General features: G+C 37.8%; 1 protein-coding gene across 1 annotated transcript; it reads right to left on the bottom strand.

Annotated features, from left to right (window-relative positions):
- Positions 1-25978: 25978 nt before the first annotated feature.
- LOC109112385 (UPF0606 protein KIAA1549L-like) lies at positions 25979-141213 on the bottom strand. Its single transcript, XM_042774718.1, has 23 exons — positions 140663-141213; positions 103881-104168; positions 98727-99215; positions 92781-92896; positions 91477-91696; positions 86259-86392; positions 85814-85982; positions 81906-81965; positions 80953-81104; positions 79750-79921; positions 78254-78417; positions 78050-78085; positions 67177-67367; positions 65034-65164; positions 61064-61188; positions 57160-57389; positions 52822-52954; positions 40168-40545; positions 39970-40067; positions 39180-39316; positions 38006-38157; positions 36117-36383; positions 25979-26128 (listed from the first exon to the last, which is right to left on the bottom strand). Exons 1-23 carry the CDS (start codon positions 140841-140843, stop codon positions 25979-25981), a joined length of 4173 nt encoding a protein of 1390 aa, XP_042630652.1. The 5' UTR covers positions 140844-141213.
- Between the last annotated feature and the right edge of the window lie 2966 nt (positions 141214-144179).

Below are 144179 nucleotides of genomic sequence, written 5' to 3'. Positions count from 1 at the left end.
TTGAGACTTGTCATCACTTGCTTGTCATTGCTGTCTTGTTAATTTTGATTGCTTCCATTGTCCTCATTTGTAAGTCGCTTTCTACCCTCAATACCACAACTGAGGTGAGACCCTTGAGCAAGGCACAAAACTCCTAACTGCTCCCCGGGCACCACAGCAAAAATGGCTGCCCACTGCTCCAGGTGTGTGTGTGTGTGTGTGTGTGTGTGTGTGTGTGTGTGTGTGTGTGTGTGTGTGTGTGTTTGTTCACTACTCACTGTGTGTGTGCACTTTTGCACTTGTATGGGTTAATGGGACACCATATTTGGCTACATGTCACATCAAAAAGGAATTATAAAATAATATAAAAAAAAGGTTTATTACTCTACAGAGAAAATAACTTATCAATCATAAGACATTCCACATCAGTGGTCCATTTAGTTTCCAATGAGCTATAGAGTCCAGGCTTCTGTTGCCTTCATGACACTGCAATATGGCATCTCTAAAACATTCTGTTCTCATTTCCCATATTTATATATGTGTAAAAATGTAAATATAGTAAATATGGTTCACCAGTTTATGAGTACAGAAAATAAATAGTTCATATAAACAGGTTTTTATGTCTTGTGCAATGTATCACTTTACAAGAATTTTTTTTTTTTTTTTTTTTTTTTTTTTTTTTAGAAAAAATAGGTTCCCATTTTTTCTAATTCAAACAAATCAACACCAAATATATTTTGGGATTTTACCTTACAACGTTTAATTGTGAACTGCTTTGTCAGACCAATTACATTATCAATATAATGCTCAAAATGTGAGTGCTGAATCCAATGTTTCTTAGTCTAAAGGGGATCCTTCAAGCTTGCCTTCGACGTATTATATCCAGATGATCAAATATTTGTGATCATTTGAATATTTTTTCACACTTCTAGAAATGTGAACTTTTTGACTAACCTTATATTTAATTATTTGACATTCGTAATATATATAAGGCCTCTGAGACCCTTATTTTCCCAGACTTTCTACAGAGAATCCCTGCGATCACAGATATTATGTCTAAAAATGCAGTTAAGCTGTCATAACTTCTGGAGTTGTCTGGCTTTCACCTCCTTAATGCCAGTGAAGAGTTTAAAATGAGGTCTGACTATTTCTGGCACCCACCCAGTGTTTATCAGTGTCCACCCTTCCAGCAAAAAGAATGTTTAGCAAAAAAGATTTGATGGGGTCCTATCATGCTCCTGTGTGTCTGAAAGTGGAAACTGGAAAAATTGATTCAGGAAAAGAAATTGCAGTCATTTCAGTTTCACACAATTTCAAAGTCAATGAGATGAAAGGCATCTATTTGAAATAGGTTTCTGTTCTTCTGAAGAGAGAAGGATCTTACCCCTTCCTGGTGGTGCATTAAATCCAGGCTCTGCATGTCCTGAAATTTGATTGCTTCAGGATAGATGTCTTCATACAGCCCCACTTTCAGCAGCACTAGAGTAAGAAGGCGTAGCTGTCAATCAAACCAGCCTGTCCACAATGACGGATGGGAGAGGCAGGAGCTGCTAATGATGCCCCCCTCAGCACAGCAGAGCAGTACACACAGAACTATACATCACCAGCCTCCATCTGTTTTGTACACAACAGATGAGATGAGTCTTTCAGCTCGCACAATGGGTGGAAAATTTCTGCAATGAGTGATTGTGATGGACACTGAACTGCTTAGAATTGTTGCTTAGTTTCATTCTATTTTATAGTAACTAACTTGTGCAACTTTTTATTTCAATATTGTCCGTCCTACAGAACATTAAAATGCTCATAAAAGTCAAATCTATATAAATACATAAACAGGAAGAGGCACTCTGTACATCAGATGTCAAATCAATCCACAGTCTAAGATTTACTGAACTCAGAAAAACAGAATCCAAATTAAGTAAGTATTTTAATATCAATTAGAATTACGCAGTAATTGTAAGGGATTTAAGGATATTTATTTGTGTATTCTAAAATTGTACCCAACTTGGTTCACATGTGCCATTATAATCAATCACTATATAGCCTTGAAAATCATTGAATTGCTATTGATGTACGACAGTGAATCACTGTTTGCCCATACCATATGAATGAGGTGCCATAAACTGAATTATTCCTGTCACAAAGTTGTTGTTTTTTCTTCTTCTAACTCTTCAAAAAATAGATAAATCCAAAATGAACATTTAATGACAAACGTGTTGATGATTAGCCAATAGGTTGTAAATTCATTACATAATGAGATTCTTAAGATCAAAGTAATGACTGCCTAAATAATGCTGAAACAAATACTAACCGCTAGCCCTAACCTCAACCACAGTGTAGTGTTTGTAGCACATCCTGATAGATAGCATTACTGTTTTTCACAATCTGATACATATACAATATTTCTTAATAACTGGCAACTTCACAACAGCCACAACAACCACAACAGCTGCCAGTTACATAGGCCTGCTTTATTGGGTCTTATTCCACAGGGCTGTATAAAGCTTGATTCTGGTTGGTTGAAGAATAATCTATAATAAGAATAAGGTGTGCCATCAATTTCCAGGAAACACACAGCTATGAAATAGTTCCAGGTCTGTTAGTGGTCCAATTACGGTTCCATATCACTTCTCCAAAATATTTCAGTTACTCAAAGCCACGCCTTGGAACTCCACAAAGGTCAAATTGAGTGCTGTTAAACGGGACAAACTAGCCTTATGGAGGATTTCTTGTCACCTAGCTGACAAGCAGCAGAAACCTTTGTACTCGACTTTTTTGAACATTATATTCAAGTGTCTGAAAACAAAAGAGGGTTTTCAACCCATCTAGATATGTGGTCCATTTATGTACAAAACTAAGTATAAACTATCTATAAAATCACATATTGATAAGATGTCAATATTTGAAGGTATTACGGTATATATATTACGGTATATAATATTATTATTATTATTATTATTATTATTATTATTATTATTTTGTACTGTTAGATATTCAAGTAAAACCCAGTACTAACATTTACATATGTAAACACACTTCGAAGCCGCATTTGAAGGAGCCTTTAAAATGGAACAGCCTTTATTGTCACTGTGACACATTCTTTGAATGCAGTCTTCGAAGGATGTAGCCCCTGAATTGGGACATAGCTATACATTTTCTTTCTCCAATAACTACATTAGTCAGTGTCAATGTCTCAAGCCTCCATTACAAGTGCTAAAATGATTTTGTAATTAGCAATGCTTGCAATAAGATGTGTAAGAAATTAGTTCTACATATAATAGCGTTTGTATGACAAAAACCGGACAAATGTTTTGAAATAAAAGACCTGAGCATCTTGTCATGTTGAAACCATGGTGCGCTGAATGAAAAATCCAACAAAATTAAAATAAAAAATAATGCACACCCAAGGTGCTAACTGACACAAAACATGTCATCACTTATTCCATACTAAATACACATCTTAATCTAAATTTAATAAGAGTATCTGTCAGCCATCACCTGAAAGAACTTTTTAAACAAAATCCAACATATGGCATAACGAAATGCTGCTAATAGCATAACTGGCAGCAGTAATTTCATCAATGATCTTGATTGCATGAATGAATGAACAAGAAAAAATGAGGCCAGCTCATGCAGTCAAAATAAAGAAAGAGAAGAAGAAGAAAAACAAAAAAATGCTCTCTGTTTATCATTTTTATAGCATCATTTCTGATAAGGAACTACACGTGTTCTCCCATCTGCCACTGAAAATTGCGACTAAATTTATGCATCAATCAATCATATACTCCTCCATTTCAATACAACATAAACATCAAGCAAAAACCAACATTAACAGGTTGGCATCTAAAATACTTCAGACATTACAGTATATAAATGTGTGAAATCTCAGGTGTAAAGCCACTGCAGCGGTGGCGGGCGCTAAGAAAATTTCTGTCAGATTAAGGAGATAATATTAACTATATTAAATATATATATACATATATATATATATATATATATATATATATATATATATATATATATATATATATATATATATATATATATATATATATATATATAAAAAATAAACTAATTAACAATCTGATCGGATTAGTTCGGGTGCCAGACAAGCTCAGTCTTGTCAAATATACCATTTTACCCAGAATAGCTCTTTAAGCCACCGGTTACAAAATTAATTTGAATGAAATGTCCACACGAACAAAGTTCAGGTTCATAGTTTAAAGCAAATGCAACCTCAGTTTCACAGAGATATTTTCAACAATCAATATGGAATCAAACAATGCAAGTTCACAGAGATATTTTCAACCTCAGGAATCAAACAAAAAACTTAGTACTTTGGTTCACATTCATATTTTTAACAATCCACCAAAGTTCAAAAAATATAAAAAACAAAAGAAACAAAACAAGCTTTGTGGTCAAGTTCCAATATACGTAGACTTTCCACCGATTTTGTAGTCCAACAATGACAAGGAAATAAAACTTGAAAGAAAAATGGAAGGTGTCTCTAAGGTACAGTAGCAGTTTCACTGATGCATGTAAACCTCAGCAGATTCAACACTCATTAGTGTTCTCATTAGGTAGTAATGAGGAAAAAAAAAAAAAAAAAAAAAAAAGGAAGATAACATTAAATATAGAATTCTTTGATCATGTGGACAATCAGACATGTGGATTTAAAACATTATTAAACACTTGATTATAGTTGTAGATAATACAAATACCAAACAGCAAGGATTACTAACTTTAAGTATTTCATGAAAGTGTGTACATTAATGTTTGTGGATGTCTGTGATGTTTGTATGTGACAAAAAAAAAAAGTGTGTGTGTTTTGAGATACGAGTGGATTGCTGGCCGCTAATGGCAGGGGGGAAGTTTTCTTAACAAGTTTAAGAGATGAACAGCAGCAATTCACCTTGAGATCCCATTCGCACTTGTCAGCCTAAGAGACTTGCTTCGCTCTGCAGCTGGTGTCCAGAGGTTCAGCACACACACACTCAAACGATCGCCCGGCAACTCGTAGCAATCCACCCTGCCCAAACACAGTGAGGTCTCCACAATGCAGCGACAGCATCTGACTCGATTCAGGTGATCTGTATCTCTCTGCTAATTACTGCTGCGCTCTCCTGCAGCTACATACACATTTCCCCAATTCCGGATAATTGATTTCCCTCCTCTGCTCGTCCACATTAAAATTCCTCATACATTTTTTCATACTGCCACACTATCCCCCCCTTGAGTAAACAACCCAAGGTTGTAAAATAGTTTTGAACTCAATGATTAATCCCAAGAATTCTTCATCCTCTTCAGGGGAATCTTGGGATATTTCCAGAAGTCTTTCTTCTCCTGGACCTCCAACTCTTCGGCGGTGGGAAAGCATGGTTTCACATTACTGACATGCACAGTGCGAACATCTTCCCCAGTGGACTTCAGTGCTACCTGATAATTCAATGGTCCCAGTTGCTTTATTACGCGATAAGGACCCTTCCATCTTTGTGCAAGTTTTGCACTGAAGTTGTATTGTGCCCTGGATTGGGGGAAATTCTTTAGCCAGACACAGTCTTTTTCATTAAAGGAAGCTTCAGGTCAGTTTTTATTGTAGCTCCAAAGTTGTCTTTTCTGAGCTTTTTTACAGCACTCCTTTGCTTTTGATTGAAGTTGAGATAAATGATTTACAACATCATAGGAGGTATTTGACATCATGGAAATAAAGATTGTGGCTCCCACTTTATATTAGGTGTATTTGAATACAGTGTACTAGATGCAGTTTTTTGGAGGGAGAGGTTTTGTGGAATGGTAAGGTTAAGGTTAGGGTAAAGGATCAACAGTTCAATTACAGATGTAATTACAGAAATTAATTATATTCAGTTTTTATTACGTACATCATTATGTAAATGTACTTTTTTTAAATAAAGTACCATGTAAAACATGTACATTCACAATATGTGCATTGTATCAATTCATTTTATGTTATTGCATAGTAATTAAACACACTTAATATGGGTCCATCAGTGGGGTTGAATCCAATGGCACAACACTAAGCACTGAAATATAGGAAAAAAAGATAGAAAAAGATAACGTTTAAACGTCGTCAGAGATGGTATTGTGGCTTTATCAGACACTTGCACTTAACAATAAATGGAGTTGGTTTTTGACCAGCATATGACGGAGATCTGTGTTTTGACTGTCATTAGAATGGCTGTATCTGAGGAAGCAAGTTCAATTCAATTCAATTCAAGTTTATTTGTATAGCGCTTTTTACGATACAAATCATTGCAAAGCAACTTTACAGAAAATTACGTTTCTACAATATTTAGTAGTAGCTTATCAGTGATGACAGATATCAGTTTATGTGCATACGGCAGAAATGTTCGGAAAAATCAATAAAAGACGTAAACAAACAGACGATTAACACTATTAACAGCAATTTTGCAATCAAACTTATAGCAAAATATGGTAGTTCTGTATGTTGTCTCTGGGTTAGCATCATCTGAGGTCATCTAAGGGGTTGGCATCATCTCTTCTCAGGTGTTCTGGATCCAGACTGGAGCTTGTGTAAATCCCGTGGCAGGACAGAGAAACAAATAGAGACATAATTAGTGTAGCTGCTGTTCCAGCCAAGTAAAATTAATTAGTTTAACTCAAGCTAAAGAATAATAATGCGCATTTTATCAAATATAACTGCATTCCAAAATTATGAGATGCATTATTTGAATGCTTGGCCAAAGAGGTGTGTTTTTAATCTAGATTTAAACAGAGAAGTGTGTCTGAACCCCGAACATTATCAGGAAGGCTATTCCAGAGTTTGGGAGCCAAATGCGAAAAAGTTCTACCTCCTTTAGTGGACTTTGCTAACCTAGGTACTACCAAAAGTCCAGCATTTTGTGACCTCAGGGAGCATGATGGATTGTAGAGTGGTAGAAGACTAGTTAGGTACGCAGGAGCTAAACCATTAAGGGCCTTATAAGTAAGTAATAATATTTTGCAACTGATACGGAACTTAATAGGTAGCCAGTGCAGAGACTGTAAAATTGGGGTAATATGATCATATTTTCTTGACCTGGTTAGGACTCTAGCCACTGCATTTTGTACTACCTGTAGCTTGTTTATTGAGGATGCAGGACAACCAGCTAGCAGTGCATTACAATTATCCAGTCTAGTGGTCATGAATGCATGAATTAGCTTTTCTGCATCAGAAACAGGTAACATGTTTCGTAGCATGGCAATGTTTCTAAGATGGAAGAATTCTGTTTTTGTAACATGGGAAATATGATTTTCAAAAGACAAATTACTGTCTTATAAAACACCCAGATTTTTGACAGTAGAGGAAGTAACAGTACATCCGTCTAATTGCAAATTGTAATCTACGAGATTATGTGTAATGTTTTTGATCCAATAAGTAATATCTCTGTCTTATCTGAATTTAATAGGGGAAAATTATTGGTCATCTAATCTTTTACATTTTTAACACAATCTGTTAGCTTAGATAATTTAGAAGTTTCATCTGGTCTCGTTGAGATATATAGTTGAGTATTATCAGCATAACAGTGGAAACTAATCCCGTATTTTCTAATGATATTACCAAGGGGCAACATGTATATTGAAAATAGCAGAGGACCTAGGACAGATCCTTGTGGTACTCCATATTTAACTGGTGGTAAATGAGATGACTCCCCATTTAAATATACAAAGTGGTAGCGATCAGACAGGTAGGATTTAAACCATCTTAAAGCCTGCCCTTGGATACCTGTATAACTGCAAGTGCATTGCATTAAAAACTTTCATCTACTTACAGGTTATAACTATTATTGTAGCTATATGGGTGCTATAGTTTTTCTTGTTGTTTAATACACTTGGCCAAAATATGAAACTATGAAGCGCTATATGCACAGGATCATCCAAAGTCAAGTCACATCTCAGCTGATCGTCCAGAGTCCAGTAACATTACTTCTGATTGTCCAGAGTCCAGTCACATCACAGCTGATCGTCCAGAGTCCAGTCACGTCACAGTTGATTGTCCAGAGTCTCATCATGTCGCAGCTGTTTGCTCAGTCTCGTCACATCTCAGCTGATCGTCCAGTGTCAAGTCATGTCTCAGCTGATCATCCAGTCAAGTCACATATCAGCTGATCGTCCAGAGACGTCTCGTCAAAACTGAACATCCAGAGTCAAGTCACATCTCAGCTGATCATCCAGTGTCAAGTCACGTCGCACCTGTTAACTCAGAGTCTCGTCACGTCTCAGCTGATCGTCCAGAATCAAGTCACATCTCAGCTGATCGTCCAGAGTCATCACATCACAACTGATCGTCCAGAGTCAAGTCACGTCACAACTGATTGTCCAGAGTCAAATCACATCTCAGCTGATTGTCCAGTGTCAAGTCACGTCACAGCTGTTCGCTCAGAGTCTCATCACATCTCAGCTGATTGTCCAGTGTCAAGTCACGTCGCAGCTGTTCGCTCAGTCTCATCACGTCTCAGCTGATCATCCAGTGTCAAGTCACATCACAGCTGTTTGCTCAGAGTCCTGTCACTTCCTGTCTATCACAGCCAGATCCTCAAGCACTGTTCTTCCTTATCCCAGACTGGCATCCATTGTGGAGGACCCACCACTGGTGTCAACACGTGCTGCTGATATCCCTAAACCAGCGCTCTCAAACCCTTTTGTCCCAGAAGTAATCCCCTTGTCTGCTGCATTTCCCATATGGGGAATTGGACCACCTGGAGAACCTCCAGAAATTGATCATCCAGAGACTCCTATGTCAGAATGCTGTTCATCAACTTCAGCTCAGCATTCAACACAATAATCCCACAACAGCTCATTAATAAACTAAACCTGCTGGGCCTTAACAATTCGCTCTGTAATTGGATCCTGGACTTTCTAACTGGAAGACCTCAGTCAGTCCGTCACACACAAAACACCAACAACCACCACAACAATCACAACAGCCCCACAACAATGCTTTCTCATCACACCACTCCTCTACACGCTGCTGACCCACGACTGCACTGCCAAGTTCAGCTCCAACCACATAATCAAGTTTGCGGATGACACAACTGTGGTAGGTCTCATCAGTAACAGCGATGAAACGCGCTACAGAGAGCATTACTGATTTTGGTTATAAAATGCTTACCAGTCCAGTTTCAATCTATGAGTCTAGTTGTGAACTGCCTACTCAACCAGTATTTACCAATGATTTCAATGTTGAATGGTCTGCTTGCTCAGTTCCAGTCAGTGAGCCTGTTGATGAACTTTTTGTGTTCCCTGCCTTGGTCCTTGAGACCATATATGCTCAGTCTGTTTCTTGTGTCTCAGTTTTCCCTAGGTCCCAGTCTCTACCAGAGGTTTCTGTTCCATCGGCTCTGCCGTGGTGGAGGGCTTCTGTCCCGTCTGCTCCGCACTGGTGGGCTTCTGTTCCTTCTGCTCCTCCATGGTGGTCTTCTGCTCCGCCGTGGGGATCGATCTGTTCTTCTGTCTGGCTCTGGTGGTCTTCTGCTCCGCCACGGTGGTCTTCTGCTCCGTCGTGGTGGTCCTCAGTTCCACCCATACTGTCGGATCTGTCCCTGATTTCCTGCTCTGCCAGCTTCACCCCAAAGATTGTTCACAAGTCTTTAAGTTGGAGTCTTTGTGAAGTCTGAAATCTTTAACCTAGTGTCCGAGTCAAGTCTGAAATTTTTATTGCTGGAGTCTGAGTCAAGTCTCGAGTTTTTGGTCATGAGACCGAGTCGAGTCTGAAGTCATTTAATGGCTACACTAGAAGTCCCAGAGAGCAGCCATTTGGCTTTTCTACCTATGGCCCGCAGGACTGATGGGCTGGAAGGCTTTAGGCTAATATCCTTATTCAGCTGTGAACAGTGCTTTTGTTATGTAAATCTGTGGGGCCTTTTTGAACCACTTCAAGGAAAACTGTTTACTTTGCCATCTTAGGGAGAAATCAAACACATGTTTTTTTTTTTTCCTTTGTTGCTGAGATTTATTGATAAAAAGTAAAAAAAAATAAAGAAAACCATTTGTACACATATTTACAAATAATATTAAATGAGTGAGTACATTCCAGCAATCACTCACAATCCTGGCACTGCCATGGTATCTCCCGTCTGCATTTACCACACTGTGTACTGTAGCAGTGAACACATGTACAGTGGCATATGTGACACATTGGTGTTTGACAAAACTCTTTTTGCAGGGCTAGGTGTGGAGGGTTGTGTCCGAAGCAATGTTCTCAATGTTCTTTTCTGGCCTTCTTCGCACACATATGAGAGTTAGCCAGCAAGCTCCACCAGGAAGTCCACCCGTATTTATTATATAAGTCAGGGGTATTCAATTAAAGTTCCAAGGTGCAGCCTCTGTATTTACTTCCAAGCAGAGGTCCGAGGAGAAAAAAAAAACAAAAAAAAACCTTTTTACATGTATTGCGTTTTTACATTTAGATACATGTGAGGTCATGTGACAGAAAAAAAAAATACAGTTTCAGTTCAGGGTTTTCCTCCTGAAATCTACTATTTTAATATTTTAGTCAACTTAAAAGCATTATCTAAAAACAATGTAGCTACAATAATCAAAACATTCTCATCTTGAGCAGAAAAGAAAGATAACTAGTAATTTCAACGTTTAAGTTCTATCATAGCCATCTAACAACAATTTTCCCAATTATAATTACATAATTATTTTTAAATGTTCTTAGCCTACAGATTATGAAAGGTCTTCTCACATCTGGTTTGAACAGTCAGAGTCATAGGTTATAGTAAGATAAATAGATAGTATGAAAAAAATGAGTTCTGACATGAAACTCTGACGCAGTCCAATAGGTCTAACTCAATCTGACGTAATGACATAATTATCACATGGCACAGCTGATTGGTTCTCTCCTGTATTGGTAGCCTATGAGCTCGCTGCTCAACATTGTGTGGTCTGCCTAACTGAATTCAAAAATGAGCAACCCCAATCAAGTTTAACTAAGTGTCATGTTAGCAGTTTGCATTGTATGCATGAACGAATATTAAGCATATTAGCAGCAGCATTTAGCATCCATGTTTATACAGCTGGAGCAAAACACAGTTTAGAGGATATGTAATTGCTCTGATGACATGCCGATAGTAATGGACATGAAACAGGTTAAATTGAATATGCATTCTCGTGTATGCATTTAAACAGGGGCTCACCATATACATCGGCGATTATCCCAGTGTTCACGTTCGTTATTTCTAAGGTCGATGTTTTCATTTTCATCAGCAATCAGCTTGAATAAACATGCACCCATCACAATAATATAAATACCCATCACTGACATATAAACAACATTTTCTCACTCCATGCTACATAATCCATAAATGTACAAATAAAATCATAAATGAAAATGGAGAAAGAACATCATTCAGGTCAGTCCATCCAGGGGTTTTTGCGCACTGTAACTTTGACAACTTTTATCTGCATGCAAAATGGCATGCATCAGATAACTTGTCTGTCTTATCATTGCACAAATATGAATTAACAAGCTGTTATACTGTCACTGGGACAGATGAAATGGAGAAGTGGAGAAAGCAACAGCAGTTATCAAATTACTAAATTATGATTTGCTCAGGTGGGTGCTGGGGTCTTATCTATCAGATTGCAACATATATCCATTTTGTTAATTACACATCTTTGACAACTTTTATAGTGCATCAGATGTCTGTCTTAATTATTATGAGTTATAGTGTCACTGGGACGATGAAGTGGAGAAGTGGAGAAAGCAACAGCAGTTATCAAATTACTAATTATGATATTTGCTCAGGTTCATTAGAGTTAAGTCGGTTGGCGTAGTGGCCCATTAACACAAACCCCTAGCCAACCGGTTGGCGTAGTGGCCCAGGTTCACAAAGCCTTAGCCCACTATTGTTAAGCCGGTCTGCGTGGTAGCCAAGGCTCACATAACCATATTCCACTATTGTTAAAATGGTTGGCATGGTAGCCAAGGCTAACATAGTCATAGGCCACTAGTGTAAAGCCAGTCGGTGTGGTAGTCCAGGCACACATAGATAGCAATAAATGCAGTTCACATGGCTCTTCAGAGCAGCAGCAGTACATGTATCTAGGCGATAGATCTGCTTGTTAGGGGGTGTTTTGTTCTTGTTTTGGCTTGTATTGTTCCTTCTATGTCTCTTGCTTTGTGGGGGTTATTTCATGTATGTTATATTTGCAACAGCAATATTTCTTACATGCTCAGCAGCATGTTGTGGATGTACTGGCAGTAGTAAGTCTCTGTACTTGCTCTGTCACAGCAACAGCAGAGTAGCAGATCTATTCTGCCAAGACCAAATACATTGACATAGTCATGTACATTACCACGCCAATCTCTCCGAGAGTTGTCATGACAGAACTATATATGCAGCATTGTTGTTTTCTGCTGTGTTTTGTTGTTTCTGTTGTTGTTGTTGTTAAAATAACCATGTCATCCGCAGCTCTTGAACTTGGCACCGGCGCGCACCCGGAGAGAGAGAGAGAAAGCACCAGAGCTGAAAGGGCTTGAATAAAATGCATTTGGCTTTTGATAAAAATATTAGAGGATATAGTGCTGAAATACAAAGCCGATTCCAAAAAAGTTGGGAAACTGTACAAATTGTGAGTAAAAAAGGAATGGAATAATTTACAAATCTCATAAACTTATATTTTATTCACAATAGAATATAGATAACCTATCAAATGTTGAAAGTGAGACATTTTGAAATGTCATGCCAAATATTGGCTCATTTTGGATTTCATGAGAGCTACACATTCCAAAAAAGTTGTGTCAGGTAGCAATAAGAGGCTAGAAAAGTTAAATGTACATATAAGGAACAGCTGGAGGATCAATTTGCAACTTATTAGGTCAATTGGCAACATGATTGGATATAAAAAGAGCCTCTCAGAGTGGCAGTGTCTCTCAGAAGTCAAGATGGGCAGAGGATCACCAATTCCCCCAATGCTGCGGCGAAAAATAGTGGAGCAATATCAGAAAGGAGTTTCTCAGAGAAAAATTGCAAAGAGTTTGAAGTTATCATCATCTACAGAGCATAATATCATCCAAAGATTCAGAGAATCTGGAACAATCTCTATGCTTAAGGGTCACGGCCGGAAAACCATACTTGATGCCTGTGATCTTCGGCCCCTTAGACGGCACTGCATCACATACAGGAATGCAACTGTAATGAAAATCACAACATGGGCTCAGGATTACTTCCAGAAAACATTGTCGGTGAACACAATCCACCATGCCATTCGCCGTTGCTGGCTAAAACTCTATAGGTCAAAAAAGAAGCCATATCTAAACATGATCCAGAAGCGCAGGCATTTTCTCTGGGCCAAGGCTCATTTAAAATGGACTGTAGCAAAGTGGAAAACTGTTCTGTGGTCTGTGTTTTTTTTTGGAAAACTGGGATGCCATGTCATCCGGACTAAAGAGGACAAGGCCAATCCAAGTTGTTATCAGCGCTCAGTTCAGAAGCCTGCATCTCTGATGGTATGGGGTTGCATGAGTGCGTGTGGCATGGGCAGCTTACACATCTGGAAAGGCACCATCAATGCTGAAAGGTATATCCAAGTTCTAGAACAACATATGCTCCCATCCAGACATCGTCTCTTTCAGGGAAGACCTTGCATTTTCCAACATGACAATGCCAGACCACATACTGCATCAATTACAACATCATTGCTGCGTAGAAGAAGGGTTCGGGTACTGAAATGTCCAGCCTGCAGTCTATGGAATTACATTTGCTTCTATAAAAATGAAGGAAACTTTATAAAACTGAACGTAACTTTATAAAACTGAACGTAACTTTATAAAACTGAATGTAACTTTTTCAGAAACTATCAAAAATATGCCATTACAAAAGAAGAAAAACACAATGAAAATGAAAAAAAAATGAACTCAGCCGCACAAATTTAACAGGCTCTTCAAATATGCTTCATTCTTTGTTAATGTTTTTCAAAGATTCGTTTTCGCTAATCGTGGATTCTGAATGCATTGCCACAGATTTCGCTTACACTTCGCAGTTTTTCGTTTGGTGTTTTGACACAAACCTCTCGTGGGGGCGGGCTTAACAGTGATCTACTCTGATCGGATAGTGAGCTTTTGATGGACAGGTGCTCTCTGACCGGGAAGTACAGACGCCACTCAGTGGCGCGCATATTGGAAAGCTCTCGCGGGGATTTGTATTACTAAATATGTAAATAATATTTGGCCTTCGATCATCTCAGTCTGTAAAGATGAGCTCTTGTCCTTCAAGGCAGCTTGAAGTAAGCTTGTGTTACTGAATGACAATAATAACCTGCAACGAACTGCTGCACACTGTAACATGAATAAAACTTGTATCGATGTTATTGGTTACTTCAGTCACACAAGCTTACTTCAAGCTGCCTTGAATGACAAGCGGAGGAGGAAGATGATGCTGCTCCGTGTCTCTCCTGAGAGCTCATCATAACAAACTGAGACGATCGAAGGTCAAATATTATTTACATATTTAGTAATACAAGGCACGATGTATTGCATACAAATCTTTTTCTTTTTACAGTTGGAGAATTTGCATTTGTGAATGTGAAATTTGTTTAGGAAAAAATTTAAATTAATAACAAAACTGATATTTTCGTTTGTGGGGTCAGAGTCATAATACCCAAGCATAATGTTTTTCATATGTACTGAGAAGCCTGGCAAAATCTTACTTGACAAACACACCAATATCATCCCAAAGTTTCAGAGTGTAGTGCCATGACCAAAATAAGTGTACAGTTTCTTCAGAACTCAAACAAAAAGAGCTTGTAAAATCAATGTCAGATTTAAATCTTTGTATAAACTAATTTACAGGGTAGAACCTGTGTTTGAGCTTAAAATAAATTTCTTTCACTTTGTCTGTGAAAAAGAATTTTTGCGGTAGAGACCAGATTTAATCACCGCGAGAGCTTTCCAATATGCGCGCCACTGAGTGGCGTCTGTACTTCCCGGTTAGAGAGCACCTGTCCATCAAAAGCTCACTATCCAATCAGAGTAGATCACTGTTAAGCCCGCCCCCACGAGAGGTTTGTGTCAAAACACCAAACAAAAAGCTGCGAAGCGTAAGCGAAATCTGTGGCAATGCATTCAGAATCCACGATTACCGAAAACGAATCTTTGAAAAACATTAACAAATAATGAAGCATATTTGAAGAGCCTGTTAAAATTAAGATAATTATATAATACCTTATATCACATTCTCAAAATCATATCAAGAGTTTGTCAGGTGTTAAATTTTTTATATTTAACTAAAAATCTACAATCAGTTTTATAAAGTTACGTTAATTTTTATTGAACCAAATGTAATTCCATAGCAGTCCAGATCTTTCACTCATAGAAAACATTTGGCGCACCATAAAGAGGAAGATGCGACAAAGAAGACCTAAGACAGTTGAGCAACTAGAAGCCTGTATTAGACAAGAATGGGACAACACTCCTATTCCTAAACTTGAGCAACTTGTCTCCTCAGTCCCCAGACGTTTGCAGACTGTTTTAAAAAGAAGAGGGGATGCCACACAGTGGTAAACATGGCTTGTCGCAACTTTTTTGAGATGTGTTGATGCCACGAAATTTAAAATCAACTTATTTTTCCATTAAAATGATACATTTTCTCAGTTTAAACATTTGATATGTCATCTATGTTGTATTCTGAATAAAATATTAAAATTTGAAACTTCCACATCATTGCATTCTGTTTTCATTCACAATTTGTACAGTGTCCAAACTTTTTTGGAATCGGGTTTGTTTATTTACCTCAAGATTCAAGATTTTTATTCGTTGCATAAACTATTATATAGAAAATATATAACCAGCCGTGAAATGTGAGTCAGGTCCGCTCCATGAACAGTGCAATTATTAAAGAATACAACACAGAGGAAAATATACATAAATATAGGTATGAAAAAATGAAATAAAAGTAAACAATAAAAATATAAGAATAAAGTATAATTAAAAAAGTGTACTGTAGAATTAAATATAGAATAGAAAATAAAATGTGCATGAAAGTATACTGTAGTCTTAAATATTAAGATACACAGGAAAGTACAAGAGGCGAATGTGTATATGTGCATTATACTGTAGTCTTAAATATTAAGATACACAGGAATGTACAAGAGGCGAATGTGCATACAGGTTGTGACACTGTCAATATGTCATTATGAGGTAGAGAATGATAAATATCTTACTGATTAAGTGATTATTAAGTGGAGTCATGTTGATGTTAAGAGGCTGGTTTTGAGTTTAGGAGCCTGATTCCCTGGGGGAAGAAACTTCTCCTAAGTCTCTCAGTTTTTGCCATCAGGCTACGGAAGCACTTACCAGATGGCAGCAAAGTGAAAAGACCGTTACTAGGGTGGTTTGAGTCCTTGATGATTTGAACAGCTCTGCTTTTGCAGCGTTTGAGGTAGAAGTCCTGCAGGGCTTGCAGTCTTGACTAGAGCTCTTCCCATACCACACTGACATACACTGAGTCAATACACTTTCTATGGCCCCTGAATAGAAAGTTTTTTTAGGATTGTTGGTGAGACCCTGAATTTTCTCAGCTGTCGCAGATGGTACAGTCTTTGCCTGGCTTTATTAACCTGTGTTTGAATGTAGGTAGTCCAAGTCAGGTCCTGCTCACCCTCTCCACAGGGGTCCTGCTGATCATAAGAGGAGGGTAGGGCCGCTGCTGCCTCTTCCTGAAGTCCACAATCACCTCTTTAGTTTTACTCACATTCATAGAGAGACAATTGTCCTGGCACCATGATGTGAGTTTCTCTACCTCATCCAAGTATGCGGCTTCATTATTGTTGGAAATGAGGCCCAGAACCACAGTATCATCAGCAAATTTGATAATCGATGTGGAGCTGTGGGAAGACACACAGTTATGTGTGTAGAGAGAGTAGAGCAGGTGACTCAGGACACAGCCCTGTGGAGCTCCCACGTTCAGGGTGATGGAGTTGGAGGTGAACTGGCCTACTTTCACCACTTGAGGTCTACCAGTGAAGAAATCAAGAATACAGTTGCAGAGGGAAGAATTCAGGCCGAGGTCCATGAGTTTGGAAGCTAGCTTGATGGGAACTATAGTATTGAAAGCTGAGCTATAGTCTATGAATAGCAGCCTTACAAATGACCCTGAGCGCTTGTTATGTGATCTGCTGTGCTGTTTTGATGTGCTGCTCAATTTTAAATATTTTAAATCAAAATACTGGTGAAATTCAGAGACAAATATTTATACCACCCTGAAGATTATCAGATTATCTGATTATGTTACAGTACATTTAAGTTGGAATTTGGTAAACTCACCTACCAAACAGTGTCAATTTTGGCAGGCATTTTTGATTTAGTCTTAGTCTTTATCTTGAGACGAAAATGCATAATAGTCTTAGTCATTTCAGTCTTTCATAGTTTTAGTCGACGAAAAGTCATTGCATTTTTGTCAACTTTTAGTCATTACTTTTAAGTCAATACTTTTAGCCAAATTGTGGTTACCAAAATTGATTTTTTTTGTAGCTATTTTATATGTAGTCTTCAAACTAAAATAATCATTCATTCTTCTCTCTTTAGACCAAATCAATTAAGCTTATGAGAAATTTGAAACAAGGAATAAATTTGGAAACACTTGAATAAATTGACAATTTTCATTTTTGGGTGAACTATCCCTTTAACAGTTGTGAAAAAGGAGCAATGTATAAAATTATATATAATTTTATATATATATATATATATATATATATATATATATATATATATATATATATTATATATATATATATATATATAGCACAATAAGACAAATACAATAGAGATACAAATTAAACTTTTTTCAGATTTCAAATTTTTCAGATACAGTAGGTTTTACTTAACATGTATACATTTATTTAACATTTTTTGTTGGTTAACATTAATGACAGATAGGTATTTAATTTGGAATGCTGTCCATTTAAGACTGAATGCATGCATGAAATACTGATACACGCTCAGTTTTCACCCACCTGTTCACGTTCACTTAATCCATAACCTACTGTATTTACTTGAGATACTCTACACGATAAACATTTGGACTGCTGTGGGTGTATTTGAGTGCTGAGAACTGATGAAGTGGAGAAAAACGGGACATCGGGTTACCTTATCTCTACCCCTTCGGGTGCTGGGGCCATTGTTTCAGATTGCTAGTTCGCGTTTAAATAGCCTATCCATCCACTGCGGCTGCTATACTGACTAGATATGCAAACGCCCCTTATCTGATCGCAATCCAATTACATTTTGAAGGACAATAGCCTATAGGATGCATTTTGAATGTCCGGTAGTCCTCAAATCACATTATAGTCCAGTCTCGTCTAGTTAACGAAGACGCAGCATAAATTTTGTCAATTTCGTCATCAGATATTATTTTTTAGCTCGTCAACATCTCATCTTAGTCACAGAAAATAATGTTCGTTAACAAATATTTTTTTCTTCGTTAACGAAATTAACACTGCTACCAAAGTGATTGACTTTTTTTCAAATGATGGCAAACATTGCCAGATGCCATTGAGAAATCATCTAAAACAACTTGGTGAGGAGATTTGCATACTTGGATGATGGCTTAGAAAACATGGGGTCCAATCCCACATAAAGCCTCTGATATATCTCAAAAATATACACCAGTTTTGAGGGATACTTGAGGTCGAGGGCATAGGTAAGTCCAAACAGGAGACAGCATGCTTTCAACAGGTTTGGCACATCTCTGACCACGGGCTGTCCTTCTATGATAATCCCAATCATGTTGGGCTGATGGCACATGTACATTTTCAGTTTGCAATTGCCAAGCTCAGCGTGCACCTCTGTTTCATCACAACTCTTTTGGTGGAGACAAAAAAGAAACAAGAGTTGGGTCAGACAAAAAGGTAATGAGATGAATGTAGCAGACAGGTACAAGACAGATAAGACACAAAGTCAAAATTGTACTTTTGTTGCTAAAGGTGGTGGATACTAGACAGATACTTTGATTAGAGCATGTGACCAGAGTGAAGTCTACCATGACTATGCCATAGAGCAGTGGTTCCCAGTCCTGGTCCTGGAGAACCCCTAACATTGCACGTTTTTGGTGTCTCTCTTATCTGACACACACATTTGAGGTCTTGGAGCAGGGGTGTCAAACTCAATTCCTGGAGGGCCGGAGCCCTGCAGAGTTTTGTTCCAACCCTGCTTTAACACACATACCATGTAGCTTTCAAATAAGCCTGGAAGACTTGATTAGTTGGATCAGGTGTGTTTAATTAGGGTTGGATCTAAACTATGCAGGGCTCTGGCCCTCTAGGAATTGAGTTTGATACCCCTGTCTTGGAGTCTTCACTAATGAGCTGATGAGTTGAATCAGGTGTGTTTGAATAGGGAAACATCTAAAATGTGCAGTTCTCCAGGAATAGGATTGGGAACCACTACCATAGAGTGTGGGTACTAAACTATCACGATTCACTGTAGCATGAGTGTTGTCTTTTTCTGGTTCAAGGGATGCATTACAATAAAACAATGCAATTCTCCTTGCCTGTACCTGATTGGTTATCACATTAGTGTTTATTAAGCTACAGAGTTTAAATATCATCACAGTATTAATACATACAGACATAAAAATAGACAAGTAGCTTTAAGCCCAACACATACAGGTACGTGGTGGACACCGATGAGGTCTTCCTGTCTCTTCTCCATGTACTCAATCAGGCATCTCAGGACCACTTCTCTCCTTTTCTCCACAGAGGCAGATGGATCCTATCAAAAAGTAAAATCTGATCAAAATTCACAGACTGATGACAGTAGCACAAACCTCTGTATTTCAACCATTCAATTGCTGTAAAAGGTCTTACTATACATACACCACTGTACTACAAGATCTCACACTATCACCAGCATCTCAGAAAAAAAAAAAAAAAAAAAACATATGTGCATGTTGTTTACACAAAAAAGTCAAGGGGGACAGTTCACAAAATTGAGATTTAACTGTCCAAGTAGGCTGTGTTCATCAGTATGAATCAAGCTTCTATTAGTACAGTAGTAGGAGGAGGAGACAGAAAGGTGATCATATCAGCCTTCTATTGGGGGTTGGTACATAAAAACGTCTTCAGAAATGTAATTGTATGGAGCCCACACTATTGTTTGCAATTGTACCTATGTTTTACTTACCTGGGAATAATTATAGCTGTAATTGTATCCTATATCAAGGGTGCCTCCTCAAAAGATTGGATGAGAAAAAAAAATTGTACTACAAAAATAAATATGAAAATACTGTAAAAAGAGTATGTCACTTCTTTTTCTAAAGAAACACTGTCCAACAGCAACACCAGTGGGTAAAGTTACAGTGGGAGTCACAGAGCCACTTTTTTATGTCAAAAAAAGACTTGAAATGGGCTTAAAACATGATCTGTGGGAGTTTTTAGTGAGTGAGCTTGGTGAAATTTAAAGTAAATCTCTGTGGCTGTGACAAATATTTACCTAGCTTTGAAATTCTTAACTATTCTAAACTATTAAAAGGAATTCCTGAACATAAGTCCACAATTAAAATAGATAGCCTTGAGTTATTTTGGAATAAATGTAAAATGCTTAAAAACACTAACTTGATGAGATTTAAATAGAATATTGATTACATTGGTAATGTAAAAATATAAAACAGAATTGATTGTTTCTCTCTCTCTCTCTCTCTCTCTCTCTCTCATTTTTTCTGATAGTGGAAGTAATTTTTATTTGAAGAAGAAAATGTGACTGATACATGAATTTACATTTGCGCAAACAAAAAAAAAAGTGAGGACTTTGCCTCTTCATTTAACACCACTGCACAACAGGACTTGAGGAAACTTCAAATTTGTTTGCATGTAATAAGTTAAAATTATGTTCTAGACCTATTCATGCAATTAGTATAAGGCATTCATTATAGTAAAAAAAAAAAAATAATACTTTCTGATGTAAATAACCAGCTAACATGGACTTGTTTTATGCACTGATGGCATGGCATGTTAGCCTGCATTTACATCCTTTAAGATAAAACACAGCCAGTATCACTTGTGAGCAATTAAATGCCAAGACAGTTGTTGACTGGTGTGTTTTCGGTTTTGTTGAAAAAAAAAAAAATTACGTGTACTGCCTTCTGGACACAGTTCTAATACAAATACTTAAGGTTCTAGAATAGACTTAAATCTGAAAGTGACCTGTAGCAATCATCCAGAGAACATAATCAATCCTCTAGCACTTTAAGTGCCCTAGCAACTGCATACCAACATGCTAAGAACAATTTAAAACACATTATCAACCGCGTAGCAATGCCTTGGGATCCATCCACAACAACCTCATTGTGACAAATAAGAACCAAAATAAGAATCAATAAAATAAGAATCCAAATTAAGCTTACATTGTCAAGTTTTTACAATTTGGAACAATGATCATTCACCAGGATATCTAAGAGAGGTAGAAGAGAGTTTATTTGTATTTTTATTATTATTATAATTATTATTATTATTATTATTATTATTTTTTTTACATAAGCATGGTCTGTATTATTATAATCAACAACAAGCTTTGAATAGTAATTGTGTTGATACCATAGTGATTTAACTTGTATTGAACTGCTGCATATTTTGACAAGACTGTAATTGAGAATTTCCTTGCATGAAACATTCATTTGAATAATAAAGTCAAAACACAACAGAATGAGAACAATACTGATTTGAGCAGTTTGTTGCTTGTAATAAGAAAATTGCATGTATCCTATAATAGGCATATTAGAGACAAATTTCACATGAATCTCCCTAAAGTAAACGAATCATAGATGTGGCTATGATGATGAGTGAGAGGTTTCAACTGTTGTAATATATTTAAACATAACATACATAGCTGTGTTTAAACATTGTAAGGCAATCTAGCTCCAGCCTGATTCTGTGTTTACTTAAGTGGTATTAACCCCAATAGTAAAACATCAACACCGACATTCACTCAAGTATCAAGTAACAATGGAAACACCACAGCCACTATTATAAGCATATTTTGAAAGGCATAAACATGCAGCAATTATATATATATATATATATATAGTGTGATTTATCATGAAATAAAATAATGTGTTAAAGTTATTAATGCATTTAACACACCTGCCCCAGCCAAGTATGTGTCACTGAAGTTCGAAGTAATGGATAGTTATAAGACTGTTATTATTATTATTATTATTATTATTATTATTATTATTATTATTATTATTATTATTATTATTGGACCAGAAATGCTGTTGTTTAACTTATAAATTTCACTTATAACTAACTTATAATGACATCTTAAAATCATGCTGCTCTTGGGCGTTTCATAAACCAGCGTGTTCTGTATGAACCAGCCATTATCTACAAAACTTAAGTTTCAACTGAGACTTACAGACTACTAAATTTAGTTCCCCTGACATTTCAGACTAACCTGGTTATATTCATATGGAATTTGGGAGACACATCACGGATACATTTGCCAATGCTAGGTTTGTATGTCTAACGTGTGTCACAGTCTGTTTGAAATGGAAATATTTTATTTGTATTTTTATTAAAAGACACAATATCATTCATTTGTATTGCTGAGATCCATCCTCATACTCCTGCTGATCTATCCTTCCTTTCTTTCTTTCAGACAGAGGTTTATGTGGATAAGGAGAACATGATAAAACAAGCCTAATTTAACAGTGAGATGAACCATTGCCACCAGAATTCCATCAGCAGTTTTCAACAACAAAAATCTAAAAATTAAGTCTTTTCAAATAAAATAATAATATAACAATAACAACTTGATTTAAATAATCAAGCAAATAAAAAATAAATGAATTAGACAAATTATGAATCCATCACCTGAGTCTGCTTCCAGGGCTGATTAGGCCTACATGTATTGTGTAGGCTATATCTATAATAATCTATCATGTATTACATTAATAACCATCTTCTCCACATCCTTGCTTCTCCCATTCCACATTTTCCTTGAAGGCAAATGTTTATTAAATTTGCACTTAAGAGGGGCCTATATCCCCTACCAATAATTTAAATTTAGATCAACTTGATGTGTCAAGTACATACTGTATGACAGCTACAAGTGTGGAGGCGTTAAAAGAAGAGAGGAAAAAGAGAGCAGCAAAATGAGAAAAATAATGTTTTAACTGTGAGTTGAGTCCCCAGTGTGGTATTTTGATAACTCTCACATCTGCACTCCATCTCATTTCGTTCTTCATCTTAGTGCTGTATTTGCTCAGTCTGATGAGGAATGCAGCTTTTGAGAGAGCTGACTTCAGGGTTTAAAGAAATAAAAATATGCACAAGCTGTAGAGCCGAGAGAAGGTAAATTTATGTGTGGTCCGGGCATTTGGACATTGTAGTGTGAATATTTTGATTTTGCTGTTCTGTGCAAAAGCAGAGAAACTTGAAAAATAATATAACAGATGCATCTGACATTTATCAGACAAGAATTCGAATCTGCAAATTATGAATGACTAGACAAAGGTTTTGATAAACATTCACCATTCATTGCCTTTCTAGCAAATGCATAAGTTTGTATAACCTGTTTTAATACATGTGCAGTAGATTTATTTATTTTTTTCTTTCCCCCATCACTGAGCATACTGGGGAACTAATCATATAATGTAATAATCATGTAATATAATATATGATACAATATAAAAGGCTTATATATTTATTTGCCTTTAAATTTATACCGTTTACAGTGTGTACGTTGTTTATAATATATATTTCTAATTCCCTGCATTACAATGCATTACTAATATTCCCCAATTTCTTGCTATACCAAAAGTATATAATGTCTGTCGTCTGTCTTTTAGTCTGACAGAAGTTTACTCTCATAGCCCACTGTTTTCTAAAACACTGGCCACATATATAGTTATATTCAATCAGAATATGAAAAAACAGATTTATCTTGAAATAAAATCTTCTCTTCCTGAGGTGAGGTTTTATCTTCATTATTTAATTGGTTTATTTTAATTTATTCAAAGACACGAAAACTCAGCATTACTAAGATGTCTTATTTTAGCTTTGTTCTTCTGTCTGAATGGTGTTAATTAATGTTAACAGTCCAATCTGAGAGATGGGTTTGAAAAGTTCAATTATTAATAGAAAATCTGAAAAAGAAGGCTGAATACATATGAGGTTATATGTAAAAACTATGCAGTAAGCATAACTTGTTCTTGGTCTAAGTAATTAGTGGAACTACAGCAGTATTTTCAGAAACAGTAAAAACATTAGCAAATCTGAATGATTGTAATCTAAGATTGAAATAAATAAATAATAACAATAAAAAAAGTCGGCCCAAAATTACAAAGGTACAATATATACTTAGTGGCTTAAATGAGGGAAAGACCTACAATCCCATAAAGCATTGTGAATTACATAAATATGAAAATGTTGGAAAAATATAAAAATACTTACTTGCAAAATATGCAGCTTATTCTGGCCAAGAACTCCCCACTTAGACAGAAAAAAATTGATATACCATTTGACCATTTGATATACAGCAACCAATCACTTTTTTTTTTTTTATGTGGTATTTGGAGAGAAGAAAACCTGAAATTAATGATTTCATAGTAATAACTATAAAACTATAACAGACAAAACTTCATATAAATAGTGGTGGACCATGACTTAAAAAGTGTGTATTCAAAAGAATTAAGCACAATTGTATATTTCACAGGTATAAAACTAAGCAAAACAGCCTTAGTCATGAACATCTAGTTTGCCTGCTTTGTGCCCCAAGAAAGGGATGCAAAAATGTATGACAGACCTGGCAAACACTGGAAAATCCTATGATTATTTCATCCTCACAAGTACTCGTTACGTAGGTTATCCCTGGGCATACTAAGACTGACACTATAGGTATTTACTGGACTGCATGAGACCATTTAAAATGAGTATTATTATTAAGAACAGCAAATGCACTGTTCCTAGTGAAGTAGCAAAGTGACATACCAAAATTAAGCTCTTATAATCTTCCCTCCACCATAGCCTACACATTTTATTTCACATTTTCAAACTAAAACCTGACACATTGAATGTGATATGATGCCAAGTTTGAATATGCACAAGCCTGCCGTGAATTAAATACATTTTTAATAAAGGACAAAAGAATGATCAACCAGCTCCACTTCTTAAGATGTACTGGTCCAGCAGCTAATCAGAAAGTAATTAATAATTGAAATTAATATGATTCCGACAGGGTTTTGCACAAGCAACTGAGACCTGTTTCCACCACAGAAGAGAAAAAACATGATTCTGTAATTCTGTAAATCCTCCTCCTGCGAGGGGCTCAACACGCCAGACTTGACAATGTCTCAGCATCAGGAACAAGTAGGCTGAGACCCGGCCTGCTACGGAATGGAGGCAGCTGGAGGATCATGTCAGGGCAAGATGGGCTATATGGCCTCAGTCTGCTGTTGTACTGCCGAGAACTGTCCTTAACAGTGTCACAGAACAGGCCAGCCTGGGAGATGGGAGTGTCAAGAAAGGGCACTTTGTCAGCATCTCTCATCTCGACCAGATTGAGCCAGAGATGGAGCTTGTGGACCACCAGAGTGGACATCACCTTCCCGAGGGACAGCGTCGTGACTTCCGGAGGGCAAAGTCAGTCTCCGTGCGCAGCTCTTGCATCAACCTCGGGTCAGTACTACCCTTGTACATTTGTTTTAGGGCCTTGCCTTGGTGAACTTGCAGGATAGCCATGGCATGCAGGGCAGAGGCGGCTTGGCCCGCAGCACTATAAGCTTTGGCAGCGAGAGCTGCTGACAGCCTACTGGCTTTGGACAGGAGGTGCAGACGATTCCACAGGTGCACCACAGCCGTTCTCTACACCGGAGGAATGTCGACACACCCCCTAGCCGCCCCACAATTGAGGGTAGCGAGGACGGAGGAAGTAGACAAGAAACTTCTGGCTGTAAAAGGGCTGTCCACGATTTCGTCACTTCCTCATGCACCTCCGGGAAGAAAGGAACCAGAATAGATCTCCCAGAGCATAAGCCAGCAGTCATCTGCTCGTGGCAGAGAAACCGGGGTGGATAGTGACAGAGGGGTCTCCTCCTTTCTCTTTAAGAATGGAGAGATGCAATCGCAGCGTTGCCATGGTCATGCCCTCGCAGTACGGGCATGAACCATCCACGTACGCATCTTCAGTGTGCTGAAATATGAGAAGAAAAAAAAACTCAGAGATGATTAGGTTCCCAAGTTAGACCCCTAATGTCGTCACACCGATTATTACGTGAAAGGTCCACATTCTTATGAAATGCAAAGTCATAATTACATATTTTTCATTAGTATTACTTTAAGTTATTCGTTTTACGTTTCCTATTTAATGTGCTGGACAGAATAAAATTCTATACTAATTTCACTGGGAGAAGGTGATGATAGTTTCCTTTGATATTACACTCTGAGAAGACAAATTTAGTCAAGGAAAATAGCATTTCAGTTGATTATGATAATGCTAATTTAAGACTGTACATGTATGACATTAATCAAGCATATAAAATATTTACCAACAACAAAATTGCTAAAATGGTTATAAAATAGATAAACGGTGATTAGTCAATACAATGTTCCAGCATATTATATTACACACTATAATAACATCTTTGACTTGGTCACAATTACTTTACAGTTGTCCTAGCACAGGAATAGGAAAGTTTTGTCCTAGAGAGCTGCTGTCCTGCAGAGTTTAGCTCCAACCCTGCTAAATTTTGCAAGACAGTGGCTCTCTAGGACTGAACTTTCCTACCCCTGCCCTAGCAATCATTATTTTGTTGCAAAGCAATGTTCTTTTTATGTCAGGTACTATATCTTCTGGTGTAAGAATGAAAAAAGAAAGAGTTATAAGAATGGACATTCAGATTCTTCATGAAACACCAATTCTATAAATGACAACATAAGCATGTGGCTCATTAAAATAAGTGTGATCAAAATGTCATAAGAAAGTACCTGAGGGCTAAGTAAATCCATTTAATAAATCAATTTTATTTAAAATTAGACAAGTTCTGGACCACTATAGTGTTATTTTCCTGACACTGCTGAGACTTGCAGCAGTGGACATGCTTGATAAATTGGAGTAGCGTTTGAAAAATGTTACTTGTCTTTGTATCAGTTGTGATGTAATATGACAGAATAATACCACTGATAGAGAGTATACAGTCAACCCCACATTGCTTTGTCAAACTTATATAGCTTATACAACTTAAATTTAAGTTGTTTTAAGGGTTGTTTTAGTTTTTTTTATTCCGCAATATACAGTATAATATGAGGATGAACCATAATGTAAACAGGTTGCGTGGTGTATATGTCCAATTAATGACACTGACACCATGAATATGCAAATAAAAACTTTAACCCAGGATAAAGGAATGTACAGTGTGAAATGTCAGATTATAAATATAGAGGATTAATTGTTTACCCCTCGTAAATTATGAGCAATGTGAGGCAAGATGATCCAGGATTGCGTTTATCTGTGGTTTAGAATGACAGAGGGTTATCTATTTTAAGTGTAAAATACATTGATTGTGTATTCATAATTGATCATCGCTGTCATGTCTGAGTGCTTCAGTACATTTACCCATTTCTTCCCAGTTCTAAAGAATGTTTTGTTCTGGGAAGAAAGAAAATCATACAAAGTCTCTTTTCATTCTTCGCTGTTTATAATGATTGAGATTTTATACCATGCTTGCTTAAAATAAATACTAATTGGGAATATAAATTGTGTGATACAGTTTGCAAACTCTTGAACAAAAGGCCTATCTCAAGTTCCTAGAGTAAGTGGTGTATGTTTGCAAGGGAGCAAGTGGCAAGAGAGAGAGAGAGAGCTCTCATTAAACAAAGAAACTAATTAAAGACTAAACTCAGTGACATTTTACATTTACAATTGTTTTTTATTTTATTTTTTTACATTTATGCATTTAGCAGATGCCTTTATCCAAAGTGACTTACAGTGCATTCAGGCAATATATATTTTTTTATTTTAATTTTTTTAATCAGCATGTGTGTTTCCTGGGAATTGAACCCACAACCTTTTGTACTGCTTACACAATGCTCTACCACTGAGCCACAGGAACATTGACATGTATTTCATCCTCAATGTGTTATTCCCCTGTTCCTATATCACTCTTTAATTACTAAGAAGAAGCGATTCCAAACCTCTCCTTTCACTCTGCTGTGAAACACCACAGGACAGCAAAAAAACACGCCTGATTTCCCAGCATACTGTACATCACTCTCTTCTCCCACATCACCTCACCTCATGTATGATCAAGCTTGATGATATATAAAGCAATGAACCACTGCAACCTTATTCCTCAAAGTACAGTAAGTATCTCATGTGCCATATTAAGACCTGTCAGTCATAGTTTTAGAGGAGGTCAGTGACCTCATTACTTGGGTCCAAGGGAGATAGAATAGGTGCTGCACTATATATCAAACAGTTAGGTCAGGCGCTTTAATGCACACAAATGGGGGATGAGCTATTATCAAGACTTCAATAACTCTAAGATACTGTTTAAGTATACTTCTTATTCATACTATTTATTCTTCTATAGTTTTTATAGTATAACATGCCTTGGGCCATAAGCTGCAAGAGAATACCTTGAATCAACAATCAGGGTGAATATCATACTTTAAGACCCTATGGAATCCAAACTGGAGCCAGTTTTAAGCATTACAATATTTTAATATAGTATAGTAATAATAATTTATTGGTTTAAATACTTTTAAGTTATTATGTGGCCCCCTTGGAAGTTTGCGGAGGACCCATGTTTGATAACTACATAGACTGCATAGCATTTGACATATTACCATAAACCATAATACAAATTTCATTTTCACTCAAACTGCACACTAGACGCAACAATATGCACATATGTGCATAAAAACACTTGTATAAATATCACTCAACACGCTCATGAGAAAAATACACAGTCCAGACATAAGCACTCTCTAGTAGAGAGGTCACTTGCCCATCTCTGCATACAGTTCAATAGCTAATTGAAAAGCTGATAAGTAGCATGGAGGAAGCTGATAAATAGCATTGGGAGTTTGCTCTCAGCCATACTGTAATGGGTCATGAACCACAGCACTTGCACCAGCTGCAATCTCTCCATACTGTACAGTATTTCAGATTAATAAAAGGAGTAAATGACTTCTAATGTGTAATATGTGGAACATAATTTTATGTGATGCCTATTTGATTACTAAGAGATTAGTTTTAGACTTACTAATGTAAAGAGGTAACGAAGCAGAGACATTTATAAGTGATCATCTATGAGGTTTAAAACAGAAAAGCGTACAGAAGGAGCTTGCGTATTTTTTTCTTCTTGTAAGACAGCTGTTGTTTCAATTATAACTGAAAGCCTATATGTTGCAGAAGTAATAACTCTGCAGTTTGTTTGAATTTTTTTAATTGCTTTAAAATGTTGATGTGCAAAGTGTTAAATGAAAATGGAAAGAAAGCATTAAATACAAAGTGTTTCAGCTAAAGTGAATAGAGACCTACTGTAAAGTACTATAGGCTAATGATGGTGTTGGATTAGTTTGTTAACATTTTAATGGTTATGGTTGAAACAAATAAAAAAAAAAAGGTGAGCAGTATTTCAGAGGTCATTAGAAATTAACTTTAGAGCTGGAGTTTAGTACAGGTAAGAATCCAGAATAAAAATATTTACAGGATGTTTTGTCAGGGTATAAAGAAAATATTGTTATGAAAAACTGTAACTCTGTCCAAATTTAGGCAATATATGGGAAACATCTTAATATATCAAACCTTGGGTGTGATATAGTTTCCATTAGATAGAACATTGTGTATAAATGCGTTTCAAGGCGATTTCTCCACTAGAATACTAAACACATGAAAGATCATGGATGACATCTACTGGCAAAACAGGTAAATTCATTTAGTTGGTAACATTAAAAAAGAGGCACAAGACTCATTCCCATGGTAACTAAAACTCAAATTCCTGAAATGAAAATACAGAAATTGCACAGCTGGTTTAAACACTAAATCAGACACTTTAATAATTTGATCATAAATACAGTACCTTTATTGCCATAAACCAAAAGATTTGCATTCATTATATATTTTAACATGCAATTTATTCCTATTATGGCAGGGCTGAATTTTCAGCAGTGATTACGCCAGTCTTCAGTGTCACATGACCCTTCAGAAAACATTATAATTTGCTAATTTGGTGCTCAGAAACAGGGTTGAGAAGGTTACTTTTAAAAGGCATTTCACTACAGATTACAAAATTCAAAAGTAATTTGTTGGATTAAAGTGATTCAGCTTTTACCATTTTAGTACATTTCCAATTGTAACACACATATTAGAGTTGAGTAACATATCTAAAATCTAAGGAGGAGAATGGGGTTCCTATTATGGTTCTACATAGCACCATTTGGCAAAGATGCTGTATAGCACTTAATATTTACATTTATGTATCTAGCAGACGCTTTTATCCAAAGCGATTCAGGGAGCACACATTTTTTACCATTATGTGTGTTCCCTGGGAACTGAACCCATGTACTTGTGTGCTGCTAATGCAGTGCTCTACCACTGAGCCACAGGAACATATAATATGGTTTCTTATGATACAATGAACCACTTTTAGTAGTATTTAGCATTATATATTACATAATGGAAATTTAAAAGTAAATTTCAGATGGCACTTAAGAGGCTTTTGCATATATCCTGTTCATCCCATTCAAAAAGTTTACACCCCCCGGCTCTTAATGCATGTTTTCACCTTTTGTAATAGTTGTGTATGAGTCCCTCAGTTGTCCTTAGTGTGAAAAGGTGACAAATAAGCAGAAGATTCTGGAAAATCTGAGAATGTGCAGGGAGATTTTGGAGGATTTTTTTCTGAAGAACAGCAGGCAGTTTACTCAGAGGCGTCATGCCCTTTTAAATCGAGGCCCCCTTTCGAGCCAAGTTAATTTGGAATGCAGCTTGCAAAAGACAAAAATATGTTTTATATTTTTATATTTCACAATTGTGTTGTGCGGCACATCACTAGCTTCTAAATTAAAATCTGCATTCACTGGCTAGCGCTGAGCCAGAGAAAGACACATTTTTTCAGCACTGCGCATTATAACCAATCACACATTATTCTGTTGAGCTTATGAATTCAATGACCAATCAGAGGCGTCCAGATAAGTCATCGCTTTTTTGTTTTGTTCAGTAGGCACTTCGCTTACTAAATTCAGATCTCTTGCGAATTAATTAACCTCATCAGAAACAACGAAGTGCAGATGTGCGTACGATGTAAATAAGAGATTCATTTCACAGTGTAAACAGCTTCAATGGAAGTTTTTGAGAACTCTGCTCTCTGAACTTTTGCTTGAACTCTGGCTAGAATGAAGTCAATGATACTGTTCTATGATAATGTAAATGTTATGTCCTCTCTTTCTGTACCATGAAAGCATTATAATTAGTAATTTACAATGTTTTTTATTAAATTCATATTAAATACAAAGTCAGTATTTTATGGCATGACACCCACATCTGGTAGGCCTTCTTAGGGCTGTCCAAAAAAATAGAATTTCGAATATTCGTCGAATTTAAAATAAAAATCCACATTCGAATGCAAAAACATTGCATTCGAATTTTAGGTGCGCGTTAAGGAGGCAGCCTTTTCAGTGGCGCATGAGATGCGATGACGATAATGTTATCTTGTCCAGTTGAAGCTACTAGATGCGGCGCTGCTGCGTTTTTGATTAGATTATCCCAAATGAATTATATTATAGATTTATGAGATACAGCATAAGAAAACACACGTCTAATCAGGAATTTGTACATGTTGTTGAATATACAAAGGAAAGGGAAGATGTGTTACATGTAGTGAGGATCATGAATATAGAAAATGTGCAGAGGAAGTGAAGCTAAAGTATAGCATTCCATTCACAATCCAACCCCATGTTTTAATTAATAGGTTTTTAGAACAGTTTACATTGAGTAACAATATTGTGGGCTTGATTTCTTAACTAAAAGGACACAGAGAGTAAGGGTAAATGGAACCCTGTCTGACAAAGTTTGTTCCTCTACGAGCTCCCTACAAGGATGTGTGCTTTCACCTCTATTATTTATTCTCTACACAAATATGTGTCAGAGTAAGTGGGAAAACAGGACTATTTTAAAGTATGCAGATGACACTGTTATTGTTAGTGAGCTTCAGGGCAATGAGACCAGCCGTGGCCTGATTATTGATGACTTTATAAGGTGGTGTGAGGAGTCCTACCTCAAATTAAACTTATCTAAGACAAAAGATATGATTATTAATTTTAGGAAACAAGCCCGCCCACGTGAAGTTACATCTATTAGAAGTCAGAAAATAGAATCTATATAAACTTACAAATACCTTAGGATCATCATTGACTCAAAGTTGAACTTTGAAGCAAATTGTGAAGCAGTGTGTAAAAAGGGGCACCAGCATCTGTTTTATTTAAAGAAATTGTCCCATTTGCACATTGACAGGACCATGATGATGTTATTTTATCATGCTTTTATTGAATCACTTTTAACATTTTCTCTGGTGTCTTGGTTTGGAAACTTGTCTGTAAATAACAAGACTTCACTGAGTCAAATTGTTAGATGGCCATCTAGACATATTTGTATTTCTGTATTGTAGAACTAAGCGGTATAAAAACAGCTTTCTGCCAGCAGCTATCACTCAGTTGAATAAGGATAGGTCTTAGGAACATTATTATTATTATTATTATTAATCCCAAAACCCAACATCTGACACTGAATTCCTGCCATATATAACACAAGTACAGTTCTTTTTTCTTTTCTTTTTTTTCTGAGCCATGTAGGGAACAAAATAAATTTGAGTTTAAAAAGTTAAATAAACAACAAACTTGTTCATTCTGTTATATTTTATTGCAAAACATCTCATTGAAAATGGCTCAAACAGTTCTCGATAGTGCTTTATCAGATACTGTATGTGGTTCCAAATCGAAATTAAGATCAGTATATTGGTTTTATAATACTTATATCAACAAATTGAAACATACGGAGGGAAAAAAAAGTTACTTTAACAAAAGTGATGAAATTTACACAGGATTTGAGTGTGATCACCAGATGTTACCAGGAATATAATAACTAACTGCAACTGACTATCGCCATCTTTCAAAGTTCATTTTTCATTGTTTGTTATATATTTTTTTTACATTTGTGTGTTAAAGTCATGCAATTAAACTGTATATTAAGAAACTTGTTCAAACTGCCTCTGAACAATTCTAAAAAAAAATAAATAATAATAATTACATTCTTGTATGTAGCAAAATGTATGACATTTTAAACATTAAAAATGTTTTTAGTTGAATAAAAGTTTGGGAAAGAATGCAGGGATTATAGGTTTAAAAAAGATATATAATATATATATATATATATATATATATATATATATATATATATATATATATATAAATAATATACTGTATATATATATATATATATATATATATATAACGTATTACTGTTGCCCCTTCAGGACAAACTCCTTATGCATTCTAAAAAACTCATTTTACATTCAATAAAATCACAAAAACCATCAACACTCCTGTTTTCATTAACCACTTCATGGAACACACAGCATGCTCAAGCTAATGAATAGGAAATTGTTAAAGTTTTATTTGGGAAGATGATGTGGGCCAAGTTGACAATGAAAATACTAGATCATTTTTGAGATGTTAGAGTGATTACCATCAAACTTCTGGGTATTTTTTCAAATTTTTCAGATCTTTTCAAAATCTTGGGTAAAGTGCATGTCAGACTCATAAACTAATCAAAAGTTGCTTTGAAGTAAATAATTGTTTTGGCATACAAAACATTACTTCTACTACTTCAACTACTTAAAAAAAAATAATGGGACTCATTCACTTGGTTATCATAAATCTCTTTTATATTTTACTCCAATGATGAAGCAGTACACCTATATTAGCACCTTTAACAGAACAATTTTACACGGCATAGTTATATCTCAAGCTATTACTGTAAAGCATACCACATTCCTTCTGTTGATTATGTAAATTAATTAAGCACTTTAAAGTTAAAAATATTGCTGCCATGGACCTTAGTCAGGATATAAGACATGTTTAATTTTAAATGAATGAAGACTGTGAGGGCAGGGGTGCCACTAAGGTTTCTGGGCAGGTCCTGCAGCCAGCATACTGTAGATGCACAAAATGCTAAATGTGATGTACTATTGAACCATTCCAGTTCACCCTGATTAATGCCCTCACAAAGATGTCTGTATGGTAAGTGTCCAACATGTAGCATCACATTTAGTTAACAAGTAATTGTTGACATTTCAGAGCTATTGCAGGCACAAAATCATGTGTGAATTTATTGGTAGTAATTGTATTGTATTATAAATTGCACCCAGTTGTGACAAAATGTTTATTCTTGTTTTCTTGAGCTTTAGAAATGTCTGTTAGTTGTTTTAAACTGTTTTGTTCTTCAGACTGCAATTGGTCAGTTTGTTTCTACTTTAAAGGAATAGTTAAAAAAATATAAAAAATTCTGTCTTTATTTGTATATCTTCTAGGGGTGTAACGGTACATGTATTCGTCCCAAATCGTAACGGTATGGAGGTCACGGTTCGGTTCATGCTGTCAGGCGACGAATACAGTCAGTTCGATCAATCCAGAAGAGGAACAGTCACAACAGGAAAGAGCAGAAGAAGAGACGATCTACGCACCAACCCAAACCAAGAACACAGAGTTCAGATGGCATGCAAGAGAACAGCCAGCTTGTATTAAATCAGCAGTGTGGGAAAGTTTGGGTTGACCGGCTTTTAATCTGATCCGGTTGTTATTTTGGCTGAGCTCTGTTCCAGAATTGCACACAAACTGCATTGAAATCAAAATGTAATTTGTATGGAATTTTTATGAAGTCTGATGAGAAGAAAATACTGTACCAGGCAGATCATGATGATCACAGAGGATCACAGAGGAACTGACCGTCTTCTGAAATGACATTTTTTTTCCCCCTCTTACCTCCATACAATGCATTTTAAAGTAGTTTTAATAAGCGCAGCGCTGCTTTGTTCACAGAGCTAACCAAGGAAACCGTATCGCTGCTGCTCCATAGGCACCACCTGCTGTCAGAGAATAAATTTGCATTTTCATTGAGTCCGTCTGCTGTTTTTGTTTTGTGCAGGTGTCTTATGTAGCATAATTTCACAAGTCCAAAGTCAGACCATTCTGTTTTTGCTTGAAATTATACAATCTAATTAAAATCAAAACAACTGTTCATGCTACATGTACGTGTAGCACTTCTGTCTGTTCAAAATAAATGAAAAAAAAAAAAAAAAAAAAAATCCTGCTGTACCGAAGTCATATCGAACCGTGACCCTGAAACCAAGGTACAGTACTGAACTGTGACTTCTGTGTACCGTTACACCCCTAATACCTTCACATTGTTCCAAACCCGAGACTTCTGTTTGTCTTTGGAACACAAATGAAGATGTTAATATTCTCTCATCATTTTTGTCAAATGTGCAGTACTTGCTTGACTCTCGAGTAACCTCATTGGTTCTTGCAGAAGCTAAAATGTGCTTGTGCATGTGTGCTAACAAAAGCTTAAACAAGTTAACAAAGGTTCTTCTTTTACCATGCATTTATGATTTTTTTTGAAGCTTGACAATCTAGGTTTATTGGATGTTCAATAGATGGATACAAGATAATATATAAAAAAAATATTCATTTATGCTTCATTTTAAGACATCTTATGGCTTTTAAACAACACGGGGCTGTGTAATTAATGACAGAATTTTTTAATTTTAGGTGGACTATCCTTTTAATTACCATGCCAGGTTTTATAAAACACAACACGGCGAAAAAGTGAAAACTGTAGATTTCCATATTGTCCCATTAAATAAAAACATTTTTATAAACAAATGAATGTTATACTACAATAAAGAAAAAAAGTTTAATTACGTATTAATGTTATAGTACAATGGCAAAAAGAACAACACAAAAACTGTTAAAAGTAGACAGGTGTTTCACTGAAAGAAAAAAAAAGTATCCTGTGAAATATGATTTAATCTGATGAAATCAGAAGTTGTAAATGTATCAGACTGTTCAGTCTCAGTGCAGCTAGTCCAATAAACCACAAAAAAAACTACAACACCAACAAACAAAAGTCCTCCTTCCTCCTTGCCAATTTTGCCAACCTCATCACGGATGGCTTTGACTAGGGCTGAAGTGGAAAGGCTGCTGAGGGGGGTGTCTGGGCTGACCAGATTTCCAGGCTCTGCTAGACTTTGCTGGGATACTGCAGTGGAGGAAGAGGGTGGATTATTTGGACCACCCTGAATGGCCTGCCGGTGGTGCCACAGGAGAGGGCTGCCCTGAGGATAATGAGGGTGAGGAAAGGCCTCTGTGTAGCCTGGTAGGGGCATCTGAAAGAGAAAACAGGTAGCATTCAACAAGACCTGTGCTAAAACCATTCAGCTAGGGTGTATTGTTATTTTTTTGTGAGTCTTGATCTATGCTGCAGTTGACCAAATTCTATAGTTAAAAAGGCAATCAATAGACAAATGCACATGGACGACGATCACGATAAGGAAAACGAAAAGCTTAAGGATCTACTTCAAAGTAATATCAGTGACACTCCATTCAAACAGGTTTGAATTGTCTGATTTTGTCATTTTCATTAAACTATGAATTATGAAATCATAAACACTTTGAACAAGGGTCACCTTGTCACCAGGGTTGGGCATAATTCAGAATTTTAGAATTGACTCCTTTCTGAGTGTAATTTAGAAGTGAATTTTCCACCCGACAAGATGATAAATTTACTAAATTGCCATTCAAACATATAAAACAGTCATACAACACTCATTAGACCAACACATTAGTCCAACTTATTGCAACCAAACATAATGAATTAAATTATTAATGTTGACTAATTACCCCTATATATTCCCTGCTATGTAGAATGCATTTTCCTAATAAATCATTAGACTTATTTCTTTGAACTAAATGCAAAAGGATCAAACTATTTGACTCTGCCATCAAAACCAGTTTTAATTTTGGCATGTGGCCAAAATTTTATTATTTAATTTCTAAATAAATATAGACATTAAATAATATAAAAATGCATTCTGATTGAAAATCTTAGAGAAAAAAAGAAGAAAGTTCTTAACATAATTTATAAGAAATTTTTAAGAAAATTCTAAGAAAAAAATCTTAGAAATATAAATGAAATGCAACTGACAATTTTAATACTTTACTAGACACATAAAGACTAAGTTTAAAATAATAAATACAAGTTTAGACTTAATTCTTATCTGATTGTCACCCCTATGTTTAAGTTTTTTGTTGTTGTTTTTGTTACAAAAGTTAAAAAAGGTTACAAAAAATTTTGTACAATTTTATTTTTTAATAATGTTTTGTAAATTGTAGTATACAAGCAATATCAGAATGAACATGGCTATATCTATAGAATATATGAATTTTATTGAAATTCATTTTTTTTATCTACTACTTACATTTTTAAACTTGTTTGCTTTCCTTAATTCAAAACCTGGAATTTTAAAGGTATTCGCAATTTGATTCTGCATTGCACACAACCCTGCTTGTGACAGAGGAAAAAAAGAAAAAGAAAAGTGTTCATTTGAAGAAATGTGCTCATCTACCCTGGGAATTTGTCGTTTCCACTCAACGTCAGCGATAAATTCAGTTCAGCAAATGGTTTCTAAATGACACTGGTTCTGCAAAAAGACACTGTGTGAATGCAGGCACACACAAACAGGGACAAGAAGGACAATCCAAAAATATGAGTCTTGCACCCAAGAGCAGGTTACATGATCTGACAGAATGCCCCCTAAATTCAGAACAGTGTATAGAGACACATGTGACAGACCAGTTCTGCTTCCCTTGGTTGCAGTCCATGAGGATGTGCCACATTAAATTGTATTAATGGTGCAGGCACTGTTATATTGGGGTCTTGGAATGCAACCCAGTTTGTGAAGCAGAATTGGACACATGATAAGGGACTGTGTGATGACTGCTTTCTTACAGATTCGGTCCACTGAGGAAGCACATCCTCGGGTTCAGGGGGGTAAGACATCCAGGATGGGCTGTGGTAGGAGGAGGGTGGTGTAGAGATGAAATATCCTGTGTATCCTGTATGACTGGCTGGGATGGCGTACACTGCTGTCATGGGATTTCCTGTGGGACAAAAAAGAATGAGTGTTTCATAGGGGTGGGCAATATATGCACTGTCTATGATAATACTGTAATTATTGAATGTCACTCACTGTGCAAAAAACAACCAAAAGCAAACCTTTTTTTTTTTTTTTTTTTTTACTGTGTAATGTAGCCTAGTAGAATGCAGTTTGAATACCCCCAAAATTCAAAACATGCAGGCAAAAATGCAACTGTATGAGTGTTTGTAGTATATTTCTAAATGATATAGTTAAGCAATATCACATGTGCAAACATGTCATTGCTGTGAACTGACCACTGCCCAGAATTAAGGTTGTCAAAAGCTTTGGGTGTCTGCTGTCCATGACAGGCCTAAACCAGCCAATGCACACATATAAAAACACTTATAAAAAGATTGTCTAGTTATCATTATCGAGAAAAAAAAAATCACAGAAAATATTGAGAAATAATGTTTTGTTCAATATTGCATCTAGAGTAGAGTTTAGGGTACATTTGGAACATATTCATGCTATTATCAGAAATAATACTAAGATGAAGTCATTTTTAGATATTCTGAAAAAAAAAAAAAATGTGAGCGGTGCTTGCCTGTGCTAAACTCACGGCCACAATGCTAATGTGTTACTGGTTGTTGCCAGAGTGTTGCTAAGGTGTTCTGAGTTAGTTGCTTTGCCATCAAAATAAGCCATTCAAAAGTCTTTAATTTTATTTTATTTTTTTTAAATTCAAAAAGTCCTTCTTTCAGTGATAGTTTCAAATATATATTTTTTTTCCTGTTTAATCATCAGATCATTTTAAAAAGGAGCAAAACTGTCCTCAACATGGTTCATAATTTAAAGTATCCTTCATGTGCCATCAAAGGTCCAGGATGAGTTATGCATCAAAGGCTGTTATACTTACCTAACTTTAAATAACAATAACGCATAACTAACGCACTATAATTCGTAGGAAACACACACACACACACACACACACACACACAAACTAGTGCACAAAGACACACATAAACCCATCACACACACGCTAACCTGAGTTGTTGGGAATGGGCTCAGTAGTGACAGGTGGGAGTGGTGCTCTGCTTTTTGGCCTGTGTGGGGTGCTGTCATGTTGACTCGGCACTGACAACTCAGAACAATGACCTTTTGGACCAAGATCAGAAGATGACCTGAAAAACATGGCAACAATTTCATACATGCATTGACACGGTTTCACCACCAGGTGACAGTATCAATTTACTAGCAAAGTCAATATGCTGCCTTTACATAACGAATTAACATGACATGGCAGACTTCACCACAGTTATTTAAAATTTAAAAATACACTTCTGAATTTACCACCACAATAAACCTGAATGTGATGAATGTTCCAAACCCATATGACTTTCTTTAGAACACAATGTCATGTCTGTTATTTTCCTTACAATGGAACTAAATGGCTACTGATGCTGTCAAGCTCCAAAAAGGAAAATAAGTACAATTTAGCCAATAAAGCCTACTGCATCATATACTGTATACAGATTTCAGTGAGATATAGATACAGAGAGAACAGTTACAACAAATGACACCAAACTTGACATGAACACAGAACTTGAAAATGAAGCTGACAATTTTGTTTTTCTTAACTTTATCCACATTTACTTGTCTTGTTTGGATTGCGAACATCCTTTTGTGTGGCACAGAAGACAGAAAGACAATTGGGTTTGAAACAGTAGTAAATTATAGGAAAATGTTCCTTTACTAAGTGCTGAATAAACTCATGCACTGGTTACTGCAAAAAAAAAAAAAAAAAAAAAAGCAAAGTATGTGGAAATGTAATGACCGTTGCAGTGATAACTCAGGAGGAGGGCCTGTTCTTGGTGGGACAGGGGGTGGAGGAGACCCAAGAGCCATTTCAGGAAGCTGAGTGAACCTAAATGCCTTTTTGATAAATTTACATTAGAATATAAAAGTTTTATGCACGGCAGATAATTTCTGCTATATCTGTATATATATATATAGATCAGATCTATAACTGTACCTGTTTGGCAAGGCTGCACTGGTAAGGGTCTGGTCTATAGGCTGGCACCCACTGTAGGCCTCCCAGCCCTTGACTAGTGGTTCCCGGTGCACTGGTCACCACCTCTGAGTACGGGATGACTGGACCCAAGCCATAGGGTCCCAGTGGTGGATGCTGATGGTGAGAGTGATGGTGTCTGCTGGAAGCAGAGTGGCCAGCTGAAGCTAGACTAAAGGCTTCTTCTAGCAGCAGATGCATCTGCTGACGAACCTCATCTATGGAAGGCTGGGAACTCAGAGTTGATGTCTCAGATTGACCTTTGATTTGTCGACCACAGCCAAAATAATGGGGGTCCGCCAGTTGGTCAACGTCAGTCTCTTCAATAATCTCTGGCTCAGTCTGCAACAGACAAAGAACAAAGAAACAGATGCACAAATTTTACAAAATCTAAGTATGAAATGTGATGGTGTGGTATCAAATACCAACAGATAGAAAAAAATAAATCTAAACCTGATTGCCTCTGTAAGAAATCTTATAATGGGCCATGGTTGGATCGTCCATCAGAACAATGATCCAAAACAAACATCAAATTCAACACAAAAATGTGTCATTGAGCACAAAATGAAGTTTATACCAACCAACATGGACCACCCCAACCTAAACACCATAAAAAATAAGTGGGGTGAACTGAAGAGAAGAAGCAACATCTTGGAGCTAGGATTCTGAAAGATCTGGAGAGATTATGTATGAAGGAATAGTCTCTGATGTCTTGTCAGGAGTTCTCCAAACCCATCAGGCAATATAGGAGAAAACTCAGAGCTGTTATCTTGGGAAAAGGACGTTGCAATAATTGGATGCCAATAATTGTGGCCAACTAGAGAAAAACATTTATTTAATAATGAGGTTTCCCCCCCCCCCACACACTTTACATTGTTTACTTTTATTTCAATGATAGGTTAGAATTTTGTGATTTTTTTTTTTTTTTTTTTTGAATGAAAGATCAAAAGGATAAACGATGCCGATTTATTTTCACAGCCACCTTGCTCATATTTACCAAGGGTGCCAATATTAGTGGAGGGCACTGTAAATGACAACATCTTAAACTGGCAATGGTTATTCAACAATCTGCAGGTACAGTAAAATTTTCAAGATTTAAAATAAAATAAAATAAAAATGTATGACAACGTGCCGATTTATTTTGGTAATAAGCTACACCTCCATACAGCCTGTTCCCATAACAGCCCTACCATTCTGAGATGCTTTAAGAATCAGGTACTTTCCCTTCCACCCGAAATTACCATTTTCATTTTAAATCTTTTTATAACATGACCCTTGAGCTTTCATTGGAACAAATGAATTATGTGCTTGTAAAATGAAGTGATAGAACGAGTTCTCATTGTCTTTAGGATGATATATAAAGTGAGTCTCTCAGCTGTCTCTATCTTAAACACACAAATACTCATAAAACAATAACAGCAGAAATAAATTGTGTACAATCTATCATTCAATCCTGGTTGGTTTAACAGTGTTAAGAGTTTTGTTTATTCATCAGATCTCTGTGGTGCACAGGCCCAATGAGAAAGAGGGCAGTGATTAAAGACTACAACAATCCACCAACCTGATGTGTCTGTGTATTTGTCTTTATTTTTTCCCTCCCCCACAATCCATCCATCAGGAATATACCAGACCCAGAGAGAGAGAGAGAGAGTTTTGGTGTTGAACCCAATTGCAGGTATTTATTGAAACAGCACTTGAACTGAACAGGTAAATATTGCAAAATGTGAAATGCAGAGATAATAATTGGTGAGCAAGTCTTTGAAGAGGATTTCCTGAGCCCCTGCATCTTTAATCACTAATTGTAAAGTGCCCTTTCACTTGTAAATGCTGTGAACGAATGCTGTGCCAGACACTATATGTACACTTTAAATGGTGTCACACCTTTCAGATTAAAGAAATTAAAAGAGAAATGCCCTGCTCCATGGTATAACTATCACACTTATGAGCTCAAGAATTCCTCTCAGAGTACAATTTAAGAGGTATTTTGAGAGGCATGGAAGCATATGTCTCCAACTATAGATGGGGTCTGAAAGCTCCAAGAATATCATATTTCCAAGAAAATAACCAAAACCTATTCAATACAGTAGCCAGACTGAAAAAGATCAAAGCTATGAGAGATCCTTATAATCCCCTCACAACACAGAAGCTATGTTTAAGTATGGGGTATGGTTAAAGGAATAGTTCCCCAAAAAATGAAAATTACCTTATGATTTACTCACCCTTAAGCCAGCCTAGGTGTATATGACTTTCTTCGTTCGGAAGAATATAATCGGAGTTACATTAAAAAATCTCCTGGCTCTTCCAAGCTTTAGAATTGTAGTGAATGGGTGCTGAGATTTTGAAGTCCAATAAAGTGCATCCATCCATCATAAAAAGTACTCCACACAGCTCCAGGGGGTAATAAAGGCCTTCTGAAGTGAAGGCTTTGTTTGTGTAAGAAAAATATCCATATTTAAAACTGTATAAACCATAATCTCTAGCTTCTGCTTACTGTCGTACATGCATACATGAAGAGTGGCATTCCAGCAGATAACGTAGGACATAGGCATACTAGAGTGCAAGAAAATCATCTCATCATCATGGACTGCACCAGAATTGGCAGTACTTTCAGATGTTGCCACTCATGGGGTAATTTTCATTTTTGGGTGAACTATCCCTTCAGGGGATCTAGAATACGGTCATGCAGAATACAGAAGTAATATGTGCTTTATAAGTACTAATAAACAGCCAATATTCTAGTGTATGCATGCTAATAAGCAACTAGTAAATTGTTAATAGTGTTTTTCTAATCTAAAGTTTGCCGGGTAAATGAAACATCATCCAATAAATTTTGATAGCTCTTCCTGTTCATCAATGAAGGGTGTCTTCTGAGAAGACATAGCGAGGACGCATGGTTCCAATATTCTTTCTGACGACCTTAATTTTATGGTTCCTTGAAATTATTACTACTACAACATATATCTTACTTACTATCAATAATCAGCTATTTTTTTTGTTTATGAGGGAAAACTCTTAGTTAACAGTGAATAAAATGAAAGAGTTACCCCCCTTTATCCACTAAACTCAGAATCTCTTCTCTTTTATGCGCTTTTCTTAGGGAAAGTCCCAAAAGTTTCAAGTTGGCAGTAATAAACTCTTATAAAGAATAATCCTAGAGAATTAGCTAATTATGTGTCAATCTAAAATCACCTGTTCATATCAAAAAATCTTTTATTAAAATATACTTAAAATATCACAACTATCTTCACAACTATTTGCAATGAAAGGGTATTTGTAAATAATTTACAATAAGGATTTAGGCACATTGTCAAGAACATAAGTTAAAATTGACCTGCCTTATATATTCTGAAATTCCAGACACTAGTGCTACTTTTGATGCTGTGGCATAATACCTGCCGCATCATGTTGGCATTTGTGGGCAGGGACATTAGAATGGTTTTAGATCCTACCATAATCACTATCAGTTTATTTCTGTTAATAAGACATGTCAGATAACACACGAGTTCCACAGGGATCAGTATTAGGCCCCCTGGTTTTTCATTGTATCTCTTCTCCTGGGCAACACTGTCAGAAAACATGGAGTCATTATTCACTGCTATCCCAATGACACTCAGCTTTATACTGTATCCTTTCAAGTTAGGTTAATGCATTAGTGAAGACATTTATTATACAGAAAAGGAATACTGAGATGGACTGCACCAGAATTGCCACAACCTTCAAACAATGCACCACCAATCCACCAAGGCAATTCCAAGACATCTCATCATCATGGACTGCACCAGAATTGGCAGTACTTTCAGATGTTGCCCCACTCTTCCACCAAGGCACTTGCAAGTTCCCAGACACATTTGAGGGGGGCACATGGTTATAAATGGTTACTTATCGAACGGTCTCTCCCATTGTGTTGCTGACACTTGTGGGGAAACTCCTGTTTACTCTGCTACTGAAGCCTGATTTGTTCACATTTGTGTAGCTGCACAAACAAATGGTGCTCTCCCCCACATCTCCTCGTCTCACCGGTGTGCTTCACACAGGAGGATCAATGGTCAGCTGCGAGCGGCTTAGTTTCTTTCAGCGCTTTTGATGAGATTTCCATTGATCACTCCATGTCCTTGATGGTGTCAGACACTGAAGAATGGGTGTGTTCCAGCGAAGGGTCCAAAGACCCTTCTCTCTCACAGTCAACACAGCCATGGACCCTAACGCCTTCAAGGAGCTGTGCACAGAGACTCACCTGGCTCTGCACACTACCAAGACAACGGCGCAGGCAACTGGCAAAGCTTTACCACATTTGGCTGAATCTTTCTGAATCTTACTTGGCTTCCTCCAATCGCTAGTCTTAGTCAATGGACTATTTGGCCCTGCCATGGACAGGTTTGCTGAGCTCTTCACTGAGGCACAGAAAAAGTTGCAGTCACTGCATCACTTCTTACCCAAGCGGTCCAGTGCTGTGGCTGCTTCAAGTCGCCAGAAGACCCCTTGCACTCAGCAGCCTACAAAACCGGTGCTGCCTGAGCCCCCAGCAAAAATCTTAGTCCGGGCTTCAGCAGCACCCCCCAGATGGCAAGACATTATCCCTAACTGAAGTACCAAGGTCCCCGCCCCCGAGTGGTGCTGGACCCTAAGCCTCAGAAGCCATCCTTATCCGTGCGCAGAGAGGACGAGGAGAGGGTCAGTTCTCACCAAGGCCGGAATCCCTCAAAAAATGCTTGCGCTCATCCTCCAGCCCTCTGACCGTTTCTGAGCATTGGAGATTTTATTCTATCTGGGCATGTCCTTCAAGTTCAGTGCGTACCCAAACAAATTACTGCTGTGATAGCATACCCACATACTCAAAATATCATTCTAAATATCATAAAACGAGGTTACTCATTCCAGTTCACTTGCAGGCCACCTCATTTTGAAAGTGAAAAAAAAAGTGAAAGTCATGACATTTGCCAAGTATGGTAACCCATACTCGGAATTGGTGCTTTGCATTTAACCCATCCAAGTGCACACACACAGCAGTGAGAAGTGAACACACCTTGAACACACACCCAGAGCAGCGGGCAGCTATATCCAGTGCCCGGGGAGCAACTTGGGGTTCACTGCCTTGCTCAAGGGCACTTTAGCCATGGTTATTGAGGGTGGAAGAGAGCAGCAGTGAGAAGTGAACACACCTTGAACACACACCCGGAGCAGCGGGCAGCTATATCCAGTGCCCGGGGAGCAACTGGGGGTTCAGTGCCTTGCTCAAGGGCACTTCAGCTATGGTTATTGAGGGTGGAAGAGAGAACCCCCCCCCCATCGGGTTACAAGTCCAACTCTCCAACCTTTAGGCCACAACTGCCCCCACTTTCAGAGCTATTACTCAGACTTTGTTAAGGGACAACAAAGCTCATGTTCTCTGGTCCAAAGTACAAACACTGCTTGCAAAAGGCACGGTGGAGATGGTTCCTCCAGCGAATAGTGAGTCAGACGTTTTCAGCCACTATTTCCTCGTTCCCAAAAAAGACGGTGGGCTCAGACCCATTCTCGATCTCAGGCATCTGAATAGCTCACTTATGAGTCAGCCATTCAGGATGTTAATTCTGAAACAGAAGCTCATACAAATATGTCGCAAGTACTAGTCCTTGACAGTGGATCTGAAAGACGCTTACTTTCACATCCACATAGCCCTACCATCTTAGACCATTCTTTAAGGGAGTGGCCTATCAATTTACAGTCCTACCATTCAGACTGTCCCTGGCCCCACGCACTTTCACAAAGTGCATAGATGCGGCTCTCTCCCCTCTGAGGCAGATGGGAATCCGCATTTTGAATTACCTCTATGATTGGCTGGTTTTAGCTGGGTCAGAATGGGAACTCGTTGCTCACAGGTCGCTGTTGCTCAGCCACATGGAGCATCTCGGGTTGAGAATAAATTTGAAGGTGTCCTTTTATGCAAAAATCACTTTTTTATAAGGTGTTTTAACACAGTTGCACCAACAAACATAGGACTCTCCATAGACTAAAACAGAGTATGTTTTCTGTAAAGATAACACGCTTGTACTAATAGTGGAATGTTTAAAAGGCCAATATTGGTATGCCGGAGCATGAGATCTTGAAGCTCCACCCTCTCCTGAAAAGGGAGGCAGGAGCAGCAGCTCATTTGCATTTAAAGAGACAAACACAAAAATGGGGCATTTTGGCCCATAGCCTAAAAGTGGCAATTTTAACAAGCTATAAAATCTTATCTGTGGGGTATTTTGAGCTAAACCTTAACATACACACTCTGGGGGCATCAAATACTTATTTTACATCTTGTAAAAAGCGGCAAAGTTAATTTCTGGGGACTGTTATAGACGCAGCCCAGATGGATTTTGACGGAATAATCCTTGACTATTCTGCGCCTGGTGGTGTCATTCAAATTAGGGACTTCACATCCCCTCAGGGCTTTTCAGAGGCTGCTCGGCTTTTTGTTGGCCACCTGGTCTTATATCAGGGTGACCCATCACTGTATCAGAAGCAGCCCCCTGGCCCGCCTTTTTCTATCAGCTGTTCATCTGGGACTGACCTCCAGGAGGAAGGTAGTTATGACAGGCGCATCCAACTTGGGTTGGGGAGCTTTGTTCAAGGCTGCATGTATTGTTAATGTATTCATATGAACACTGTATGAATGATCAAACTTATGATACCTTTCAGTGCTATTAAAATACATTTGACATGACAATATGAATAACATACTAGTTAACAAAGTTTGTAGAAAAACTTTGATGTTGGATTGAGAGCATCTAGTCTGAAAGTTTATGAAAGTTTCCATTTATATATTTTAACATTTTGCTAGATTGTTTTAACTTCTTGCTACTCCCCTCAGGGCTTTTCAGAGGATGCTCGGCCTTATGTCTGCCACCTCTTCTGTGATTCCTCTAGGCCTGCTCTATATGCGGCCTCTCCAGTATTGGCTCAAAGCCCATATTCCATCCCATGCCTTGCACCTGGGCCCGGTCTTATATCAGTGTAACCTATCACTGCATCAGAGCTGTGGCCCCCTGAACAACTTCTCGCATGTTTCTATCAAGTGTTCAACTGGGACTGACCTCCAGGAGGAAGGTAATTATGAAAGATGCATCCAACTTGGTTTGGGGGGCTCTGTTCGAGGGCAACCCAGCGTTCAGCTCCTGGTCAAGCCTGAAGCAAAACCTGCATTTCAACTGCATTGAGAGGATGGCAGTTTGCCTGGCCCTGAAAAACTTTCTGCCAGCCCTAAAGGGGCACCACGTCCTGGTCTGCTCAGACAACATGACGTGGTAGCATACATCAATTGCCAAGGCGGTATCAGATCACACTTCCTTTACAGGATGACTTGGCACCTCCTGTTATGGGCACCGAGTAAACTTCTCTCACTAAGAGCAGTCTATGAGCCTGGCAGATTGAACCTAGATGCAGATATGCTTTCCAGAGGCAATGTAGCTCCAGGAAAATGGAGACTACATCCTCCAGTGGTTCAAATGATTTGGTCCGTCTTCGAGAGGGCAGAGGCGGACCTCTTTCGCCACAGAACACAACTCACTGCCCAATTTATTTCTTGAAACAGCAAGATGACTTGGTCCACGATTGTCCCAGCGCTCGCCTGTACGCCTTCCCCCCAATTTCCCTGCTTCCTCAGGTCATCAGACAGGTCAGGGAAGTCAAATGCTCAGTCCTCATTGTGGCCTCACTCTGAAGGAACCAGACGTGGTTCCCTGAGTTGATTAAGCTGCTATTAGCAGTGCCTGGCCAGTGCCACTGAGAAAGGGCCTTCTCTCGCAAGTGAATGGCTTGATTTGGCATGCCTGGCCACAGCTGTGAAACCTTCATGTTTGGTCCATCAACGGGAGCCATACAGCTCTTTGAGAGTGTTAGTAACACCATTTTAGAGGCTAGAGCCCTATCTACAACGAGCCTTTACGCCCTTAAATGGTCAATCTTCTGTGACTGGTGTTCAGCATGGAGCCTGGACCCGGGTTCTTGTGATGTGTCCGACGTGTAGGGCTGCAACAAAGGATTATTTTGATAATCGATTAATCTAACGATTATTAGAAGGGTTAATCAGCTAATTATCAATTATTTCACTGATTAATCAGTAGACTTTGATTATTCAAGTTTCCATGATCACAAATGCCTGTCTGGTCAGGTTTGGCGAGGCTTAGTTTCTCCAAACTGGCCAAATATAAATGAGACTGTGATAAATGAAAGATTTTAACAATAAATGTGGCAACGATTCCTATTTCAAAGAGAGTGCGTGCAGACGAGGAGTTAATGCCCCCATGGGATTTATACTTTCGTCTTGACTCCACTTCGCGAGCCTCTGCTGACTGCGCACGCACCTTCCCAAACAGACAAGGCTTTTTTCAGTGAACCGTGTCTGCACCGAAAATGACATCATGTCGCAACAGGTTTGTCTAGTGTCTACCCAGGACATTTGAACTCTGTGTCAGTACTAGACATGGGCTGATTACTGGTTTCAAGGTATACCGCAATTTGAAAATTTCACGGTTTCAAAACAACTAATATTTTTCATTATACCGTTCCTGCGGTATGCATTGTTTTTCATGTCTCCTCAATGACTGAAACAGTAGGAATCCCTCAGGCTGAGTGCAGTGTAGAGAGTAACACTAACCCCTCCTCCTCCTGTTGGTGTGAGCGAGCGGTCAGTCACGTGTGTGTAGGATGGCCGAACTTAAGGCCCGGGTACACTTCACATTCAGCGTTCCTTTCCTTCTCACACACAGCCGCGTCCGCACAGCTTTCAAAAGTATACTCGACCACAGATAAGCGCGGATGGATGAGCTCGCATGCGCAGTATCATGGGGTGCGCGGCTGTCCGCCTGTACTGGCTGTCCGCGAGCCCTCTTGATGACGAAAATAACGTAATGCCGACGGTGCGCGGACGGCCGAAATATACTTTGGCCTTTATGCAATCGGCAACCGGCCGTTTTTTGCCTTATTGCAACTCTCTGTCCTGGACTTGCACAAACTGCGTTGCAATGCAATCATTTTCCAAAATGTCATTTATGTGAAAATATGAAGTCTGTAAATGCCCGTTAACACAGGCTAGAGATGTTGAAGACGGACACACAGAGAAAAATACTGTAGCAGGCAGATCACTCACTGTTCATGATGCACGAACTATTGGAAGAAAATCCTCTATATTGATTTGGGGATTTATATGAATGTGTTTCTGAGGGGAGCTGACTGTCTTCTAAAAAGTTTACGTGGTATAATTTCACAAAGTTTGTCAGAACATTCTGTTTTTGCTTAAAATTGGGTTATTATTATATCAAATGATGTGTATGATTATTATTATATAACTAAATGATACGAAATGATATAAATGAAATGTATATGAATTATATAGGCCTAACTAAAATTAAATAACTGTAATTACAGATTTAGGTTAAATAAAGATGTCAGTCTTTATTTTTTTCTTGTTAGGAAACAAATCAAAGAAAAAAATAAGTCAGGAATTTGTCATGTTGTGTAGTGCTGCATCCAGTGTAGCATTACCGATTGATTGATTATAATTAATTTGTATTTTGTTGTGTCGTATATAAACACACTTTTGTTATACATAAATTATATGTATATAATTAATATAAATTATATAAGCATCAACACCGCGCCACTGGCAGTAGTTGGTCCATTACCACCGCGGTGGTAAAAATCACAGCATCACAGCCCTAAATTAGCTATATGAAAAAGTAACTCACATCATCAACACATCTCTTCTCACAGGTACCTTCCCCACTGCATTCAAGCAGGCTCGGGTAACCCCACTGCTCAAAAAACCTACATTAAACACTTCACTTACATATAGCTACAGTCCTCTCTCTCTCCTTCCATTCATAGTGAAAACCCTCGAAAGGGTTGTTTTCAACCAGATATCATTGTTTCTCTCACAGAACAACAAACTGGATGCTAACCAGTCAAGTTTCAGGAGTGGCCATTCAACTGAGACTGCGTTACTGTCAGTCCTGGAAGCCCTGCGGATTGCAAAAGCTGATTCCAGATGATCAGTTCTTATTCTGCTGGATCTATCTGCTGCTTTTGACACTGTCAATCATCATATCCTCCTGTCTGCCCTCTCATCACTGGGCATCACAGGGATTCCACTTCGCTGATTTGAGTCCTATCTCACTGGTAGGTCTTTCAGGGTGGCTTGGGGAGGGGAGATATACGAAGCACATCAACATGTCACTGGGGTTCCTCAGGGATCAGTTCTTGGACCCTTCCTCTTCTCCACATACACAACATCACTGGGGCCTATCATACAGGGACATGGCTTATCCTACCATTGCTTTGCTGATGACACACAGCTCTATCTTTCATTTCAACCAGATGATCCAACGGTAGCTGCATGGATCTCAGGCTGCCTTGCGGGCATCTCAGCATGGATGAAAGAATATCACCAACAGCTCAACCTGGCAAAGACTGAGCTTTTGTCTTCCCTGCCACTCCAACTCTACAGTATGATTTCTCCATCCAGCTAGGTTCTTCTACAATTACCCCATCAACTTCGGTCAGAAATCTTGGTGTGACCTTTGATGACCAGCTGACCTTCAAAGACCACATTGCAAAGACTGCTCGATCTTGCAGGTTTGCATTGTACAACATCAGAAAGATCAGGCCCTTTCTAACGGAGAATGCTGCTCAACTTCTTGTCCAGGCCCTTGTCATTTCTAGGCTGGACTACTGCAATGCTTTTCTGGCTGGACTTCCATCAAGCACAATCAAACCTCTACAAATGATTCAGAATGCAGCGGCACGACTGGTTGCGGCTCGCATCAAGTTCAACACATTGATGCTTGCATATAGAACATACGAATCTACATCCCCCCCAGAAGTCTGAGATCCGCTAGTGAGCGACGCCTTGTGTTACCATCACAGAAAGGCTCAAAATCACTTTCCAGAACATTCTTGTTTACCATTCCTGGCTGGTGGAATGATCTTCCCACCGGAATCCGGAATGCGGAATCCCTGACAATTTTCAAGCGACAGCTGAAAACTCATCTCTTTCGAAGCTACTTAAAAAAAAAAAGTCTTTATCTTTATTCATTCCTTCTCTTTCTAGCTTGTACTTATTTGAACAATGTCTAAAACTTGGTATTACAAGCACTCCCTCTCTGTTTGCCTCTTTAAGAAGAATCGCTTTATGTATCCCCCAATTGTATGTCACTTTGGATAAAAGCGTCTGCAAAATGACTAAATATGGTGAGGTTTGAGCTGCCACTGATTCTATAACTTGGATATGCCTGCCCTACAGGCATGGATTTTGTCAGCTTAATTCTGCCCCGTTCTCCCTTTTGTAAGTGGAAAAGGCAGTATTTTGTGGTCCTCAGCCTAATGGCTCATCTTGGCTCATGCTTATACAGTAGGAGTCCTCAACACAAGTGCTCTGGGGCTGGGCTCACAGTGCAGGCTTCATTCTGCATCTGCTCATAGCATGGCACTATTGGATGCGTTCCCCACAAACGTCAGCAACGCAACCGGAGAGACAGTTCGATGGGGAAGCGGTTACTAATGTATGTATTTACATAACAAAATTGTGTGTACTGCGTGCCATGCATTAGCATGGTACTAGCATGTTGCTTGACAAAATTTAGTGTGAGTTAGAGGAGTCTTGGCCCAATTGAACATACTGCCAATGTAAATCTAGGACACTTAAATATAATAGAGAACTGGGTTGCTCATCATGTCATAAAAGTGAAGCCACAGCGCCGCTATATTAGTGTTCCCGAGTATTCCAATACATTCTATTGAATTAATAGGAAATCGTATTATTTTAATGAGAAAACATCACCTAACCAGTCAGTGTTTTTATATCTGAAGTATCCCTGTATATTCTTACAACGCAAATGATCTAAAAATAGTTATTTGTTTAATGTCTGGAATTTCCCAATATTGCAAAGTTACTTATCACATTCATTACAGTTGTGAACATCAGATGAACATCATGAATATCAGACATCAACATATATATTTCAAAAGCTCATTCTGAAATCTGAATAAAAATTTATGTTTTGTATGTGCATATACCTTAATTCACCTTTTAGAGTTAGCCTATTCACTGTTTATGTAATTATGTTGTTTTATTGTTTTTATTTATACACTAATACAAAATAAAATTTTACAACAATGAAAACTCTAACACCATTAAAATACAATAAGTTAATGATTTAAATGTTGGTTAAATTAATAATAAACTTGGTCAAGACTGATTCCATACTTTATTCCCATCTGCAAACCAAACCACTGTGCTTCTGTATCCATATTTATGAACTTATGATTATTATTTGAAACAACCAGCACTTATTTAAAAAAATAAAAATAAAAAAACACGGCAAAACAACAAATCCTGAATAGACTGTCAGCAGCAACTAACCAAGCGTAACACAACACAACCACTTCTCCACCCAATAACAATCAAGCAATGCCTTACAAAATCATTTGTAACTGTCCAGTGTTATATACGTATATGTATCTATGCATTTGCCAGATGCTTTTATCCAAAGTCACAACCTTGCTGATGCTGGCACCACGCTCTACAGCTGTGTTTTTTTCTTGAAGCCTTTACATCTTTGCTAATGTTTTATACAGCTTTTCATGAAGAACACTCACATCATAGCCACTGTTACGGATCCCCTTTCTGGGTCTCTCTCTCATGACCAGAAGATCCATCTCTGTTCCTCCAGGACTGGGACTGTTTAGAGACTGTCTGCTGCGATGTGTGGGGTGACTCACCTGAGAGGGTCTGAAACCATCACACACACACAGAGACAGAGACAGAGATAAAGACAGAGAGAAAGAGAGAGAGAGAGAGAGAGAGAGAGATTTTAGAACAGTAACATCTGAACATGTTAATGGGACTATGTAAGGCCTGTGTCTATGTTTGTGTGTGTGTGTGTGTGTGTGTGTGTCTGTCTGTCTGTCTGTCTATGTATGTGTCTGCCATGTTCACTGAAATAGATACAGTATTCAAGTTAGGCAATATAAGTCATTTAATGGTCTGCACTCTAGAATGAGTATATTCCTCCATGCTGCATATGCAGTCATCAGAAAAGAAACGCTGTTTCAGAGGAAGAAAAAGCTGCATTTTAATTACATTTTAGAATATAAAGACTTTTTTTTTTTTTTGAATAAAATAAATGACAATCCATTCAGAGTAAGATCAATGAACACGTGTTAAGTACTACCTTGTCTCATGGCATAAATGTACCTGGGTGGACTTTTTTAGCGAGACGCAAAATACAGTACGTACAAATAAGCGCATATCACTGCAGTTTCCAAAATAAATGAACACTAGAGGCAGTAAAACTCCGACATCTTTTATTGCTTTTCACACAAATTTACAGAGTTTCGATTAATAAAGTGTAATTTTCACACAATTACTTGAAGAATATCATGTCATGACTTCAAAACAATACTAATATGCTGGGAGATTTGAAAACTGATGCTTTTGAATGTTAGCATCGCACATAACCAGCTTCATATCTATGGGTTTTCATAGACGGTAGGTTTGTTCAGTAGCTCACAGAGTAAGGAGACGTACTTGAGAGGCAAGGAGCTCCAGTTTAAATCCCGTGTAACCATGGTTCGGTCATATGATGCTGCTAAAAAGGACATTATTTTGTGTATTTGGTGTAAAGAAATGTGTTTATGTGGTTTAAGGTTGAAAAAAAAACCACATTATTTTCCATATACTGTACATTATTGTTTCTCCTCTATGCCCTGCCTTCTGAAACGCATCGATTTTTGCAAGGCTCGTCGCTCTGAAAAGCGAGGTGTGCTGTGATTGTCCAGCTATCCAGCGCATTGTGATTGGCCGAATGCCTCAAGTGTGTGACGGAAATGTTACACCTCTTAACATATTGTGATGCCTGGTCCGGCCAGAGTGACGAGACATAAAAATAAAGCTAATTATAAACGTGATATAAACATGATGTCTAGTCGTGTCTTCTTTTGGAAGGCAAAAACAAAGTAGTTTCGCTTTCTCAACGAAACAGCGTCCCACACCGTGGCCTTGAGATTGCAGAGGCCAGAGGCCTAGAGTGAGCAGAGGCGGACGGCTTGAGAACGGTGCGACAGGCAGATTCCACAAAGGAGCGTACCTTGGGCTTGCAGCAACCACATGTGACGACCCTGGGCTGGACTCCGCTTCGTCCACGTTGAAAGCCGATTTAGTGATCCACAGTGTACACAGTGTAAAAGGTACATTTCTTTCTTTGCGTGAACATCTGGGCGGCGTTATGCAGATCTTCCCACATACTGACATAGATATTTGGGGGCGTGTTAGAACGAGCCGTTTCAGGGGGGCATGGACGAATGTTAGCTTTGATAAAGAATATCTCTTTGGATTTGAGACATTAGTCTTTGCAACTTCACAGATCTTCTTTATTCACCAAGAGCTTGTAACACTCCAAAGAGAAAGGAAAGTTTGAAATCACATCATTTGACCCATTTAACACTATCGGGTAGGTTTAGGGTTGGGTTTGGTGTAATTTCCAACACGATAGAGCATTAACTTTTAGCGACAGTCCCCAGATATTTGAATTCTGAACTGCGGCAATACATACCAGAAACAACATAATAAAAACACAGCAACACATACCCATTTAAACATAATAAAAATGTACCAGGGTTCACAAATTGAACCAGTGTTTCAGAGCCACTCAGTGGACATTTCTCTTTAAAACTGTGGCGAAACGTGCAGTAAGGCGCGTAAAAACGGTGTTACACAAAAAGTGTACAGAGGTACGTATTTTTATGAGTACATAGTACATAGGTTCAGTTCTGATAAAAGAAAAAAAAATATGTGAAGACATTATCAATTATTTAGAGAATATATAAATAACTGTTTATTGTTTAATAAAACAAACTGACAAAACAGTCAACACCATGTCTCCATGATGCTCTGGTGTCAAGATATGGCAGGGGTCCTCAGAATACTGGCCAAAAGTTGGTGTCTTAATCTGTTTTAGCTTAAAATTTATTTCATATCGCAGCAAACTTGTCATCGCAACATCAATTGCATTCCATTTTTGGCCAGATAAGGCAGCTCTATTGTGATGGATTTACAATGACATAAAATATGATTTTTTTCTAACAAAAAAATACAAACATTACAACAGAATTTAAGAACTTCACCGTAAAAAAAAATAAAAAATAAAAAATGCTCTGAGAAAAATCATCTGGGAGTTGATAAGAAATACTTTAATAAGCACAAAGATTGAGCCGCTGTGTAGACAACTTTATTTAGATTTCATCATTCTGAGTCCTGCGTCAAAGCTATGAGCCAGCTAGACAGCAGATCACAGTAAAGCAGAGGTTAGCACTTTTACTCAGAAAACACAGCAAAAATAAGACGCTTAACTATAAAGGGTCACTAAAAGTTCACTCAAAGTTTTAATAAAAGTAAGTAAAACTCAAAGTTTTAATAAATGTCCTCAGCAGTTTTAAAAATACATAAAGCCCCTTAAAGGACCTTTCGAAATGCTCAGTAAGACTAATTTAAATAATCAGTGTTCTTTCAGAGGGGTTGACTTTATAAAAGAAATTAATAGATATTTATACACACACACACACACTATCTATCTATCTATCATTTTTATTTATTTATTTTATGGCACTGTGGAGAAAATGGGACACTTTGCTTTTCTCATAGGCTTTAAGTAAAACAACTTTCCCAAAGGCCTTCATATTAAAACCAAGAGAATTTCTTCTCCAATGTCATCTGAACGAATCATTGGGGTGAGATTTTAAGCCATGCCAGTAGTCTCCAGCAACTGAGGCTTAATCAAATGGAAAGCTGAAAGCCGCAGAAAGGTACGCTCTCCTTCTTTAAACAATGAGCAACACATTACACAAGATTTGACAGAGTGCCAATGGATCCAAAAAGGAAATTAAGTATTTAAACTGAGACAAAACTCCAAAGCAAGGGCATTTCAGTCAGCTAATGAGACCAGGCAAAGGATGTACTGAATATCTGATCCAGTCATGTCTGTGACAGCAGCTTTTGTACCTACTTCTGAACTCCTGGGAAAAGAACAACAGAGATTTCTGAGCATACAGTGTTTTCATCATCAAGGCTCATGATTGCTAACAGCTAGTCTACAAAGCTCACTGCATATTGACTCCAGGCCCTTCTCAAAAAAGAGTTTTTAAAAGCCTCAGGAATCTTTTGCAGGTGTTTAGAGTTAATTAGTTGATTCAGATGATTAGGTTAATAGCTCGTTTAGAGAACCTTTTCATGATATGCTAATTTTTTGAGATAGGAATTTTGGGTTTTCATGAGCTGTATGCCAAAATCATCAGTATTAAAACCATAAAAGACCTGAAATATTTCAGTTGGTGTGCAGTGAATCTAAAATATGAAAGTTTAATTTGTATCATTACATTATGGAAAATAATGAAAAAATAAAAAAATAAACTAATTTAATGAGAATTAACTACATACTTGTCATTTGCTAAATGTTCCTGTTTTATAGAAAGCTAACCCATTGAATTGGGCTACTTTAACTAACTGTTGTCAGGTTGGCAATTTTAAGGGCTGTCTCAATCACAAAATTATTCCAGTGCATTGAAAGGTTCGCTCCCTGAAAAATCCCACAATGCTCCGCAAACACCAGAGTGCACTAAGGCTCAGTAACATCACATTTCTGAAGTGCAAAATACATTATAAACAGACTGTTTGGAATTGTATTATTAATTAATGTTCTGATATTTTATCTAATGTAAAGATATTCCGTAATTTTTAAGTGTGTTTTAAGTATCCAAACACTTTTGGGACCATTGTAGATAAATAAATTAACAAATGACACTATGGCCTTCATCATCAGGTATAATTTGTGTAGATCAATAATTCTGAAAGACAGTGTCACAATAAGAATTAAAGTGTGCACACATAAAGACAACCATATCTTGTTAAACACTCATTTCCATTCAAGCAAAATCCCTTACCTCCTGTGATACTTTACAAATGTGGATCCCCTGTCATCCTCCAGTGCCTGAGCTCTGCTCTGTGGGTGTGGAGGCCTGTCATGGCTGTACTTGTGTTGCTGACTTAGGTCTTTAGTGCTATCTTTCCCCTCAGCAGAAGGGATGCCATAATATCCCTTCCTCTTGGCCTTCAGTCTAAGCTTATTCCTGTAGTGCTCAATGTCTGACTTCTGTTTCAGTGCAAAATTCACCTGTATACACATAAAGGGAAAGAGAGAATTGTAACAGGCCAATCATTCTCCCCCCAAAAAATAAAAAAAATAAATTGAATGCATTAAAATTGTGGCTTGAATTGATTTTCCATAGGTAAAGTGATATTATAAAATAAATATGTGCCAGGGCTCTTTGAAGCCCAAATTTGATTAAATTAAGCAAGACTACCCATTGAAATATGCTATATATATAGTAACAAGTCCACTGAAGGCGAGCGTAGTGAGAACCCAAGTGCAGTTTATTTACAAGGTGTAATCCAAACATCCAAACACAGACTTGACTAGACTTGAACAGACTTGATGTGGCATGAACAGACTTGACATGGCATCAACAGACTAGACTCACCGACTGCAGGTTACAACATTACACGACAAGAGACAATGGCAAAAACATGACTACTTATAACAGACAATGAGGGTCACATGACATGAACAAACCAATGAGCAAACAGAACTGATAATCACATGACAAGACAATAAACCAATCAGAACATGACACAATGAACAAGAGGAACCAATAGCATGAAGATAAGACAAAAAATGAAACAAAAAAAAAACAGCAAACAAACAAAAGCCAAATAAAAGACACAAATAACCAAACAAAAACCAAAAAATTAAAGAGAACAGACAAATCACCCCCCCCCCCCCCCCAAGAACTTGTTGAACAGAAGTCCAAACTGGAGCCAACAGAGCACCAGGCTCGTGAATCAGAGGCAGGTTCAGACTGTGGAGCAGTGACAGACAATGGAACAGAGGGGGACCTGGGCCATGTAGCAGATCCAGAGTAGTATGGAGCCATGGCGGAGCAGGCCTAGGGGGGAGCCATGGCGGAGCAGGAAGAGCGGGGTGGCTAGGCGGTGCCCACAGAGCATGAAGCCATGGTGGAGCAGAGACATGGACAGACCACTTGGTCGTGACAGGACAGACAGTGAGTTCATTAGCGGCCTCCTTGGCCGTGGCAGGACAGGCAGAGAGTTCGTTGGTGGCCTCCTTGGCAATGGCAGGACAGGCAGAGAGTTTGTGGATGGCCTCCTTGGCCGTGACAGGACAGGCAGAGAGTTTGTGGACGGCCTCCTTGGCCGTGACAGGACAGGCAGAGAGTTTGTGGACGGCCTCCTTGGCCGTGAAAGGACAGGCAGAGAGTTCAAAGGTGGGCGCCACCACCTCGGGAGGTACTGCAGTGGACACCACTGCCTCTGGGGGCACTGGAGTAAATTCACGGTCAGGAGCGGCCTCAGGAGCAGACTCGTGGACAGAAGACATCTCTGGAGCGCAGTGTGCAGCCCACAGGCTCAAAATGGCGACTGCCATTACTGGAAGCACTGAGGTCATGGGAATAGTCTCTGTGACAGCCATGACATGGCGAGACTCAGGCTTGGCTGGGGACTCAGGCGTGGCAGCCATCTTGTGTGAAGGTTCTGGCTTGACAGGCATGATGTAAGCAGACTCAGAAATGGCAGCCATGTTGTGACGAGACTCTGGAATGGCAGCCATGTCGTGACGAGACTCTGGAATGGCGGCCATGTCGTGACGAGACTCTGGATGATCAGCTGCGACATGGTGAGACTCTGGATGATCAGTTGAGACATGATGAGACTTTAGAAGGGCGGCCATTTTGTAGAGTGACTCTTGTGTGGCTGCCATCTTACAATGGAGTTCTTCAATGGCAGCCATGTTGAGAAGATCTCTTGAGTGACCAGCATGATGTGAGCAGGCTCTGGCTTGGAAGACATGACGTAAAGAGGACTTGGCATAGCAGGCATGACAGGAGCAAACCCTGGGGTAGCAGACATGATGTTAGAGGACTCTGGCTTGGCAGACATGATGTGATCAGGCTTTGACTTGGTAGACATGATAGGAGTAAACTGTGACTGGCATGTCGGGAGCAGCTCCTGGAGTAGCGGGCATGATGTTAGCAGGCTTTGGCATAGCAGATATGGCATGAATAGGCTGTGGCTTGGCAGGCATGACGTGAGCAGACCTCGGAATAGCAGGCGTGACATGAACAACTCCAGACATGATGGTCGGGATGTGAAGAGGTTCTGGTGTACTGGGCACTGTAGGATTGTGGGGCTCCTTATCCACAAAACCCACAGTGTACGATGAGCCGCACAACAGCAGAGCATGATCAGTGTATTGTTCCAGAGACCAGTTTATTTTGCCTCCAGGTAGCCAGGAACAAATGGGTTCATTTAATCCTTGACAAAAAATGTCTTTTAATGCCACATCATTAAAATCCACATGGTTGGAAAGTTCAAGAAACTAAATAACATAGTCCTCAATGGTCTGACTTCCCTGACGGAGGCTCAGGAGGCAAAAAATTGCTGGGTTCATGGTTGAGGGTTGTGTATTCTTTAACGAGTCCACTGAAGGCGAGCGTAGTGAGAACCCAAGTGCAGTTTATTTACAAGGTGTAATCCAAACAGAGACTTGAACAGACTTGATGTGGCATGAACAGACTAGACTCACCGACAGCAGGTTACAACATCAATTCACGACAAGAGACAATGGCAAAAACATGACTACTTATAACAGACAATGAGGGTCACATGATATTAACAAACCAATGAGCAAACAAAACTGATAATCACATGACAAGACAATAAACCAATCAGAACATGACACAATGAACAAGAGGAACCAATAGCATGAAGACAAGAGGGCAAGGGAGCATGAAGGAAACAGCAATCAAACAATAACAAAATAAAAGACATGAAATCATGAACATGACAAAAGCCAAAACATGAAACAAAACCCACATTATATATATATATATATATATATATATATATATATATATATATATATATATATATATATAATATATATATATATATATATATATATATATATACCAGGCTGCTTGGATGCTTTTGCAAGGAGATCTGTCTATCTCCTTGCAAAAGCATCCCAGCAGCCTGGTAGCCTGTAAACATAACTTGCTGTATAAAACTATAAAAACCTGTGAACCCCAATTTTTCAGAAGTTGCATAACCGTCAGCCAATTATTATTGAAGTGCCAGTTTTGCAGCCATCAGTGCCCTTTTTTATATGTAAAATGATCAGAAGGTCAGTAAAATATGGTGGCCTAGAAATGCAAAACAGATTACAATTCTGAAAACAAAATAACAAATTACAAATGCAAATGCAAATCTAAAAATCAAAATAACAATTCAGAAAACATTATAACAAGTCAGAAAACATTATAACAAGTCAGAAAACACAATGTAAAATCAGACAACCAGAAAAGGTAGGTATAGTTTGAGACAGCGCCATTGGTTTGGGATTACTCACCGCTGACAAGACATCTGTCAATCAACGTATACAGAAAGAACCAGCCAAAGAACAGCAGAGTCGTGGTAGAAAGTGGTATGTGTTTTCTGACTTATTTTATTTTTGGATTTGTCGTTGTGATTTCTGACTTGTTATTTTGTTTTCGAATTTGTCATTGTGTTTTCTGACTTGTTATAATGTTTTCTCAATTTGTTGTTGTGTTTTCTGAATTGTTATTTTGTTTTTTTTAGATTTGCATTTGCGTTTGTTATTTTGTTTTCAGAACTGTAATCTGTTTTGTACTTCCTCGGCCACCGTAGTAAAAGGACTTTGGTCAGTGGTTGCCATCTGAAGCAGTCTCCAATAAAATCAAGTCTTACCTCTCCATTGAATACAGCAGAGTCCTGGCTGCGGTCGGAGGATGCAGGGCACGAGTAGGTGGGTGGAGCTGCAATTGGTTTTATAGAAATAAGCTGAAGTGATCCTGAGGAACTATCATAATGATCTGCCAAAAACAAAAACACATAAACTTTAATGTCAGCAACAAGAAACTTAATCTGATTATGCAAGCAGAATACAGACAAATTCACTTCCTTATTATGTGACAGCACCACTGGCCAACATTATCACTTCTGCTGAAGATTAATTTCCTTAGCTCTCATTTCCTATTTAAATTGGAAAACGTCTGATCCTAAAATTTCAGCGTATCTTTTGATTTTAATTAACTTTGTCCATTTATCAAGACAGATTAGGTCTGTCCACTTCTGAGAGACTACATCTAAATATATTCATATGGAAGTGGAAAAATTATAGGATAAGCAAAACTGTACATTTTGTCCTAACCATAAAGAATTAGACTCTATGTGAGCAGAATCTAACAAGTTATATAAATGGAATGGATCTTACTGCCCGTTTTCTTTTAAAGTAATAGTTCACCACCCAACAATTTAAATTCTATCATTACTCACTGCTGATATTTCTTCTGTGGAATATACCCCCTCTAAAACATAACAAATTCAGTAATTACTCTTTACTTAGAAGACATGTTAGGGTTCTTTGGAGATGTAATGTTCCAACAAGCCTGCTTGATCAATTACCAAAGAAGAATGCCAAAATTATTCAGCAAAATAAGATCAAAGTGATACAATTTTGTGTTACAAAAATGAGTACACCCTCCTGAAAGTTACTGAATAAAAAATAAATTAATAAATAAAAAATTATATTGTATTGGTTTAAGGCTATTTTTGATCAACAGGTACGTATATTGAAACAAGACTTTTAAAGACAAGTAATTTCCTGACAATTAAAAGTGTTATATAGCCCACTGAATCATACTCAGACTTAATGCTGGCAAATAACATGCAAGTGTCTCAGAGCCGGCAAAAGCTATGAAAAGAGTGACACTTTATTGCACAGATTATGACGCAGCCTGCAGAAGTGACATGCATGGTTGTTGTCACCACTAGAATTACCTATTATAGCCAATGCAAAACAAACTAATTTAACCTCTTCCAAGGCCCATATCTACAAAATAGAGACTTCTGGAAATCCATACTCTGGTCTCAAGAGTCAATCATTTCAGATCCAAAAGCATCCAAAATGTTCTGGTGTTGCTAGAGGAGGAGTACAGTGAGAAGTCCTCGGTACCCACAGTGATGTTCAGTGGTAGTAAAGCTTTTAGGGATGAATGAGTGCTGAAGGTGTGAGGGGGTTGTGCTTTATCAATGCTGGCATGAATTCATACACTACTACTGATGTAATACAAAAACTTGAAACAGCAGATGCTACCCTACTCTCATTCCCTGCATTATTGGGCATTTTTTCAGCACAACAATGAAGATATTCATTCTCCCAAGGTGAAAATCCTTCAGTGGACATGTACTGTATTTCACTCAATCTTAACACTCTTGAGCAGCTGTTGGGGATTCTGTAGAGACGAGCTGAGCAAAACTCCCCATTAAAGACCAGAGAATTTAAGGAGGTTGTCCAGGAGTTAAACAGAACAGATATGAAAATTTGTCATGAACTTGTACACTCAAGAAGGGTCAGAGCAGTATACTTTAAGTTCTGGAGGACATACTAAGTACTAAAATATTATACATTTTTCTGAATTAAATCTCAGGTGCACTCATTTCTGCAGTCCTTCATTTAAACAAAATTGTCTAATTTACTTATCTTACAGAAAATATTGGCATATATTTTGTTGTTTTTATTAAGTATATGTTTAATATGTTTCAATTTTGCCATCTTTTCATGAATTATATTAGTGATCATTAAGAAAATACATCTTTTATATTTATTCAGATGGGGTGTACTCATTTATGCTGTGCACTGTATAAAGGAGAACTGAATGGATCTTAATGCAGTTTTTTACATATCACAACAGTTCATAGTGGCAACATCAATCAAGCTCTGAAAAAAGCAAAAAGCACCATAAATGTAGTCCATATAAATGACATAATTTTAATTTTTGAGAAAACAATTGTTTTAAATTTGGAAAAAAATAAAGGTTTTCAAACTGTTGTGTTGGAAATATCTACCTTCTCTACTAATCTCAATCTTTATTTATTTATTTTTTATTTTTTACAATAAAGGACAATTTGATCCAATGCTGTTTGGGCCCCAACGTTCTTTTTTTGTATTTAATGTAAGAAAAAAATAAATAAAAATAGAAAAAAATAATAATAATAAATGCATACAGGTTTGTAATTACTTGAGAGTGTTATATATTACTATGTTCTAATAAACAGAAAATGCCAGCCAATGTGTTGTTGACAATGTTACTTGAATTAATACAAGAAACATATACAAGAAACAAATTCCTTGTATGCGCAAGCATACTTGGCAATAAAGCTCTTTCTGATTCTGACTTTAGCAGTTTTGTACATTATATTTCTGGTCGTAATTTGATATGTAATTAACGGTGTCAGTAAAGAGCACTGGGATAAAATATGTGATGTATAAAGGTAAATATCACTAATGTGTGTTTTGTTAAATTATTAAATTATGCAATAAGATTAAAAATCGTATTTAATTGTACGTATTTAGGATGCATATAAACACTAGCGGCTAGTGACTATAAATTTAGGTAGAGCAGATTCTGTCAAAGCAGTCCCACTTTATATAAGGTGTCTTTAACTGCTATATACTTAAGTCAAAAAAAAAATAATACTATTTGTTTGGTACAATGTACTTGGTGGGGGGTACAGTTAAAATTAGGGACAGGTTTGTAATTATAGATGCAATCACAGAAACTAACTGCAGATGTAATTACATAAAGGTATTTTAGAATATAGGCCCTATTTTAACAATCTAAACGCATGGTCTAAATGTGTTGTCCCAATTCTCTTAATGAGTAATGGGTGTTTTTTGGACGTAGCGTGCAATAAACCGATCAGAGTCTGCTATTTAAACAACGTGGCACAGGACAAGAAAATGAGAACTGTGTCGGGCTGAAACTAGCAAAAACACTTGCACTGCACCTTGTGCCGCATTGCGCTGGGTGTATGATAGGGCCCTATAAGTACAATGTAAAAACATGTATATTTACAATAAGTTCACCGTATCAAATGATTAATTTAAACACCAGTACATAGTAGTTTAAGACACTTCATATAAAGTCCGCTTAAGTTATACAATTAATCTACAAAGTTTCATAATTAATACATATTTATTTATGATTTACCACTTGTAAGCAATGTTTAGTTTGCTTACATAATTTAGCCTGAGGGTGGTGCTCTAATGTTGATTGACAGGCTCCAAGTACACATGCATGTTACCTTAAAAGTAACATAAATTTAAAGTTGCATTTAGTGTGTTTGAATGTTGGTTTGGAATGGTGTGAGTTGTGGAGGAATCGATTGTGATTGTGTTCACAATCTGACTTATTTAAAGAAAAGTGCTATAAGTTTTGCAATATAGCAAATATATGTGTAAGGGTTAATAGAGTTTAAGAGCCCAAGACCAAAATGGCCATGGCAGAAGAAACACTGAAGTGTATTTTTTTTTGTTTTTTTTTTATTAACATTTGCTCACTTTGCCCATCATCAAGGATTTATTCTTTCCAAAGAGTTTGGTGCGATGTATTTGAGATTGCATGCTCTACAATGGACAATTGTATTTTTGGAGAGTTAGCACAATTATTCCTGCCTTTTGAAATTTTATTTGTCAAGATCACACCTCCCTTCAAATGTCTATGGAGGCAGCTCATTAGGTTTTTTGGAACAGAGTGATTGTTTTTTCTTTATGAGAATAGGACATTTTTGGGAAAAAAAATCATTGATTTCATGGATGTCTTGTGGCCTGACAGCACAAGTGTGAAAGTGCTGAAACTGTGAAGGCATTTCTCACCATTACTCTTTCTCAACTCCTCCTTCGGGAGTTTCTGCTGCGTTGTGGCTTTTTGCACACCCGAGCCCTTTCCTGAGACCTCTTTCACTGATTTGCTGCTGATGACGGAACCATCCTCACTCAGCAACCTACTGCAAGTAACCATAGAAACAAGGAGCAGCGGTGAGTCGGTGCATGTGTGAAATGAGAGGATGGTTATATCATTTTCTTTGTCTGCATCCTCATCTCAAAAACATACAGTACATATAAATGCAAGGACACATAATCAAACAAGTAAAACACATTTACTTGTACCAAATCAATGTGGTGCTTAAACTAGAGTATTGATGGTTTTGATTGTGAACATTTTATTAGTCCATTCAGACATTCTAGGATAGTTAATCATGGCTTTAAAATGGCTTTCTGAAACACAGATAAAATACAGATTACTAAATTCTGGACTATGGAGCAGTTAACTAAAATAAATTAGATTAATTTAAAACCAGCTGTGCTAATCTGCATATATATATTGCTGCTATTATTGCTGTCGGATTCCCACATTGTTAGTTATTATTTAATATATACTGGTGTGAGTGAGTGTGTGTGTGTGTATATATATATATATATATATATATATATATATAGTGATACAAATTAATTTATAATGTGTTTTTGCAAATAGCTGTGTGCTCAGTACGGTCACTCTGAATTCAGCAACCCTCTTACTGCTGTGAGCATTTGCTTATTCTTCTTTCTGAGGATAAGTTGAATTATGGGTGTTGGTTTTAGGGAACTCTATAGGAATAAATAAATAAATAAACACCTCTGTCCTTCTCTTTATTTATGCTTCCCTCACTCTCTTCTTACATAACTTTGATTATTTATAGATTTATCTGCCGTCTAAATGATTTAAAAAATTCACGGTCTCAGTCAAAGCTGTTGAGACATTGGTATTGCTGTATTTTGTAACTTTTTATTGTGTGTGGTAAGTGCTTAGGGTTGTATATGTTGTCCTATTATCCTTTTTTTTTTCTTTTTTTTTTGGACATTAAGTCATTAAGTCAAATAAAAGATTGATTGGTTGATGACTTTGACTATGATGATTTAGTATTTCTGAAAATCCTGACTATTGAAGTGGGTGAAAGGGATACTAAATTGAGTCCTTCTATGACATGTACACTTCTGGTCAAAAGTTGGAGATAATTATATAAATATATATATATATATATATATATATATATATATATATATATATATATATTAATGTTTTTGAAAGAAGTCTTTTATACAAACCAAAACTGAAATTATTTGATCAAAAGTAAAAACTTTTTTTTTTTCTTTTTTTTTTTTTTTAATAGTAAGAACATAATACTTTATTGTGAAAACATAATCTTACCCCAAAATATTAAGCAGCAAAAACCTAATTAGTTAATAATAATAACAAATATTTCATGAACACCAAATCTGCATATTAAAATGATTTCTGAAGGCTCAAATGACACTTAAAACTCAAGTTATGGCTGCATAAAACTCCTCTTCCACAACACAAAAAAAAAAAACATAAAAAATATTCAAAAAAAAAAAACATCTCTTTTATAAAAACCCTTTTAGCATAATAAACAACTTCAAAAAAAACATTTTAAAAAAATCTTATTATCCAAACTTTTGATCAGTAGTGTAGTTCATGATTTACAATTCAGCTGAACCTAAGCTGGATGGTCTAAATCAAGAACATATCCACTTAAGTCAAACTGTTTGACAGTTTGAAGCAAGATCCATTTATATCACACTCCATGAAACTAAGTGAAAGCTACAGTATGTACATCTAACCATATGAAATTCATTAACAGTCAGTCACCTTACTGTAACTATCAGTCAAACTTTTAAGAGGCCACTGATCTCATTAACACAGTGTTAAGATCATACTGACATGCTGAGCATTGATTTTATTTAAAAAGCAATTATCATACAAGTATCTGTTACTATATCCATTATCTCATCCTCTCTTGAACAATATTTAGCGTCTCTAGCTTATGTCTTCCATGACAAGCAGTTTTGTGGGCCTGTGCCAAATAACAGCAAACGACAGCATTACTGTTAGGGCTGTGACATGAATACTGAGTATTTACAGCATGCCATAAGTGTTAGGTTTCTTCACACATACCTTTTCCTTATCGCACTGTTCAGGCTCTTCTTGGAAGTGGATCCATCTTGGCGTGCAGGCTTATCTAGGGACAGGGGGGCATCTCGAATGGGGTGGGGCAGAACCATAGTCTCCTGGGTAACCGGGAGGGTCTCCTCATCACCACCCTGCTGACCCAGGTGTTGCTTGGCATAGTCAAACCCCTGAACAGGCTAAGCAACGAGCAAACATTCACATATTTGATTACAGATAAGAAGGTTATTCTTATACACTGTACACATTTAAAAATGGTAACATCTAAATTACCTGGTCAAAAATATTTAAATAAATGGGGTTGCATCAGGTATAGACAGCTCTTTACAGTAAGCACTTTTTGCAGGTTACCACTTTTTACAGTGCATAATGGGGTTTACTTAAAATATCAGTTTGAGACAGATAAAACATTTTGTTTTTTGTTTTGTTTTTTGCTACCAAAAAAAATTATCTGGTTTTACATTCCTTTGGACAAATGTTTTAACTATATATTTCAGGCATGTATACTATAAAAAGAACATGTGCTGTCAGAAACCTGACTGCTCCATTCAAATAAAATTTGTAAGGATCCTGTGAACATTAATGGTTTCAAGTGCAAGAAATAAACCACTAAAATGTGGTTTATGTGGTAACATCTAAAATATTCAATTTTATTCAAATCAACAATTCATTTTTTATGACTGAAACAATCTGACTGCAACACATTAGACCAAGGAAAGTTCAAGAGTTCGCATGTTAATATAATCCTTAGATCTAATGAAGGTAAACAGATTTGGCAATGGTGGGACTTGAAGATGAGACTTTAAACAAATCCTATTTAATTAAGTAGTCATGGGGGAATTTAGTGGATATTAATTAAGTTATTTAAAGATACAAATTAGAAATTGAGGATGCTGTCTCATACAGTAGGAATAGAAAATAATCACCCCCTTTAAAATAAGCAAATTTTGTTGCTTTGCAACCTGAATTGAAGACGGACACAGTTTTGTTTTATCCAGCTATATTTATTCAGTGAAACGGAGGGGCGTAGCCATCATTTCAGAAGTGAGGGGGACAGAAATGTTCTATATATATATATATATATATATATTATATGATATATATATATATATATCTATATCATATACATATAGACATTATATATATTAATTGCAACATATAATACATTCCAGTTTTTTTTGAACAGTAAGATTTTTAATGTTTTATAAATAAGTCTCTTCTGCTCACAAAGCCTGCATTTATTTGATCCATAGTACAGCAAAATAACTGCTTTCTGTTTGAATATCTGTTAAAATGTAATTTATTTCTGTGATCAAAGCTGAATTGTCAGCATCATTACTCCAGTCTTCAGTGTCACATCCTTCAGAAATCATTCTAATATGCTGATTTACTGCTCAAGAAATCTTATTATTATTATAATTATTATTATCAATACATAAAACAGTTGAGTACATATTTTTTTTCAGGATTCTTTGATGAATAGAAGGATCCAAAGATCAGCATTTATGTAAAATAAAAAGCTTTTGTAACACTTTTATACACTATAGCAGGGGTGGTGAACGTCGGTCATTGAGAACCGCAGCCCTGCAGAGTTTTGCTTCAACCCTAATCAAGCACACCTGAACAAGCTAATCAAGGTCTGAAGAGTTTGCCACCCCTGCACTACCATTCAAAAGCTTAGGGTCAGTATAATTTTTATTTTTCGGAAAATAAATTATATAAATTAATACTTTTATCTAACAAGGATGCTTAAAAATAATAAAAAGTGATGATAAAGACATTTATAATGTTACAGAAGATTTCTATTTCAGATAAATGCTGTTCTTCTGAACTTCTTTTCATCAAAGAAACATGAAAATTCTACTTAGATGTTTTCAACATCATAATAATAAATGTTTTTTTGAGCAGCAAATCAGAATATCAACATGATTTCTGAAGGATCCTGTGACTGGAGTAATGATGCTAAAGATGTAGCTTTGAAATCACAATAAATTACATTTTAAAATATTTTCAAATAGAAAACAGTTGTTTTAAATAGTAAAAATATTTCAACATTTTACTGTTTTGCTGTACTTTTGATAAAATGGCTGCAGGCTTGGCTTAACGAAGAGACTTCTTTAAAAAAAAACCATGAACTATTCATGTTAAAAAAAAAAAACTTTTGATGGTATGTATAGGCAGCACTTTTTTTTTAAATTGGCTTAGAATCAAACTACTGCTGGACAATAATCCATAATAATGGCTTTCTAATGTCATATACTACAAACACTTTATCACATAATAAGGCAGAATATTTTCCTATAGCAAATATAATGCTATATCAACATGATTTCTGAAGGGCATGTTTCATATACTTTATTAATGATGCTGGATGATGAGCTTGAAAATCACAAATAAACCATATATTTCGCAATCATACAGTTAGTCTTCATCTCAAGCGTTACTGTTTTCTTAAAAACAAAGGTTTCCCTTCAAGGGAACTTCGACACTGCGTCCTCTAGGGGTCGCTATGGGGAACACCTCGTCGTGACCCGTGTCTGAAGCATACAATGAAAAAACACCAACGATTTGGCCGGCGACAGCCTCTGACCGTCACTACCGGTGCGACTATAAAGGCATCAGGCACCGGAAAACACGTCATTCATCTTTCTTCGTCTTCAGCTGACTGTTTTTCTGCATGGCAGCGTGCATCTGGACGAAGTGCCACTGTCCCTACTCAGCGATGGTTACATTCTGTAATTATCACTGAGCACGTTCACTTTCAAGGCGTTTTCGGGCTGTGTGTCCATCCGTGTCGGCGTTATTTTGCGAACCTGATGACACCCACAGTCTTTGCGTCTTTTGTTTGGGCGAAGATGGCACGCACGCGACGTCCTTGAGGTGGGCGATTTGCGTGCATTGCGAGCAGTTTCCCTATGACGTTTAGACGCTCTCGTGTGTCAATACCCTTTACGGCCAAAGAAGGGACAGCCATCTGCTTCTTTGTTAGCGCCTTCGGACCCGCCGCTGGAGCTGAAGGCTTGGAATCAGAAAGAGCTCGTGGGGGATACGCAGGAACCTAGCATCTCGCTGAGGAAAGTTTAGAGAGGGACTTTCCCTTTCCTTCTCTTCGGCGGCAGACGAGAGCTGAAGGAGGCTTCAGGAAGAAGATCTGTTGTCATTAACACTTTCTGATACTGAGTTATCCGAGGATACTGGGTGGAGTTCTGCCCAGGGATGAGCAGGGCTTTTCTGACCAACTGAAGAAAGGGCACGAAGCTGAGCCTTCTCAAACACCATTCCTGCCCTGAAAGAAACGCGGAGTACTAGTTAAGAACTTATGGAGTGCGCCCAGAACGGCAAAGTTGGACTTGCCATGGAATTTCGTGCCAGCACTCAAGGGCGGGTGCGCGTGGTCGCGCTCGATAGTGAGCAGCGTTATTTGTCTGACCATAGCCCTCCAGCCCAGTATGTTGAGAGGTCCATTTTTGCCTGATTTACACACAGAAATCGAAAAAAAATGGAAAGGGCCGTTTTCTTCTCGCATCCAACCGGTTTCCAGCATACGATTTATGCCCAACATTCGAGGGGATCGCCGCTAAAGCGGCTATGAGAAGATGCCCCCATGTAGAAGAGACGCTGACGCTATCTATCTCTCTGTGGGGGAACCATCCTCTCTCAAGAAGGGAACTCCCTCTTGCGCCATCCATACAGCCCCTACAGGAGTGCGCGAGCTCATCCCACACTTAAATATGTGGTTGAGCATGCGCAGCAGCAGGTCAGGCTGTGGCTCGTTTTCACAAAATACCATGTGCTTCAGGCTTAATCAGGCTGATCTGCTCGAAGGACCTGAATAAAGGCGGGGCCCTTTCAGCTGACCAGGTATATCACCGAGCTGGCGCCGCACCACAGACCGCTCATCTCCCGTGCTACCAAGCAGGCAACTTCCTTTCCCGCCATGGGTAGAGTCTATGGCACCATGGTGGTAACGGAGAGACCATCTGGGTGACCTGGCAGGACATCGGGAGAAATTCCCGAAAGGGCTTTGCTTCTCGATGCTCAGGAGCTCCGGTCCAGAACTTCTGATCTTTTTTCGGTACCCGGAACCGTCGAGGATGGTGGTCTGAGAAGTGTTTAGGGAGGCAAGGAACTGCGCTCGGCAAAGCCTTTAACATCCATTCATTCCACGAAGGTAACCAGGTCCGAGCCCGAACAACATACAGGGGTTATTTTATAACTCCCCTCCTCCCTGCGCTGATCAAAGACCGCGCAGAAGCGCCTAGTGTCGCGGCTTCGCGTCCTGCCCCCCCTGCGGGTGGTTTAGTAAAAAAATCATGGAACCACGAAACATGCATAAGCAGTACGTGAGGGATTGTTTTCATCACTCGAGGCAGAGCGGTACTCGTCCGGGATCAGAGCGAGTACCTAGTAAAAGCTACTCAAAATCCCCTTTGGGTAACGGTATTTCTGTTTTTAATCCTCCCCGCAGCCTAATTCTGCCCTCGTCTGGACCACCAGCTCTCCACCTGATCGAGCTTTAGGTTGAAAATTTCTCGAACATAACAGTCTCCTAGGAGCGTGGACCTATGCTAGTTTCTGTGGCTGGTTCTATGGTTCATAGTAACCAGGACCTTATGATGGTCCCGGGCTAAGAGGAGGACCTCCCTGAGCGAAGGATCCGAACAGCAGGCGGTGGTGCGCTCTAACTGTCCCCGAACTTCTATATGTTTCTCATGAAATTGCGGTGGTTATGTGGCTACTACTAAACTCTGAAGAGTTTCCTTTACAGTCCCGTGGTCTGCCAGGTTCATCGGCGTGTACTAAACACTCGTCACCACCCTGTGGCCGTCCGGCCTTGTGCTCCTGGTTTAGGCGACCGAGATCAAAGGTGTCTGCGGGAGCCTCGGTGATCCTCAGACAGCACTGCAGGGAATTTCATGGATGTCGCAGCCAGGTCACCCTGAGGTGCCTCCTGGCTGCTTAATGGTAAAGTATCGCATCCAGCGGGAAGTGGAGCAGCGGTGCGTACAGCCAGACTTTCACCCTGTATACAAGGTGCCTCAGATGATTCTCCCCCACCTTGAGCTGTACAATTGATTAAAGCGAGCTTGCCTGGCCCGTGCGGTTCAGCGCCTTTTGCGATGCTTAGCCTGAAGGTACACACGCTAAGCTCTGTGTACTTTCCAGGAGACCACATGGTGGTCCTTGTGTGCAGTGAAAGCACTTTTGCGCATTTATTTTCTAAATCCACGTAAGTGGTAAAGTGTGCACGCAAAGACTATGGGCACTTTCTTAAAAATCCTGTCCGGTAAGGGTTACGAGCTCCGCCTCGTCCCTCTTTCTTGAGATGATTAGGCATCCTTGGGTTCCTTGGGCTCTCACATCGCTCAGCCAGTATGTATGTTGTTTATACACTTCAAGCATCGCTCCCCTCAGTATGAGGGGATATTTGGGCGATTCTCGTGGTAGTTTAGCAGAGGCTTCCTCCTACAAAAAGGTCGCCTATGCAGCGCGATAACTCCAACATCGGAGTTCTCTTCTCATAGCGAGAAATGAGTCTCGCTGTTTTTCCCCCTCCTGCTTTTCCCTTGGTAAAACCCCAGCAGGAGCACTAATGTGAAATCAAAAGCGAAACCATGTCATCTCCTGAGCTGCTCTCTCGTCCGAGTGCCATTATAGCGCCCTCCTCTAGAACAGTATTTGAACAATCCACCTGAAATTCTTGCACGAGCGCACTTTTCCTCCTGCCTCACACGGCGGGTCCTGAACCGCGGGCCAAGGCAGATGCTGCCTTTTTTGTTTTTCGCACGCTAAGAGCGAGAGCTGAGCGTTCTTTTTCCTTGAAATCCTCGCATGCACGCAGATTGGCCTCATCGACATCGGTTGCGTGCTCTTTACCCAAACAAAATCAGGTAAAGATCGTGTGTCCATCATCGGTGTCAAATAATGCCGCCCAACGTATCCATACATTGTCCTAAAACCTTGCTAGTAGCTCGCCATGATAACAGAGAAAGAGCGCTCTTACCGGTTTTTGAGGATGCACGCTTCAAACAAAACAGTCAGTGAAGACGAAGAAGTAGAAAATGCTAGTTCCTAGCCTTAGCCCTTCCCGATGCCTGTTTTTTAATAGTCGCAAGCCGGTAGTGACGTCCAAGGGCTGTCGCCGGCCAACTCGTTGTGTTTTTTTTTTCATTTGTATGCTTCAGACACCGGTCACGACGAGGTGTTCCCCATAGCGCGACCCCTAGAGTACCGCAGTTCGAAAAGTTCCCTTGAAATGGGAACAGTTGTTTTAAATAGTAAAAATATTTCAACATTTTACTGTTTTGCTGTACTTTTGATCAAATTAATGCAGGCTTGGTTAACAGAAGAGACTTCTTTAAAAAAAACATTAACTATTTTACTGTTAAAAAAAAAACGTTTGACTGGTAGTGTATAGGCAACTTTATTTTTAATTGGCTTAGAAATCAAACTACTGCTGGACAATAATCCATAATAATGATTTTCTAATGTTTATATACTACAAACACTTTATCACATAATAAGGCAGAATAGTTTCTATACTATAATAAATGCTATGTCAATTAGCACTGCATTGTTCATATACTTTATTTATTACCTGGAGATGACTTGAAAAGCACAAATAAACCATATATGTGCGCCAATCATACATTTAATGGTCTTTCAGTGTCCAAATTAGGAATTTCCTCAATAGAACCCCCCGTTTTCATACAGCAATAGCTACACTTTTGCCTATATTAGGAATTTCCTGGTTTGACTTTCTGCGCAAGAGCACCCTCCGGCTTCGAGTATGAATGAAACACATACTCTATGGACTGTTTAGCACTCTGTGATGTTCATCTCACCTTATTCTGGGTCAGAATAAAATATCAGGTGACGCGCAGACTATCCTGTCTCTTTGAGTTTAAATCTATATTTATTCACACCAGCTCTTGAAAACCTCTATGCGAAAACACTTGCATAGATAGTTTTTTATAATTTACATGATATTAAAAGTGGGGGGGGGGCATGTCCCCAGTGTAATCTACGCCCCTGGTGAAACGTCTCGGTTACGTATGGTAACCCTCTTTCCCTGAAGGAGGGAATGGAGACGTCACGCAGGTGACCGACAAATTGGGATATCACTTCGATAGACCAATCTACTTCGAGTGTAAACTAAACGAGCCAATGCACATTGGCATGCAATAATTGCATCCAGCTGCCGCTGATCACAGCGTGAGTATAATAAGGCAGCAGGGGCAATGCATACCAGGTTTTCACTGAGGAACAGCAACCGTGGTGACAGGATGTGACCGATGAATGACCGCTGCCTATGCCCCTATTTGGTGTAGGCCGATTGTCAAAGCACTATCTCACTGGGTGAGACTGGATAACACTGGGAAAACGTACCCATTCCACTTGGAAGAGGGACGCTGCTGAGGCCCCATCCTTCCCGAAGGAGTTTTCAGAAGCAAATACACATATAGCATCTGTTTAGGTGTATATGGAGAAATTGGAGGTGATTGAAACCCTCTTGGGAAGGCAGATGTCTGCCAGGGAAACACGGACTCTAAGGCTATACCGTGAACTATACACAGATGAGTACCACTTAGGTCTCAATATGGAACCCAGCCTTCCACAGTTCTCACGGTTTAATCGTGAAGGCCTGGCGCTGGATATTCCGCCATGTCCGGCTGCCAAGGGTGATGGAGGATCTCAACAGGGTCTACAGTACGGACACTCTGGAGGAGTTTTAGCAAGCCGACACTAACCGGGGCCTCTTGGTGCCATTACCCATTTCCGGCTCTACACGAAGGCTACAGAATCTAGTAAACGTGTTATGGGTCGCCCAGCCCTACAAATATCTGTCAGCGAGGCACCACAAGCCAGCGTACCGAAGGATGCAACACTCCTAGTTGAGTGAGCTCGCAACCTGAATGGGCAGGGCACACCCTGTGCCTGATAATCCAGGGCGATGGCATCCACAATCCAGTGGTCTATCCTCTGCTTAGAGACGGCATTCATTCTCTCCTGGCCAGACTCCGTAACAGACAAAGAGCTGTCTGAGCATCTTGGTTTGATGGGGGCCAGGACTGGTGGGGCGGGGATGGACCACCTCAATCTGCTCCCGTGCAGCCGAGAACTGCTGGGCCAGGTTATCAACCGCGTCGCCGAAGAAGCAGGTCTGGGACACAGGGGCATTAAGGAACCGATCTTCATCTGCGTCCCTCATATTAACCAGGCACAGCCAGAGATGGCGCTGCTAGACCACAAATGGTGTATATGCAGTAACGCTGTAGCATGTAAGGTGGAGGCAGCTTCTCCACAGGCCGTATAAGCATCGCCGGACAGGCCAGACGAGTACCTGCAGATCTGCATTGCACCTGCTGCCTTATTATACTCACTGTGAGCACGTTGTGATCAGCGGCAGCTGGATGCAATAATTGCATGCCAATGCGCATTAGCTCGTTTAGTTTACACTCAAAGTAGATTGGTCTATCGAAGCAATATCCCAATTCGTCGGTCACCGACGTGACGTCAAGAGTGACCGACTGAAAGGGAACTTATAACATCCAAGTGAAAGATATAACACCAACATGTCAGAATAAAAATAAAAAAAATAAAAACAGAATCACTGAGTCAGAAAAAGGATCACCCCCCTCCAGCAAACAAAGTCCAAGAAAGCCACAGCACATAATCCGTTGAGTGGAGATCAAACACCAGGCGAGCAGCTGCACAACGGAGAGTAACACATTGAAGTCAGGGACAGGCTAGGGTCAATTACCATGTTCAGTCCAAACAACAAGGTCACAGTCCAAAGCGAGAGGAGGGCAAGCCGCTGGACAGTAAGTGCAGACAGATTGGACAGAAACAGAATTAAGTAAATAAAAGGAAACACACACACAAAAACAATACTTATGACTAAAAGAAAATCAAAGCAAAAGGTGCAAGTGAAGTATAAGTAACAATTAGCACAAGTAACAAAAGAAAAGAGTAAAAACAAGAGACAAGTAAGAAGAAAATTAATAAGAAAATGACAAACAGCTGTGAGAGCATGCACGACTGCGCTGATTGCGAAACACAATCAGTTGAGTGAGGCTACTCAACACCAACACCAAACTATATGCCTGGTGGAAATCCAATATAGCTCACCATCCAAATAACAGCATTCCTATAGTAAAGCATGGAGGTGAACTTGAGCAGTTCTGCAAAGAAGAGTGGGCAAATATTGCTAAGTCTAGATGTGTAAAATTAGTAGAGACATATCCCAACAGACTAAAGGTGATGATACACAAGCCACCTTTTTGAGCAATGTTGCTTGGACACTTTGCCATTGAGAATGGCAACCGTATTTCTATCTGGATACGTTAGATTGGCGTGGGCCCTGTGTCTCACCTGGTTGCCCACTGACAGCAACATTTCCCAGCAACACTGCTCAAAAAGTTGCCCTGTGTATCATTACCTTAAAGCCTGTAATTAAAGCAAAAGGTGGTTAAAACAAAATACTGACACAAAGGGGTGATCCTTTTTCCCACTCAGTGATTCTTTTTTTTTTTTGACATGTTGGTGTTATATCTTTCACTTGGATGTTATATAAGTTGTATTGATTAAATACAGCTGGATAAAACAAAAGCTGTGTCAGTCTTCATTTCAGGCTGCAAAGCATCAAAATGTGATTATTTTAAAGGGGGATGATTCTTTCCTTTACCCACTGTATGTTTTTTCTACATAAAAAAATAAAAATAAAATAAATTTAAAAAAAGAAAATGAATCCCACGATGAGGTATTGGTTCAAAGGGTCATATGTCCAATAACTTCTGCTGTCATTGGCTTTGATCTAAGCCCATAACCATAAGCCATCCTGAAACCAATGGTCCGGTGCTGCTGTCCAAAAAACTAAAATGAAGAACAGCTTTGCAGTCCTGCAAATATATTCTAATAATAATTATAATACACTGCATATATTCTGTAAGTAGCAAATCCATAGTTGCTGGATAACTAAAGGCAATGAGGTTTTCTATAATGGTCAAGCAAAATTCAGGCAGTAATTTGTCAGTCATTGCAAATGATAAACTAGGCCAGTTGGTGTATATGGGGGAAAAGCAGGTCAGATCATTATACCTAATAAATAAGACATATTTGACATTTTTAAATAAGTGCTGCTGTCTGCTTTTCTCTTAGAGAGGAGGATACATGTTTTATGGTTTTACAGAATTGATGTATTAAATGCATTTTTATAACAAAGAGGTTTCTGTCCCTTTCACAGTCCAGCTAGCCTACTTCCAACTAAATCATCAGAGAATTTCTGACCTTATTCCTAAAATATTCAGCTTGTTTAGGCATACAAGCACGCAAAGGAACACACACAAATGCACACACACATACAGTACATTAAGAACCTAATCTAGGAAAAAAAAAAAAAACTACAGTATTGACATAACTCAACAATGTTCATATTAGTTAGGAGTAGTTCACACAAAAAAATAGTTCAATTCAGTAAATATATCATTTGGAATCTGTATGTCTTTTTTATTTTTTTGTAGAATGTCAAGGCTGCTCCATACAATGAATGCATGAATTGTTCATTTCGAAACATTCCTGTCTCCATTCACTTTCAATGTATGGAAAAAAAATCAGCCAGGACACTCCACTAAACATATCCTTTTATGTTTCACAAAATAGTCTTACATGTATGGAATGACACACAGGGGAGTCAATGACTAAATATTTTTTACTGTTTTGGGTGAACTAACCCTTTAATTGTGCAAAATCATTAGTACTTGTCCCAAAGACCTGTCTATTCTACACATCATCCTTAACACTGTGTGTACATCAGGAGTCCAGAGCAGCAGGTGAGATGATTGAAGAGCTGAATAACTACCTGAGGGTAATAACCCACGTCTCTCCAGTAAGCAGTCTAAATGAGAGAAAACAGCATGAAGAGTCATCAATCATTTCTATCTATCTCTCATACACTCTCTCGGGATGTTTTCCCAGAGGCAAAGCAAGCAAAGCTGAAGCCACTGTAAAATATACTGAGTGTACAAAATAGCATTATGAGTTATAATTATAATTACTGCTGTACCTTGACTCGAGGGTTGACGTTTCCAATGGGATCGCTTTTGAAATCGCTCTTGTTTTTGTGACACAGAACCGTGGTGATGATGATGATGATGAGGGTCACCACACCGATGGGTGCTAGCACTGCAGCGATGATCCACAGGTTGTTGGGTGGATTCTTCACTACGGCTGCATGATAGGAAACACTGTTAGTCAAATTAAATCTTTTACATATTAAACTATGATTTTGCAAATTGTGTTGCTTAAATATTTTGACCCAAAAATATTTTGTTTGTACAACAATTATTTTGTTAGTGACTTTTTTTTAATCCAGGTTAAAAAAAATATTACAATATTACAATTATTTTTTTTATTTCCTTTTTGTTTAACATTAACAAAATAATTTGTTTATTAAAACCAAGTATATTTATCAAGTCTGTTTTTTTAAGCATTTTTACATTTAATCTGCTTTCATTTCAAATTTCAGATTACAGTTTCTCTGTGAACAGAAAATGTAGTTGTTCTTTATAATAGTCAACTTATTTTCAGATCATAATTTAGATTATTACATTCAGACCACGACAGGTGTGGTGATGGTCACAGACAAGGAGCTTTACCTTTGATTCACTAAGCTGATTGCTCACTAAAAACTCACAGATCATGTTTTCAAGTCATTCAGTATTTGATTTTGATGTGACAAAGTTGTTTACTTACTTTTTAATTAGTCTTCCCAATAACACCATTATTTGTTCATTCAGAATTATGTGACTATGCAGAATGTTCACAAAATCAAGAGGCATGAAGATTTAGCATGTGAACAGAGTAATAAGCCAATCATGAAATGATCTGGGTTTGATTTAAGTTAAATATTGCCAAAAATATATATACAATATGTATCATAATGCTGATTACCACAACAAATATTTTTTTTCGTGTCTCAGTTGGAAAAAAAAAAATATCCTTAGTTACATATCTATATTATTATAAGTGGATTTTTTTTAAAATAAGTAATTCTGCATATAGTAATATTGCTGTAAGTAAAATTTTGGTCCCACTTTATATTAGTTGTCTTTAACGACTATGTACTGTAAGGTACTTACGGTATGTGAAATAAATAATTGAATGAATGAATGAATGAATGAATGAATGAATGAATGCAAGGTACAATGTACCTATTGTGTTCATGTTGAATTGAAAATCACATTTGTGCTACTGAGGTGGGATACTGTTAAGGTTAGTAACAGGTTTGGTGGTTTGATTAGGTTTAAGGGTGGGTGTAGTGGTAGGGTTGACAGTGTAATTATTGATGTAACTACAGAAATTATTTACAGATATAAATTCAGAAAGGTATTTTTAATTACAATATAAGTTCAATGTAAAAAATGTACAGGTATGTACACGATAGTGCATTGTATCAAATGATTAATTTAAAAGTAAGTACATAGTTGTTAAAGACACAAAATAAAGTGGTTTAAACATTTCTATAATTCTAGTAAAACCTGAAAAGAAAGAAATTTTGACCTTCAGCCTGCAGTTGGACAAAGTATCCCAGTGTGAGTGCCATGGTCTGCGAATCCACTGTGTTCAGAAGCTTGGCTGCAGATGTGCCAAGCAGTGGGGTCCCATTTTGCTGGACGTAGTAGGTCATCTCAGCTGGGTTTTTTGGCCCATTCACACGCCTGATACTAACCATCTGAAAACAAAAAAAAACTTGATCACTTCCTGTAGAAAAAACATCATCATTTAAACAAACAAAAAAAGAATAATATTCCACAAAAAATAAACAACAGGAAGAATACTGTGTTTTGTTACTCAACAAACAATAATAAATTAAAAAAAAATGAGCAACAGGTGTGAAATCTAGGGTGCCCGGGAGCTGACATGGTTGGTTCACTTAGTTTTGTTGTGGCCACGACATAATAACTAATGGGAATGTGATAATATGTCATGGCCACGAGATATTAATTTGTGGGAACATCATATTAACTTGTGGGAACGTGATATTATGTTGTGGCCACGAGATCATTTTGTCGAGGTAACAACATTGTTATTTCGTGGCTTCAAGATGCTATGTTGAGGGAACGACATCCATTTCTCGTGGCCACAACTTCTTATGTTGAGAAAACAACGTATTTTTCTTGTGGCCACAAGTTTAATGTGTAAACAAACCTGCGTGAACATAGCAACCTGGATTATCAGAGATGGATTCATTAATATTTTATTTTGGATTAAGAAAGTATTATATTATTTAAAAATATGTCATTCCCTCAACATAAGAAGTCTGTCCATGTTTTCTATTAGTATTACACCCCACCCCACCTACTGTTACAACTCGCCCCAGTAGTGAAGCAGGTTAACAACAGCACTCCTTGTAACTGATAATGATTTACACAGTTTAAGAATGCATTGTAGAACTACTTTCTAAACTACTTTCATTTGTTTTAAGTACATACATATGGAAATATCACAAAGTTAAAGTCAGCCATGTTCTACAGCTTGCATACGAATGCAGATGCATGACACAAATTTGCTTATTCGTTGCGTATAATTAATTCTGGAAAACAGATTCACATCACCTAAGAAATGACTAAAGTTGGGTCCAATCATGAGTCCTTTCTTATGGCATGTAGATGTGTTTTCTAGAATTAATTATATTTTTACAGAATTATTTATTTGTTTGCAATTAGTTTGCTTAATTAGCACTTTCAATTTTGTTAGGCGCACCTGGACAGTGTAACTTCCCACCGTTGCTGCCCGCTTGAAGCGAACGCCTTGCTGGTGGGCCACCATGAAGAGCTCAGCCAACCGCTCCTCCATCAGACTAGCAAAACTGTGGTACTGTCCTTCCAGAGAGGAGTTTTCCACATCCTGAATCACTGCAGAGACATGGAGAGATGCTAAATGAAAGGGTTTCTCAACTCTGGCACTTAAAGTCCGCTGTTTAGCAGAGTTTAGCTCCAACTCTTATCAAACACACTTCAACAAGCTAATCAAGGTCTTCAGGATTACTAGAATATTACAGGCAGGTGAATTTGCTCAGGATTGGAGTTAAAAATCTACGGGATGATAGACCACAAGGACCAGAGTTACTGCTGAAACACTGCAGTCTTGCACACTAATTACTTCTCAATGATGTAGAACTTTGTCAATATCAGGGGAAGTCCAGAGAAACCTCAAAGGGTTCCTGAGAACTAGCATTACTAAAGACACTCAAATCTGGATTAACTATGAATAATTAGACAGTATAATTGGTTCAGTTAAACTGAGACAGTACAGAAGATTGATGTGTTTATAAAGAACAGAAAGAAAGATAAATGATCTGATCTTGGCATAGAATAGCAGCATGTAATTATACAAACCCACTGGAGCAAATTGCTTAAGTATTTGTCATGTGTAACACAAACGTGCGTAATATATCACAACAAAACAAAACATCTTCAATTATTCTGTTTATTTGTGAACTGTCATCTAATTTTTCGGAATTGTGTGCTAATAGTTAATTATTTGAGCTTTTAGGAATATATAAGCATATACTTTACATGATCTTAAAGTAAACAGACACAAAGTAAAAACTACAAAACCAATTATGATTTTAAACCACATCACTCTGTTCTTCCTCTGAATGAAGCTCTTTCACTCATATGGCTATTAATGAACAACATCAATAAGACGATTACCTGTGATTATCCAAAATGGCCTGGTTACTACAGATGTGTTAAGGTTGTGGTATTCCAGAGCTGCAGAGGAAAGATAGTGAGAGGGAAGAGAACGAAAACAAGATAAACTTGTAGAGAGGGAGAAAACATAAGAAAACTTGTTTCCAATGACATTGCTTTGATCCTGGGTCCAGAGGCTTAGCTGAGCACATCTACTCTCCAGGAGACAGCACAGAGAGACTAGCCGCATTTCCCAAATGAAACCTTTACTCAATTGCATACTGGCAGTGTGATTAAAGGCTCTGGCTGACATTCTGTCTTCAAGGCAGAATCACTAAGCAGCCTGTACAATTTCAGCAGCTGTTGAATTACTTTACTCCATTAAAGTCTACTAAGATCTAATCTGAGGAACAGCAGCCTAAGTGTTTTGACCAGTATTTCATCATATGGTCAAAAAATGTATATGTATGTAAATGTGTGTGTCTGTGTCTGTGTGTGTGTGTGTGTGTGTGTGTGTATATATATATCATGCCATTATTATTCATTTTAGTCCATTTGCCTGACCAAAAGGTTGATGAAACCAATGATAAAAATACCAAAAACACAATTTTTTTCTATTGTAAAATGTATTAACATCTTTTAATTAAAACATGTATCAAATATATTATGGACAAACATACAACAAATTTATTATGTATGTATGTATTTAAGCAATTTTTGCCAACTTCATTCGTTTTAAGCATTAGTTTGCACTTAGTCAGCAGCAGGTAATCACAACCGTGTTGATATCCTGAACAACACAATTGCAAGCCTCACATTGCTTTTATGCAGCAGTACAATAAATAAGAATTTAAGATTTAGCAACTTATGTCACTTAAGACATAATATTGACAGTTACTTTGTCCTTTTTTTTTTTTTTTTTTTTGTTCTGTCAACAAAATTAAACAAAACAAAACAAATAACAATTCAATTTCACATATCAAAACAAAATATAGTAGTTTCATTTAACTGAACTAAAAAAATAAGCCAAACCAAAAAAATATATTAACAACACTAAACAACAACTCACTCATAAAGTCTGAATATGCCTACTACCCCTACAATTTAGTATCTGAAAAGCGGTACTTGAAATGTGCATGAGTGATGTGATTGATGTTGTTGGATTGGATGTAATAGAATGAAATTATTACACACATGCATGCCTTTTTAGAATGCACTTTTTTTAACAGTCTCAAAGTAAATTCTTTAACAAATGTAGTACATTCTTATGGACGCACTCCGTTAACACTGAGTTAAGACAATGGAGGATGTGTACTCTCAGAACAGATGTGCAAAAGTTGTCAGCTTGTCACTGGGGCGGTACCCTAAAAAGGACATATTTACACCTTCAAAGGCTTATATTACTACACTAAGGTACTCTATATACCTTTTAAGTTGTCCCTTTAAAGGTTCTGCCCAAGGGACAAGCTGTTGTACCCCTAAAGGCACAATTTTTGCACATTTTTCTTGATACTTAGATGCATTCAAATGTATTCAGTTGTTACATGTGCCACAGTGAGTAGTTTACCATCAGTGCTGGGTAGATTTAAAAATTGTGGTCCATTAAAGATTCCAAATTACATGAAAAAATTGTAGTTAGAAACGTAATTCATTATGTTACACATTTTAGGTAATGTAATAAGACTTTTGATTACTTTTGAGCTAACTTATTTATCACATTGATTTAAATAGGACAATCGAGTACCATATTGATATAAAATAAAACATGAAGTCCATTAAACATTACATTGCATCAAGGTTTACCAAACTGGGGTACATTATATATATATATATATAGATATATATATATATATATATATATATATATATATATTATATATATATATATATATATATATATATATATAAATATATTTTTTTTCTCAGTAAGTTTTTTATTTTTATTTATTTTAAAATGATTTATTTTAATCTAACATTTTTAAAATAAAATAAATAATTAAAAATTTTATATTTTATAATTTAATTAATTATTATCATCTCATCAAAAAAATCAACAACCCCCTTCCTACACTTCCTTAATGTACCCCAGTTTGGTAAACCTTGATGCAATGTAATGTTTAATGGACTTCATATTTTATATATTTTATTTGTGTACCTGCATGTCATGTGACCATTAACCAACATCAGAGAACCATGAACATGCAAATGTAATACTCAATTATTAAAATATGTATTTTAAAATTTCAGGGGGTACTTCAAGTAAATATATTACGTGAAAGAGGTTCAGATGACAAAAATGTTTGGAAATCCCTGCATTACATTTCAATAAGAAATAGCGTAAATGTGTGTATTTTAATGTGTCTGAAAGACAAAAGCCTTTCAAAACATAGTAATACATGGATAAATAACCTACTGAGTGATAATTCAAATAAAATGAATGTGTTCATCAGTATTGGATGCAATGTTGAAATGTTGAGAAAACACTTCTTAAAATTTAAATGATTTTTAGAAATCCAGTTGTCAAATGCTGTGTGGCCTCTCAGCTTTCTGTGTAATTATATCCACCTGACCAATGACTAGTCTTTGTGTGAATGTCCACAAAACTGGAAGACTTTCTGAATGTATATAAGCGGTAGGCTGTTTCTGAAAGGAACATTTAAAAGATGAAAAAGAGGAATTAGGGAGAATCAATAAATGATGTATAATTTATTGCTATTGTGTGAATAATATACAATCACGTAATCAATAAAAAAGCAACTGTAGTCTAATTATGAATATTTAAAAATATAATTTAATCTAATTACATGTACTCCATTTTTGGAATCTGATTACGTAATCCAGATTATATGTAATCAGGTACTACCCAGCTCTGTGTGTCATGATGTATTTGCCAAAACCCAGCCCTAGTCCTGTAAATAAATGTATTTCACTGTTAAAGTAAAAATAAAAAATAAAAAAATGATAAAATAAATAAACTTGACTCTCTAACACTAGTACTCTCTATTCTATTAACTTGTTTTATTTTATTTATTATAAAAAACTTGACCCTCCAACACTAGTACTCTCTATTCTATTTCTATTATATCTAATTATTTTATTTTTATTTATTATAAAAAAAAATAATAATAACTTGGCCCTCTAACACTAGCTCTATTCTATTTCTTCTCTATATACTTTTCATTATTTTTATTTATTTAAAAAAATAATAATAATAATGATTGCTTCTATTGTCCTGATTTGTAAGTCGCTTTGGATAAAAGTGTCTTCTAAATGATTAAATGAGAGGAGAAACCAAATGACCTGTGAGAGTGAGGTGTGTGATATTCTCACCATCACATTACAGTTGCTTGTGGAACCATGTTCTTTCCACACAGACACACACACGAGCATATCTGGGATTCCCTACTGTTAATTATTTTTCTCTGTAATTGGCTTTGATGTGCGTGCTGTGCCCTAGCCCATGTACTGTATGCATGAACCTGTTTCTGCCTCCTGTGAATGCAACAAACCAAACAGAAACCACTTCCTCTCTCTGGTAGAGAATCTTATGTGGGGTAGGGCAGAGTGGGGTAGGGCAGAGAGCCGTAGGAGCGGAGTCCCACAGAGGAACTCCGGAAGGATAAAAGGAGGAGCGACGACAATGCAAGACGAGAGAGGACCAGGCCTGGATTTTATTTTGTGTTTTGGTTCTGCTTGTGTGTGGCAGTCGTCCTTCAGGGGCTGTCGTGCTATTTTCAGTTTTGTGTTTATTTTGTTATTAAATTGTGTTTAAGTGTTTGCTGGTTCCACCTTCTTCTTACCCATCTACAAACTTTGTTACAATGAACATAAAAATTAACAAGTGTAACAATTGCATATGTCTGTATACGTACATATGTATATGTTTGTATATGTATTTGTATACCGGAGGAAAGCCAGGGAAAACTTACGCTCAGCTGTGATCAGTGGAGGGTAAAACAGGAAGTAACCGACAAGCTCGGCAGTCAGTTGGCTGAGGAGGTCACTGGCAGTTGTGCCATTGAGAGTGACACTGCCATTATATACCACATATATCAGAGACACAGCAGGAGAACCAATAGACTGTGATGTGCTCAGAATCTGTGAGAAAAAAGGATTGAGAAACAAAAAATTGACAGAGAAAATGAAAGAGTTGTATTATATTGTACGCAGACTGACCTTTTACCAGTTAAAAATCAACAAAATGGAATTATAAACATATATATATATATATATATATATATATATATATATATATATATATATATATATATATATACACAGTATATATATATGTGTGTAAATTATTATTTTGACATGCAGAAGTTATAAGTTTTGGAGGTTAATAAAGGTCATTAAAAGATAAGGCCCTCCCACCTGTACAGTGAGACTGCTGTGAGAGTTCATCACTATGGCCTCTGCCTCAGCAAAAGCATTCTCCAGTCTCTGCTCCATCATCTGAGTAAATCTGCAGGACCTGAGGTCATCCCCTGGTCCTACAAACCTCAGAACTACACACACAAACATACAGATATACACATAAAAGAAACCATATGAAAATAATTGCTGAAACATGCAGAGCATATTCTATTATGTGCACTGCACAAACATTCTCTGAACAGTACGATTCTCAGAAGTACTATATTTTATTATGCTATGGCATTGCTGAATGTTTGATTCTGATTCAAGATGTAATTAAACAACATCACATGAGCAAAACTGCTGTTGTACTAATATCAGCACAGCTGTGAATCGGCTGTAGGGGCAAAACTATCTACCTACTTATTGTCTATTATATTAGTAACATTTCAGAATAAGGTACCAGTTGTTAACATTAGCTAACCACATTAGTTAACATGAACTAACAATAATAATAAATCAAAAACAAACATTAATAATATATACATATTAACATTAAAAACAAACACACACTGATTTTAATTTTTCATAATTTTTCAAGGCCAAGTCCTATTGCCAATTATTATTATTATTATTATTATTATTATTATTATTATTTATTTAGTTTAAGCAATACATAAGAAAGATTAAAAGAGTACATGATTAAGATCAAGATGTATATTTGCTCTATTACATGCCATACTAGCCTTAAAAAATAAAATAAAATAAACGTTGTATCTACAATTAGATGTAGCCACTTCACAATCGCAATCCAAACAAAGATGAATACATTAAAATACAATATTAAAATCAAAAGTTCAATCTTTTAATATTATTAGTGCAGGGTTCACCAAACTCGGTTCTGGAGGCCCGGTGTCCTGCAGAGTTTAGTTCCAACTTGCCCTTAACACACCTGCCTGGAAGTTTCAAGAATACCTTGTAAGACTTTGTTTAGCTGGTTCAGGTGTGTTTGATTAGGGTTGGAGCTAAACTCTGCAGGACAGCAGCCCTCAAGGACCAAGTTTGGTGACCCCTGATTTAGTGGAATAGAGCTAATATGAACTAACAATGCACTCTTTTGTACCTAATATTAAAAAATAATAATAATAATAATAAATACTGTAATAAATATGTTGATCATTGTTAATTAATGCATTAACTAATGTTAACTAATAGTCCTAATTGTAATGCATTTGTCACAGAGTGCACATGTCCTTCCTCATTACGACACAGTATTTAAGCTGTCACTCTGCACCTTTACATTGTCTATTTTTGTTGTTCACTATGTGTCAACCTACCTGGATCTTTACCTGTGATCCTTACCTGCATTCGTCTATTTTCAGTCGTTCTCTGTCTGCTCACTCTGTGGAAGATCACCGCCAGCCTGCAAAGAGAAACTCATTTAATTCAGCTAAGTGGCACTTCTCTCAAGAACATCTACTTACCATCAGCCATCACCTGCTCTCTTACCTCAGTTGTGTTAATAAACCTTTGTTAAGTGGAAGTTTCCTGTGTTGTCTCCTTTTGTTTTGTTAATAGAAGACCAGACCAACATGCAACATTTGAAGGAGGTTTTCGGCCAGACTGCTACATCATTGTCTGTCCATAATCAACTCCTCCAGCTACGCCATGGTAAATCTTCAGTGAGTGAATATGTCCTCCAGTTTCAAACTCTGGTGGCCACTAGCAGCTGGAATGAGACTGCACTCTTCACCGGTTCTCAAAAGCCTGCAAACTCATCCCTCTGAAGGAACTACCCACCGCCTTTTGAGAACGCTGAGCTCCTCTTTCAGCATGTGTTAAGAAACTTCAGGCTACTTGAAGATATTGTCTCAGCTTGTGGACCACAATTCAAATCCAGAATGTGGCAATAGTTATTCCAACTCCTGGGAATCTCTGTGATTCTGTCATCAGGATATCACCCACAAACCTACGGCCAGACTGAGCGTAAGATTCAGGAGATCAGGAGATACCTGCGGCCCTATTGCCACGACCTCCAGCACAGCTGAAGTCCCTAGGTTCCATGTGCCAAGTATGCACAGAACACCCTGCATCAGAACACCACAGGCCTAACACCATTCCATTTCATACTCAATTCCCAACCACCCCTGTTACCCTGGTTAGGAGAGCCATTAGATGTTCCAGCTGTGAACCACTGGTTCCAAGAGAGCGAGAGGGTCTGGCACTCAGCTCCTGTTATCTGCAAAGGGCAGTTCGGAGACAGAAGAGCCAAGTCTATGCCCGCCATTCCACCGCTCACCAGTACTATCTGGGACAGAAGGTCTGGCTCTCGACCAGGGACATCCGTCTTCAACTGTCCCTGCTATATAGGTCCCTTCACCATCCAAAAGCAGATCAGTGAAGACACTTACCAGCTTGACTTACCTTCACATTACCATATTGCACCAACCTTCCATGCATCCCTTCTCAAACCCTTCACTAACCTTCTGGTCTCTCCTTCCACAAGATCTGGCATTCCTGACATGCCGCCTCCTTCTCGTCGATAATCAACTCTTCTAATGAGACAATACCATCCTGGACATTCGCCGGCGAGGCATTCGCCTCGAATACTTGGTGGATTGGGAAGGATATGTTCCCGAAGAGAGATCCTGTGTAGATCGCTATGATATACCAGAACCAGCTCTGCTGTCAGCCATCCTGCAAAGAGAAACTCAGCTAATTTGGATTTCTTTCAAGATCATCTACTTACCATCAGCCATCACCTGCTCTCTTACCTCAGATGTGTTACAGGTTTTCTCAGTTGCTTTGGTGCATTTCTCAGATCAGAAATGAAATTCTCAAAACTACTTGTTCAACCTCTACATCATCTAGTCACTTGTGCACATCAAAAAAGGAGTTTCTCATTCTTTTGAACAAGTTGCGATTGCTTTGGTACATTCATGCAATTGATTATGCACATTTGTCTGCGGTTTCCTACATTATCAGTTGCTAATGTCATGTTGCTCAAAATGTACTATATAGTTCTCTGTGCAACAGTCTTACACACCAAAATATCTAGTCATTAGTTCATCATATAAATCATTAAATGCAAAATGGTTGCTCTAGTTGTCATAAACTGTCAAGCAAATTTTCTACACATGTCTATTAGACTTTTTGTAAATTTTCCATGAATTGTGCAGGTGAATTTTGACTTTCACTAATGAAGAGAATGTAGATCAGCTAATGATAAACCAGTTCTCTGAAATAGCTCAAAGGTGCATCTCATGAACCTTCAATTGGAAAGCATATATAGACAGAGGACAACACAAGAGTTACAATTTCTAACTATGGATATTTCCTCGCCGTTGGCCTGGTAAATCAACAGTAGCTCTGTGGCCGATGACATTTCAACCACGCCTTCTGCTTTTGGTCAGGATGAAGCCAGCCTCATCCACATATATGAAGTTGTGAGATGGTTCACTTGATTCCAATTCCACATTGCATTGAAAGGTAAGGTATTGTAAGGTAAGGTTGTGATGTAGATGAGAATCTGTGGGCTGACAGACTGGCACCTCAGAAGGTGGAGACAGACTGCACTGCAATTCCTCTTACAGTGCTGCAAGCAAAAGCAAAGTTCTGGTATTTCCTGTGTTTGCCTTTCTGATTTTGTATTTTCGCCTTTGTGCCCATATTTCTTTTTCTTTTATGAGGTTGTTGTAAGGTTATTATTTTTTTTTTAAATGCAGCCTTCTGCATTTCAATACAATCATTTTCATCCAAACAAAAAAATTTCTTTTATGAGGTTGTTGTAAGGTTATTATTATTTTTTTTTTAAATGCAGCCTTCTGCATTTCAATACAATCATTTTCATCCAAACTGTTGCCATAGTTTACATCAGGTAATTCTAACAGAGTGCACTGTTATATTGACAACATGACTAAGCATTTTGACTTGTTTGTGAACAATGACACAGACTTTTCATTCTGAAGGCACAGATATGTTCATTGTCATAAATACTTGATTTTGAGAGATGAAATAAAGATTTTGATTAAGTTACAAGCTTTTGCAGGCAATCCATTCTGTGGTGCTGTTTGTACAAATTGTTTTGAGAAATGCACATACTTCTTTGCAAATATTAAGGATGATTCGAGAAATGGACCAAAGTGACTGAGAAAAACGGTAATAAACCTTTGTGGAAGTGGAAGTTTGCCATGTTGTCTCATTCTGTTTTGCTAACTGTGTTACTATTGTCTATAAACAATGGATCCATATTAAGTAACTTCACCAAGTGACACAGCATTCAATACATAAAATTTTATTTTGAAATTTGTATTGGAATGTGACTATACAGATAATAGTGTCATTTTAATTATTTTTATATATATATATATATATATATACTATATATATATATATATATATATATATATGTATGTATGTATGTATGTATGTATTTATTTATCTGTTTATATTTTTCAATCTGTTTAGTAAACTATAAAATGTAAGGAAGCACTACTATATAAGTTACGTCATGTAAGCTTGAGGGCAAAGCTGATGTAATTTCTGTATGCGCTCTCTCTTTCACTGGATTTCATAGCGAGAAACTGAGAGAAGTAGAATATAAATCAGCTGACAACTTCATCATCGTGTGGGGTCTCTTTAATTAACAAAACAATGCAGAAGAAAACCCACTACAGACAGATACAGTAGAGATGGATGGATGGATGGATGGATGGATGGATGGATGGATGGATAGATGGACGGACGGATGGACAGACGGACGGACGGACAGACAGATAGATAGCAGTAGTTTCAGTTAGTCCAAAACTGTCTTAAAGGAATAAACCTATAAATACAATGTTTGTGGTGATCATGGGATCATGCGCTATATTCCAAGCCATATGAGAGCTTTGAAGAAGATAGAAGACCTAAAGTTCATTAGACCAAAATTTCATTATTCACTAAAAATTGTCATCTCCACTGTAGCTCTCAGATCAAATGTGCCAATGTGATACACAACATTTCATTTACAAGACACCTGAAAACAAATTAAGCTTGATTTAAATGCGATTAACCTGAGCCTTGTTTTCAAAAATTACCTGCACCCAGATAAATATTTAGAGTGAAAACTAGCCTAGTCTCTAAGTAGTTTTGTAAGGACAATGGCTGCATTCTTAAAAGATATGGAAAAATTATATGTGTGGCAGCAATGGCACATTAGTGACATTGGTGACAGAGATTGAGCTGTGAGCCTAACCTGTCTTCAGCATCAGTGAGATGGCTGGGCTGGGTCTCCAGGGGACTGCTGGGATGGGAATCGCCTGCACGAGTGGCACAAACTGCCGGATGTCTGCCATCAATCTCTCAATACCATACATGCTTAGAGCCTCCAAGACCACCGAAGCAGTGTACACCATTGCGCCACGGGTCACATAGTAACCAACTGTCACGTTAGGTACACTGGAGATTCTCTCAATCTGAAGGTGGAAATATACAGGAAACACTATATTAAAGATGTATTCTGTAGTTTGGTCCTAATTTAAAAAAAGGTTTACCCATTAAGGAATAAATTTTAATTTAAGTAAGTTAAATACACAGTGGAATTAATAATTCACTGAAAACTAGACATGAGTCTGCCATGTAATCATCTGAGTTTATTCTGCATTAGTACTTTTTGGGATTGACTGTGGAATGCATTCACTTTCTGAATCCATGGACTGAAAATTTAGCAGCTTAAAATGATCTGATTACAAACAGAGGAGTGGAAGCATAACAAAGTTTCTTGAGCAAAAACCTGCTCTTTCAATTTTCCATCCAGTGCATGCAAATAAACATTTCTATATAAATGCAATTCATTCCTTTTGAAGTCACTCCTGTGAACAGTTTTCCTTTTTAAGGGAAATTTAAATACTTAGTCCAAAAATTAAAGGGAAGAAGAAGAAGAAGAAGAAGAAGAAGAAGAAGAATTGAAAAAAAAAATCATGCTGATTGACCAGCTGAAGAAAGAAGAAGAAGAAGAAGAAGAAGAAAGAAGAAAGAAGAGAAGAAGAAGAATATCAACAAGAAGAAGAAGAAGAAGAAGAAGAAGAAGAATTGAAAAAAAAAATCATGCTGATTGACCAGCTTTATCTACCAGGGGTAAATCCAGCATATATCAACCTGAACTAACTTCATTTAAGAGTGTTAACATATTGCTAAAAAATATCAAAATGATCAAACACCAATATTCATCATTAATAAAATATATTATATTAATCATCCAACAAAAAAAATCATGAATTAAAAATTACCCATAGCGTGAACAGTAACATGGCTTTTACAGCTTAAGGTGATTGACTAAAACATTGATCTGTTAAAACTTCTTTTGTACAGTATGTGTTTGTTGATGTTAAGAGAGGGATGTGTGACTGAAGGAGTTGTCTAATATAGTAGCTAGATTTGGTGATAGTTATATCAAGATAGCAAACATTGCTTAAAGCAGAATGTAATTTGTGTTGGTGCATATTTGATGCTGAACAAACTGTAAATGATGGCTGTGTTATAAATTCATGAAGTGCTAACCTTAGCCTGAGCCGTGCTGTCGTTCAAGGCCTTCTTCAGAGCTTGAGTAAACCCTCGAGGGAGATTCTGCTTCAAAATACTGTCTAGACGACTCCTCCGTAACTGTACAGTCAACACTGTCAAAAAAAAAGACATAAAAAATGCTTTGAAAGATACAAGTTATATGTTCTAATATATATATATATATATATATATATATATATTAAATTAAAATTATATATATTTGACCAGGAAGAACTATTAAGAAAATGTGCCATGGTAACCATAATTTTTCACCAAAAATATGCAGCTATTGTTACTACTAAACATATAAATTAGTACAGGTGCTGGTCATATAATTTATAATTAGAATATCATCAAAAAGTTGATTTATTTCACTAATTCCATTCAAAAAGTGAAACTTGTATATTATATTCATTCATTACACACAGACTGATATATTTCAAATGTTTATTTATTTTAATTTTGATGATTATAACTGACAACTAAGGAAAATCCCAAATTAAGTATCTCAGAAAATTAGAATATTACTTAAGACCAATACAAAAAGGATTTTTAGAAATCTTGGCCAACTGAAAAGTATGAACATGAAAAGTATGAGCATGTACAGCACTCAATACTTAGTTGGGGCTCCTTTTGCCTGAATTACTGCAGCAATGCGACGTGGCATGGAGTCGATCAGTCTGTGGCACTGCTCAGGTGTTATGAGAGCCCAGGTTGCTCTGATAGTGGCCTTCAGCTCTTCTGAATTCTTAGGTCTGGCATATCGCATCTTCCTCTTCACAATACCCCATAGATTTCCTATGGGGTTAATGTCAGGCGAGTTTGCTGGCCAATTAAGAACAGGGATACCATGGTCCTTAAACCAGGTACTGGTAGCTTTGGCACTGTGTGCAGGTGCCAAGTCCTGTTGGTAAATGAAATCTGCATCTCCATAAAGTTGTTCAGCAGCAGGAAGCATGAAGTGCTCTAAAACTTCCCTGGTATATACAGCTGCATTGACTTTAGACCTCAGAAAACACAGTGGACCAACACCAGCAGATGACATGGCACCCCAAACCATCACTGACTGTGGAAACTTTACATTGGCCCTAAAACGCGTGGATTTTGTTGCCTCTCCTCTCTTTCTCCAGACTCTGGGACCCTGATTTCCAAAGGAAATGCAAAATTTACTTTCATCAGAGAACATAACTTTGGACCACTCAGCAGCCGTCCAGTCCTTTTTGAAGCAAGACGTTTCTGATGCTGTCTGTTGTTCAAGAGTGGCTTGACACAAGGAATGCTACAGCTGAAACCCATGTCTTGCATACGTCTGTGTGTAGTGGTTCTTGAAGCACTGACTCCAGCTGCAGTCCACTCTTTGTGAATCTCCCCCACATTTTTAACTGGGTTTTGTTTCACAATCCTCTCCAGGGTGTGGTTATCCCTATTGCTTGTACACTTTTTTTCTACCACATCTTTTCCTTCCCTTCGCCTCTCTATTAATGTGCTTGTACACAGAGCTCTGTGAACAGCCAGCCTCTTTTGCAATGACCTTTTGTGTCTTGCCCTCCTTGTGCAAGGTGTCAATGTCGGTCGTCTTTTGGACACAACTGTCAAGTCAGCAGTCTTCCCTATGATTGTGTAGCCTACAGAACTAGACTGAGAGACCCATTTAAAGGCATTTGCAGGTGTTTTTAAGGTTAATTAGCTGATTAGAGTGTGGGTCCCGGTGTCTTCAATATTGAACCTTTTCACAATATTTCTAATTTTCTAAGATACTGAATTTGGGATTTTCCTTAGTTGTCAGTTATATCATCAAAATTAAAAGAAATAAACATTTGAAATATATCAGTCTGTGTGTAATGAATAAATATATTATACAAGTTTCACTTTTTGAATGGAATTAGTGAAATAAATCAACTTTTTGATGATATTCTAATTATATGACCAGCACCTGTATTAGATATTTGCAAACATTGTTAGAATCTTTCTTTGTGTGTGTGTGTGTGTTGTTTTATGTATTTAACAACTTTTTGCCACTTTTATTTATAAGGCCGTTGAAGAGGAAGGAAGGATTGGGACTGTCAAATTACATGGTAATTGAACTTGTTTCATAATTGATAAGCTTTGCAAAGTTATTGAACTGAACTGTATTAACATTAAACTGATTAGAGCTAAATAATTATACAAATGTGTTTTTTAGAGCTGCTTTACAGCAGAATTTGAATTTGTCTCATTTTTGAAGAATTTGAACTGATCGTGTTATTTTCCTGATTTATAATGAAGCTGCTTTTGGAACAATCTGTTTTGTATAAAACATTATTAAATAAAGGTGTCTTGACTTGAGCTTGTTTCAATCTGTAAGATACTGTATACTTCATACTGTAAGAACCAGGCCACTTCTCCAGTTCCATGTGATTATGGCTAATTTCTTTCACAGATTGAAGTAACTGGTATTTTGTCAGAACTATGGTTACCATGGTCAATTTCTGTAAGAGTAATTTTGTAAGGCACTTGGTTACACCTATTTCCAGTGCTCACTGTACACTGTTAAAATTCACAGTAAAAACCAATTTGTCACACTTCTGACATGACTAGATCAAAAAGTTCACTGCATGCTTTGATTTCACAGTAAATTTCTGACTACAGTAATTTTGAATATGAAGATACTTGGGTCACAACATCCCAAACAAATATTAATCACTAACCACTATTATGGGGACTTCGAAAAAATTACAGCAGTAAACAAACTAAATTCCTCTCACAGTGGCACAGTTAAAGACACAACTTTATAATGTGAATTCACAGTAAAACAAGAACAGTAAATTTCAAAAAGTTCACTGCATGCTTTGATTTCACAGTAAATTCATTACAACATTAATTAAATTTAAAATAAGTTCACTGCATGCTTTGATTTCACAGTAAATTTCTGACTACAGTAATTTATTGTAAAATAATACTCTTTAATCCTGTAAATTCTTGGCAGTGTATTTTTTTTTACAGTGTAATTTACAGTAATGCTATAGTCAGGACCAGCTCATCCAAGGCCCTGTTTACACCTGGTATTAAGACAAAGCCACAAGAACCTTGCAAAGCCTGCAACCTTTAGCCAAAAATCTGTAACGACTAATGCAAATGCTTCCACTTTGGCAGTATGTGGGGAAGGAGACCAGAGGCCTTTTTTCTTTTTTTTCTTTTTTTATGGATGTCAATGGAGGAGAGGCTTCACTACGCTGAATAAACAGCTTTTTAGAGTAAGCAGCTCATCATTTAATGAATTGTCAGCCCATCTGCTAATCTTCAACATGTTTTACACTAAACAATACTTTAGTTTTTGCGACAGGTGGGATTCAGCTTACGGCACTTCTCATTCATTCCTATGGTATCTGTAAACGGCTATTGAGTGTAGTAAGACAATAGGTGCATTCAACTTGAAGCACGGCTACAGACGGCAGTCAACGAGAGTAGCCATTTGCAGTCAGGGGCGGATTTGAAAACAGACACGTCAAGCCGGACACTTTCTGCTCCCATTAGTGACACTCATGCAGTGTTTGCATACTCTATCACAGATGAAGTGAATTAAATGCAATATTTGTCAAATACAGACGTTTCAGAAACGTTTTCATGAGAAACAGAATCACTTTTTATATACTGCTTAAAGGGATACTCCATCCCAAAATGAAAATTTTGTCATTATTCACATACCCCCATGTCTTTCCAAATCCGTAAAAGCTTTGTTCATCTTCGGAACACAATTTAAGAAATTTTGGATGAAAACAGGGAGACTTGAGACTGTCCCATAGACTGCCAAATAAATAACAGTGTCAAGGTCCAGGAAAGTATGAAAAGCATCATCAGAATAGTCCATCTGCCATCAGTGATTCAACTGTAACATTATGAAGCGACGAGAATACTTTTTGTACACAAAGAAAACAAAAATAACAACTTTATTCAACAATTCCTCTCCTCGGTGTCTCTCCAAATAAGCGTAGCGCCATTTTGACTGATGGCAGATGGACTATTCTGACGATGCTTTTCATACTTTCCTGGACCTTGACACTGTTATTTATTTGGCAGTCTATGGGACAGTCTCACGCCTCCCGATTTTCATCCAAAATATCTTAAATTGTGTTCCGAAGACGAACAAAGCTTTTATGGGTTTGGAATGACATGGGGGTAAGTGATTAATGATAAAATTTTCATTTTGCGATGGAGTAACCCTTTAATGCAGCTCCATCTTTTCAAGACTACAGTTCAACAAAACCATATACTATTTACATAGTAATAAAGTAGGGGTATATATGCTTTTATCAGTGTTGTATGATAAATGTGCATCAATATGACAGTGGAAATACAGTAAAAAAGCTTTTACCATTCTAAAAACACCGATTTGTGGCCATTATTGGAATTGAAAAGGTAAGAATAAACCCGAAATAATCATTGTCATGCGGTGAATCTGGCCGATCTTTAAGCAGCTTTGTCGTCATCAGCGCTCCTGCGGTCGCTCTGGAGAAACTGCGTATGCTGAGTCAGCCAGCTGCTCCAGAAATGCTCTAGCGGTACTTTGATAACTTAAGCTTCAGCAGGCATGTAAAATGATACCAAGTGGGGCAGTCATGCCGGTGTCCTCCCGAACTCAACAGCCCCACCAATTTTTCAATGTAAATCTGTGGTGAAAAGTGGAATTGCAGCACACTCTAACTGAGAGCCATTTGGGCAGTTTTGAGACGCTTCTTTATGACACTCCAGACCAAGCTTCATCTATACTGTATGTGTCTGCATCAGGTCAATAAGTCGCTGGCATGTCTGTTTTTCCTATGTGGAGTAGTGTTTTAAATGAATGAAAGTGTTAATCCTGAAGTTTAAATGTACTCACGTAAAAAGCCTTATATATATATAATATATATTATATAGTTCTGTTGTGTTTGTTTTATGTCCATTTTGAGATGAGACATGATATTTGTTTCCTCACTTAAATTCCTCTACATCTTGTAACATTCTAAATCAATATTCAGAGACAATATTAAGACAATAATTCTATAGCATTCTGTGTTTGTGTGTACTTCGAGCCTGTCAATCGACATTAGCGTGCCGCCCACTGGCTGAATAATGCTAATAAGGACATTTGATCTGTGCCAAAATTGTGTGTGCATGTGTTAGACTATAAAGACTATAAGCTTTCTTGAGTTTATTATAAACTAGAAGCACCACAACCCAGAATCTGCCCCACCTAAATTTACAGTCATGAGCTGCTACTGCTCTGAATCCTTTTCCGTTGTCTCATTCATAAGTAAATTGTTTATTTAAAAATATTAGACTGAAAGATCAGAAAAAGCCCATACATACATCCGGCCAGCCATAGACTCTCCCCTATCAAGAAAGTGGTCGAAAGTGAGCAAAAGATACGGATTGAAACAGGAAGTATGTGTCTCCCTCATCTACTTTTGATCTGTACAACCAAAACACATCTTAATGCCAGGTATAAACAGGGCCAAAGTCAAGACCAGAAGAAGGTTGAGTCCAAGTAGACACTAGTGCTCATGTGAATCTATCATGGAAATATGCTCTTGTACTCAAATTTGAGATCAAGTTGATTCTCAAGTAGGCTACAGTAACAATGATTCAGTAGCACCTACACAATCTGCCATGATAACAAATAGCATTCATCCGTAACTGAACATGTACAGGTGGATTAATTCAGCATGATTGATGGCAGCAGTGGCAAATAACAGTAAATGCTGTAGTACTCAAACCTTTCAACCGAACCCAAAACTATATTTTCATTGTCTTTTGTCTGGTAAAAGACTTGGAAGCATGTGGACTCAGTCTTAAGTAGGAATTAACTTTCTTTTGGTCTCAGTCTTAACTCAGACTTGAACGAGCTCGTCTCGACTAAAACACTGTTACACTACAATGATTTTCTGTCATTTCATAAAGATCAATATTTGATATGTGCAATCGCACCTGTTTTTATCCACATCTTGTCAGTGATGTTACATCTCAGCATCGAGGCCTCGGTAGCAGCAGCTCTTGAAGGAACTAAGGTGCTCCTTGAAGGGTCCAACCTAGCACTCTGTGAGGTGAAGGCAGGAAGGATTCTAGGTGTTGTCTTTGGAGATTCTGTAGTTGTAGTTCTGATGGCTGTCCTAGGTGTTTTGGAGTGTCGTTTAGCAGCAGATGACTGGGTAGTGCTAATCTGATTTGTGGTTTTCGTAAAGGGGATGCTGGTTGTGGTGACAGTATTGCTGTTAAATATTGTAGGTTGAGATACAATAGTGGTTGTAATGTCTGGTCTTTCTCGTTGTGTGTTCACAGCTGTAGCTGAAGATCTATTGGATGCAGCTGTGTTTCTCTGCTCAGGTGAATATCTGCTAGAATCACTGGCTTTATGAAGAGGGTCTGCAGCTCTGGATGTGGCCGCAGGTGCCTCAAGCTCAGATATCCACTCAAACTCTGAAAAAAACAAAACACTTGAGATGAGAGAGGTGTGAGGTGACTGCAGAACATCTAAAGAGAATGAAGATGGTGAAGTGAATATTATAATGATGGTGATGACAGTGAATGAAACAATAATGACGATGGTAGTGAGGATAATGTTAAAGAAACACTATGTAACTATTTCTGTGTTCAAAATTTGCTAAATGTATATAATATGCGAGTACATCATAAATTCATCTACCAAATCACCTTTTTTTTCTTATCCCAAATCACTACGGTACATTTATAATAAGTGATTATTTTTGGACTATTGTAGTCTGTTCGGGTCATCACCGCTGTGGAGTAACACATACCTGCGTGAATCGCCATAGACATAAACTTGGAGAAATAGCTCTGGTTAGAATGTTCTTCCATGGGATACATGCAGTTCTGTTTATTAACTGCTAGAGCACCAAAATTTACAAAGTGTTGCTTTAACAATGATGTTATGAAGTGTATAAAGGAAATGTAATAAGGACAGTCATCCCTTATGCCAGTAAACAGAGGTATTTGTATGTAAAATGTGGTTCTTACAGAATATATTGTCATATATTTACATAGCAGTATCTAGAAGAAAGGCATTTTAAGTATGAACAAATGTTTTTGAATCTTTTAAGGTACATCAAATACTGATTTAATGTGATTAATATGGTTGAAAAATATATATGTCATCCTAAAATAAAGCAATAATCCTCAAGAAGCTCTGGTTTACAGCAATTTTAGAATAGCTAAGGCTTTTCTTAAATTCACTGTAAACCATGGCTTCACTGGACTTTAACTGGCAAGGTTTCATAAAATAATCCCATAGCAACAGTAATACTCAATTAATAAGGTCACAAGCGTGTTTTTAGAGTATTTTACAAAGAACTTCTAAATATGTTTTCTAAATCTAAATATGTTTTCTAATAAACATGTACAATATAAATATAATATAAAGGATGTGCTAAGATTTTTTACAATTCTAAAGCTGTCTATACATTAAAGTTTCAACCCTGTCTTACAAGAAATCATAACTATTTTATATTTAGTTATATCATAAATCGTACAAAAACATACAATTTATAGAACAAGAAAAAGTAAGCACAAAGGTCCATAAGCAGGTGTACTGCAATTTTTTATATAATAGTTGAAAATGTACTATTGAGATCATAAAAATTCACAGCCACTAATTCGCCAGCACATAAAACAGTTACAAACTGCCATGAGATTGTTGATTTTTTTTTTTTTTTCAGATGCTGTAAATAAGTCCATATTGCATGTTTCAGCATATTTACAAACATAAAAACATTACATATGAAAAGCTGCATGTTTTAAGTCTGATATTTGTGAGTTTTAAGGTATGATGTTTTATTTAGGAAAATACAAGTGGAGGCCTCAGGTTTACAAGTATAACAGAAGCATGATCACTAATGATATTTCTATGAATAACGTTTGACTCGAGGTCAGTTCAGAATATCTATTATATTACAGTCATCTTATAAAAGCATCAGTAATCAAATACACGGTCATTTCAGAATAAATTTTCATCAACAAGCTGATCAGCTTTGCCATTAGTCTTTTCTCTAAGTGTGTTTCCAGCTTTGTTTGGGTCATTAAATAAATAATTTACAGCCAATGCATCAAGAATGTGCTTCAGGTTGAGAATGCATGCTTCAGGTTGAATACCTGCAGAAAACACGCAACTGTTTCAGAACACTGAGGTAAACTGCTAAAAGAAGCATGTATCATAATCTATAGCTTGTCCTTGTGTACAGTAAAAGATTTTAAATGTGGTGTTCTAGAATATATATATATATATATATATATATATATATATATATATATATATATATATATATATATATATATATATATATATATATATATATATATAATTTCTGTTTTTGTGACCTTTGAAAGCATAATCACATACCTTCATACTCTATGATTCAACATAACTTGATTTTCAAATGTGTCTAAAATTGGCCAGTGGACGTTTTTCATATTTCCGGGTTTCTCAGCAATGGAAGTCATCATAGTTGGGTTAACTTGAAAAGCAGTGAATGGGAGAGTGCCAGAAATATATATTTTTTTCATTCCCATCTGATCAAATAGCAAAAGAAAAACTCCACGATATAGTGTTTTCATGACTTTCAATAAAATGAGAGACTGATAACGGCAGTCAGAAGCAGCATTAGAAACACTCTCACATTAGCGCACATATATATTTTTTTTTATTCTATTTTTTTATTCGATGCAAAGGTGATTTAATACAAATAGTAGTGTTATAGATGTAGATACATTTTTTTAAAAATACAAATATGAAAAACTTTCGAGGATTTACGATGCTGATAACCATTAAATGAATCATCACAGTCTTGTGAAAAGGGTCCATAGTGTTGTTGAATAGTCTTGTATGGTTGATATTTTTAAGCTAAATTTTTAGCTTGGCATTGAAAATTTACTTATTGTATCTAATTCTAAGACTCCTCATAGAGTTATGAAGGGGGAACTCTATCTCAAAACCCTTGACAGCTGATCTTTAAATATTTAATTGCCCCAGCTATGAATGTCTTATCTGGTCTCAAGGAATTAGATGAAACACTGACATTAACACAAGCTGACTTCAACAGGTTATTTTTTAAGAACTTGTGATTCTGAGCTTCTCTAGGATTTGAATACTCCATTTAAATCAATTACTCTTTATCGTAGTATAGCAGTTTCACTATAGTATAGTATGTCTATAGGGATGTTGGCTTTACAGGCATAAAAAAGTGGAGTTATGGTTATTATATATATAAAAAAGTATATTTACTTTTCTGTTTTTTGTTTGTTTGTTTGTTACTCTGTTACACTCTGTTTACTACAACATAAAATACAATATTAAATAATACTAAATTATATAACATGCATCTCTGAATAAGAATTGTAATTATATTATATTATATATATCACATTATATTATATCATATTCTTTGTCTGTCTTGCTTGCTGTTTGGATGAGCTTGATTGGCCAATGGCTACTGACTGACCTTCATTACGAAGAACAAATGTACCAGGAAAATTCTAGTACCTATAGAGGTATATACACACCAAAGACACAATTAAATTTTCTCAAAAAAAACACCATGAAAGAAAAAAATCCTATCTTCATAACTTGTAAACAAAATGGTTCAAATAGAAAGTTAACTGCACATTCTTACTGTGCATGATTCATCTGTGCACATTATTAAAAATAATAACAATAATAATACATTTTGAAAAATAATATTTTGAAATTACTTTGCTTTTCTGATGATTTCCTTAAATTTTTTAACCCCTACTCTCCAACCACATGATTCCCATTTGTCATGATCAAGTCTTACCCTACTTAGGTTTTGGTTGACTGTCATGTATCACCGGGAAATAAATGGCATTACAGAAGTTCAATGGGATTCAAATTGCATTTAACATTGTATAGAGGCGATGTAAAGCAAGTGTTTTTGGCTCTACAGTAAAGAATTTTACTTCAGTAAAACTTCAGCAGCTCATTAAGCATGTGGCAGCATTGCTGATCTTCAAACTCCCAAGTAATTCCACTCCCACACTCTCTCGACTGGCTTCTTTTCCTTACATAAACCAAGTTCAAAACTCTTGTCGTAGCATGAGGTAATCAACAGACCAGCACCATCCTATATTCGATCCACTATCTACAGTATAAGTATTCTGAATAAGTCTATTTAATGCTTTAAATGTAAATATCAAATATGGTTCAGCTTTGCATAAATAGACCATTATACTTACTTTACTGTGATAAGTGGGGTTAGGCAATTGACATCACTATGTGTGGGCAAGTGTTGAGATTAGCACAGTTGTAGATGCCATTTTTGGGGATTCCTTTGTTAAACACTGGAGGATGTTCAGTTCTCTGGGCCTGTTGAATGGGTTCTACATAAACTGCTACAGCAGTGAAAGAGCATGCTGGGATGAAGCTATAATGTGTAATTTGTGACATAATGCCCAGTGGCTGTTCAAACAGCTTTGGAAAACATTTAGGTTCTAAATCAGTTTAAATCTGTCTTTTCATAAAACACTGAAAAGTGGTTACATAAGCTTAAAAACAATTTAATTTGCAGAACTGTTTTGAAGTTGCTAGTCCTTCATTGTGTTCAAACAAAGGTAAAAATGATAAAAAAAAATTATAATTATGCGCTGAGCCAATTTAAATTTGAAATGCTTCAATGAGGGGTTTTGGACATGATTATTAGTCAATACCCACGATTCGTGTGATGACGGTAAAGATGGAAAACTTGATGTTGATAGCAGGGCTTGTATGACTACTCATTTTCACTGGATGTACAGAAATGTAGTCTACTAATAAAGAGAATGTCTGCACAGCTGAGAGATGCAGGTGAAAAGTGAAAGTCTGCGCCTTCATTTCCAGATTCATGCTTGCTTTGCCATAAATGGCGCAAAAACATTCAATGACCCACTTGCTTAGATTTTTTGCTCACAAGAATTATAGCTTGCATATGTTATTGATTAGCTTTAAATCAACATTTCTATAATGCACTATCAAGTTTAAGGAATAATTGACCCATGATTGACGAGTCTGTATGAATACAATGAGCTGTAATATATAGAAATAGTGGGTGAAAAATGACAGCCATGCTGGGAACAAACCTGAGTTGGAGGAATGGTTGCTGACCAGCACAGATGATGGAAGAGTAAATGGCTCCACTCGTTCCAAAGATACATTTGAAGGCCATTGATGTGTTTCATTGTCATGTGCAACAACTTTTGACAAGAGTTCAGGAGGCTTTTGTTTTTTAGAGGAAAATTCAGGTTGTTCCCTGCTACCCTTTGACGAGCCTGTGGAATCTGACTGGACTAAAGAAGCTGGATTCCTGTCTGTCATATGGAAGCTGCCAAACAAATGGGTTGATCCAGAGGCTTCATGAATCAAGTCATCTAAAAAGAGAGAAAGAGAATAATATTAATGTATCCCAGGGCATTCCAATCTTTTCTTTTCAGAATCACAGTTTGTTCATGTTGAGGAAAACTTTTCTACTTTGTAATTTCAATCTACTATTCAGAAAGTATTTCCTTGAGGAGATGGAGGCACTCAAAATTACAGCTCTCAACATGCTTTTGAAATACAAAAGACTTTTTTCAACACATCAATAAATATGCTGATGCTGAAAGAACGCTGAAAAAACGACATTACAGTCTCATATAAGGATGCCGAAGGTACAATTTGGAGCTAGGATGTTCATCCTCCCAAATAAGTTAATCAGTCATAATTTATACAAAACTTTCTCAGCTATCATTAGTTTAGAACCACTATTTCAATAATGTTATGATAGCCAGTATATTTGGGATAATATAATGAGCAATTATATTTTATAATGACATGTTGAATTCAATCAAAACAATAAACTGCATGCATGAAAAATGCATTAATGATTGATGATATATTGTGATTCAGATTGCTGTCACTAGTGATCCAAAGATTATATGTTGCTTTGATAGTAATATAGTATATATATATATATATATATATATATATATATATATATACAGTCGTGGCCAAAAGTTTTGAGAATTACATAAATATTGGAAATTGGAAAAGTTGCTGCTTAAGTTTTTATAAAAACAATTTGCATATACTCCAGAATGTTATGAAGAGTGATCAGATGAATTGCATAGTCCTTCTTTGCCATGAAAATTAACTTAATCCCAAAAAAACCTTTCCACTGCATTTCATTGCTGTCATTAAAGGACCTGCTGAGATCATTTCAGTAATCATCTTGTTAACTCAGGTGAGAATGTTGACGAGCACAAGTCTGGAGATCATTATGTCAGGCTGATTGGGTTAGAATGGCAGACTTGACATGTTAAAAGGAGGGTGATGCTTGAAATCATTGTTCTTCCATTGCTAACCATGGTGACCTGCAAAGAAACGCGTGCAGCCATCATTGCGTTGCATAAAAATGGCTTCACAGGCAAGGATATTGTGGCTACTAAGATTGCACCTAAATCAACAATTTATAGGTTCATCAAGAACTTCAAGGAAAGAGGTTCAGTTCTTGTAAAGAAGGCTTCAGGGCGTCCAAGAAAGTCCAGCAAGCGCCAGGATCGTCTCCTAAAGAGGATTCAGCTGTGGGATCGGAGTGCCACCAGTGCAGAGCTTGCTCAGGAATGGCAGCAGGCAGGTGTGAGCGCATCTGCACGCACAGTGAGGCGAAGACTTTTGGAAGATGGCCTGGTGTCAAGAAGGGCAGCAAAGAAGCCACTTGTCTCCAAAAAAAACATCAGGGACATATTGATCTTCTGCAGAAAGTATAGTGAATGGACTGCTGAGGACTGGGGCAAAGTCATATTCTCAGATGAAGCCCCTTTCCGATTGTTTGGGGCATCTGGAAAAAGGCTTGTCCGGAGAAGAAAAGGTGAGCGCTACCATCAGTCCTGTGTCATGCCAACAGTAAAGCATCCTGACACCATTCATGTGTGGGGTTGCTTCTCATCCAAGGGAGTGGGCTCACTCACAATTCTGCCCAAAAACACAGCCATGAATAAAGAATGGTACCAAAACACCCTCCAACAGCAACTTCTTCCAACAATCCAACAACAGTTTGGTGAAGAACAATGCATTTTCCACCACGATGGAGCACCGTGCCATAAGGCAAAAGTGATAACTAAGTGGCTCAGGGACCAGAATGTTTAAATTTTGGGTCCATGGCCTGGAAACTCCCCAGATCTTAATCCCATTGAGAACTTGTGGTCAATCCTCAAGAGGCGGGTGGACAAACAAAAACCCACTAATTCTGACAAACTCCAAGAAGTTATTATGAAAGAATGGGTTTCTATCAGTCAGGATTTGGCCCAGAAGTTGATTGAGAGCATGCCCAGTCGAATTGCAGAGGTCCTGAAAAAGAAGGGCCAACACTGCAAATACTGACTCTTTGCATAAATGTCATGTAATTGTCGATAAAAGCCTTTGAAACGTATGAAGTGCTTGTAATTATATTTCAGTACATCACAGAAACAACTGAAACAAAGATCTAAAAGCAGTTTAGCAGCAAACTTTTTGAAAACTAATATTTATGTAATTCTCAAAACATTCGGCCACGACTGTATATATATAGTAATGTTGAGGCAGATAGGGAAAACAGGCCCAGGTAGTTTAATAAAGTTACAAAATAAACAAAGAACACAGAACAGCAAGAACAAGCAACTACCATGGCCATCACAATTCTAAAAACAAATAAAAAAATAAAATAAAAAAAGATTAATAAAATAACAATTCAGAATACACAACAACAATATTGCACAATGATTTTGACGACGATGTAATATTTGAAAATATTGTGAATATCGATTATTTCAAATTCAAGCATACTTTCCCAAAAAAATGCGCCGAATATCCAAAAAAGGAGACAACATGTTATTGCGGACTGCTGTACAAGCTCTGCTACTCTAGCTTTCATGTGTGCGGTTGCCAGATATCAAGAGTTCAAATCCCTGAATCAGAGCTTCGTTGTTACATTTTCTGCCCACTGTTTTGATTATTTTAAGCAATCTGGCAACCATTAAAAAACAAACTCGCTCCTCGCTCATTATGGAAGCGCCACCTACGATGATCTAAAAAACACGTAATGCCTTGTCCACATACTGAACAGACATTTAGTTTATTTTAAAATGCAAAGTATTTAAAATTAAAATAAATCAATGTAAACACTTGTATTTGTGGTCTTCATCCTCACTTGAACACTTGGGCCAAATACAGGAAATACGTCATAGAAGTAGTCAAGTAGTCAAGTGCAAAGACCGCAAGTGTGGGTATTTGGACAAGGCAATAATGTGATGCCATCTCCCAGCAGGACGAGACTCATACCTTGTCCAAATACCCACACTTGCAGTTTTGGCCACTTGAGAGTGTGTGCACGCAACAGGAAGTAAGTATGCAAGACTGTCCAGATCTTAAAAACCCCAAAGCGCAGTGCCCTTAACGCATATTAAATCCACACTATCTCGAATACCGCTTCAGAGCAGTATTCAAGGCTTAGTGTATCCCATCATGCATCATGTTGTGAAAATAAATTGCAAGACTTTTTGCCAAGATCGCGAGAGGTCACTGAAAACTTTCCAATGTAAGTTAAATATTAATAATAAGATATTACATATAATTTTGTAGAACAAAGTGCTACACATTTTGTTTGTGCAAAGGTGAGTAGCCTATAATTATTTTGTACATCATTAGCAACTGCTTTTTATCACTTAATTAGAAGCACCAGAAATTAAAGTGTGTCTCATCAGGTAATGAAAAGTTGTACACACACTTGTGGTCTTCATCCTCACTTGAACACTGGGGCCAAATACAGGAAATACATCATATCAAGTGGTCAAGTGCAAAGACTGCAAGTGTGGGTATATGGACATGGCGTAAACTGGAGTTTAGCGATCAAAATGATAGTGTCACTCAACCAGTTTGTGTTCTGTCATGAGACCTCAACTGTATTGTTTGTGATTGTGATTGCTGTATAAATGCACTTACTCAATTGCTGTTGTGTGAATAGAGAAACATAGGCTACGGCAGTTTGGAATTACTATTAGGAATTTTACTGTTATTATATTTTTCATTTGTTTTACTAGTTTACGTAATAAAGACAGAGAGAGTGCATAATCCTTTTGTATTAGTTTATATAAAAAAATACCTATGTGCTTCAGCAACTAGCTCCCCATCTAAGAGGGGTTTTAGTGCCAGTGGGAATATAGTTTCATGCCACAGAGCTTGTCTTAAACCAGAGACAGTTGATAGACTTGTGTTCTCAGCTAAAATCTTCTAAAAAAAAAAAAAAAAATTCCTTATCCCAGTTTATTTCCCCCAGTTGCACGGTTTACATTGTGATTTGCATGCACTAAAAAAGTTGGCAAAATGCACGTTCTGTACTTGTTTTGCACCACTTCACTTACATATACATGTGTTCATTTGATAAAAAGCAGTAAGTGATCACTATTATATATATATATATATATATATATATATATATATATATATAATTGATGCATATAGTGAATAGCGCAGAACACAGCACAGGACCATTGGTGTGAGAGAAGAGTATAAAATCTCTCACAGCTGAAATGCAATTTGCAAATGTTATTTTCTTAGTGTAAACCTTCATCATAAAGATATTAAAATGTGGCATAACTGCAATAGTTAACAGACAATCATGCCGTGCTGCGTTGAATCCGCAGATTAATTCAGATGACACTCTAAATTCATTGTATTACTCAAGTGTTTGTATAATTAACATTATTATTGTAAGTGTATTGGTTGTTTATTGATATTTGATACCTTGTAACAATGTAAAATGATTTAGAAAAACCTTTTAAAAAATTTGTTCACTTTATTGACCACAGACACTGTGGCCACAACCTGATGACATATGCGACTACAGTGATCCACCAAACAGAATAGTTAACATTAGCTAATAATCTTTAGAAATGTTTTGATGAACCTGTGAATGTACAATAGCACAAGTTAATAAGGCAAAACCTAGTACTATTGGGGTTTGGCAGAGTTTTTTTTGTTGTTTTTTTTTTTTTTTTCTAAAATACAGGATTATATAAAAGAGTATTTTTCCCCCCTTCCTTCTCTCTCTCATTGGAATATGTAAACTGATTATATGTCTGTCGTTGTTGTTTTTGCGTTCTATCCTGAATTGATGTTATGGTGTTATTTCTCATATGTAAAAACTAATAAAAATCACAAAAAAAAAGAAATGTTTCGATGCCATTTTCATTTCATCTTAAATATAATGCCTGATAAAGTAGCGTTTATGGGAGCAGTGCTTGCTATATTACTGCCATTCCATACAAGGGAGAACAAAAGGGGCCAATAAGTTGCTATGGGAACTAAGAGGACTGGGTGTGGTCCAATGAGCGACTATGGCAACTAATGGGGGTAGCTATGGAAATAAACAAGGCACAGCAAAACACAGGAGACAGGGGCACAGGGAACATATAACACACACACACACACACACACACACACACACACACACACACACACATATTTATTTATTTTTTTACATGTTTCTCAAACACTGTTTCCAAAGACATACCCAAAAGTTACACCCAAAACTCATGCCAGTGGGCTTGTCCAAATGTATATGTCTGTATCTTAAAGACTTCAAACCACATCCACTACTGTTTCAATGAAGACCAAATACAAAGTATCTGTAGACTTTACATAATGTACACTTAAAATTAACTTACAAATGTCTTACTTACTAGGTGAAATAACGCTAACATATGTAGCTGGTTAGTGCAGTTGTTACCAATATTTTGTATCAATACATAACACCTAAACTTCAGCTGTAGATAATTGGTACAGTATCATAGGTACAGTATGTGTGTCAATGACTTCTTTACCAGTTTAAGCTCATTCACAGGAATCTGCAAGCCCTACATATGCAGGCTGTGTAAAGTAGCTCTTTATGAAATCCTGACTCTAGCAAAATGAACTGCTTCACATACTGTATGCTCAATTGACAAGTTCCTCTACAGCAGTAGTTCCCAAACTGGGGGGCGCATATAGAGTTAGATCTCTGCCACAATTCTGCACGTGAAAGATCATATTTTGAGCACACAAAAGTGCATTTTGCACGCACGCAATTTTTGTGGAGAAAATGTTCGAAGAAAAAAGTATTTTGAGCGCACTAAAATCAATTTTGCATTCAAAATAAGTTTTTGGATATGTGCAGACCTCTTCTTTTGTGCATTCAACTTTTTACTAGCTTGCTCCCTTGATGCCCGCCCTCAGTGCTCGCTACATGCCTACAGCTCGCTTGCTCAACACAACCCAGTGTTACAATATGCCATAATTCCAACCAATCAGAGACGAGGCTGCTAAATTCTTATTGTCTGCCTTCACAACCAATCACAACATTCCTTGCATTGCTGATGACAGCGGAAGAGGGAAAATACAGTGCATGCATAATTATTATGCAACTTGATATTCGGATTATATTTTTTTTTTCAAGGCACATTTTACCAATTCCAAACAACATCAATCTTAATAACTACTATTAATCTTGTATTTACTTATAAACTATATATTATTGTTCATGAAGGCTGGAAGTGTAAAACGCCTTATATTCAGGTGTGCATAATTATTAAGCAGGTTAACATGCATCTTTTCTTCTTGTTTTTTACTTACCTTGCTGACCCACCCAGCAATGGTTATTCATTAACTCTGCAATTTCTAGTATTGTATCAGTTTTTAATATTGCTCATGGGCATTTAAAAGAAAATCTGCTTAATAATTATGCACACCTGAATAAAAGACATTTTCACTTCCATCCTTCATGAATAATTATATATAAATTATAAATGATTAAATACAAGATTAATAGTAGTTATTAAGATTGATGTCGTTTGGAATTGGTAAAATATGCTAGGAAAAAAATGATCAGAATATCAACTATTTGAGGTAATGCAAGGAATGTTGTGATTGGTTGTCAAGGCAGCCAATCAGAATTTAGCAGCCTCGTCTCTGATTGGCTTGAATTATGACATATTGTAACGCTGGGTTGTGTTTAGCAAGCGAGCCGTCGGCATTTAGCGAGCACTGAGGGTGGGCATCAGATGAGCCGGCTAGTGAATCATTGCATGTGCAAAAGAGAAGGTCTGCACAAATACAAAAACGTATTTTAAATGTAAAATTGATTTTTGTGCGCTCAAAATACTTCTTCGTGAGACAAAACTTTTCTCCACAAAACTCAGTTCGCGCCAAGCAAAACGCACTTCTGCGCTCAAAATATTATCTTTCCCACTTAGAATTGTGGCAGAGATGTAATTCCACAGGTGTGGAACGGTAGTGGGGTGAAAGGTGTTGACGATTATAGGGGCCCATGGCTGTTGGGGGGCCGGCGATGGACACTCAGGACAGTCGATGGATTGCCTAATCGGTTTACTGCAACGCATTGTCTTGAAAGCTTATAATTTGCACATGTTTTTTAAGCTTTGCCAGTTTAAACATTCAAGTGATTTGAAAGCTTTCAAGCTCAAGAAGAAGCAAAAGAACTTAATTCAGTACTCGCGCACTGTGTTCTTTGTGCACAACACACAGAGCCACATCTCATAGCCGGCAAACACCAAATTGAGTTATCTTTTGCGCTTTAATGGACAAATACATGCAAAATAGTCAAAATACCTGTCTTGGTGTGAGTATCCTCGAAAAATGTCTGTTATGTTTTAATTGAATGTAAACAGTTGAGAAATATGTGCATCATTATATTGGATCCATGCATTTTGTCTTAAAGTGACTGTGCCTTATTTACTAACTGCTGTCAATGTTAATCCAAGAAAAAGAGAGAGAGAATCACTAACCGCTCCTGAATAACTTGAATAACTTATGTAGCTTTAACAAGGGATTAATCTAATTTAATGTATACATTGAAAACTATGCAATGCCATTTTACCTTTTTTTTATTATTTCTTTACCTAAACACAGACAAACCTGGAAAAAAAATTAATTTGACATATTTTCATTGCCTCAACATGACTCGCAGTACCTGCTTGAGAACTCAGTTATCAGTTGTAGTAGTTGTGGTTGTATCCATAATAGACCACTAGATGGTGTGATTGAAGAATTTTATTGCAGTTTTATTGCAGCGAGTAGTGATGGGCATTTCGGCTCTTTTTCGTGAGCCGGCTCGTTTGACTCAGCTCACTGAAAAGAGCCGGCTCTTTTGGCTCACAAACGGCTCTTTAAAAAACAATAATGTTTTGACTATGATAGGTGTGAAAACAATTCTAATTAAATTATTAAATGAAATCATACTTACAGTGTCTCACAATTTCTTTAAAAATGCATTGATTTGTTATGAAAAAAGAATACTATTAAACATTTGCATTTAAATTACAACTTTTTAATGTATAGAAACAACAACATTACAAAACAAATAAAATCTGACTCTGAACATAATAGAACCCATATTAAAGAAAAATAAATAACTGAAAGGATTAAACTGGTCCCTCTTTTTTTGGCATGTTATATAACCAGCATGAACTATCTCACTAGTTATGTTTTGTATAACTAGCTTGAACACACACACACACACAATGCTGATCATATTTTTATTTTATGAGAGATCTGCATTCAGAAATGCAAGCTGCCTTACTTTCATGGGGCTGATGCGGTTTCTTCTCTCAGTAATAATTTGTCCTGTTTTCGAGAACACCATGTGTGTGTGATGGCTCGGCCCCTCCCTCATGCCGTATGATTGGTTGACACCTCGTGTATGATTGACAGGAACAGAATGTGAGGCTGATCAGACAGTCGAAACGGATATGTGCGCCTTTAGGCCTACATAATAATTATTTTGTAATTTGAATTAGTCAATTATTTTAAATAAAATAAAATGAATCCATTATTTCATTATTACATAATGATTTAATTTCTATAGGCTATATTTTTTTAAAATAGAGCCTGCTCTTCAGATATGCGAGCCAGCTCCCGTCGTTCACCTACAAGAGCCGGCTCTTAGAGTCAGCTCATTCGCGAACGACCCATCACTAGCAGCGAGACATGTAGAAATGTAAATGAACGATGCATGATTCTGCTCTAAGCATGTAAGTTACAAGTTTGAGAAAAGGACTTGCAGTGGCATTTACATAAAGCAGATGATGAATATACTTAAGATTCACAAATACCAAAACAATGTGTCTATACCAGACACGAGTGGCATGACGTGACAAAAGCAAATAGAACCCACCAGTGTTCTATCAGTGATGCTGTAGATGCGACGCGACACTAAAAAATCCATAGCAGTAAACTGATGCCCCGTTCTATTTCTGATGAACTCCAGTGCTCTGACAAAAAGGACAATTGGATTTGCAATGTTCGCTTTGTTGTGTCCTGTCGCTTGTTCTCTTCCAAACAATGTACAAATTAAAGTCTATGAAAACACAGGGTATTACATACATTAAATACTGTTTCCGGGTTCAAGCCTCCACTTTGTTTCAAAATACAAAACTCAATAGCAATGTCCTGGACACCAATATTTTAATGATTCAGAAAAGACAAATCATTGTTTGGCCAAATGAGACATCAAACAAGACAGACTCTGTTAATACTGTTGCATGTGCCCTTTTCCCTTAGCAACTTACTGTGTCCTCTACTATTTTTTAGATTAATTTGTCAAATTGAACTATGTTACTATAAACAGTATTGTCTCTGCTTATATATTGTTTCAAATTGAAATATGTTGATATACCTTAAACTGTTTATATACCTCCCAACCTTACTTGCAGGTGCAGTGAAGCTTTACATGTAGAGAGAAGAATCAAGGCTAAAGTTTTCACTTTCGATTTTGTACTGCAAAAATATGAACAAATTATTCATAAATGACTTGGAAATGACTTGGAAGTGTAAATATTGTGAATTCCGGTAATTTGGGACACTTTTTGGCATTGTGATGACAGCTCATAAAGGTACTAATGAGTAGCAAATGTTAATAAATATTTGCAGTTGACGAAAAGTTTCTACTTTAGATTGGGTACTGCAAAAACATGAACAAATAATTAATAAATGATTTGTTAAGATGTGTAAAAAGTAGAAGTCTACGCAACAAACGGAGACCTTATGTTATTATAAATTAACTTATGTGACCTTAATAGACTGTGATTATGAGTTAATAAATATGTTAACATGAATATTTTTCATAAGTGCATAATTATATGAATTGAAAGTATAATAACGTTTGTAAACATTAACTAATGATCCGTTAAGCAGTATATAATGTTTGTTAATTTGTTATTCAAGAAGCTTTTAACCACTGCAAGCCATCTGTCAAAATCATTTGAAGATTTTTAAAAGTGCATGATCATATTAATTGAAAGTTTAATGAAATTTGTACTATTTCAATTTACATCAAATAATGATCTGTTAATAATTAGGTAATGTGTAATACTACAGTAAGTACCTTAGTAAAAAAAAAAACAAGCATATTATCTCATATTTCTAGCTATGTGACTATATATGAATTAATGATCTGTTAAGCATTATATAATGTTTGTTTATGATTTATTTATTAAAGTTATTATAAAGTGTTGACTGTATTATTATTATTATTTTTTTTTTTTTTTAATTGATGTTTCATATTTTGTCACCGTTCTCATTCTGACAGCACCTATTCACTGCAGAAGATGCATTGGTGAGCCAGTGATGTAATGCTAAATTTCTCCAAATCTGTTCCAATGAAGAAACAAGCTCATCTTTATCTTGGATGGCCTGAGGGTGTTCATTTTTGGTGAACTATTCCTTTTAAGGGAGATGTTATAGTGGGGTATCTTTACAGCTTTCTATCTGCATCCTGCTTTCTGTGTATCTCTCTCGGATACCTGTAGGTGTTAATAGACCAGGGCTGAGGACTGGAGAGCTCTGGTTCACAGTTATGCAAACACACCAGAAGGTTCTATTGTTCAGAGTTTTGTGACATACGCTAAGGAACAGTGAAGGTCATGGTGTCCCTCTGTCCCAAACTTTAAACACCATTAGCTTATACACTTCTCCATTTCCCTGTGGGGTGTGTGTGCATTCTTTAACCAACTCCACTCGCTAACAAAAATACATTCCTAAAAGACTATTAAATTCAGTCAAAATACAAAATGACAAAAAATTGTCTGGCTGCTTGATCACCAGTCCACCAAGGATTTCAGAAGATGAACAGCTGCCAATAAATCACACTCATTAAACCTTGTCCTTTAATTACCCAACAATTAATTCCATTTAATTCTCAGAATTAGCACTGAGCTGTGCTGTAACAAAACCTAAAATAGAGACAACCTTCCTATGAACACCAGATAAAAATACCTTCAAATAAGTCAATAATATGACTCTGCAAATTATTATTATTATCTTCACAGACAGTTTTATCAATATTTCAATATTTTAACAACTTTCTTTAGCTATGGATAAATGTTAATGAATCACAGAATATAAATCATAAAAACTGTATGTGTGTGTAGCATATATAAGTGCTGCAATTATAAATAAAATAGTGAACCAGTATCAGAAGATTCTATTTTGGCTCAAGGAGGAAAAGGTGAAGTTCAATGATACACAGAGTCAAGGCTGCGGTGCAATTGTGAATTGTATTATATATAAGACAACAAGCATTTACAATATTTACACGTGCACATAGGAAGTATTCAGTTCAAAGTTATTAATGAACATACAACAATCTTAGAATTCAGAATTCTTTAAATCATAAAAAGTTGCATGAAGCCGCAGCGGTTCACAACACACAACCCTCAAGACAGGCAGAGTCCAAGGAGTCCATGATGGAACAATTCATAAGCTCAGTGACGATATATAGATGTGTAAAAATATCCAAAAGTATGTGAGAATGTCTCTGAGGGTGTGTGTGCAGGTGTATCGATTAGCAGCTGCAGCGCCTCCTACCACATCGGTAGATACATGCGCTCCAAAGCATCAGTTTAGGGCCTAGTGGCTCGCCATCAATGCACAGAACCTGGCCTGTACAAAACAGGACCAATTAATACATCACTCTGGTTCCAAGCATCACAACTATATCACCATAATCATAATACAATAAAGTCATCATATTATCATAATCAATCTCAGTTCATTCGTTTCATCATGTACATTATTCAATATAAATACTGCTTATAGCAATATGAATAATTTAACAATCAGCAAGAGTACTCTTATAAATAGACAACATCAATAAATAGCTTCAAAATGCATTTCAAAATCAAAGAGTAGTTCACAACTTCATAATTCAACAACATTAAGATTAATTATTAATATTTTACTCACTTAAATAGGCGCAAAAATATATATATATATATAGTCAGACTCCATATGATTAAAGTACAGCCACACCAACACCGGCTAACAGATCCATATACACATACAATACACTATTAGCACCGTATAACAAACAAGAACAACTCACCAGTTCCCGTATCATTAAGTCACTCAACAGCAGTCAATTGAAAAGGTAGGGGCAATCTAAAAGATTGGCACACATAATAGTTAAACCAGCAGTTTAATTAATAGAATGTTTTACCGGCTAAACGCCCACCTGCAACAGCTCGACACACCCAGCTCCCACGCACACACACACACAAACAACAGCGCGCGGCCGTATTTAAAGGAAAGTGACACAACACTGTCTCAAGTCTCGCGCCTTAAATCATGCACGTACAACGCGAACACAGAGGGGAGCCGCAAATAAGGAGAATAAGGCAAAAACACCTGGGTTACACCCTCCCCCCTTAAATCATGCACGTCCCCATTGCATAGAAACTGCAGAAGCAACTATTATAATTTAGGGACAGAGTCTACTGCCGCGGCTTGACTAAGGGCCTCTGTATAAACATTAGCCAAACTATGAAAAAGTGTTTGAACGACTGAAATTAATGGGTTGCCGAATACTGCATATTGAAGTCGTTGAAGGGGTTGACGCTGCCGACCTGAACGTCTAGGTACTACATCAGATCCCATTATATCACTGGGGGCAGTAGCAGAACTATAAACAGCAGGACCCACAAATGACTCAGATTGGACCGGCTCACGAACTTCAGCCTCAGACTCCAGAAGCACTTCAGCTTCAGGCACATTGACAATTATCTCTTCCACAGGAATTTCCAATTCTCCTCCCACAGGTAGCTCCATCTCTCTCATAACATGTTCGTCTATCGGATCAAGTAGAGGATTTCCAGGCTCTTCTAACTCAGCCTCTTCCACAGAAGTTCCTACCTCACAGCTGGACATAGATGGATCTTCACCAATGGTTGGCCAGGACTCTTCAACTTCAGGTAAGTGGGGTTCAAGTGAGATTGCAATTGAAGATCTTATTGCAGGGCTTTGTGGAGAAAGTAAAACAGAATCAGTGTCACTTGTGGCTGTCGGTAAGACAGACCCCACAATGTCACGAGTCGTTGGATCATGTCCACCTCCACTCACTCCTTCCACACTGAACTTCATTGGGAACTGAGCAAAACTCCCATGGATGGTAAGTTCAGCATCCGCTGTATCCTCATCCTCAAAGATATCAACTTGGTCAGTACGGTTGCGACTCTGGCTACGAGTATGGGGTTTTTGAGCAGTAAGATCTTCTGGAAAATCCTCTGTAACAGAAGATGATAGGAAGCCACAGGGCAAGAGCAGATCACGATGGAGTGTACGGTTAGGTCCCTCCCTAGTCTCTGGTCTCACAATGTAAACTGGAAGATCCCCAGCACGTTTTACAACCACATACACTTCTTGTTCCCACTTGTCTTCGAGCTTGTGTTTTCCTCGGATTCTGACATTCCAAACAAGGACTCTGTCCCCAACATCCAAGCTTGCAGGCTTTACACGTTGATCGAACCGATTTTTGTTCCTTTTAGCTGACTTCTGAGCATTCTGGCATGTAAGCTTATAGCTCTCCTCGAGACGTGATCTTAAATCCTTCACATACTGAGAGTGCGAGGGAGATGGAGGATCACAGACTGGCAACCCGAAAGCTAAGTCAACCGGGAGCCGTGGGGATCGTCCAAACAGGAGTTCATAAGGTGTGAACCCTGTTACCTCATTCCGTGTACAATTATACGCAGGGACAAGAGGTTTAACGTACTCCCTCCACTTAGCCTTCTGCTTGCTCTCGAGAGTTCCCAGCATGTTTAACAGCGTCCGATTAAAGCGCTCGACAGGGTTGCCCCTGGGATGGTATGGAGTGGTCCGAGTTTTCTTGATGCCAGCTACATCACAGAGCTCTTTAATCAGCTTAGACTCAAAGTCTGGCCCTTGGTCAGAATGTAGGCGTTCTGGAATGCCGTAGCAAACCATAAAGTCGTTCCACAGACACTTCGCCACAGTTTTAGCCTTTTGGTTTGCAGTTGGAACAGCAACTGCAAATTTGGTGAAGTGATCAGTAAGCACCAAGATGTTCTTGGTGTTGTTGCTGTCCGGCTCAAGCGTTAGAAAATCCATACATACTAATTCCAAAGGACGACTGGTTTGAATATTTACTAAAGGAGCTGCCTTTTCAGGAGGAGTCTTACGTCTTATACACCGACCACAGGTTTTAATGAAGTTCTCAACGTTAGCTGCCATTTTTGGCCAGAAGAATCGCTGCCGCACCAAATCCAGAGTTCGCTCTATACCCATGTGCCCCATGTCACTATGGAGACTCTCCAACACGGTAGAACGCAACGCTGGAGGCAGAACAAGCTGAAGGACAAGTTTATCTTCATCCTGTCTTCTCCTATATAAAACTCCATCCTTCAGCTCTAACCGATTCCACTCCCGTAACAACAATGGAAGCTCAGGAAGTTCCTCTCTAACAGTGGAAGAAACCTTTTCCCCCGTCTCAAGCTGGTAAATGACTTCTCGAATTGCTGGGTCGGCACGCTGCTCTTCTTTCAAGTCAGTATGGTTCAGAGGAGAAATAACAGGAAGGCCGTGTGACTCTTCCTCAGCAAAACAGTCAGGAATAATATTAGCATGGACAGAAAGAGACTCAACTAAAGTCACATCAGGTCGAGTATAATCAGCAGGACAACATGATCGAACAAGACTGCTCTGACATATAGCAACCACAATGTCAGGGCCGATTTCTACAGTTTCACTGGGGTCACACAGTTGCTCTGCTAGGCGGTTCACAAAGTCCCATTCTTCACAGCTTGTAGCCTTATCTGACACTTCATGATAACGTCTAGACAGAGCATCGGCATCAAAGTTGTGTTTGCCAGCTCGGTACTGCATCTTGAAAGAATATGTTGACAATGCAGCTAGCCACCGGTGACTCGTGGCATCCAATTTTGCTGAGGTCAAAACGTATGTAAGAGGATTGTTGTCTGTAACAACTATGAAGTTAGCACCATAAAGATAATCATGGAATTTCTCTGTAACACTCCATTTTAAGGCCAATAACTCAAGTTTGTGTGCCAGATATCGAGACTCACTCTGAGATAGGCCTCGGCTGGCATAGGCAATTACCCGGAGTTGATCAGCCTGTTCTTGGTATAGAACGGCTCCCAATCCGATTATGCTAGCATCTGTGTGCAGGATGTAAGGCAACTTCGGATTGGCGAACCCAAGAACAGGAGCAGATGTTAGCTTAGAAATTACTATGTCAAAAGCAACTTGACAAGCAGGCGTCCATCTCTCCCCAAAGGACTGCTTCGGGTCCAAGAACTTTCCAACAGGACTTTTATCTTTGACAGACTGACGGAAGGGTGCATAGCCTCTAGTAAGTAGATTGAGAGGTTTTACTATGGTGGGGTAATCTTTGATGAACCTCCGATAGTATCCTGCAAACCCTAGGAAAGACCGTAGTTCTTTAAGATTTCGGGGGACTGGCCAGGATTTGAGAGCGGATATTTTTTCAGGGTCCGTTTCAACGCCCTTCTCGGACACAACATGTCCAAGGTAACGTACACTAGACTGGAAAAATGTACATTTTTCAGGGGACAGCTTCAAGCCGAATTCCTTCAGGCGGGCAAGTACTCTCAGTAGGCGCTTCTCATGTTCCTCTAAGGTGTCAGAGAAGATAATGATGTCGTCAAGAAATACAAGGGCTTCCTTGAGATTTAAATCACCCATACACTTCTCCATAAGTCTCTGGAATGTGCTTGGAGCATTCGTAATGCCTTGTGGCATCCGATTCCATTCCCAGAAACCCAGTGGTGTGACAAACGCGGTTTTAGCCTTATCGGCTTCACTCATTTGAATCTGATAATATCCAGACTTTAGATCCAGAACCGTAAACCATCTAGAGCCTGTTAATGCTGAAAACGACTCTTCAAGGTTCGGCAGGGCATAAGCGTCTTTCACAGTTTGTAAATTTAATTTACGATAGTCGATGCACAACCTAACATCGCCATTCCGCTTCCGGACCACCACAATTGGGGAGGCAAATGATGATTCGGACTCCCGGATGATGTCAGCTTCAAGCAGATCCCGCAAATGGCTTCGAACAGCTTCAGTGTCGCAGGGATGGATCGGCCTAGCTCGAAGCTTGAAAGACGTTTCATTGTGGAGCTTGATATAGTGTTTTACCTGGTCCGTACAGCCGAAATCAAGGTTGTGGTGAGAAAACACTTCAGGCATTTGGTTGAGCTTGGATGTTACTCGCTCCTTCCATTCAGATGGAATAGGCGATTCACCAAAATTTAATTCCAAAGTGCCTCTTTGGGAACCTTCTTGAACTAGAAAAGTGTTTACGGTGTGCTGAGCCAGGATGGTAGGTGATGTACCAATATCAGCAATTACTGTCATTGGTGGAATGAGAACATCCTGTGCAGACTCGTTCATAACGAGAACAGGAACCTTATAGGGAGCATGAGTTGGCAATGTGATGACACAACTCTGGACGCATAGCCCGCCAGGAAGAGGGGATATAGGATGTTCAATCACAGCCCATTGAACTATAGTTGGATTGTCTATTCTGGCAGAGCCTTCTAGAACAATGGTCTGACCAGAAGGAATCAGGACTGGTGTCTGACTCAACAACTTCACGGATCCTACTCGACCCAGCTGACTTTGTTGGTGCTTCAGTTGTAGGAGCTTTAAGACTGCACAGTACCCTTGGGCCGTAGGTTGAAAATTAGAGATGTCACTGCTGGTATATCGCTCATATAAAGGCTCCAGAGTATTCATGCCAATAAGCAAACCCTCAAGATGACCATCGGGTACAATCAAAGCAAGAGTCGGTACATCAAATTCCTCTCCCAAGAACTCTTTGTGAAAACCTATGGTCATCTCTACATACCCCAAGTATGGTACTGACTGACCGGCGGCACCCTCTACCTGGAGTAAGTCGTAAAGTGGCTTCACAAGGTGATCGCTGAGACTCTGATTGTAAAAAGAGACTGGAATTGTGGTGACCTGCGAGCCTGTATCCAAAAGGCAGGGGTAGTTTTGTCCAGCAATCTGGACGACTGCAGAACATTTTGAACCCACCAGGCCCTTTGGAAGTTGTATAGTTGCATTCTTTATCTTGGGCTGTGACATTTCTGCACACTTGACAATCTTCTTTTGTTCCTTGGGACGGATTTGGTCCCCTCTGGCCCCTGTCTGTCCCACAACAGGAACCAAACTCAGTTTAAATGGACGGAGTTGGAAGCGTTTTGTTGGTTACTAGTAAACTGTTTCTTTTTACGAGCAACCAAGGTAGAATTGGGTTCATTCTCACACTGGGGACGGATGTGGCCATCCTCACCCCACCGAAAGCAATAGCCAGGTTTTGCCGGAGTAGGTGTGGAGCGACGAAGCTGCTGATTAGTGGCCCTGACATGGGGCTTACTATAGGTGGAAGTTTTGAGAATAGAGCTGGTCCTTGACGGCCTGGCCGTTAGCATGGCTAACTGTCACTGGACATCAGCTAGTTGTTGAGCCAGTTGCTGGGTGATGTTAACCAAAGCGGTAACTGCGGGCCCATCTTCAGGGTTAACACGAGCAAACTGGGCATGAGATGTAACTTTCTGCCGTGTAGACCCCAGATATTGCTTCATTCGATGTACTTTTGCTGCCTCTCGGTCCTCTTCAGTGCGCAAGAGGAGCAGCAGCTCAGCAAAAGTGGGTGGACAAGTCTTCTTTTGTTTTAGCTGGAGCTCAGCAATCAAAGAATTGTCCCAGCATCCACGACAAAACTGGTTCAACAAATGCCGATTTACTTCAGACCCTATGACTCCTCCCCTTTTCATGGCGGAATTCAGGACAACCTGGAGCCGTTGGAGGTAGGCAGATGGTTTCTCACCAGTATCCTGAAATGTGTCCATGAATCTAGCAAACAATTCGTCCCCATCTTGAACAGTAGCATATGCAGAGTCAAGAGTATCTAGATACACTGTAGGCAGCGTGCTGGAACTCAATTGCTTGATCATGTCTGCTGCTGGAGGAAGGAGGCTCTCCACTATCCTCCTAGAGCGATGGAGGTCGGACACAGATGGATCCTTCAACAACAGTTCTACTCCCGACCGCCAGGTGTCATAGTCAGCCTCATGAGTGGGTCTGGGAAGCCGACCTGAGAAAACTCTGAGCCTCTGATGATATACTGCACTCTCCTCATTTTTCACAATGTGTTCTACTACATAGCGCTGAACCTCAGGTGGATGGACATCAATGCTGGAAGTTGAATGTCTCATACCCGGCTGCATAGGATTAGATGGATCAATGCGGGGCTCAGCAACCAACAGGACCCTGGGGCAGCAGTGTCCACAAGGGAAACAGGAATGGCTGATAGAGACTGAGTTGATAGCTTCACTGATGGCTCTGGCAGCGTGGGCGACTCAGTGACTGATGGCTCTCCCAGATGAGGCGCAGGGCAGAGCTCGGAAACCGAAAGTCCAATCTTAGACATTGTTGTTTTGAGTACTTCTGTGTAATCCACCCCAGTTAATTTGGCTAAATTCTGCAAATCAGACAAATACAACATAGTTTTAGCTTTAACAAGGTGATCTGTACAAACAGAAGATAGCTCCAAAATGCAACATGTATATGTCTTTTTAGACGAGACCCATGTGTACGGCAAAATGGGACGCAGTGCTTCCAAAGCTGCACCGCTAGTAAATTCAACAACAAGCACACCATCATACTCAGATTCGGTCTCAGAAATTTCCTCAATCTTATCGACTAAACCATATTGGCTTAGAAACTCAATGACTTCATTACTTCCTGGTCCAGTTATGCCCTCCAACAACACAGCATTTGGTAATTTGATACCCCGTTTCAAAAACACATCCATTATTCTTACTGAACTGCAATAACCCAAATCAATAACTCAAATGCACATTAAACTCACCAATTCCTCCTGGCTGGCTCGCCAAAATCTTGTAGCATATATAAGTGCTGCAATTATAAATAAAATAGTGAACCAGTATCAGAAGATTCTATTTTGGCTCAAGGAGGAAAACGTGAAGTTCAGTGATACACAGAGTCAAGGCTGCGGTGCAATTGTGAATTGTATTACATATAGGACAACAAGCATTTACAATATTTACACATGCACATAGGAAGTATTCAGTTCAAAGTTATTAATGAACATACAACAATCTTAGAATTCAGAATTCTTTAAATCATAAAAAGTTGCATGAAGCCGCAGTGGTTCACAACACACAACCCTCAAGACAGGCAGAGTCCAAGGAGTCCATGATGGAACAATTCATAAGCTCAGTGACGATATATAGATGTGTAAAAATATCCAAAAGTATGTGAGAATGTCTCTGAGGGTGTGTGTGCAGGTGTATCGATTAGCAGCTGCAGCGCCTCCTACCACATCGGTAGATACATGCACTCCAAAGCATCAGTTTAGGGCCTAGTGGCTCGCCATCAATGCACAGAACCTGGCCTGTACAAAACAGGACCAATTAATACATCACTCTGGTTCCAAGCATCACAACTATATCACCATAATCATAATACAATAAATTCATCATATTATCATAATCAATCTCAGTTCATTCGTTTCATCATGTACATTATTCAATATAAATACTGCTTATAGCAATATGAATAATTTACCAATCAGCAAGAGTACTCTTATAAATAGACAACATCAATAAATAGCTTCAAAATGCATTTCAAAATCAAAGAGTAGTTGACAACTTCATAATTCAACAACATTAAGATTAATTATTAATATATTACTCACTTAAATAGGCGAAAAAAAAAAATATATATATATATATATATAGTCAGACTCCATATGATTAAAGTACAGCCAGCGCCAGCACCGGCTAACAGATCCATATACACATACAATACACTATTAGCACCGTATAACAAACAAGAACAACTCACCAGTTCCCTTATCATTAAGTCACTCAACAGCAGTCAATTGAAAAGGTAGGGGCAATCTAAAAGATTGGCACACATAATAGTTAAACCAGCAGTTTAATTAATAGAATGTTTTACCGGCTAAACGCCCACCTGCAACAGCTCGACACACCAGCTCCCACGCACACACCAAACAACAGCGCGCGGCCGTATTTAAAGGAAAGTGACGCAACACTGTCTCAAGTCTCGCGATACTTCACGAAGTCTCGCGACAACGCGAACACAGAGGGGAGCCGCAAATAAGGAGAATAAGGCAAAAACACCTGGGTTACATGTGTCAACATAAAATAGATGCTGAAAGATGACTGGCACAGATCCACAATTACTTCTTTACCAGTTCCTTCCATTGCTCCGATATGCTCAATATATGCAGGCCACTATGATTCATTCACAAGACTCCCCAAGCCCAATTCTACAGACTGTAAATCCTGACATTAGCTAAATGAATTGCATAAATTATTCCCAAAATTATGTATTTTGTGAAAAGATACAGACTGATTATATATATTAACAGTTCAGTAGGGAGAAGGTCTATGGAAAGAAGCTGTTCCTATGCCTAGATATTATATTGTAGTGCCTAGACTTATAAGGCAGCCGTGTGTGACTTAAAAGGGGGAGAGAGTTTGAAAGTAAAGACCATTGGGATCATTGGGATCAATGGGATGAATGCATCTGGCATCATGCTATTTCTGTGCTTAAATTACCAGACAGCAGCTTCTTATATAATCGTACGGCATTATCATTATTATTATTTAAAGGCCAATAGTTTTTAAATAACTATCACATTTTGATTAATTAACTGAATGGCATTTTTGCAACTTTTCATAGTTAAATTACAAAGACAAGTAAATGCCTTAACAATACTGACTGTCTGAAAACACTAAATAACTAACAATGTCGGTCCCACTTTATGTGTACAGGGCCTAATTGATGGACTGGACATCACTGAATTAGTTGTGGATTGTTGTGATGCTTTTTTATCAGCAATTTAAATTCTCATTCTGACAGCACCTATTTACTGCAGAAGATGCATTGGTGAGCCAGTGATGTATTGCTTAATTTCTCCAAATCTGTTCCAATGAAGAAACAAGCTTGTCTTCATCTTGGATGGCCTGAGGGTGTTCATTTTTGGTGAACTATTCCTTTCAAGGGAGATGTTATAGTGGGGTATCTTTACAGCTTTCTATCTGCATCCTGCTTTCTGTGTATCTCTCCAGGACACCTGTAGGTGTTAATAGACCAGGGCTGAGGACTGGAGAGCTCCGGTTCACAGTTATGCAATCAGACCAGAAGGTTCTATTGTTCAGAGTTTTGTTACATACGCTAAGGAACAGTGAAGGTCATGGTGTCCCTCTGTCCCATACTTCACACACCATTAGCTGATACACTTCTCCATTTCCCTGTGGGGTGTGTGTGCAGTCTTTAACCAACTCCACTCACTAACAAAAAATACATTCCTAAAACTTTTTATTAGCTCAGTTGTTTCTTCTAGATAACAATGAACTCAACATCAGTTGTATTGTATATTAAAGTAGTGAATTGCTACGACTATAAATGACTAAACTCTGCTTCACGTTGTACCCAATAAACACCTCTTAATAACACATTATCCATCACTGTGAATATTTTTCCATGTTTCTTTGTCACTCCTGGAGTAAATAACAAAAAGTAGACCTGCCTAGCACGGTATGAATAGTATTCATTGTTAATTTTGATGGAATGTCAACCGTTTATGGGTCCAAGGCACACAACAGAATCTCTACTATTTAATACATTTCTACCATCGCATACCAATGTCTTACCAATCCAGGCTCACTGGAAAAACGTGCAACATTTCTGCAAAGTAACTCCAGCCTGTTCAGTTTTATCCAAAATTAATGTGAAATCTGGCAATGATTTATGATGTTATTTGGGTGTATATATTTTGGCAGTTTGGAAATTAAATATCTTGTGAGAGCTGCTAAAAGGATAATTCTCTCATGTTTAAAAACAATCTTCTTTAAAAAAAAAAAAAAAAAAAAAAAAAAAAATTAACCATTTACACTAAACCCTACCCTAAACTGTAAGACCTAAACTTCCACCTACCATGCAAATTTACTACATCAGAAAATCCATACATATGGAGATGGTTATGTGATGTGAACGTCAAAATGTATTTGCTTACAAATCATGCACTAGGCCTATGCTAAATGTGTGTTGAGGTCATAACAGTATTTTCTAAAGAACTGAATGAAAATAAGTCTTTGTTAATCAATAATGATGGGTTGCTGCAAAGGCACAGGCCTAGGTCTCATCAACTCTGGTCAGGTTGCCTGGGTGAGGGTGTATAATATTCAAAAGACCTGAAACACCCTGTGATGCCCTAGTGTATCATCACAAAGATGTTTCTGAAAATACTACTGTTTGGTACACCAGTGAATACCAGGAAGAGTAATGAATGGAAAGACAGCCTGGAATGATAAAAGACAGCAAACTGGGGTTAGCACCCAAAGGGCACTGTGAGTGAACTGTAAGTGATGCTGAGGTAAAGACTCATGACCCTGAGAAAAGGACATCAAAGGTGCAGGATGGAAAAGGCCGGAAAAGAGCAGCATTTCTCAGCAACCCCTTCCAGTTCACAAACAACTGTTGGATCAGAAGAGTCTTATAAATATTAACCTCATGCACAGAGAAACAGATGGATTACCTTCTTGAGAGCACCTTCAGAAACCCAAACAGAGAAGTTAAACTAAGAGATTGTTACACCCTCATTGTCCCTCCAGATACAACAGAGGCTTTCAACTTGGAAGAGCCACTCTTCAAACGGTTCAACAATTTCCTGCTCCTGGTCCAAATGGCACCTATAACATCTACAAATGCTGCCCTCGACTTCTCCAATGGCTATTGAGAATCATTAATGTTATCTGGAGGAGGGGTGAAGTGCCTAAGCAATGTAGGCATGCAAATGGAGTGTGGACCCCAAAAGATGAAAACTCAGAAGACATTAACTATTTTAGGATAATGACTTTGCTCAGTGTTGAAGGAAATTCTTCTTCAGGATTGGTGCAAATCGTCTAACCTGTAGAAACAATTACATTTTACACAATTGACACCTCTGTCCAGAAGGGAGACATCCCAAAAGTTCAAAGCTGCTTAGCGCATACAGGGGCCACCACACAGCTTCTGAGCGAGACCAGAGAAACCAAGGTCAACCTAGAGGTGCTGTGGTTGGACGTGGTGAATGCCTATAACACAATCCCCCAAAAAGTTGTGAAGAGTGCTCTGCAGAGGCACCATTTTCCACCTGAGAGTCTCACCTGAGAGGGCTGATAACATCAGCACTTGAGCAGGCTGCCAGTTGGCATCATCACAAGCTGCATTCACCCTGTTGAGCCTGGAAAAGAACAAATCTGCGGAGCCAAAGTGTCAAGCCCCAAAATCAAGGACAAGGCAGCAATGAGATATACCTGTGGGGAGAAATAGCAATGGTTGCAAGAAGTTGACAAGACTGGCGTCCCCGGGCAGTTTAAGATTTGGGTTTATCAGCACAGCATACTACTAAGAATCCTCTGGCCAAGGCTGCTTTATGAGTTCCCAATTTCCACTGTTGCTGAACTTGAGAGGGTAGTCAGCCAGTTCCTGTGGAAGAGACTCCCTTGAAATCTATTGAGGAGGAGTTCAAGGTGAATTAGTGCTTTTTTCTCTTGAGTAGCACATACTGTAGATTCATCCTAAACAGACCTCTCTCTCATATGTATCAATGGAAAGTCATATTCATTTTAGTGATTGGTTTGTCCTAAATGGTCTTCTTTCTCCCATGAGTAACTTTGGAAAGACTAGTTCATTATAGTGAATTGCTTTGTTTAGGTGGTTTTTGTAAACGAATTGATTACATCGATAATCAAATCAATGAACAGGATTCATCAATATGCATCCCTGTGGCATTCAAGGTATTTTTTGTAGTGGCCTATTTAGTTAATCAGTATGTCTGATTATATAAATTAGGCAGTATTCTAGTTTTTTTAATTATGCTTTGTTTAAATGTACAATATCTCATCCTTAATTTAGGACTGTTCATTTGTTCATTCATTCATTCACTCATTCATTTACTCACTCATTCATTCTATCATTCATTTACTCATTCATTCATAAACTCCCAAAAAACTATGGCTCTGAATAATTTATATACTTTCAAAGTAGCTTAGGAAGGAGACAAAGAATAAAGGTCCGCCTTATTTCGCCAAGGTCCACCCACTTGGAGATTTCTTGCCTTGTCACTGCAATATATCTGAGAACTCTATTAAGTAATAAAACTATGGAGCCCCGCACATGGCATGCAGGAAAAAAATAGTAGGCTAAATCGTGCACACGATTTACTAATTCGTTCCCTCAATGTACTAAAACGTGCACATGATTACTATTGCGTTCCCTCGATTTACTATTTCGTTCACTCGATTTATAAATTGTGCGCACAATTCTCTAATTCGTTCCCTCGAGTTGCTAAATCGTGCGCACAATTTAGCAAATCAAGGGAACGCAATAGCAAATCGAGGGAACGCAATAGCAAATCGAGGGAACGTAATAGTAAATCGAAGGAACGCAATAGCAAATTGAGGGAACGCAATAGTAAATTGAGGGAACGAATTAGTAAATCGTGCGCACAATTTATTTATTTTTTCTTGCATGTCATGTGCGGGGCTCCGTATAAAACAGCAACTTCTGAGCAATAAAAGTTTCTTTCAATAAATCTTTTTTCCACCTTCAAGCCTTTCTTTCTCACATATAATCCCTTCCATGTTACTTTAGGGATTACAAGCTTGCTGGCTTGAAAATGAACTAATAAACGAGAAGGATTTCTTCTATATATCATCATTGTCATGTATATGTTCCTGTTTAGTTCCTGTTTGTCCTTATTTGGTCCTTCCAGTTCCTTTCCCCATTGTAAGTAATCACCTGTTCCTTGTTATTCGTTATCCTCATCACCTGTCTGCCCCTCGTTATCTGCCCAATTTGAGTTCTAGCCCGTTCTGTTCTCCCTTGTCTGGAATTGTTCGTGTTCACCCTTTGCTACATGTGTTTTCCTGTTTCCTTGGACATTATTAAAGACCGTAAGTTTGCGTTTGAATCTGTGTCTCTTCACTCTGTGCTACTCACAGTAGCATAACCAGTGACAGAATTCCAGTCCACAAAACGTAAGCGGCACCCTTTTTCCTAACCCTTTTTCCTAACCCTGCATCACAATGGCGAGCCCCTGACCTGATTGTCTACGCGAGGGTCTTCGTGCCACTTGCCCTCGCAAGCTCCCTTGAGGGGGAAACCCTCGTGTGTTCCGGCTCAGTAAGATGTACCATCCATGATGTACCGAAGAGTCTCCGATCCCAATCGGGAACCCTTCCGCTGGCCACTCACACAAGCCCGCCGGCCATTCAGCACTCAAGCCTGCCAACCACTCCGATGTCAAGCCCGCTAGCTGCGGCTCAAACAAGCCCACCGGCCGTTCCTGAGTCAGTCCCGCTGGCCGGAGGGCACAGAGGGCTCCTGCCCCCGGAGTTTAGCCCAGTGAGGGCTCCTGCCCTCGAGTTTAGCCCAGTGAGGGTTCCAGTCCCTGAGTTTAGCCCAGTGAGGGCTCTTTTTTTTTTTTTTTTTTTAAATGGGAGGAAAAATCTTTTATATCACAGGCAGTGAAGTTCTTAAATGAAAGATAGGAAAGGAAGCGTTATTTTTATTTTTTTTCTCTCCTCCTTTCTCTGTAATGACCAGATCTCATTCAGTATTAGTATTTCTTGATTAACTGATGTTAAATTTGTATTGTCCTACTGTGAAATTTATGTTGTTTTTCTCTTTTGTGAGAACCGCATATTGAAACAAGACACTGAAACAATTTCCCCAAGGGGATAAATAAAGTTACTAATTGTCCCCGAGTTAAGCCCAGCGAGGGTTCCAACTCCCGAGTTTAGCCCTGTGAGGGCTCCTGTCTCCGTGTTTAGCCCAAGGAGGGCTCCAGTCCCTGAATCCCCTCCAGAGCGTCCTCAAGTGCCTGCTCCTCCAGAGTGCCCCCTGAATTCCTAATTTGCCCCAAGAAAATGTGTATGCCTGTGGTGGAAGAGCCAGCTAAGGTCACAGAGGATCCACCATGGCCTCCTAAGTCCCCTGATCCACCGTGGCCTCCTGAGTCCCCTGATTCACCATGGCAACCTGAACTGTCTGCTCCACCATGGCGCCCCAAACTGCCTGTTCCGCCATGGCCTCCCGGGTCCCCTGATCCGTCACGGCTCCTTGGACTGCCTGATCCTTCCTGGAGGCCTTCTCTATGTTCCTTCTTGTTATTTGGTTATTCTCATCACCTATCTGCCCCTTGTTATCTGCCCTATTTGAGTTCTAGCCAGTTCTGTTCTCTAGTGTTGCTTTCGTCAACAAAAATTATGACTAAATATCGTCGTCAACGAACCTTTATCATGTGACGAAAACGAGACAAGACGCAACATAAATGCTGGTCATGTGACGATGACTATAATTAAATGTATAATGCAATATCGTTGACGAATAAAAACAAGACTAAATGTGGTTTACAAAATAAAAACTATGCTAAAATGTCTCTTCATTTTCATTGACCAAAAAGAGACGGAACGAAATGTTTTAACGTTATTTCGTCTCGTTTAGTCATTATTATTATTATTTTGCAGTATTTCTGTTTCCTGTGTCTCACTGCACACACGCGACCGACGTCACTTCCTCAAGTCCCACTCGCGGCATTTAGAAGACGACAACAAACGAAGTTAAGCTGGATTTATATTTTTGCCTGGCTCTGCTGACTGCGAGCGCACCTTCCCAAACCGACGAGGCTTTAATACTTGCCACATTCGCCGTTGTACTATTCTTTGAAACGACAGGGGAGCGACGAGGACTAAGTGTCCTCTAAAATCGTCGGGAATCACCGGTGAGAAGTCATTTGCCAGTACACGTCTTGTGATGAATGAGTTGTTGAATTATTAATTTCTTTATGTACAAACTTAAAACAATCTTAAACTATTGGCTGTATTACGCATCAAACACAAGACAACTTTAAGCAAATAGTGTATAATTAATATCTAAATGAATTCTAATTCTATTTTATGCATTCAAAATAAAACGTACTTCAAATAAGAAGCCTTGGACAAACTATGGAAATATTTTTTCCAAAAAAAGCGTTTTCCGTCAAAAAGCACCTGATGGAGTTTGAACTTCACATTAAACTGCTTCTTTTTCACACAAACGCCGACACAGACGTGCATGTTTGGCTAGAATCGCCCTGAACTCGTTCATGTTCGGATGTGGAGCTATGTGGTAAGTTACAAAAAATGCCGTGCACTCTGCCACGTGAATAGTTCGCACGCAATCAAAGCGAACATCCAGCAACACTGCGATGACCCAAGCGAAATTGTGGAAGCGTCGAGTATAAATCAGCCTTGACACAGAGAAAGGGACCAATGGCCGGCCAGCCGGGGTTTGTCTTTGGGAGAAAAATTAGCAGATTATTATTATTATTATTATTATTATTTTTATTGTCTAGACTAAATGTCATCAGTTTTTGTCAACTAAAACTAGACTAAAATGTCATCAGTTTTCATCGACTATAACTAGACTAGACTAAAACGAGTATGAACGTGACTAAAACTAGACTAAAATGTCATCAGTTTTTGTCGACTAAAACTAGACTAGACTAAAAAGAGTATGAACGTGACTAAAACTAATAAAAACTAAAATGACAGCTTTACACAAAGACTAGACTAAGACTAAAATTAAAACAGGCCGCCAAAAACAACACTACTGTTCTCCCTTGTCTGCAATTGTTCATGTTCGCCCTTTGCTACATGTGTTTTATTGTTTCCTTGGACATTATTAAAGACCTTAAGTTTGCATGTAAATCTGCGGCTCCTCGCTCCGTGCTCCTCACACCAGCATAACCCGTGACAATCATCTTTATTTACCAAGAAACCATGCCAGCATTGAGACCCTGGAGTTCAGTCTCTCCATAACACATCACACACACTCCAACTCCACAAACCCAAATCTCTATAACAGGAAAACAGTAGGTAAGCTGTAAGAAACTAAATTGTATAAATGGGTCCCATATCCTTGGGCCCCCCCCCACACACATACACACTAAGTCTTGGTGACTAGTTATCATTAAAGGAATCTGACATATGCATATTGGGGTCATTTAAAACAATGGAATGACTTGCTGACTCATAGCCTTATGCTTTACATAGTTCTTTACAAACCAGGGTCAAATAAATGATAACAGGGGTTTTAGGCAAAAATTATCCCCAAAATTCAAGACATGGGGCAGATATATATATGTATGTATGTATGTTTGTGTGTGTGTGTTACCCTGGACCACAAAACCATTTTTAAGTCGATCAAAAAAAAAAAAAAACCATTGTATGGGTCAAAATGATTAATTTTTCTTCTTTTTAAGATCAAGTTCCATGAAAATATTTTGTAAATTTCCTACCATAAATATATCAAAACCTAATTTTTGAACTTCATTTGGACAACTTTAAAGGTGATTTTCTCAATATTTTGATTGTTTTGCAACCTCAGATTACATAATCAAATATTTTCTATCCTAACAATCCATACATCAATGGAAAGCTTATTTATTCAGCTTTCAGATGATGCATAAATCTCAATTTCAAGAAATTGACCCTTATGACTGGTATTGTGGTCCAGGGTCACGTCACTGCAGAAGCATTGCACAACTTTATTTCTAAATTAATCTTGCTTTTTTAAACTAATTGGTTTAAAGAATAGTTCAGTTATTCACTCATAAATACAGTCAATTGCTCCATTCTTGAATGAATCAGACATTTTGAACAAATTCCTTAAATGATCACTTATCAAGACAGTGACTTGCTGCCACTTACTAGCGGTTTTAGTTTCTTTCTTCTTGATGATTATTTGTTGCTTTATTACAATTGTGAACAGGAATTAGAGTCTATTGAGAGATGCTTGCCCTAGGTTAAATACTTAAAGTTATAGTTCACCCAAAAATGAAAATTCTCTCCATCATTTATTTACCCTCAAGTCACTCCAATCCTGTATGTTTCTTTCTTCCGCTGAACACAAAAGAAGAAATTTTGAAGAATGTTGTTAACCAAACAGTTGACAGTACCCTTTAACTGCTATAGTAATTTTCCCCATACTATGGAAGTCAATGGCTACCGTCAGCTGTTTGGTTACCAACATTCTTCATCTTCTTTTGTGTTAAGCAGAAGAAATAAACTCATACAGGTTTGGAACAACTTGAGGATGAGTAAATGATGACAGACTTTTAATTTTTTTGTGAATTATCCTTTAAAGGTTAGGGGTTTGTTGATATTACTATCCTTAATATGCACAATAGTAATAGTGCATTACTCGAACTAGTATGAGGGATGGACAACTAGATCAGAAAGCAAAGTACAGATTAGTGGTGGAAACTCGCTCAACCTTGAATTTAGCAGAGAGACTCTCCCATGAAGGTACTGCACACCAGCAGAGTGGAATCTGTGCCACAGTACACTGACCTAAATAATATATATAAAAATAAAATAAAATCTATCAGAACTTCAGCCTACTTTGGTGCCTTGCTGAGTTAGAGTGAGAGAACGGGCCTGAAACAGTCAGATATCCTGTGAGAGTGTTGGATAGATGGGTTTTCTACCACTGAAGAGTTTAACAACTGCACTGAATCCCAACACATATCTGTTATTTCTGAATGAGACTTCAGGAGTGCTGGGTTGCTTTTCCCCATTTTGAAGGCAACCGGTTTTCTACTGACATTCTGTGTATTATTGTTAACTTCTGATGTTGTCATGGACTTGGAAATGTAATCTGGATTATGTAACTAAATACAATTACTCATAATTAGACTACATCGCATTTTGTTAAAGCAATCAGAGAGCAGTTGTTTGTTTGTGTTTGTATAGATTATATGATTACATATTGATTGCCTATAAGTACTATTACTGCTAAGTACTTACTAATTTTGTTACTTTAAAATAGCAGCCTGGTAAAAATAGTGGCATGGAGCAAGAATATTGTGTGTACTGATTGACCCTACTGTATATTCAGGCTATTTTTAATATCAGTCGTTACTGTGGCCATTGTTGGCCTGCTCTGTTTTCACGGAGTGTTGTGAAATATAGACTATTATCTATTAATATCAGAGACTCTTTGCTAGCACATGCAGCTCTGAAGGTATTTAGAGTACAGTGTGTGGCAGGAGAAGAGGGGAGAATGCCAGATTGTTCTAAAAGACTGAGAAACATTTTCATTTTGAATGCAGGTGTCTCTTACGTAATGCATGAACCTTTTCTAACCTCATATAGTTTAAAGTTCTGTACATATACAGTAGTACAATACATATACAATAGCATGGACATATTCACAGATCAGATATACTGAAAGAAACATTAATAACATTTTAATTTAAATGCACATGCATTGTTGTAATACATGAGAACAGCTGCAAACTAAATAAATAAATAATGATAACTGTAAATGTACAAACTTGGACATGGTTTCATGTTAATATGAATACAATTTGTTGGAGTGAATATAAATACACTTATATATAAACTATGGGTATTGTGTATATGAACTATGCATATATTATGTAAATGATCTTTGGGTAATGTAAATTTATTTTTAGTCACAATATCTCTGTTTGACTAATAGGCTAGTTGTTTATAGATTTGTCTTCTGGGTTCACACTAAAGTTAAGTTGTGTGCCATTTAGAACAAGTACTGGAAAACATTACATATTATGAAAGCATGTATTGGTTCATGTTTCAGTAACAGATATAATGCCATTGAATCATTGATTCTCTTTCCACCCTTCACTCTAATACATGCATCAGTTTGCATAGTGATAGAGGTTCCACAACCTGTCATAACAAAAACTGAGACTCTACTGGCTAATCCCTTTCAATAAAATAATGTGCGGTAGCAAAGCATGACACGCACAGAGACCATCTGCATCTCTCACACCCAAACACTAACACCTCCGCTGGATACCAGCACAGCTCCTCATTTCATGGATGAGAATTTCATAAGGACGGACAGAGATGGGCAACATTTCACCTAATCTCATGAAGCTTTTCTGCCTGCCCATGAACAGCAATTAAACTTGCATTTCTTCTAAAGACTTCACAAAGGACAAAAGGTAATTTCCAAAATGCTAAATTACTTCATTTGAGCAGTAGAAATAAAAGATACATGTGGAAATATATCCTACAGTTCTTTGAGAATAAAAGTGAGCATGCCAAACAGTCTGTAATCTCTTTAAATTGACACAGATAACCCCATTTCAGAGCAACATTCTCTGTATGAACATTCTGAGCAGACACTGGTGGTAATCCAATGAAAATCTGTAAGTATATGATAATAGAGGTTTTAAACATCAAATACCTCTCCAATGCTTTCAGCTTAGCTGTTCACATTGCTCTTTTTGTAATGTGAGTGACACAGCAAATACATAAATAAGTTTACGAAAAAAAAAAAAAAAAAACATTGATATCTTAGCGATATCTTAACATTCTTTGAAGTATATGTTTGAAGGTCATTTTCATGCCATTCAATTTCTGACATGCTCCATGAAGTTTGACAACAGGACATTCGCTTTAATGTATCCATTTTAAATAGCATAATAGAGTCTCTACGGCCTGCAGAAGGTTCCCGCTGTCAAGAACAAGTCTATGGTTTGTTTTGAATGCTATCCCGGATCTTGTTGTAGGATTATATGTTTGTTTGGAGCAACTGACTGCAGATTGTTTTGTTGACGTGACACAGTGTAATGGAAAGTTTGCAAGGAAAGTACTGTTAAATGAGGAAGAAGCCAACTGTACTGAATCTGATTTACAGGTGTAGAGTGAATCAACTCCAGGCTAAAAGTAGCCTAATGTTAGTATAATCTATTAAATGCACCCATCATAAACCCATTTTCTTAAGCAAGCATGCGATATAGGTGTCATGTCATAAAATATTTTGTTACTAATTATAATATTTTCATTTGGTTGTTCAAAGAGCAAATAAATTATATACAAAAAGTGAGCAAAAACACATACATTATCAAAGAACATTATCAATGGCTTTAGTCTAGTGTGAGTTTAAGCACTTTCAAAAAAACTACCGTTATAATCACTGAAGCACAATTTGGTGGTATTTTTGCCGTTAAATTCCAACTCATGGTTAGAGGAGGTCTAAGCCTTGTGCAGCCTTTCACATAGTCCGCTTTTGTCTGACAGCAGCCATCTACATCGCAAACTGCAAGTAAACAATGCTTTGTCTGTAATTTTTTTTTTTTAATGGATAATGTTTTGAAAACATTTACAGTATGTGCAATAGTGAAAGAATGCTGATCCTTTTGTCCTTTGCAATGATGCAATTATGGCTGATTATACACGGGGCAATGTTTAACAATTAAGAATGGAAAAAAAATCGGCCGTGGACCCTGTGTCTCATCTGGTTGCCCGTTGATGGCAACACTGCTCAAAAAGTTAACCCATGTATTATCAGCATAAAACCAAACAATTTCAGACAGAGGATCAGAATGAGGAATGAAAATAATAATATTTGCAAATGTATATGATGATTAATTATTAACTATTAATTAATTGTAAGTGAATTAATTATTATTACCACTTATTAGTTATTAAAATTGTACATCAAGGAACATATTGAAGTAATAATGGTGCAATGCTGGAATGGTTATCACCTGAAACTGATAATGTCAAGACGGTCAAACATCAGACAAACCTGTTGGACTCATATATCAGTCTATCACTAATTGTGTTTTACTAATCTTTTAATAATAGTGATTTAGATCTCTGCCCTATTCAGCCACAGCTTATTGCACCAGTCCCCAATAACAATAGTATATATTTTTCACTTCTGTCGATGTTCTGTGTTGATTATTCTGTCAATTTATATCCATTAAGTGAAAGTGCAAAGATTGAATTCTATGTGGGGCATTGTACATCAGAACTTTGGGGTTACACAAATGTCTTGGGAAAGATAAACATTCCTGAGCCATAGGACAGGTCATGACGTGTAACCTGATTTACCCCTGCAGTGTCACGAAGGACAGTGTGCTGTTTATAACCATCTGTGGAGAGGTTTGACAGTACAGAAGAAGACAGTGTCTTATAGGATGAACGTCAGTATAGAAATGTATATGTGTTGCTTTGATAGCAGTACTTCTAGGAAGTGCTGTCATTGAGCTCAAATGGCAAGGTCAGTCCCACTGGTTTCTTGTGCACTGAAGGCATTCTAATGCATTCTAAGTAACTTTGTATTGAATTTACTTACAAGTACATTTTATAAATTACAGAAAAAAAGGGCTAACTCAGTCAAATTTAACTGATGAAGTGTAGTGTAGTGTAATGTCAAAAGATTTGATTCAACCACTTGCAGCTTACATTTTAAATTTGGCAACCTGTCAATAACATTATCAAACACCATTGGTGCTTGTGTACTATAAAGATTCAATAAAGTTAATAAAAACTTTAAAAAACATAGATATTGGTTTAATCCCAAACACTGCCCTAATAGTAAAATACTTTTATTTTATAATCAAATCACGCATCAGTTCAGAGTTAGTTATACTGTACAGTAAAAGTGTTATGTAAAGGATAATGACTGGTTCAGAAGAGTCATTTGGAATTGCTCTACACTTCCAAAAGTAACAGAATGCATAGTTGATATAAAAAACTGCATGCCTAGTTATTTCCTACTGCTAAATTCTAAGTCTAACACTTGATGGGTGCTCTGTTAATTCCTCGTCATCAGTTAGGAACCTATAGATGTGCTAATTGATAGCAATCTTTCCTTTGAAAACCATGTTTCTAGCATTTGTAAATCTGGATTTTTCCATCTTAAAAATATATCTAAATTACAACCTATATTCTCAATGTCAAATGCAGAAACGTTAAATCATGCATTCATGACCTCAAGGTTAGATTATTGTAATGCTTTATTAGGTGGTTGCTCTGGGGGCTTAATCTAGATTTAAACTGACAGAGTGTGTCTGCCTCCCGAACAATGCTAGGTAGATTGTTCCAGAGTTTGGGCGCTAAATAGGAAAAGGATCTGCCGCCGGAAGTTAATTTTGATATTCTAGATATTATCAAATGGCAAATTATCAGAGTTTTGATTTCACAGCAGACGTGAAGGACTATAATGTGATATGAGCTCGCTCAAGTATTGAGTAGCTAAACCATTCAGGGCTTTATAAGTAATTAGATAGATTTTAAAATGTATTCGTTGTTCAATAAGGAGCCAGTGCAGATGTCAGAACCGGGCTAATATGGTCATACTTCCTGGTTCTAGTAAGAACTCTAGCTGCTGCATTTTGGACCAGCTTGAGATTGTTTATTAAAGACCCATCTCTTTAACCTGGCATACACATAACACACTGTCACATTTTTATTATTCAAATCAGTTAAAGGATTGTTAGGCTGCATAATACACAATGTTGTCACTACATTGTAAGAAGAATGGCATCTATGCTAATATTAATCTCTTTCATTCTTATTCCGAGGTCACCGTAGCCACCCAGATCCAGTACGTATCAGGATCAGATGGTGGATCAGCACCTAAAGACTGTCACCCGAGACCATGTCAACTAGAAGCATCCCAGAGACAGATCCTCTGTAAAGACTTTATCACCTTGACAACCATCACCATCACCAGACCACAGGAACCAGACAAGTCCTCTGCACCTGTGTTGGAGGCTGGAATTACCACACCATGCTGGTTTCGTCATGCCAGCGGAGAACTTGCCCCCCTGACTGAGCCTGGTTTCTCCCAATGTTTTTTCTCTATTTCTGTCACCGATGGAGTTTTGTACAACCCAAAGATCTAGATTAGCTGTTTAAATTTTATTTTATTAAAAACAATCTAGAAGAAGCATCAGCTCAATGAAGTAAGGATAAATCCATCCTTCCATTATTTCAATGTCACAACATATTTCTGAACTTTTATTAATTAATGATTAAAATCTTACAGTGATTGGCTAACATCTTATGTTGTGCATTTCTACCATCCAACCCTACTGGTGGCTGATGAAATATTTTAAGAATTATATATTGAATAAGCATTGGTTAACCATTCAGACCAGACATCTATTTTACTAGAGAACTTTTTGATTATTGTGATGTTTTTTTTTATTTTGTGTGGATTACCTTTTCACTGCAGAAAATTTTTTTTTATTTTTTTTTTGGACTCACAAAATCAACTCACCCATCAACTGAAGAAAAACCAAATTACTACAAATCAAATTAAATCTAAACTTCACCAAATCACACTTAATAATACCTTGATGGTATATTAAATCATAATAGTGCAAAAGAAAACTAAAAAAGGTGAAAACACAAAAGTAAACACACCACCAAATTATGACCCAAAAATAAACCTGTAACAACCAACTCCGAACTCTCCAACGTGCTATAAATGTTTGGGAGAAATACTAAAACAGGTCAAACACTGATCTATCTCGCTCACAGCACAGTGACCCAGTTAGAGCAAATCTTCACTTCTCAACTGGACACACACACACATTTTTTAATACTGAACTAAATACATTTTTCAACCTTTCTGCATTTTAATTTCAACATATTTATTAATAATATAATAATATAGTTATTAAATAATATATTTATTAATCTGTTCAACATTGTAGAGATCATCAAGTTTGTGATTCACTGGAGATGTTTAGTCCACATTCATTCACAATGTAGAACACCAGGATCTCTGCAGATGCTTTTCCAGTATTTCCAGCACCAGCAAACCCCAGTCAGCATTTAAAATCAGACCATGCTGCTGTGGACAGTTTTAATGCTCCTTTGCACCGGTTGATTTATGACGCCTACTGTACAATATGATCTCAACAAATGATTAGTCCCTAGATTAAGGAAAACAATGTTACTTATTTCATGCAACTAACTGATGCATGTGATGATATGCAGCTTTATGTCAGGAAACAGATGTGGTTTAAGCGTGTTGGGTGTTTTATTAAGACAATAGAGTGCTGCAATCTCGTGTAGAGCTGCAGTATCCATCAGCGCGCGCCTACACACTTCACTGCGTTACTGCTAGACACTCACGTGCGCTTCATCACATTACATCACACACACAGTTCACAAAAAGTCATGGCAAAGTATAGTCATTTTGCATGTTTGACACAGGCAATGCATAAGCGCATACAAAAATATACGAATATAGGCCTGGGGGTTATTTGAAAATATTGAGGCAGATATTGTAACCCAAATACGGGTTCAACAAATGAGAAGCAAATAAATAAATAAATAACAAAATAAAAAAAAGAGATAAAAACAGCTGAAAGTAAGACCTGCCTACATTTAAAAACAAAATGTTGAAGCTCTTATTGTGTAAAAGTTTCATTTTATGTGTTTTTGGATGTATGGAAATCACACATGTGCCATGCCATCAGCAAAGGTGCAAGCTCAAGGGTTTTTTTCTTTCTTTCTTTTTTTCAACAAAATCGTTTCACTCATTTATGTCGATGCTTGAACTGAATCTCACAGACTCATGTGAGAAAACAGTGTTTTAAGATGCCAGCTATATAGATGAGATGCCGCCTTACCGTCGGAAGCCTGCGCGCTGTGTAATAAAAGTAGGAATATTGCTAAAGATGAGAGTTTAGTGCTTCGCATCCCTCCAGACGCATGTGTGCTCGAGCATCTTCTCCTCCTCTCTCCGGAGCGCAGGATGCTGTGGCTTAATCTGTGCAAATCTCTCCAGATTCCCTCTACACGACCAGCCATTTGTGTTCGCAGAGGAGGTGGCCCGGTGTCGGTACTGGACCATACATCTGCTCAAATCCGTGAGTCAGTGGGACGTGCGGTGGTCACGCCGCTCCAAGTGTCAGAGGAGAGCTGCAATCGTGAAAATGCCCATAGTCCACCATCACTGCGACACAGGGGAAGCCAGAGGGAGCTGCATGTTTGAATGGTTTATCTATGGCTTACACTCCTTCTTACCGCCCATATTGTAATCGGATGTTGGAAGGAATACATGCAATTCTTTGTCTGTTGTTCAGTGAAGCTGTTTTATGAAAAAGTGCTCGCATGCAGGGAAGCGGGAGCTGTAGTTTTGTGCCATGTGCGTGCTCTAGTGGTCAATATAGAATATTACTATTAGTCTGATTTACAATCCACCAGTTTCTAATAAAAACATATTCTGCAAACACTTTGTTTCAGTTTTGGATGCTGACTGCACTTTTAGCTGTGTCTTAATAACAATTTAAATTGCTTTTAAAAGCGGTTATGGAATAACAAAAAATATTACACTTTCATTAAATTTTTTTTTATTAAGGAAATTCATTATCTGTTCTTCTTACAATAGAAGATATTATCTCTGACAACAAATGTGTTACGCAACAAAATAAGGGACCGAGTGGGTGCTGTTGTGAGCAGGTGTTTTGTAATAGCTGTTTTGTTTTAACACGGCTGAAACGTTGTATTGAATCAGTTACCATAATTTTAAATGTATTTTATAAAAATGTTCTTCTTTTATACACTACTGGCCACCTTGCCTTCTCACTGGCAGTGTTGCATCAGGTTGGTGTTGAGCTTCCGAGTCCAGCCCTGCCCTGAGCCACAGTCCCGAGGAAAGCCTTGTGCTTCAGCCTAACTTCTGTCTGTTGGACTGCCTCAGCAGCCTTCTATTTCATCCCTGTCCTTACGACGATGCATGCTCTAGACACTTTAGCATCCTTCGACCCTGAATACTGCAGGTGTTCTTGTGCCTGTGCAATGATGAATGCCTCCCTGATGGAATGGAATGGAGTTTCCATACAACCAAATACTGCTCAAGCTGCATGGCACGGCCAACCATCTGCATAGTAGCTGCTCACTTTAGCTCAAAGTCTTTCACTACAATCATAGGGAATTTGCAAGATGAGCAGGGGAAGAGGATCCTTGGGAAAATTCCGTGCTGGTAGATCCAGGCCTTAAATTTCCCAGGGAGACAAGACCACAGCACAGTTCAAAGCCACCTCACCAGATCATCTGTAGTGGCCTTGATGGAGTCTGTGCTTTTCAGGTTGCAGCTGAAGACCTTCCCAAGTCTCCTATTTTGTCTGTGAGAGACGAGATCAGGTCTTCTCTGAACCTGATGGAGGATTTTGGGGGTTTAAAACTCATATGCGCCCATGACATGAGATTATTTAACCCTTGGAGTATCTATCTTGCTCTGAGCACTGTGGTCCAAGGCGGCTCTTATAGGAGGCTGCCACACTCCAGACTTGCTGAGAGGGCCTCTGCACCAGCATGTTCATTGCAAACGAGAAGAGGGTCACCAAGATGGTGCACCCTAATTCCATTTTAATATATTTTAAAACTTAATTTATTCCTGTGATGATAAAGCTGAATTTTCAACAGCCATTATTCCAGTCTTCAGATCCTTCAGAAATCATTTTAAATGCTGATCTGGTACTCAGTTACTGTTTTACTGTATTTTTGATGGTCTGGTGAGCATGCGACTTTCCAAAAACATAAATAATAATAATATATATATATATATATATATATATATATATATTTACCTACATTTGTTAAACTCTTGTATAAAACTATTTCATAACTGTTACAATACAGTCGTGGCCAAAAGTTTTGAGAATTACATAAATATTGGAAATTGGAAAAGTTGCCGCTTAAGTTTTTATAATAGCAATTTGCATATACTCCAGAATGTTATGAAGAGTGATCAGATGAATTGCATAGTCCTTCTTTGCCATGAAAATGAACTTAATCCCAAAAAAACCTTTCCACTGCATTCATTGCTGTCATTAAAGGACCTGCTGAGATCATTTCAGTAATCATCTTGTTGACTCAGGTGAGAATGTTGACGAGCACAAGGCTGGAGATCATTATGTCAGGCTGATTGGGTTAGAATGGCAGACTTGACATGTTAAAAGGAGGGTGATGCTTGAAATCGTTGTTCTTCCATTGTTAACCATGGTGACCTGCAAAGAAACGTGTGCAGCTATCATTGCGTTGCATAAAAATGGCTTCAAAGGCAAGGATATTGTGGCTACTAAGATTGCACCTAAATCAACAATTTATAGGTTCATAAAGAACTTCAAGGAAAGAGGTTCAATTCTTGTAAAGAAGGCTTCAGGGCGTCCAAGAAAGTCCAGCAAGCGCCAGGATCGTCTCCTAAAGAGGATTCAGCTGCGGGATCGGAGTGCCACCAGTGCAGAGCTTGCTCAGGAATGGCAAGCAGGCAGGTGTGAGCACATCTGCACGCACAGTGAGGCGAAGACTTTTGGAAGATGGCCTGGTGTCAAGAAGGGCAGCAAAGAAGCCACTTCTCTCCAAAAAAAACATCAGGGACAGATTGATCTTCTGCAGAAAGTATAGTGAATGGACTGCTGAGGACTGGAGCAAAGTCATATTCTCTGATGAAGCCCCTTTCCGATTGTTTGGGGCATCTAGAAAAAGGCTTGTCCGGAGAAGAAAAGGTGAGCGCTACCATCAGTCCTGTGTCATGCCAACAGTAAAGCTTCCTGACACCATTCATGTGTGGGGTTGCTTCTCATCCAGGGAGTGGGCTCACTCACAATTCTGCCCAAAAAACACAGCCATGAATAAAGAATGGTACCAAACACCCTCCAACAGCAACTTCTTCCAACAATCCAACAACAGTTTGGTGAAGAACAATGCATTTTCCAGCACGATGGAGCACCGTGCCATAAGGCAAAAGTGATAACTAAGTGGCTCAGGGACCAGAATGTTGAAATTTTGGGTCCATGGCCTGGAAACTCCCCAGATCTTAATCCCATTGAGAACTTGTGGTCAATCCTCAAGAGGCGGGTGGACAAACAAAAACCCACTAATTCTGACAAACTCCAAGAAGTTATTATGAAAGAACGGGTTGCTATCAGTCAGGATTTGGCCCAGAAGTTGATTGAGAGCATGCCCAGTCGAATTGCAGAGGTCCTGAAAAAGAAGGGCCAACACGCAAATACTGACTCTTTGCATAAATGTCATGTAATTGTCGATAAAAGCCTTTGAAATGTATGATGCATTTGTAATTATATTTCAGTACATCACAGAAACAACTGAAACAAAGATCTAAAAGCAGTTTAGCAGCAAACC

This window comes from Cyprinus carpio, chromosome A18 (genome assembly GCF_018340385.1).
Source record: "Cyprinus carpio isolate SPL01 chromosome A18, ASM1834038v1, whole genome shotgun sequence".
Classification (NCBI taxonomy): domain Eukaryota; kingdom Metazoa; phylum Chordata; class Actinopteri; order Cypriniformes; family Cyprinidae; genus Cyprinus; species Cyprinus carpio.
Note: the sequence above shows the minus strand (reverse complement) of the source record. Positions and strands in the feature narration are given on the sequence as shown.

Excerpts from the sequence above, each read along its gene's own strand:
- LOC109112385 (XM_042774718.1), bottom strand. The coding sequence starts at position 140,843 with ATGGCTGGTCGTGTAGAGGGAATCTGGAGAGATTTGCACAGATTAAGC. Across the intron at positions 79,922-80,952 it reads TGGGAAGTTACACTGTCCAG|ATGGTTAGTATCAGGCGTGT; the intron begins GTGCGCCTAACA and ends TTTTGTTTTCAG. Across the intron at positions 52,955-57,159 it reads TTTGTAAAGTATCACAGGAG|ACCCTCTCAGGTGAGTCACC; the intron begins GTAAGGGATTTT and ends TGATGGTTTCAG.